Here is a 144,179-nt window from a genome sequence, read left to right on the forward strand (position 1 = left end):
TCAAAGATGGAATCAGGAAGAAATAAAGAATCTGAATAGACTGATTACTAGTAAGAACAGAGAATCAGTAGTAAAAAACTCCCAATGAACAAAAGCCCAGGACTAGACATCTTCACCAGTGAATTCTACCAAACATTCAAAGAAGATTTGATACTTACCCTTTTCAAACTCTTCCTAAAAAACTGAAGAGAAGGAAATGTTTCTAAATTCATTTTATGAAGCCAGCATTACGCTGCTAACAAAACCAGAGAAGGACATCACACACGCACACACATTACAGACCAAATCAGTGTGATATGCTACATTAACAAAATAAATTTAGGATAAATTAAGGATAAAAATCATATGATCATTTCAACAGATATAAAAAAGGCATTTGACAAAATTCAACATCAATTTAGGAAAAGAACTCTTGACAAAGTGGATATAAACAGAACATAACGTATCATAATAAATGCCCTATGTGACAAGGCCATAGCTAACATCACACTCAACAGCAAAAAAGCTGAAAGGTTTTCCTTTAAGATCAAGAGCCAGACAAAGGTGCCTACTCACCACTTTTATTCAACACAGTACTGGAGTCCTAACAAGACCAATTAAGCAGGGAAAATAAATAAAAGGCACTTGAATTTAGAAAGGAAGAAGTAAAACTATCACTATTTGTGGACATGATTTTATATATAGAAAGTTCTAAACACTCCACAAAAAAACACTATAATAAACAAATTCAGTGAAGCTGGAGGGTACACAACTAATATACAAAAATCTTTTACATCTTTATAAACTAACTAACAGAAAAATCCCAAATAGGCAAAGTAATCCTGAGAAAGAACAAAATTGAAGGTATTACATTTCCTAATTTCAAACTATATTAATCAAAACAGAATAGTAAATGACATAAAAACAGACACATAAGTCAATGGAACAGATAGAGAGCTCAGAAATAAACCCAAATATATATGGTCAATCAGTTTATGATGACAGAGGCAAGAATATACAATGGGAGTAAGGGGGGCTTTTTAATAAACGGTGATGGGAAAACTGGACAACCACATGCAAAAGAATGAAACTGGACCACTATCATACCATATACAAAAATTAACTAAAAATGGACTAAAGACTTGAATGTAAGATCAGAAACCATAAAAATCCTACAAAAAAATACAGGCAGTGAGCCCTGTAACACTGCTCTTGGTGATATTTTTTTGGATTGGACTCCAAAGACAATGGCAACAAAACCAAAAATAAACAAATGGAACTACATCAAACTACAAACTTCTATACAGAAAAAAAAAAGTTAACAAAATTAAAAGACAATCTATTGAATGGGAGAAGATATTTGCAAATCACATATTTAATAAAGGTTAGTATCCAAAATATAAAGAACTCATATGGCTCAATAACAATATAAAAATAATCCAATTAGAAAATGGACAGAGAATCTGAATATACATATTTCTGAAGAAGACATACAGATGGCCAACAGACACATGAACAGATGCTCAACATCACTACTCATAATGAGATATCACCTCACACCTGTCAGATTGGCTATTATCAAAAACAAAAAATAATAACTGTTGGTGAAAATGTGGAAAAAAATGAATCCTCATGTACTATTAATAGAAATGTAAATTTCTGCAGCCACCATGCAAAACAGTATGGGGTTCTCTAAAAAAGGTAAAAATGAACGAAAATCCAGTAATTCCACTTCCGGATATTTATCCAAAGAAAATGAAAACACTAATTTGAAAAGATATGTGCAGTCCTATGTGTAGCATTATTTATGATAGTGAAGATATGGAAACAACCTAAGTATCCATCAACGGATGAATGGATAAAGATGTGGTACAAAATACTACTACTCAGCCATAAAAATGAATAAAATCTTGCCATTTGCAACAATATAGATGGACCTAGATGGTATTATGTTAAGTGAAATAAGTCTGACAGAAAGATGGAATCTTGTATGTGGAGTCTAAAAAAACTAGCAAACAGAACAAAACCAAACTAAATTCATAGATACAGAGACCACACTGGTAGTTGCCAGAGGGGAGGCTGTGGAGAGTAGGCAAAATGTGCGATGGGGATCAAGGGGTACAAACTTCCAGCTATATAAATAATAAGTCATGGAGATGTAATGTATGTAATGCACAGCATGGTGACTATAGCCAATAACATCATTGCAAATTTAAAAGTTGCCAAGAGTAAATTTTAAAAGTTTTGATCATAAGAAAAAAACTTTTATATCCTTATATGGTAACTTGATTTACTGTGGTGATCATTTTGCAAAGTGTACAAACGTCCAGTTGTTACCTTGTATACCTGAAACTAATATAATAATATATGCTAATTATACTTCATGTTTTACAAAGATACCTAAAATCTTTTAAGGATCATTAGAAATGGCTTCCTTTTGGAATATACATACACTCTCTTTAAACAAAGAAGTATAATTTCTAATAAATAGCAAACTGTATCTGAGAAATTTTAGAATTTCCACAATTGGTGTTTTTGGGAAAGGCTTATGACTAGTTATTTTAATTTTTTGTCCTTTTGTCTCTCACTTCAAATACTTTCTCCTGTGAAACGAGCTGTTGCCCTAAGGCAACATAAAATAGCCTTGAGAACAAAGAACAAAGATGGACCAATTTGCTCCCCACAACCTCCAGGAAGTAATTAAGAAGGCCCAGAGCGACTCCATGCAATACAAAGGCCAGATTCACCAACAAATGGTTTGGATGGTGTTTGGTCATTTCAGACATATGGGGTATCTTTCCAAGTTACTTAAAAGAACATCAAAATTAGTATGAGACAAAATTAAGGCATGTGAGTAAAGAGCATTACACACATTAGTTTTGTTTTTTTTTAAGTTTTTCTTAGAGTGCCTGCCCATACTCTAAATACCCAAGCTGAACTGGAAAAAAAGTTATACACACAAAACAAATTATTTTTAATTTGCTTTTAAAAATGTAGTTGAAAAAAAGAAAATCCCTGAACTCCAGTAGGTGATGTGTGGCAGGCTAATGCCACTGAATCTTTAAAAAAGTGCATAAATTGGGACAAAGGGTCACATGCTTGTTCTTTAGAGTAAAAGGGCATCAAAAAGTCAAAAGAAGTTTTCATGACTGAGAAATTACTACCTAACTCTAAACTTGAGTACACCAACATTTTGTATTTTTTTCTATAGTAAATTCACAAACATGATGCAGTATAATGAAAATCAACCACATACATTTCCCACTAAATAATGAAAAATAGTAGAGAACCCATTAAAGTTTTAAAGGTTTTTTCCAAGTATTTATGTGTGGGTATATGTCTGTAATAGGACCTTCAAAGGTACCCTTAGTTCTCAATGTTTAATATTTGAGTGAAACTAAAAAAATGTTATCATGTCATGATGTCTGTGATCCCTAAAAAATTATTTGTAAAGTAAATGGTTTTATTTGCATTATCCTACTTTGATGACCACCTGGGAATATGGTCATAATCCTGCTTTTGATAGATCAAAAAAAGAGAAAATCATGTCTACTTTGTACTTTATTTAAAATTAATTAAATGATAAACACAATTATAGGTAAATGGCAATTCGGTACATTTGAATAACATTTTAAAAATTACATATTCACAAGTACATAGATCCTTTACCAACATCGAACATTTTAGTCTATGTAGTCAAAGTCTTCTGGAATTCCGAAGTTTTTATCAATTTTATTTTCTTCGAAACCAAATTTTCTTTTGGCCCAAGATTTTATTGCAAATATATTATCTATAAAGAAAATTGAGAAATATTTTTAAGAATTAAAAACACAATCATAAAACATGTTAAATATAATATTCTTTTTTGTTACTTCTATTACCGTCAGAAGTGTCAACATAGGAAGTGTGCTTTATTTTCAAAAGTAAAGGCAATTCATTTCTGAAGAAGGAATATTCTTTAATTAAATTAATCTTCTTTAATAATTTTAATTCTTTAAAATTCTTTTAATTTTCAGCAATGAGATTGCATATTTAAAAATGCAGCAGATTAGCTGCCATTAAAGAATACTCAATTTAGGAATAATCCAAAAACAGGGAAAGGATAACAATGGTGTTTCTACCACCATTTCCACAGCAGAGGCTCAGGAATGAAATTGCTCCTGTTCCCAAAGGGTACACATTCTCTCTAGACTTTTTCCTCGCCCCACAGATAATGATGGTTCCCAGATAATCAGGTCAGTGTGAGGAGAAGGGGAGAGGAGAATAGAAGGTAGTTCTCCTATTTTAAGACTAAGATAGGAGCAGAGGTATCTTTTGTGTCCTCTGAGGGGAATTAAAAATGCATTTTGCCACAGAAGAGGTATTGTATCTACCTACAAGGATTTATCCCAAGGAAATAAAATGAATTGTGTACAAAGACTTATGGTTAAATCTTTATTCCAATGTAATAAAAGAAAAAGTAAAAAGAATATAACTATCTAATCTCATGTATTGTACTTCACTTTATTGTACTTCAAAGATAGTGCAGTTTTTACATATTGAAGGTTTGTGGCAACCATGTATAGAGAAAGTCTAATAGCACCATTTTTCTAATAGCATTTGCTCATTTCATATATTTATGCCACATTTTGGTAATTTTCACATACTTGAAACTCTTTCATTAATATTATTATATTTGTTCTGGTGATCTATGAGCATTGATCTTTGATGTTACTATTGTAATTGTTTTGGGGCACCATAAACTGCACCTATATAAGATAGCATACTTAATCCATCAATGTTTTGTGTGTCTGTCCCACCAACTGGCTGTTCTCCAATCTCTGTACCTCTCCTCGGGCCTCCCTATTTCCTGAGACACAACAATATTGAGATTAAGCCAATGAATAAACCCTACATTGGCCTCTAAGTGTTCAAGGGATAGGAAGCATTGTATTTCCCTCACTTTAAATCAACAGCTAAAAATGATTAAGCTTGGTGAGGAAGGCATGTCAAAGGCCAAACAGGCTGAAAACTAGGCCCCTAGTGCCAGGCAGTCCAGTTGTAAATGCAAAGGAAGAGTTCAGGACAGAAATGACAAGTGCTACTCCAGTGAACACACAAATGATAAGAAAGTGAAACAGCCTCATTGCTGATATGGAGAAATTGGAGTAGTATGGATAGAAGATCAAACCAGCCACAACATTCCCTTAAACCAAAGCCTAATCCAGAGGAAGGCCCTAAGTCTCCTCAGTACTCTGAAGGCTGAGAAGTGAGAGTTGGAGAGGTTGCAGAAGGAAGAGTTGGAAGCCAGAAGAGGCTGGGTCATGAAGTTTAAGGAAAGATGCCATCTTTATAACATCAAAATGCAGGAAGAAGCAGCACGTGCTGATGGAGAAGCTGCAGCAAGTTCTCCAGAAGATCTAGCTAAGATCATACACTGAACAACAGATTTTCAATATAGATGAAACAGCTTTCTACTGAAAGATGACACCATCTAGGACTTTCATAGCTAAAGAGGAGAAGTCAGTGCTGGGCTTCAAAGCTTCAAAGAGCAGGCTGACTCTCTTGTTATGGGCAAAAACAGCTGGTGACTTTTACTTGAAACCAATGCTCATTTACCATTCTGAAAATCCTAGAGCCCTGAAGGACTCTGTTCAAATTAAGATCTGAAGGATTGACTCTGCCTGTGCTCTCACACAACATCCATTCTGTGGCCCATGTATCAAAGAGTATTTTTGACTTTCAAATCTTCTTAAGAAATACACTGCATAGAGCTATAGTTGCCATAGATAGTGAGTGATTCCTCTGATGAATGTGAGCAAAGTAAATTAAAAACTTTCTGGAAAGCATTCACCATTCTAGATGCTATTAGGAACATTCATGATTTATGAGAAGAGGTCTGAATATCAACATTAACAAGTGTGGTGGAAGTGTGTTCCAACTCTCAAGGATGACTTTGAGAAGTTCAAGGCTTCAGTGGAGGAAGTAACTGCAGATCTGGTGGGAACAACGAGAGAACTAAAATTCAAGGTGGAGCCTGAATGGGACTGAAATGCTGCAATATCAGGTTAAAAGTTGAAGGTATGAGGAGGTGCTTCTCATGGATAAGCAAAGAAAGTGATTTCTTGAGATGAAATCTCCTCCTGGTGAAGATGCTGTGAAGACGGTTGAAATGACCAACAAAGAATTTACAGCATTACATAAACTTAGTTGTTAAAGCAGGGGCAGGGTTTGAGAGAATGGACTCCAATTTTGAAAGTTCTACTGTGGATAAAATGCTAACAAACAGCATCACACGCTACAGAGAAATTGTTTGTGCATGGAAGAGTCAATCAATGTGGCAAATTTTTTGTTGTCTTATTTTAAGAAATTGCTACAGCCATCGTGACCTTCAGCAGCCACCACCCTGGTCAGTCAGCAGCCATCAGCCTGGAAGCAAGACCCTCCACCAGCAAAAAGATTACAATTCACTGAAAGCTCAGATAGTTAATGCTTTCTGGCAATAAATTATTCTTAAATTAAGGTATGTGCCTTACTTATTTAGACAGAATGCTATTGTATACTTAATAGACTACAGTATAGTAAAAACATAACTTTTACCTGTACTGGGAAGCAAAAAATTGATTTGACTCACTTTATTGCAATATTCACTTTACTGCAGTGGTCTGGAACCAAACCTATAATATCTCTGAGCTATGTCTATTTTAATTATGTTTTATTTTATTATGTTACCCTTAAAAAATTAGGGGAATTTATTACCTTTAACAGACTAAAGTTTGATCACCTTTAAATATATCATTTTAGGAAATTTAATTCCAAGTAACAAATAATAATTACATGTTTGGGATGAAGTTTGTTTCTCAAGTGACTACTACTCCATCAAACAGAATGTTAACAAAACACCCCCAGTTTTTTAAATTAAACTGTAATGGAATATCAACAGATGTTAAAAAATGAATCTTTATGTAACAATTTAAAGGAAATCTTTAGTTTTCCTGGGGACCTATGAGAGACCACTACTAACATGAGGCACTCCAGAATGATTTGTTTCGTTTTCCTAGAGCCTACAAAACCATACATTCTTGTTAGTCACAGTTAAATACTTACATGGGGCCCACTGCTGCGTGAGACGGGTATGAAGTTATTACAGGTACCTATAAGGTAGACAGACTACACCTTCAAGCTGACACAAGAGTTGAGAGAGAAACATTAACTTATTACTAGATAATTCCAAAGGGTTATGTATGTTAAAAAGAGAAAGTATTATGCTTATAGCTTCCAGAACAGGCTCCATATGTGTATAGCTTCCAGAACAGGCTCCAAGAGCACAGAAAGACTGCCAGCAAATGAGAACAGATGCAACACTGTAGGAAGCATGAAGGAACAGACTTCAAACCTGGATTAGGAGAGATAAAGCTAAGGCAGCACAGTAAGGTTACAGGCTTAGCAGGAAGGAGTTGCTGGTTCACATGAATGCAAGGAACCATTTTATTATAAACATCCAAAGATTATACTTGATCTTTGCCAAAAGGCCGAGAAGCAATTAAATCTCCAAATATTAAAACGAACAGAAGACCAAACAAAAGCCTATCCACAACAATGCTTCATGCACCAACTCAAAAAGACTGACTAAACCTGCCTTGGCCTGCTGGATGTCTGCCTTCAAGACAATATTACCTGCGATCTTGATGATTTATTCCCTGTCAAATAAAATTTCCTATTATGTGGAAATTTTTATAAATGGATAAAAAATAGTTGTTGTTGTTGTTTTTTTTCCTTTAAAGAAACAGCCTTAAGAGTAGTAGGATTTCTGCTTATTTCCATGGTGGCATCCCCAGGATATACGCAGAAATAAAGATGGGCAAAATCATAAACGTGAATCTGTGTTTAGGACCTCACAACACCTATCCCCCTCCTCACTCACGAAGATGCCTCTCACAGAAAGTCATAAAAACTCCACTATCTTAATTATTATGCCAGATTTTATATAAGTTGTTAAATCACACTTAAGGTGTATTTAAGGGGCGCCTGGGTGGCTCAGTGGGTTAAGGCCTCTGCCTTCGGCTCAGGTCATGATCCCAGCATCCTGGATCTGGCATCTGGCTCCATGCTAGGCAGGGAGCCTGCTTCCCTTCCCCTCTCTCTGCCTGCCTCTCTGCATACCTCTCTGTCTGTCAGATGAATAAATAGAATCTTAAAAAAAAAAAAAAAAAAAAAGGTGTATTTAATGCCATAAATCATTTAGATGTGATATTTCCAGTTATATTTATACCCTAAAATCATCTCTCATTTTGTAAAACCGAAATAATGAATTACTGAACAGTAACTATCTTCCATTCTAAACACATTTTAAGAGATTTTTTAGATAAAAAGAAAGCAAAACTTTAATAAGTAGATAAAATCTCTGGTTACAAGTATTACCAATGTTTTCTTTTTGTTTTGAAGACAGGTTGGTTTTCTGAGGTGTAATTTGTTTTTAAACTCCATGCTTTTCTTAACACTTTTAAATTGGAAGGATCAAGTTGTAACTTCAAATGGAAATATGGCTCCCAACAGCTGTTTCTACTGTGCTAAAAACATCTTCCTTCCTATATGATTTTAACAGTTTCAGGTTCTTTCTCAACTAATAACACAAGGGGAAAAGTTCAAATTATTCTTTTTTCCATAACTGGACGTTTATGATCAAGTGGAAAACATGAAAGGATTTTTTAAGAGAAGAACGGGAAAGGGGAGTATTTGTTTATCTATGTATCTGACATTGTGTGAAAGGGCTTACAAACTGTTTTATTTAATTCTCCCAAAATGTAAGGTAGATATAATCTACACGGAGGAAGCAGCTTCAGAGAAGTTCAGTAAGTGATACAGCAGCTAAATAAAGCACACAATCCGCATTCCTTTCAAAGTGAAGTTCTTCTCACCATATACAAAGGCTGCTTGTTCCTACTGCTTACTGAGCTGCTTTCCCGAGAGCTATTGCAGGATTTCACTTTGTCTTTTTTTTTTTTTTTTTTTTTGGTAATTCCTAGATTTTATTTAAAGATTATACAAAATATCCCAGACACAGGACTTCTAATCCTTGTCCTCCTCCTCCTCCTCGTCCTGGTTGATCTGGAAGTAGCATAGCTCGTAGCTCTCCTTGCTGTTGGCCACCACGCACAGCCAGTCACAGAGGTTATTCTTCTTCAAGTATTTTTTGGTCAGATATTTCAAATACCTTTTGGAAAAAGGCACCTCGGAAGTCACAGTGATCTTGCTTTTGCTCCTTTCAATGGTTACGACCCCTCCACCGAGATTTCCAGTTTTTTCATTCACTTTGATTCTCTCCTGAAGAAACTGCTCAAAATTGGCCGCATCCATGATTCCATCTTCTATAGGGTGGGTGCAATCAAGGGTAAACTTCAGAACTTGCTTCTTTTTTTTGCCCCCCTTCACCACGAGCTTTTTCATGGGTGCCATGGTGCCTGCCACTTTGTCTTATTTTTAACCTATGAGTCCACTTGTCTTCCTTGCTCAAAGTTTTGTATTTCTCAAATTTTCTATTGATGTCATTGTATTTATTATTTAATTATAGTTATTGGACACACATCTCATTTTTCTCTTTTAGTCAATATTGGCTTACTGTTTTTACCCTTGTCTGTTCTCATCACTAAAACATTAGAATATTTATGAAATGTATTACTTTGTAATAAATAAGATTGCAAATTTATCAGAACAAAAAGACAATTACAATTATTTTATCAACCTACTTAATTCTGAAATAGACAAGGACACGTGATTCATGAATGTTGTGTGACATACAGAAGCCTCAACACAGAGTCAGGAAACCTGGCTGGAACCTTTGTACATCCAGTGACTAATCACCTTTGACTCAAGGCATCACTTAAAATTTTCTGCGTCTCTGTGTCAATACAGTTTTACCCATACTCTCCCAGATAAACAGAATGATGATGAGTGGTACATGTGAAGGTATTACGGACTCTTACCAGATGGTAAAAGTTGAATTACCATTACTTTAGAACACTAGAAAAACGTCAGTGTAATTTGTAGACATGTTTTAACAATACTGATCATACCTGTATATATTTGATAACAATCCTTATTAATTATCTTCTACGCTTTAAGACACAGGGGAAAATACCTTATTAATTTTCGTTTCTTAGAGCATCTCTTGTGTAGACCAGAGTGTATATCCATTGGCAAATGGATTAACGAAGTATTTATATGAAAGCAGGTATACAGAGAAGACAATATCATGTAGTGGTAAGAGCTTGGACTCTGGGATCAGGAAAGCTGGATTCTAATTCCTGTTCATTGCCTAGCCCATGTGTCGCCATGGGCTCCCAATGGCCTCAGTTCCATTGCTAAAATTAGGGATGATAATCCTATTTAACTCACAAGATTGTTGCAGAGATAAAATGAGAATGCACCACAGGTACTCTTTGTGATGCGTGACTTATAGTCCAGCCCTCAACAAATGTTAGCTATTATTATTATGAACAAGAAGACAAATCTTTAGAATTCATGAAATTCCTGAAGTTTTATCTTATACTAAAATCATAAAGCTTAAGTAATAGCCCAAGTGACTTATCTAGGAAAAATTACATAGAAGTTAAACTGTAAGCAGTCATTGGTTTTACAAAAATACATTGTATTTTACATACAAAATGACTCACAGTACGATTAAAAAAAAAAATAAACTTAAGTAGGGGTGCCTGGGTGGCTCAGTGGGTTAGGTTAAAGCCTCTGCCTTCAGCTCAGGTCATGATCTCAGGTCCTGCTATGGAGCCCCACATCAGGCTCTCTGCTCAGCAGGGAGCCTGCTTCCTCCCTTCTCTCTCTTTGTCTGCCTCTCTGCCTACTTGTGACCTGTCAAATAAATAAATAAAATCTTAAAAAAAAAAAAACCAACAAACTTAAGTAACTAAAATGCTTTAGTATAATGAGTTAATAAACACTCAATACCGGGATGCCTGAATGGCTCACTCAATTAAATGTATAACTCAGTATTGGCTAAGGTCATGAACCCAGCATCATGGGATTGAACCCTATATCACGCTCAGTGCAAAGTCTGCTCGAGATTCTCTCTCTCTCCCTTTGTCCCTCCCCCTGCTCATACTTGTGTGCACTCTTTCTCTAAAAATAAACAAAGTCTTTATTTTTTTTTTTTCTAAAGATTTTATTTATTTATTTGACACAGAGAGAGAGAGAGAGAGAGAGAGAGAGAGAGCAAGAGAAGGAAAACAAGCAGGGAGAGTGGAAGAGAGAGAAGCAGGCTGAGCAGGACCCTGGGATCATGGCCTGAACCTAACGCAGATGTTTAACTGACTGAGCCATCTAGGAGCCCCAACAAACTAAATCTTAAAAAACCAAAAACCAAAAAACAAAACTTAATACATACACTTCTAGAAAGGTCTTTTCTTGAACAAAACTAGGCACAATAGCTTCTGCATTTCATATACCACAGTAAGTGTGGAAAAAGCTTAACTATAGCTTATCAGTACCATTATAATACATACCAGTCCATCTGTTAGCAGCTTCTTTGGCTATTTTATTTGCTTGACCTGAAAAAAATTTTTTTTATAAATAGTCATATTCATCTATTTATAGATTTTTTAAAACATGAATAAAATGTTATACAAATAAGAGTTTATGTAAAAAGTTCAAATAGTGCATATTGCATCCAACAATCCTGCTTAACTTCTCAGATTTTAGTTTCAATTGTATTATGAATAGTCAATGTAAAGAATTTCCCTTAAATGTCCATTATTATTGTACTTGTTCCTTTTAAAGGTAAGTGTGAGATGTTTTTCTGAAATAATTATAACATCAAGAAGATAAAATAATTTAAATTTAATGATAAGAATTTTAGAGTGTATGTATTAGATTATAATGAATCTGACTTTAAAAAATTTATATGTCTTGCTATTAAATTACCTATGTCTATGTCTCTCAAGTTAATCTACATAGCACATTAACAGTGCCATGATCATATGAGCACAAATACTACTTATTATGATGGCATTAATTTATTAAAAGATAATTTATATACTACATAATTCACCATATTAAAGTGCATAATCTGGTGGGTTTTAGAACAGGGTTGTAAAACCATTACCACTACCTAATTTCAAAACATTCTAATCACCCAAAAGAAAATCCCATACCCATGAGTATGGGATTTTTAAAAGCTTCTGGAGACCATTAATCCACTTCCCATCTCAACGAATTTCCCTATTCTGGACATTTCATATACATGAAACAATACCATATGTGACTAGCCTCTTTTACTTAGCATCATGTCGTAGCATGTATCAATACTTCAATCCTTTTTATTATTAAATAATATTTCAGGGGCACCTGGGTGGCTCAGTGGGTTAAAGCCTCTGCCTTCAGCTCAGGTCATGATCCCAGAGTCCTGGGATCGAGCCCTGCATCAGGCTCTCCACTTCTCGGGGAGCCTGCTTCCTCCTCTCTCTCTGCCTTCCTCTCTCTCTGCCTACTTGTGATCTCTGTCTGTCAAATAAATAAATAAAATCTTAAAAAAATAATAATAATATTTCATTGCATGGATATACCATATTTTGTTTATTCATCAGGTGATGGACATTTGGGTTGTTTATTGCTAATATAAATAATTTAATAATTTTTATGTGAACATGTTTTCAATTCTCTTGAATTGGATATATATATCTAGGAGTGGAATTGCTGGCTCAAATTGTAACTCTACTATAACATTTTGGGGGAATAGATAAATTGTCTTCCAAAGTGGCTATATCCTTTTAACAATACCACCAGCAAACTAAGAGTTCTGATTTCACCACATCCTCACCAACAATTATTTTCCATTATTTTTATTATAGCCATCCTATGCATTGTGAAATAGTTTCTCATTTTGGTTTTTATTTGCATTTCCCTAATAACTAATGATGCTGAGCATCTTTTCCTATACTTACTGACCATTTGTATATTTTCTTTGGAAAAATTAATAATTTGCCAATATTTAAATTGGGTTTTTAAATATTATTCAGCTGTAATTTTTAATAATATACACATTTTGGATATTGGACACTTGTCAGGTACAGGATTTGTACATATTTTCTCCTATTCTGTGGGTTTTCTTTTCACTTTCTTGGTAAGGTAACTTGATACACAAAAGTTAATAGTGATGAAGTCAAATTGATCTGTTTTTTCCTTCGGTTGTTTGAGCTTTTGGTGTCCTAACCAAGAAACTGCTGCCTCATCCAAAGATACAGAGATTCATCTTACTAATACTGTCTTTTAACAATTATTTTAGTTTTTCTATAAACGCAGAATGTCATTTTAATTAATTAATTAGTTAATTTTTTTTTGAGAGAGAGAGCACATGAAAAGGGAGAGGTCAGAGTGAGAAGAGGGCTCTCTGTGGAGCAGGGAGCCTGATGTGGGACTCGATCCAGGGATTCCAGGATCATGACCTGAGCCGAAGGCAGTTGCTTAACCAACTGAGCCATGGAGGCACCCCACAGAAGGTCTTTCTGTTTATATGTCTTTAGTTTCATTCAGTGTTTTATAGTTTTCCATGTAAGTTTTGCACTTCCTTGACTAATTTTTTTGTTCATCTGTAAATACATTTTTTCTTAATTTCATTTTCAGATTGGTCATTGTTAATCTATAAGATACATGTGATATTTATTTATTGATTTTTATATGCTTCAACCTGCTGACCTCACTTACTATTCAACATGGGTGACTTTTAGTTCTCTTTTTTGCCTAATTGCCCTGGCTTGAACTTCTAGTACAATATTGAATAGAAGTGTTAGGGAGGCCAGACTTGAGGAAAGCATATAGCCTTTTACCATTCAATATGATATCAGCTTTAGATTTATTAGAGATGCCCTTTTAAAAATTGAAGAAGTTTGGGGCATTTGGGTGGCTCAGTGGGTTAAGCCTCTGTCTTGGGCTCAGGTCATGATCTCAGGGTCTTGGGATTGAGCCCCACATCAGGGCTTCTGCTCAGCAGGGAGCCTGCTTCCCTCTTTCTCTCTGCCTGCCTCTCTGTCTACTTGTGATCTTTCTCTCTCTCTCTGTGTCAAATAAATAAATAAATAAAGCTTAAAAAATTAAAAAAAAAAAAGAAAACTCACTTTGAAAAAAAAATTGAGGAAATTCACTTCTTTTCCTAGTTTGTTGAATGTTTGTATCATGAAAGGGCGTTGGATTTTTTCAAATACTTTTCCTTTGTCTAATGAGAAAATCATGTTGTTAGTGTCACAAATTACTTTTTATATATTGTGTGTCCAACAAAATAGCTTATTATTATTTTATGCAGCTGTATTTTAAATCAAATAGGAGAATGCTAAGGAGATAAAAACAAAAATACATATATATTGTCTTTTATATTTACCTATGAAGCTGACTTTACCAGTATGCTTTATTTTTTTGTGTCAGTATCTAGTGTCCTTTTACTTCAATGAAAAAGACTCCCATATTTTTTTAGGGCAGGTCTGCTAGTGACAAACTCTCCCAGTTGTTGTTTACCTGGGACTATCTTACTTTGTCCTTCTCTTTTGAAGAAAAATATGTCGGGATATAGAAATCTTGGTAGGCAGTTATTCTACCCCTCCTCACTTTGAATATGTTATCTCAATGCCTTTGGCCTCTATGGCTTCAAATAAGAAACAACTGTTAATATGATTGAAAATTCCTTCTGTATGATGAGTCACCTCCTTGCTGCTTTCTAGAGTCTCTGTTTAACTTTTGACAAGTTGATTATAAGAAGCTTATCTGTGGGGCGCCTGGGTGGCTCAGTGGGTTAAGCTGCTGCCTTCGGCTCGGGTCATGATCCCGGGGTTCTGGGATCGAGTCCCGCATCGGGCTCTCTGCTCAGCAGGGAGCCTGCTTCCTCCTCTTTCTCTCTCTCTGCCTGTCTCTCTGCCTACTTGTGATCTCTGTCTGTCAAATGAATAATAAAAAATCTTAAAAAAAAAAAAAAAGAAGCTTATCTGTGGATCTTTTAAGATTGTTCTAAATTAGAGTTTTTTAAGTTTTTTTGATGTATAGATTGTTTTTCATCAAATTTGAGAAGGGTTCAGCTCTTATTTATTTATTGTTTAAAAACTATTCTTTCAGTCCCATTCTCTCCCCTCTCCTTCTGGGACTTCCTTTATGTATATGTTGGTACTCTTGATGGTGTGCCACAGGTCTCTTGAGACTCTGTCAATATTTCTTCATTTTTTTTTCTGTTCCTCAGATTGAATTATCTCTATTGAACTATCTCCAAGTTACTAATTCTTTCCTTTGCCTGCTTAAATTAGCTGTTAATCCTGAGTGAAATTTTCATTTCAGTTATTATGGTTTTCAACTCCAGCATTTCATCTGATTTCTTTTTTATTTCTGTATCTTTGCTGATTACCTGGTGAGTTTTCATTTTCAGACTTTCCTTCAGTTCTTCAGACATATTTTTCTTTAGCTCTTGTAACATATTTAAAATAGCTGACTGAAATTCTCGGTCTAGCAAGTCCAACATCATGCATTGTGCATGAACCATGCTTCCTTTGTACATCTCGCAAATTTTTGTTGAAAGTTGGACATTTTAAATAATATAATGTGGCAACTCTGGAAATCAGATACTTCCCTCCCCCCTTCCCAGGGTTGTTGTTTTTGGTACTTGTTATTCTTGTTTGTTCAGTGATTTCTCTGAACTAATTCTGAAAAGTCTGTATTCTTTGTTATGTATGGACACTAAAGTCTCTAATTTGCTTACCAAGCAGCTAATAATTGAATAGAGGTTTCCTTAAACACCTGAACTAAAACTTGAAGTGTTCGCTGAGAGGCTTTGTATGTGTGTTGGGGCAGGATTCAACACTCAGCTAGGCAATTTACAACTCTGCCTTGGTCTTTGCTTCTTGTATGCAGAGTACTACAGTCTGCTAGAGGTGGGAGTTTAGGAACTTCCCAGGACTTTCTTGAGAAGGTGCACAGCCCTATGGATGCATATGGCCTTCTATATTTCCAAAAACATGTTGTTTTTCAAGGCACATATGAACATCTCTTCCAGCCTCTCCTTTTAAGCTCTTTGATTAGTCTACTGTTTGGCTTAACTGTTAAGCCAGCTAAAATAGCTGTGAAATTAAAACTCTTGCCTGTAATTGTTAGACTAATGCTCCCCAAAAAGAGGCTGTTAGCACTGGTCATACTACAAGCCAGATCAAATAAGGACAATCCTTCCTATTGGTGGCTTTCAGAAAACCACCGAAGATGTCAAATAGTAACAGTTTGGGGGAAATGAGGGTCTTAAAGAACTCCAGTTCCATTTTACTCCCTCTGGTACCAGGAATGCATGGCTGTTATTTTTTAAGGTTAGTGCTGAGCTAGAGAGTAGGGGATGACAACAGGAAAAGTTAGAACACCATAAGGCTTATTATTCTTGCTGAGATATAGCCATTTTTTCTTGGATAGGCAAATCATTGGTGAATTTCTAGACTTCTGGCAAAGTTGCAACATTTTCTGCCAGCTTTCATGGAAGGAAAATTTTCAGAGGTCCTTACATCATTTTCACTGTCATCCTGGCATTTTTAAGAAAATTTCTAAGTACTTCTAAGATTTACTTTCAAGTATTTTTATAGGATTCAATTCTTACCACAACTTATTTTGACCTTAAATAATGGTCAAAGTAGTTAAAATTAAATTTCATTTTTTATATATTATTGCTTGACTTCTCATTTCTTAGATATTTGCAACCAATCTTGCTAAAACTTATTTAATATAGATATCAATAAGTCAACTTGTCTGATGAAATATAAATGTTTCCTGCAAGAGTTAGTGAGAAATAAGTAAAAGATTATACATAGCTATGTCTACATGAATATAAATGTTATAGCTCTTCTCCACAGAAAAACTGTTTCAAAATAAATCATGATAGATTTAGAGATTAGCCTGATTATTGTGACATGGGTGCTATAACCACACTATTAAGAAACAAATCTTATTAAAATAATTTGTGAAACTCATAATCCTTTAATCCACTGTAATCTGTTCTGCAAGAACATGACAACCAAAATCCTATGAAACCCTTCATTATCAAAAAGCATGTTTTAAAAACAATAATCTCTTTGGGAAAAGGAAATAATCTCATTTGGGGGAATAGGGTTAAAATCTAAAAAAATTCTCTAGCTTTAGTAATAAGGAGATTGTTGCCATTTACTACTTGAATGTTTAAATTTCTTGAACCTGTAGGTTTATAGTTTATATCAAATTTGAAAAAATAGTAGTCTTTATTTCTTCTGATAGTTATTTCTTCAGATATTTTTCAGGCAGGAATGCACGCACACACATACACACTCCCAAGATACACACACACATATACACCCTCCCCACCCCCAGCATACACTCCTTTTGGGACTTTGATTACAAATATATTTGAAGTTGTCCTACATGTCACTTGAAGTTGTCCTACATGTCGTGGATGCTATTTTTCATTTCAGACATTGTAGTGTTCAACTCCAGAAGTTTAACATGGATCTTTTTTATATTTTCCATGTTTCTACTTAACTTTTTGAACATATACATTTTTTTTTTTTTAAGACTTAGTCATCTATTTTAGAGACAGGGGAAGAATGTAAGCAGGGAGAAGGGGAAAGGGCAGAGGGAGAGACTCCCCAAGGAGAATACCCACTGAGCACAGAGCCCTGATGAAGGGCTCCATCTCATAACTCATGAGATCACAATCTGAGCCAAAATCAAGGATCAGGCGCCCAACTGACTGGGTCACCCAGGTTTCCCTGTATGATACATTTATTATAGCTTTTAATGTTGTTGTCTTCTAATTCTACTATCTGTGTCAGTTCTGGGTCAGTTTTGATTGAGGAATTATTCTTTTCATTAAGGAACATATTTTCTTACCTCTTTGCATGCCTGGTAATCTTTCATTATATGCTAGACATTATGAATCTTATTTTGTTGGGTGCTGGGTATGTTTGTATTCGTATAAATATTCCTTAGTTTTATTCTGGGGTGCATTTAAGTTACTTTGCAATAGTTGGATGTTTTCAAGACTTGGCTGTTATGGTCTATGAGCTGAATGGAGAACAAAGCTCAATCTATGGGTAATTAATGCTTGCTAACGGAGGCAAGATGTTCTGGAGTGCTCCATCTAAAGCCTTGTGAACTGTAAATTTTTCCAATTTGCCTGGTGAGAATAGGCATTATTCTTGGTCCCATGTGAGTGTCAAGCACTTGTTCCCTCTAATTCTCTGAAACTGTTCTTTCCCCAGCTTTGTGTAGTTATTTCACTAGCATTCACCGCATAATTGAGGGGAACCCTCTGTGGATACCCAGGGATCTCTTTCTTTGAAACTTCTCTTTAGTATGCTGTCCTGTGAACTCTAGCCACACTGGTCTCCCTGATTCTTAGTACCCTTTGCAGGGCTCTGCCTAGGTTCTCCTTTCTTGTGCTACAGCCTAGAAATGCGATAAAATAAGCTGACACAATTTTAAGACTTACTTTGTCTGCTTCCCTTTCTCTAAGAATCATTGTCTTTTATTGTCTGATATCACATATCTTAAAACCCATTTCATATATTTTATGTGTTGTTTTTCAGGTGGGCAGATAAGTCTCATCAATTACTACTCTATTTTGTCTGGAAGTAGAAGTGTCACATTTGAATAAAATTTTATTTGTTAGCTGTTCTGAATTTTAAAACAGAGGAAATGGACATTTCCCTCTAAAAGTATGAATGGAAGTTAGTCTAAAGTTAGGTATACAGGTTTTGATAAGAATTTTTTTTTCCCTCTGATTATAGTTTGGTAGCTTTCCACAGGAAAAAATATCCTACCTTCACATCTAAAATATACTTAGGGAATAAGAAAATTATCTTACATAACTTCTATCTACTAAATAAGTTGAAATTCTCCAAAATTAATGTGTTTTATTAAAATAGATAAATTTTTACAAGGAAAAGTTCGGAAGGAACTCAAACACCTGGAAGCTAAAGACCACCTTGCTTAAGAATGCTTGGATCAACCAGGAGATCAAAGAAGAACTTAAACAATTCATGGAAACCAATGAGAATGAAGACACTTCGGTCTAAAACCTATGGGATACAGCAAAGGCAGTCCTAAGGGGGAAATACATAGCCATCCAAGCCTCCCTCAAAAAAAACTGAAAAATCCAGAATACACCAGCTGTCTCTACATCTTAAAGAACTGGAGAATCAACAACAAATCAAACCAACTCCACACATAAGAAGGGAAATAATCAAGATTAGAGCAGAGATCGATGAGGTAAAAACCAGAGATACAGTAGAACGTATCAATGAAACTAGAAGCTGGTTTTCTGAAAGAATCAATAAGATCAATAAACCATTGGCCACACTAATCCAAAAGAAAAGAGAGAAAGCCCAAATTCATAAAATTATGAATGAAAAGGGAGAGATCACCAAGGAAGTAGAAACAATCATCAGAAGTTATTATCAACAGTTATATGCCAATAAGCTAAGCAACCTAGATGAAATGGAGGCATTCCTGAAAAACTATAAACTCCCAAAGTTGAACCAGGAAGAAACTGACAACCTGAATAGACCGATATCTAGTAACGAGATTGAAGCAGTGATCAAAAACCTCCCAAAAAAACAAGAGCTCAGGACCTGACGGATTCCCTGGGGAATTCTACCACGCTTTCAAAGAAGAAATAACACCTATTCTCCTGAAGCTGTTTCAAAAAATTGAAGCAGAAGGAAAACTTCCAGACTCTTTCTATGAAGCCAGCATTACCCTGATCCCCAAACCAGGCAAAGACCCTACCAAAAAGGAGAATTTCAGACCAATAGCACTGATGAATATGGATGCTAATATTCTCAACAAGATCCTAGCAAACAGGATCCAACAGCACATTAAAAAGATTATCTACCATGACCAGGTGGGATTCATCCCTCGGTTACAAGGATGGTTCAACTTTCGCAAATCAACCAATGTGATAGAACAAATCATTAAGAGAAGAGAGAAGAACCACATGGTCCTCTCAATTGATGCAGAAAAAGCATTTGACAAAATCCAGCTTCTGTTCCTGATTAAAATGCTTCAAAGTATAGGGATAGAGGGAACATTCCTGAACTTCATCAAATCTATCTATGAAAGACCCACAGGAAATATCATCCTCAATGGGAAAAAGCTCGCAGCCTTCCCTTTGAGATCAGGACACGACAAGGATGCCCACTCTCACCACTCCTGTTCAACATAGTATTAGAAGTCTTAGCAACAGCAATCAGACAACAAAGAGAAATAAAAGGTATCCAAATTGTCAAACTCTCTCTCTTTGCAGATAACATGATTCTTTATATGAAAACCCAAAGTCTCCACCCCCAAACTACTAGAACTCATACAGCAATTCAGCAATGTGGCAGGATACAAAGTCAATGTACAGAAACCAGTGGCTTTCTTATACACTAACAATGAAAATACAGAAAGGGAAATTAGAGAATTGATTCCATTTACTGTAGCACCAAGAACCATAAGATACCTGGGAATAAACCTAACCAAAGAGGTAAAGGAACTGTATTCGAGGAACTACAGAACACTCATGAAAGAAACTGAAGAAGACACAAAAAGATGGAAGACCATTCCATGCTCTTGGATCGGAAGAATAAACATTGTTAAAATGTCTATACTGCCCAGAGCATTCTATACTTTCAATGCCATTCTGATCAAAATTCCACTGGTATTTTTCAAAGAGCTGGAGCAAATAATCCTAGAATTTGCATGGAATCAGAAGAGACCCTGAATCACTAAGGAAATGTTGAAAAACAAAAATAAAACTGGGGGCATCACGTTACCTGATTTCAAGCTTTACTACAAAGCTGTGATCACCAAGACAGCATGGTACTGGCATAAAAACAGACACATAGGCCAGTGGAACAGAGTAGAGAGCCCAGATATAGACCCTCTACTCTATGGTCAAATAATCTTCGACAAAACAGGAAAAAATATAGAGTGGAAAAATGACAGTCTCTTCAATAAATGGTGCTGGGAAAACTGGACAGCTATATGTAGAAGAATGAAACTCGACCATGCTCTTACACCGTACACAAAGATAAACTCAAAATGGTTAAAAGACCTCAACATGAGGCAGGAACCCATCAGAATCCTAGAGGAGAACATAGGCAGTAACCTCTTCGATATCAGTCACAGCAACTTCTTTCAAGATATGTCTCCAAAGGCAAAGGAAACAAAAGCAAAGATGAACTTTTGGGACTTCATCAAGATCAAAAGCTTCTGCACAGCAAAGGAAAGAGTCAACAAAACAAAGAGGCAACCCACAGAATGGGAGAAGATATTTGCAAATGACAGTACAGACAAAAGGTTGATATCCAGGATCTATAAAGAACTCCTCAAACTCAACACACACAAAACAGACAACATATTGAAAATGGGCAGAAGATATGAACAGACACTTCTCCAATGAAGACATAAGAATGGCTATCAGACACATGAAAAAATGGTCATCATCACTAGCCATCAGGGAGATTCAAATTAAAACCACATTGAGATACCACCTTACACCAGTTAGAATGGCCACAATTAGCAAGAAAGGAAACAACATGTGTTGGAGAGGATGTGGAGAAACGGGAACACTCTTACACTGTTGGTGGGAATACAAGTTGGTGCAGCCACTTTGGAGAACAGTGTGGAGATTCCTCAAGAAATTAAAAATAGAGCTTCCATATGACCCTGCAATTGCACTACTGGGTATTTACCCCAAAGATACAGATGTCGTGAAAAGAAGGGCCATCTGTACCCCAATGTTTATAGCAGCAATGGCCATGGTCGCCAAACTGGGGAAAGAACCAAGATGCCCTTCAATGGACGAATGGATAAGGAAGATGTGGTCCATATACACTATGGAGTATTATGCCTCCATCAGAAAGGATGAATACCCAACTTTTGTAGCAACATGGATGGGACTGGAAGAAATTATGCTGAGTGAAATAAGTCAAGCAGAGAGAGTCAATTATCATATGGTTTCACTTATTTGTGGAGCATAACAAATAGCATGGAGGACAAAGGGAGATGGAGAGAAGGGAGTTGAGGGAAATTGGAAGGGGAGGTCAACCATGGGAGACTATGGACTCTGAAAAACAATCTGAGGGTTTTGAAGGGGTGGGGGGTGGGAGGTTGAGGGAACCAGGTGGTGGGTATTAGAGAAGGCATGGATTGCATGGAGCACTGGGTTTGGTGCAAAAACAAAGAATACTTTTACGCTGAAAAGAAATTAAAAAAAAATTAAAAAAAAAGATAAATTCTTAATGGAGTGAAATAAAAATAATACAAAGCCAGGAAGGACCGTTAGTCTCTTACTCCCCTATAAAGATCAGACATGCACAATGTAAAAATGTCAAAAATTAATACACATGAATTCATCATTACAAAATTCTACAGGATCCAAATACAGACCCATCTTATGTGACTACATAATCAAATAGAAAAAGATAACCTGATGTTGATGTTGATGAAAACTGATGTTGATGAAAACTGATAAAGTTTCTTAACTCACTGTTATCTAGAAAACATTTTCTTCTCACTGACTTAGACCTCATAGCCTACTTAATACTCATACACACTGACATGTTTTCCTTAGGTTGAGAAATAAATTACCAACCGCAAGGGTTAAGATGGAGAATAGAGGTCAAGTTGAGGAACTTCCTCCTCAACTATGCTATGCTACTCTCCACAAAATTCATCATCCTTTATATCACCTGAAACTTCTTCCATCAAATTTCATCAGCTCTCTAAGAGGTGAGGCGAATGCCAAAATTGCTGCTTGATTCAGAGATACAAGGAATGGCAACATCTGAAATCACATGCCTGAAATAAATTACTTCCCTCTCAGTGAATCAGTTTGGCACAGTTCTTTGCCCTTGTGGATTTCCTGCAACTCAAGACGATCCACTAGCTGAGGATCATCACCAGGGCAGGTCAGAGGAGTTTTGTAAGACTAAGTAAGTTTTAGCGATTCCTCAGGGATCAGACGTAACCAAGAGGACTGTAAAAATAGGAGGTCATTAGGAGAGGTGATGTCAGTCATGGTCATATGCCCAGGGAAAGAGCAATGGCAATATAATGGGGGCCACAAAGTAGAAAAGCAGAGCCTTGACTGGGTATGGCTGTGAGTTTTAAGTCCTTGAAAGAAAAGAGAATGAAACTGGGTAAGAAAAGAATTGGAATCATCAAGGAAAAAGTCCCTAACTACACAACACTGAAATCACAAAGGAAGGCAGAACCAAGTTAGAGTAATATACATAGGATCAGATTTGATAACTGTGAAAACAGAATTTTCATGATGAACTGCTAGAGGGCACAGACATGCTTATCCTAAAACTAAATTACCTGAAGGCATTCAATCTGGGAAAGAAAACTGTTCTCAAAGTTTTCTTTCATGACACAGTTGATGTCCTCTTTAACAAGCAGTATGCACTTCCTTTTAAAGATGATTCATGAGCAGGCCTAGCTTTCTCATAGTAAACTCCTAATTGCCTCTTGCTGCTTTGAAGTACTTGTGTTTGCGGAAGGTCATTTGATATTAATTAAAACTTCAAGACTGATTAAACTGGTTAATTTTGTAGCAGATTTGGTTAGCACCTTTTTCTGAAGGATGCTGATAAATGATAAATGAATTAATCTATGGGCAGCATGAAAGAGCTAACATGTCTCTCTAAATAGTAAATACTTGATTTACAGAAAATGATTGCCTCAGGGGTGGAGAGGTTGTTCTGACTCCACCTCTCAGTCACCCTGGCTGAACCAGGGCGAATACATACCACATCTAGACTGGGGACTACATGTATGGGATTAATGCCTCATGAAGATGTGCAAACCAGTGACCTGTCTCTGAGTTTAACTTCAGATTACAGGAATTAAACTGCTTAAATATTTTTTAATTGCAAAGACAACCATCAGGAACAACTTAATTGTAATCCAATTATTCTCAAGCTAATTTTAAGGTACCAAATATTTTAGATTTCTCTCAAAGCTTTCAATCACATAATATTAGTTTTTCTTTTACAAACATTTCACTAGGTAGAGTTCCCTAAATGAAAAGACAGGCTAAGACAGAAAAATGTGATGAAAGTTATACATATTTTCCTAAGCAATTAGATGAAGTATCCTTATAATGTACTCTTTTACTTTCTTAAATGTTCAAATTCATATCTTTACATAAATATATTAAAATCATTCAAAATAAAGCTTTGGTTTTTATAAAACCAATAAAGATTGGTTTTAAAGTAGAAGAAAACATCGCTGGTATGTTCAAAAGACAAGTCAATGCACAGACTGATTTTCTGTAACTTGCAACATCATATTTTTGGTATTATCTTGCCTAGAAGATAATGGTGGGTTTTGTTCTCAAGTCAATATACTTGGGGGCAACTTAACTGCTCTGACTTCTCAGTTTCCTAAACTTAATTTTTGTCTTTATCCTCCTACCCTATCTACTGTTCTTCTTCTTAAAATAATTTCAGAGTTATCACTATTCAATGCCTTAAGACTCTTTGATGGAAACACTAATGCAATATTAAAACTGTTCATGGCTTGATTTTCTCATATACATGGAGAATGGTTACTAACTAGAAGTACAAAGTCTCATTGACAAAGTCAAAAACTTTCAAGGTGTGAGTCTGCTTGAGATTTTCTTTGCTTTTCCACTCAGGTGTGCCCTATCAAAAAATAAATAAATGAATAATATAAAATTAAATAAAATTAAATTAAAAAAAAAAAAAAAAAAAAAAGAAGTGCCTGGGTAGCTTAGTCAGTTTGGCATTCGACTCTTGGTTTTGGCTTAGGTCGTGATCTCAGGGTTATGAGATCAAGCTCCCTGACTGGCTCCACACTGGGCATGGAGCCTGCTTGGGATTCTCCCTCTGCTTCTCCCCTCACTCTAAAATTTAAAAAAAATTTTTAAAAACCTTCTAGGTGTGATATAAACTTACGTATTTCTTCCACAACTTGTGGGTCACATTCCTTGTATTCTTCTACTTCTGCCTTTAGCTGTTCCCTTTGGTCTCGAAGTGAAGAAAGCTCTTTTGCTAGCATGGTTCGCTCTTCCTGCATTCAACATAGTTTTATGTAAATTAAGACAAACAAAATGCCATTGTAAGGTTATACATTTTATAAACATTTCATTTTATTTCTCAAAACTAATGTGCACTAGGCTTTTGGACAGTATTATACAGACACATACCTATATTCACAGTATAAGAACAAACTCAACTGACATTTTTCTCTGATATCTCAAGCATCTTTCATATATTTTGACTGGATGAATGGGAATTAATATGTAGAATCAACCAGTCATAAATAGACGATTATCATATCACTGATTATCAAATGTTTGGAAAAGATACTGCCTCTTGGGTAGGTTCATAAGATTGTGTCAATATAAGTAATATTTTATGGCAACATCATCATTATACAATTTTCCTTAAAAGTGTGACAGACAATTTTTCGACCTTTAAGGATGATTAGCCTTTAAAAATATTTAAAGATATCAGAAATAAGAAATTATTGCCTCCTATCATTTTCCTTTAAAGGTAAACCACAATAAAGCTTTTAAAACAACAGGATCCAATAAACACATTTGAAATTTCTAGCCATAGTTCTCACTAACAGGTGGAAGTCACCGTGCCACAGTTTTCAATTCATATGTGTGAACGGTTATGACACAAACTTACAGGATAAGCCTGAAGCAAAGCCAAGCAGAGTTCAAGATGCCTTGATGGAACTTATTTAAGGTTCCTTGCTAGCTTATATTTGGTACTTGTATTTTTTGCCTTTTGCCTTTAACTGTTCTCTTTTGTTCCAAAGTGAAGAAAGGCTCCTTTGCTAGCGTTTGTACAAGGGAATGCAGAGCATTGTACGGAGAAGCATGGGCTGAAGCAGCAGAGTCCAACAGAACTCTACAATGATAGAAATGTTCTAGGTCTGTGTTCTCCAATGCAGGAAACATTAGCCACATGGACCTCCTGAGTATATGATATATGGCTATTGTTACTGAAAAACTGAACTTAATTGCATTTATTTCTAATTCAAATGTAAATAGCCACATATGATTACAGTGTATATTGTATTAACATAATTCAGAAGAGATTTAAAAATAATTACAATATAAGATGGCTATTTGCCATCCACACCCAAAATTATACATGCTCCACTATGAAAATTGAGCAAAATGGTGAAGAATCTGTGTGAAGGCAATAACTCTCTAGACACTCTGAACTAGGTAGGAGACACCTCAGACTGTTACTAGCACTGAGATCTGTGCCACATTACTTTAATTTTTTGTGCCTTTAGTTACTTGAATTAAAAATGGAGATAGTAATAGTGGGTACCTCCTTGCACTATTGGCAGGATTCAATGAATATAAAACGCACTGGGATATACTTGCCTGGCTCACAGTAAGCAGATTATGTATGTTAGCTATTTCTCCTTCATTGACAGCAGCATCATCATGACCATGAATAATGCCTAGTAAATGATGGCTAGATGTTTCTGAAAGATCCTGATTGGTGTGCTCAGGATGAACACGAGAGTTCATCTTTCTCTGGAGCCTTTCTAAACTGTTGTACTCGTCCAAGCCCTGCAGCATCCATAAGGATTTTTCCCAGGTGCAATGGAGCCAGGGGACTGGGTAACACTCAACAGACAACTTTTGGGCATGGATATTAGTTGAAGGTGCATCTATAATTTATGGCCAACGTTAAGGAAGAAAAAAAGGATCAAATAAAGAAAGGGTATTTGCTACGGTCCGTTAAAGATAACAGCTTCAGGTTATGCCCAGAACTTACCTTTCCTTAAAAATTCTTCAAAAATTACCACTCTCTAATTCTTATCTGTGACTGCTGATTATTCACATAAAAGAAGGTATGTGAAATTATTTTGAAAAGCCACGATAAGCCTGTGGTGTATTCTTTTCTACATTGTGACTGTTTTTGAGTCTTTCACAATTAAGTGTTACAAATAGAGGCCTAGATGGAATGTTTAGTGGTGCATTTAGATCTTTAACATTTTTTCAGGTCATAAATCCATACTGGAGATTAATGAGGAAATTAGAATGTAAAGTGATTTTTAAAAACCCCTAACATAACACTTCAGAGAACATTATACTTTGTGAAATAAAATAATGTCAATATTCACTTAAATAATTTAGAAATGTTACAAAGCCCCAAAGATAATAAATTCATAGTTTTCAATTTGTTCTATGCCAAAGACTTAAAAAGCATGACTCTTAAAATTTTACATAAACATTTATAAAGGGCTTACTTTGTGCCAGGTCCTCTTCTGAGTGCTTTGCAAATATTTGCTAGTTTAATCCACACAGTAACCTAATGAGGTAGATTTTATCTCCTATTTTACGGCTGGGATAATTAAGAACAGAGAATTTAGGAGACTTTCAAACCCAGGCTGTCTAGCTCCAGGGTTTATGCTTCTATGCTATGCTGCCATACACAATATAGTACAATAATAAAAAATAAACCTAGATTACAATTAGTGAATCCTACCAGGTCCTTTGTTCATGTCCTTTGCTGTACTCATCTCTCTTCTGGTAGAAATGGTACACTCCTCACAGGAAGCTCTAAATTCTTACTCTTCTTTTTTTTTTTTTTTTCTTAAGATTTTATTTATTTATTTGACAGAGAGAGAGAGAGAGAGAGAGAGATCACAAGTAGACAGAGAGGCAGGCAGAGAGAGAGGGGGAAGCAGGCTCCCCACTGAGCAGAGAGCCCGATGTGGGACTCGATCCCAGGACCCCGAGATCATGACCCGAGTCGAAGGCAGAGGCTTAACCCACTGATCCACCCAGGCGCCAGTTACTCTTCTATTTAGAATTGACACTATTAAAGACTCTAAAGATAAACTTACTGTTTCATGTCGGCCAATTTTAGCTTTCTCAATGCTTTTCTGTAGATTTGTGTGCTTCTGGTTTCCCTCAGATACCTGGAAAATTAAAATAAAATGGCTTTCTAAGATAAACTTGCTTAACATGAAGTTTATGAGTCAAGAAGTCAAAATGAGATTTTGACTTTTTAGCCCAAGGCAGTGTAACAAACAAGTGAAGACTACAATGGGAACTAACTTGACTTGTAACAAACAAGTCAAGACTACAATGGAAACTAACTTCCCTAATTTGAAGAAAACCAAGTACCATGAATCAATAGGGCAGAATGGAAAAAAAAAGTTCAAAAACGTTTCCTCTCATCCCATCAGATTTATCTGCTGCAATCTTTATTTATTTACCTGCAATCTTTATCAAGTCCCCTAGTTCCATGCCAAGTAACTTGAGGTATATTATGTAGTTAGAAATTGAATTTGAAAACTAAAAAGAAATGTTTTATATGAAATCTTTCTTCAAATTTCATTTCAGTTCTGCCTAAGTCTTTTGAAAACATCTTAGACTGTTTCTTATGGGCTTGTAGTATTATGGCCTGTTTCACTAACACAGAGTTAAAAATAATACATCACTTATTATTCTTAAATCAGGTACATTATGAGGAATTACATACATGATATACTAAATTCTTAAAGAAGAAAAAAATATATGAGCCTGTTGCTGATTTTAGGCATGTTTTACATACTTTAAAAGTGATCAGTTCAAGTACTGTACTAAGCCTAGAAAGTAGTAAATTTTATGTAGAAATGGATCAAATAAAACCAGCATAAAGAGACCATAAATATAGGATATTCATTAGCATGTGGCTGAGCCCACACCAAATAGGACTGGTTAATTTCAGAACATCAGTTCCCCTGCTTTTCAATTTTATTAATCTCACCTGGACCCATGACTAGATAAATAACCACAGGATTTTCCCAGTATTAAATTCTCCACCACATCTTTTGCTAGTTGGAAATTTCAGACTCATATGATTGGGTAAGAACCTCCTTAAAATATAATTTACTTCTTCCTCACTCTTGAGTTACAAACATTTGGAAAATAATAATTGGATGAATGATTTCTCTAAGTTGATTATAAGAAGCTGACCTTTTATAATATGACCTAGTTATATGTATAGGGTAAATAATACTATGTGTCATAGATTAAAAAATCACAAACAATATCTTCAAAAAGTTAGCTTTACCCTGGATTTAGGAAATCTTCCATTACTCAATTTGCATAAAGGAAACGCCGTCAACTTTCCTTTAATTGTTCTCTAGTCACTGATTCTAATCCATACCATGAACAAGATCCATCTGTGATGCCAAGAAGACAACACCACCAAACCAGTTATACCTCTTCTGAGGGTAACTACCTTCCTAATAATTAAAAAAAAAAAAAATCTGCTATACATTTAGGAGTCCAAATAAAGCTTTAAAGTCCTAAATTTAACAAGGAGATCTGGTTCTTTAAAACAACAGTTCTCATTTATAAAATGACACCATGTTTAAAACTATTAAACATATTAAACATATTAAAACATGTTTTAATAATCTGTCCTGCAGGACTCACCTGAAATAATTAATAAATTCACGTGATTTTTTTTTAAGATTTTGTTTATTTATTTGACAGAGATCACAAATAGGCAGAGAGAGGCAGGCAGAGAGAGAGGGGAGCAAGCAGCTTCCCTGCTGAGCAGAGAGCCCATGTGGGGCTCGATCCCAGGACCCTGAGATCATGACCTGAGCCGAAAGCAAAAGCTTAACCCACTGAGCCACCCAGGCACCCCTTCATGTGACATTTAAATTCAGGAATAGAGAATCATCCAGTGAAAAAAATACATTAACCTATTAGCATAACATATTTCCATTAAAAGTGTTCTTAAAATATTCTGATAGGTAGATGTTATCCAGGTAGTTAATAATTACAAAAATAAGCCAATAATTAATGGATATATATCTTAGTTATATTAATGAAGTGTCTTCCAGGTACTGTATGTCTGCTTATAATTATTTATAACTCAAAAACATTTGAAAGAGAGCTAATTCAGTAATTCCTTAACTCTGAAAATATTATCTGCTTTAAATGTGATCTCACGGTTTGTCATTTTAAGTATGTCAGTAATGGAGGAGAGACAAACTTAGATGATGTTATCAAATGAGAAGCTTCTGCTAACCCTCCTAAGTACTGAAGCAACTTGGTTCAGTTCCATAGTGAAGGATTCTTGGTGCTCTGTTCTTAAAATCTCAGCTACCAGAAACAGTGAAACCAACTCTTGCAAGGTAGCCCTGGCTAACAGCTTTTCATCTACACATCTCTTAGAAGCAATACCACTAGAGTTCTTCTTCTTTTTTTTTTTTAATATTTTATTTATTTATTTGAGAGGTAGAGAGCAACAATGAAAGAGAGAGAGCATGAGAGGAGAGGTCAGCGGGAGAGGCAGACTTCCTGCTGAGCAGGGAGCCCGATGTGGGACTCGAATCCAGGACTCCAGGATCATGACCTAAGCTGAAGGCAGTCGCTTAACCAACTGAGCCACCCAGGTGCCCCACCACTAGAGTTCTTAACAGGTACCTGGAATTCAACCAAACCCAGGCTTTCAAGGGATAAACACTGAGATTTGTAGCCACTGTGCAGATATTATCTAAACCAGTCCTCAAACTTTAGCATATATCAGAATCACCTAAGGACTTGTTAAAACACAGGTTCCTGGGCTACACCTTCCAGTTTCTGAACAGTATTCTGGAGTAGAACCTAGTAATCCGTATTCTAATGTGCTCACAGGTGATGGGTGATGCCGATGCTTTGCATTCGTGGGCACCACGATTTTGAGAACTACTGACCTTAACAAAAACCTGTTTTGTTACAATAACGAACCCAACTACAAATACACAAGATATTAGTATATGGGAGAATATTTTCTAGTTCAGCAAAAATGAATTACTGCTAAGTACTGTAGCCTGAACTAGAAACAAACAAAATATTTAAGTAATTCTCCCACTAAAAGAAATATAAAAGTTTGCATTTACAAATAGAGAAAAACAAGTGATGTTTGGTTTGTCCAGAACGTTATTTACCATAAAATTCCTTTGAAGAACTTTCTATATACATTTTCATGAATAAAAAAAGAGCCAACTATATACTATACCAAACCCATTTCCAACCCTCACTAAATAATTTGGTAAAACCCAGTGATTCAGAACAATAGCAACAAAAAAATGACATAATTAGCAAGAAGAGGATTTCATCTCTAGATTTGAGGATCTGATACAATGCCTCTCTTTAATGCTTTCCAGACCACCTATACAGACACTCAGGGTTAAGAAACATAATGCCAATGTTTTCTAAAGGGCTAATTCACTGCCTGGAGGAACTGCCTGTTCATAACAGAAAGACTGATTCAAGCTGTCTGCACTGGAATTCTCATTTGCTCCTTTTAAGAAATAAAAAAATTTCAAAGCACTGCAGAGGAATATAGAAGTTCTCATAGGTGGGAAAGAATGTCAGGCAACAGGAATGTGGAAAAGAGGTAACAGCAAGAGAAACCAGATGAGTCTACTGCTTTATCAAAATTCACATACAGTTATGTAGGGAAAAATAAGTTCTATGTCTTGTTCCTCCTTAAAAAAAAAAAGCAGTATCATTTATTTTGGTATTTTATATATTTAAAAAATCTTGTTAGAGTATCTACAACTTTAAAATTCACTTTTAAAGGTGATATTTCATTTAGGCATCAATCATAAGGAAACTATGGATAGTAAAGACATTTATATATAATGAAAATTGCCTTATAAATTGCCTTTATATATAAAAAATATAGCCTTTATATATATAAAAATTGCCTCTCTATATATGTAAGTTCCCTTTATATATATAAAGATGAAATTGCCACAATAGAGAAATCTTAAATCAATATTTCATGGTATGAATGTGTCACGATTATGTAGCTAAAGGAAATGTTATGGAAAAATTTTTAATGACACTCTGAAAATAGAATAGAGTTTTTAAAAAGGTGGAAACAAAACCATCAATACATTTCAGAGTCTATGACAAAAACAACTGCAATAAAATGCACAAAATTTTAAAAATGATTACCTCTGTATCGTGGAACATAATTTCAAACTTTCTATATAATAAGCAAACATCATTATTACTTAAAAATTTTTCCCATTATAAGCAATATTTGAATATCTCAAGAAATGAGTAATTTTTATTTTATTTAATTTATTTTTATTTTTATTTTTATTTTTTTAAAGATTTTATTTATTTATTTGACAGAGAGAGAGATCACAAGGAGGCAGAGAGGCAGGCAGAGAGAGAGGAGGAAGCAGGCTCCCTGCTGAGCAGAGAGCCCGATGTGGGACTCGATCCCAGGACCTGAGATCATGACCCGAGCCGAAGGCAGCGGCTTAACCCACTGAGCCACCCAGGCGCCCAGTAATTTTTATTTTAAAAGACTCAAACAGTGCAGAAGAATTTAAACAAAGTGTCTTTTTACTCCCACTTTTGCACCATCCCCAGAATCCCCTCTTTACAGGGGCATCCTGTAAAGTCTAAAGGGCATCCTTCTTTTCCCATTCCTCTGCTTTATTTTCAGATACAGGTCAATATAAAGAATATCTCAAACACATACAGGTTTATCTTTCGTTATGTTCTGTAACTTGTTATTTTTATCGAAACTTCCACGTCAACATACATACATAGGTCTACTTAATTTTTTAAAAATCTTATTTATTTATTTATTTATTTGAGAGAGAGTGAAGGCATGCACAAGCAGGGGGTAGAGGGTGGGTGGGGCAGAGGGACAAGCAGAACCCCCGCTGAACACAGAGCCCAATGAGGGGTTCCATCCCAGGACCCCAAGATCATGACCCCTTCCAAAGTCAGACGCTTAACCAACTGAGCTGCCCAGGCACCCTAGTTTTTTTGTTTTTTTTTTTAAGATTTATTTTAGAGACAGCGTGTGCACACAAGTGGCAGGGGTGGAGGGGCAGCAGAGGGAGAAAGAGAGACTCTCAAACCAAGTACCCACTGAATGCAGATCCTGACTCAGGGCCCAATCCTTCCACCCTAAGATCATGACCTGAGCTGAAATCCAGAGTCAAATGCTTAACTGACTGCGCCACCCTAGTGTTCCTAATTTTTTTTTTTTAATAGATTTTATCAGAGTACTTCTAGGTGCTGGATGGAAGGCACAGAGAGTTTTCCAAGTAACCTCTGCCCCCACAGACACAAGTACCAGATTCATTTTCATTTTCAAATGAAACCCCCCTTTTCAACCCCCGCCCCCAAAGTGATCCACTGAACCTACTTTGACACATTATTATCACCCAAAGTCCATGTACATTAAGGTTCACTTTTTGTGTTGTACATGCTATGGTTGTGACAGATGCATAATGGTATGTATTCATCGGTATGGTACATACAGAGTATTTTGCCCTTAACATCTTCTGTGCTCTGCCTATTTATCCCTGACTCCTGCCAAGCTCTGGCAACCAATGATCCTTTTCACGTCTATATAGTTTTGTCTTTCCAGAATGCCATATAGTTGGATTCACATATTATGTAATCTTTTTAGACAGGCTTCTTTCATTCAGTATGAATTTAATTTAGTATGAATGCATAAATATGCACTTATGCTCATCCATGTCTCTTCATGTCTTGATACCTCATTTCTTTAAATCACTGAATAACAGTGCATTGTCTGAATGTACCATAGCTTATTTATGCATTTACCTACTGAATGACACCGTGGTCACTTTTGAATTTAGGCAGTTATGAATAAAGCTACTATAAAATTGACATGCACATGAGTTTTCCACTCATTTGGGTTAATCTCAAAGAGTACAACTGTTGGATCATAAAAGTCTGTTCAGTTTTATAATCAGCTGCCAAATTCTCCTTCAAAGTGGCTGTACCACTTTGCATTCCTAAGAGCCATGAATGAGAATTCCTATTGTTCCACATCCTCACTAGTAGTTGGTGGTAGGTTCTTTCTTTCTCTAGTGTCTACATACTATTACTTTATTATTCTCTTGTCAATAGCTATTTTATTAATGTCTCATTTTCCATTATGGCAAGGCTCCAACACTCCCACCATTTGACATAAACCTCTGTGCACATGTGCAAGTCTTTCTCTGAGGTATAGTATAAGCAAAATTGCTGGCTCAAGACACAAACATGTAACTTTCTGTTAGCACTTTTTATTGTGGAAAATTCACATTCAACTTAAACATCTTAACCATTTTAAGTGTATAATTCAGCAGTAGAAGTACATTCACAATGTTGAGCAATCATCACCGTTACCCATGTTCAGAATTTTTCATCACCCCAAACAGAAACCTTATACCCATTAAAGAATAACTCTCCATTCTCTTTTCCATACAGCCCTTTGTGATCTCACTTTACCTTCTGTCTCTGTGAATTTGCCCATTCTAAGTACATCATTTAAGTGGATCATGTAATTTTTGTCCTTTTGTGTCTGACTTATTTCACTTAGCAAAATGTATTCAAGTTTCATCCATGCTGAAACACATGTCAGAATTCCATTCCTTTTTAAGGCTGAATAATATTTCATTTTATGTATGTATCACATTTTGTTTATCCATTCATCTGTTGATGGACATTTGGATTATTTCCACCTTTTGGCTATTGAGAATAATGCTGCTATGGACACTGGCATACAAGTATCTGAGTCCCTTCCTTGCTTTCAGTTCTTTTGGGCATGTGCTTCAGAGCGGTATTGCTGGATTATATGGTTAACTCCAAGCTTTAATTTTTGAGAAAATATTAGACTGTTTTCCGCAATAGCTTCACCATTTTACATTCCCACCAGCAGTGCACAAGGTTTCAGTTTCTTCAACATTTGTTATCTATAATTTTTTCTTACATAACATATGTGAAGTAAGTGTTTAACTTTGAATTTAGTCATTTTGCCCTTCACTGGTAGTATATAACAAGCTTACTCCCTGCAGATTTCCCCAAAGTGGTTACTGGTAGTTTAAAAGATTGATAATCTGATGCCTGAAAATGATATTCCATTATTGTTTTAATTGCATGTCTTTGATTATCAAGATTTAGCATCTTTTCATCTATCTACTGATCATATGTATTTTTTCAATGACTTAATACCCTTTGACCATTATTTTATTGCATTGTTTACCCTTTTTTGGGGGAAAAGATTTTATTTATTTATTTGATAGAGGGTGAGAGAGAGAGCATAAGCAAGGGGAGTGGGAGAGGGAGAAGCAGACTCCCTGCTGGGCAGGGAGACAGATACGGGGCTCAAACCCAGCACCCCGGGATCATGACCTGAGCCAAAGGCAGATGCTTAACTGATTGAGCCACGCAGGCACCCCAGTTTATCCTTTGCTTAAATATTTTTAGAAACTGTGACAGATGGTAATCACTTGGTTATATATGTTTGACTTTTAATGTCTTTCAATGTACAAGTTTTAATTTTTTTGGGCAAATCATCTATCTTTTGGCTTTCAGATACCGTGTCTTGCACAGAAAAGCCTCTCAATCTAATACTGCACAAATAGTTTCCTTCTATTATTTGTATTCTTTTGATCTTTCACTTTGTAAAAGGCCTCTGGTTTATTTTGGAAATGATGTGAGCCAGGGTTCTAAATTCAATTCATTTTGATGGATGTCCAATTATCCCTAAAACTCATTTACTAGTCTGTCCTTTCTCTACTGAATTGATAAAGATGTATAGAATCTTTGTCATAAACTAAACAAGCATGCATAACCCTGTTTACAGTTTCTCTTCACTGCTCTACTTATGTTTGTCTATTCTTACACAAGTAGCAAGTTTTAATTACTATGGCAATATATATATATTTTTAAAGATTATTTATTTATTTACTTGTCAGAGAAAGAGAGAGAGAGAGCACAAGCAGAGGGATGGGCAGAGCCAGAGGGAGAAGCAGACTTCCTGCTAAGCCAAGAGCCTGACAGGCTCTATCCCAGGACCATAGGATCATGACCTGAGCCGAAGGCAGACACTTAACTGACTGAGCCATCCAGGCATCCGTCACCTCACTGTTCTTTAATACTTTCTTGTTTCTTCCTACAATTTCTCTACCACATGAACTTGAGTATCATCCATAATAATCTAATGGGATTTTGATTACCACATTAGCTATATAGACATAAATTGACATTTTTGCAGTTTTCTCATTTGTGAATTTATTGCTCCATTTTTTAAAGACCCTTTCACGTCCTTCAGTAGAGTTTTGTAGTTTTCTTCATGTATGTCTTGACCATTACTTTTTAGATTTTAATATTGTTTTGGGTGCTACTGAGGGAAGCCAATGATCCCTTGCCTAAGTCTATCACTGTATGGAATGTTCTTTGTAACAGTAGTTGATCTCAAGTGTTACTGAATCTGAATAAAGTCAGTCTTTTTTTAATGGTTATGGGAAAAAACTCTCTCCTGCCATATGGATTGTAAACTCCAAGGCTACAAGGAAGCAAACAGCCCAGATCACTATTGGCAGCCATTTCACAACAGTCTAGAAAGCCAACTTTAGGACGTATCACACAAAAGGCAAAGCTAATATAAATGCAAAGAAACAGAGTCACAATCTTGATTAAACAATGCCTAAAGTATGCTCTACTTTTGAAAAAATTTAATTTAAATGCGTCACTAAGTCAATTCTACCTTTATCATTCATGCCAAGTAAATTTAAGTGTTCTGCCATTACCACAGTAAACATCTTAACTATTACAACAGATAAAGCTTTAATAATAGTCTATTTCATTTACTACTGGCTAGCAATGAATGCTGTGAATTATTTTTGAAGATAACAGATTTAAAACATTCTTATTCCTCTATATTGGGTTATAGAACTAAGTCTCAAAGAATAAGAGTGGGTGGAATAAAGTGACATATGCCAGGAAGGTTCTTCATTCAATAAGCTTTTATAAAGGGCCCACTATATACAGTTTTAATAATATGAGCTTGAATCTTTTCACTAAATTGATACAGTAACGAATAACTCAAGGCATGTAGTGAGCACTGACTGTTGAGTATTTTTGAATTTTTTCCTTATGCAATAAGATAGTTGCTCATTAAAAAACAACAACAACAACACTCTGTGAAGCTAGCAAATCAGTACTCCACTTAAAAGGGAGATCACATTTCCAGCAATCCAAACTGTGCAGCTCACTAAATAACCTGGAAATGAGAAAAGTATACCAGAAATCTTAAATAACGGACTTAGGAACTAACAATGAGGATCCCATTAAGAAAGCAACACAGGGGCTCCTGGGTGGTTCAGTGGGTTAAAGCCTCTGCCTTCGGCTCAGGTCACGATCCCAGGGTCCTGGGATCAAGCCCCGCATCAGGCTCTCTGCTCAGCGGGGAGCCTGCTTCCTCCTCTCTCTCTGCCTGCCTCTCTGCCTACTTGTGATCTCTGTGTCAAATAAATAAAAAAAAAAATCTTAAAAAAAAAAAAGAAAAGAAAGCAACATAAAGGGAAAATGAAGCCACTTGATAAGTGCATACTTGAGAACCCAAGGAACTCAAACTCACACACAATATACCTGCTGAAGATGAGATCACGACAATCAAAATTACAATGTGAGGAAATGAACTATGAGTCAGAGGAGTGCACAACAAACAGGAAATAAGCATTCTTTCAATTAGGAGTATTAGGAGTATGTATGTTCAATAAGACTAAGTAATAAGAAGAGAAATTGAAAACTAAAGAAATTGCAAGAAGGAAAAAGCAAGAAGATTCGGAAATGAACTACTTGAAGCTGAACTATCTGAAAATGAACTATTTTTGATTTCTAGGAAGTGATAAAAAATTAAAAAGTAGTTAAAAAATGTGGAAGATAAAAACAAGTCCAACAGAAGCCTTATATAGTGTAGTGAAAACAGACTTAGAAGTTGTAACTACAGTCAGAATCCAATTAAAAGTCCCTCAGATATTTTGAAAGCCAAAAACATGAAAAATCCAACTGACGAAGTGAAGCAAGTTAGATACAAAATTACAGAGAATTAGACTCTTCAGACATGAGAACTGGGTTCTAATACGATAAAGTCAGAGATAGGTGGTATGCAGCAGAGGTTACTGTCTACCAACATCCTCTCTTCCTTGTAAGAGGACCCCAGTGAATAGTGAAAATAAATGCAAATTAGTACATCTGTCAGTGGGGTGAGCAAGAATATCTCCTAGATAGGAAACCTCTATTAAGAAACTAATCTGTTTGAGAAGGAAACCCAAAATCCACTTGGAAGGGGAAGCCTAAAATTATTTGGAATAGACATACTTGTTTCTTCAATAGATGAGTTTGTTTGTTTGTTTCTTTCTTTTTTTTTTTTTTTTGATCAAGGAGAGACTTAGAATTAGGTATAGAGATTTGGGGGTGCCTGGGTGGTTCTGTCATTAAGTGTCCGCCTTCAGCTTGGGTCATGATCCCAGGGTCCTGTGTTCGAGCCCCACATCAGGCTCTCTGCTTAGTGGGAATCCTGTTTCTTCCTCTCCCACTCCCCCTGCTTGTGTTCCCTCTCTGTCTCTCTCTCTCTCTGTCAAATGAATAAATCTTTAAAAAAAAATAAAGATGAGATTTGTATTAATGTTTTTGTATTAAAAAAACCTCTACGCATATTTTGCACTGTACTCATGGGGTAAAGTCATAAAAGCAACTTAATTCTGCCCCCAAATGCCATTTTAAAAACAGCTCAATTTGGGAAGTACTTCTCTGCCACTGGATGAGGAGGTAGGAGTCCATGACTTCCCTGATGACTCTTACTATCTACAGTGATTTTAAGTTGTGAAGCAAAGCCTTGAATCGGAAATTACACTAACAAAATAATACTTTCAATCTTGATTTAAAGGTAAGATTTCCCTTTTCAGCCACAGCTGGCTGGCAGTGGGTCTTTTGCTAGAAGAAGGACAATGTCCTCCTCTCTTTCCTAGACTAGAGTTTCTGTTCTCCCTCCAGTCCACTGCCTGGAGAAGGGGAAAGAAAAAAGGTAAAGGTATAGAAAATAGCACAGACTAGGTCCTGTTGCTAAGATGTCTCAGTGCTCTCTGGGCTTGACAGATGTTTAAGCTAAACTCTTGCAAAGCTACACTCCTGGGTTCTTTGTAAGCTTCCCCTTTGCGTCCTCCTAATCATAATCCCCACAATGCAGAAGGTACATTCCTCTGAGGGCTACACAATAGTCCACTGGCTCACCGTCTCCCTTCTCTAGCTTGCCCCTCATTCTCTGCCAGTCTGCTTTTTCAGAAGTTTGTTCCACACAGACTTTATGCTAGGTTCTATAGTGCTCTGTGGGTGGAATTGAATGTAGCTCCAGTGCCTCTTGCTCTCTCACTTTTGACTATGGCTCACATGTTGCCCATGGAGACACTTATACCCAACACACTCCAGGATTGCTGGCCAATTCCTTACTTTCATGTAATAATTGACAGAATCAAACAATACATAGATGGTAAAATCAGCAAAATTATTTTTACATAAGGAATTGGCTATTTTCGTACAGTCTTTCAAGAGCACTGGGAAATAATATGCCCAAATTTTACTCTCACCATTTCTGAATACTTACAAGAATTAAGATTGTCCACTATTAAAATTGTTAATAAAAATATTGCTGAAATGTTATTTAGAATGTTTTTGATCCAATAACTTACTCAGTTTCTTTAAGTGATTTAGTTTCATTAGAAGCTACCAATCTAAAATACAACAAATTACTTGCTAAGAAGCATCAGTTAAAGAGTTTAAGCTCAAAGTACTATTTAATTTAAATACAGACTTTAAATGTAAAACTTCAAATTTCTATTTAAGTCATGTTAAAGATTTACTTTTTTTTTTTTTTTTAAAGATTTTATTTATTTATTTGACAGAGAGAGAGACAGTGAAAGAGGGAACACAAGCAGGGGGAGTGGGAGAAGCAGGATTCCTACCAAGCAGAGAGCCTGATGTGGGGCTTATCCCAGGACCCCGGGATCATAACCTGACCCGAAGGCAGATGCTTAACAGACTGAGCCACCCAGGCGCCCCAGTCATGTTATAATAAACTCCACATTAAATTTACAAAGCCAAAGAACAAGTCATAAAGAGACAACAGTGTTGTTGAGAAAGTGATTAGAGGACCTGATCATAAAAGGCTTTCATCTTTTCAAGAAAATAAAGTCCATTCTTCTTTTTCTACTTCTGCCTCTTATGGTAGAAAGTTTCACAAGAACTTGGATTTCAAGGGATTAAAAAGGTAACCTAATACTTTCTCTTCCATAGCCAAAATAGCTTTAGCAGAATAAAGGGAACCCAACACATTCAGATGGTGAACTAAAGAGTCAAGAATAGTCAACCAAACTAAGATTTACAGCAAGTTTAAGTGTTAGAAATTATTGAAAGGTGAGATAGATGTAAGTTTTAAAAATATAATAATTAGGGGTGCCTGGGTAGCTCAGTTGGTTGAGTGTTGAATTCTTGGTTTCAGCTGAGATTATGATCTCAGGGTCCTTGGATCGAGTCCCATGTCAGGTTATGTGCTCAGTGTGGAGTCTGCTTGAGATTCTCTCCCACTGACCACCTCCATCCCCTGCTTTTGCACTCGCTCACTCTCTTTCTAATAAATAAATAAAATCTTAAAAAAAAAAAGGTAATAATTAACAAAATTTAAAATTGAGGTTGTTTTGCATCTAATCTAAACCAACACTTACAATAAATACAAATACTAGGGAGCGTGACCAAAGCCCTATATTTGAATCTGATGAAATACAGGCCTGGAAGTTTGAATCACACCTTTGGTCAAGTAAGAAACATACTTAAACAAAAAACACCTAACTAACAGGGCCATTCTGGTGAAACTTCTAAATAGATAAAGCAGCCACAGACATTATAAATATTGAAACATTAAAATGTATAAAATATTGATGTTTTTATGGGTAAAGCAAGTCAAACTAATTGAAATTTTAGGGCTATCCCAAGAAATTAATACATATATATTCTATCTTGACACTGCCACCACCTGGTGGCATGATATCAAAATTGTAGGCGCAGTTTTTTTGTGGAGTCAATCTCTTCCAGGTTGGCTGATTTGGGGAGAAGATAGTTATGAATGAAGAATGGAGGTCACAAACCTGTAACTCACATGAAGCACAGAAGAGTACAGAGAATTCTATAGCTCTAGAGTCAGGCTTTTCAAACATCCAGCATCTAGCTCCAATAACAAAGGAAAATAATTCCTGAAGAAAAGTTTAAAAAGCCTAGTCCAAAACTACCTACTACTAAAGAAAATATAAATAAATATAAAAGAGAAATCATGAGTCTTATCAAAAATCTCTGAATTCTGAGGAAAAAGTCATGCAAGTTTGACAGCTGTAATATTACCCATTGTAATTATTAGATTCTTTACCAACAAAAATAACTTAGTTTATATACTCCATCCACTCTGAATTTTTTAGTCACTCAAACTCATCAAACATATATTTATTCTTGATTATCTGAGACGAGGAGAATACGAACATTCAATGTAAAAGACATGACTTCTAAGTGCATATAGATATAATTTTGCAGACCCTGTTAGTTGCCTCTTTTTTGCCGCTGCCTTCGGCTCGGGTCATGATCTCAGGGTCCTGGGATCGAGTCCCGCATCGGGCTCTCTGCTCAGCAGGGAGCCTGCTTCCTCCTCTCTCTCTCTCTCTCTGCCTGTCTCTCTGCCTACTTGTGATCTCTCTCTGTCAAATAAATAAATAAAAAATCATAAAAAAAAAAGAGATTTTATTTATTTATTTGATACAGAGAGACAGTGAGAGAGGGAACACAAGCTGCGGGAGTGTGAGAGGGACAAGCAGGCTTCCCTCTGAGTAGGGAGCCCAATGTGGGACTGGAACCCAGGACCCTGGGATCATGACCTGAGCCAAAGGCAGATGCTTAACTAACTGAGCCGCCCAGGTGCCCCTGTTAGTTGCTTCTCTACAGCCCTTCTCTGTAAACAGAACTCCAGCTTTGTTCAGATTGGGGTACTAGTATGCTCAGAGAGAAATGCATCCCCTCCCAGTCCCTGAGGATGAATTATGATGGCTTACCCTTCCAACATGAGCATGTGACTCAAAGCTGACCGAGGAACATAAAGAAAAGCCTAGTTGGGAAAGGGGGCATTCTGGGATTTTTTTCCTGGAAAAAAAAAGAGATGTACAAGAAGCAAATCCATCTTTCTTTCTTTCAGCTTTGAACCCTGTCACAGAAGACATATTAGCTGCAGTAGCTACCTGCATCCAAAAAGGGAAAGCCAAAAAATGGCAGAGAAGCTAGTGATCAATCTGCAGTTAGAGTAACCAATCCTGACAGCCCATCTCCAAACTTCTTATATAAGAACCCCTACTATTTAACCCAATTTGGATCTACTTTCCCGTTATTTGTGGCTGAAAATATCCTGATTCATGTTTATAAAAAAACCCATAATGTTGGGCAGCATTTCCCAATGGAACATTAATCCCTCGTGACAATGGGTCAATTAAGGGGTGCTTGGGTGGCTCAGTCAGTTAAGCATGACTTTGGCTCATATCATGATCTGAGGGTCCTGGAACTGAGCCCCATGTCAGGCTCCCTGCTTTGTGGAGAGTCGGCTTGTCCCTCTTCCTTGGCCTCTCTCATGGTCATGCTCTCTCTCTCAAATAACTAAATAATCTTTTAAAAAAAAAAGGGTCAAGTAAGATTCACAATGCATATGCCAGCATATTATAGGATCTGAGAACTCAAATAAACTAGTTTATCTTTATTAATCCAGGATCCTCCAATACTTTTCGTTATAGAACTTTCCTTTTAACTAACACCTATTATACATCCATTCCAAAGAATTACTTTGGGTAATGATGAGCTAGTGTCCCGCAAATCATAACTCAGGTAAAGTGGTAAAACAAAGTATGGTAAAAAGTGGTAAAAATAAAGTGTGGAGTTTAAAATTCATGCTTAATCATACATATACATGATATTTCTGAGGCTAAATCTTCCCCATGATAAACTACTATAATCATGATTACATAGTGGAAATCATCTTTACTGCTATATGTTGTAGACTGAAAGACAAAGAAAACCTATAGGCCAAGAAGGAAGGCTCCTAGACCAAGAACACAGTATTAGGGACTGAAACTGAACAGAGCTGTATTGATTTATGCTTTCATTCAACATTTATTATATCTCTTCCTGTCTCAATAATTGCATTAAATGCTAGGGAGAAAGCATGATTAAGATATCTCTGCCCTCAAAGAACGTCTGCTGTGGAAATAAGGCACATAAAGACTTCACTCTATAAAAGGAATATATATAAGATGGTCAAAGCACAAATAAGTTCTAAACTATTGAGGAGGAGGGGATAATACTCAGAAAAGATTCTTAAGGTGGGTCCTAATGGATATATGTCTCTGGTTGCTGTGCAGGTCGGAGTCTGTTAGTTGCACTAGTAAAAAAAGCCAGCCAGGCACAGCATGTAAAAACACAAAGATATAAAATGAGTAGCACTTAGGAAGCTATAAACAATTCAGTATAACTGGTCTGTAGGGCTAGCAAAGGGGTAACAGCAGGCTATTAGGCTGGCTAGTGGCGGGAACTAGATTACAGAGAGCCTTAAGCCAGTCTGAGGAATCTGGACTTTATTATTCAAGAGTGAGAGAAATCTAAAGGACGTTAAAGATAACAACTATAGCAGATAGGAGAAAGTGAAGACTGGAGACAGAGAGACTGGTGAAGAAAATAATTCCAAGATTTTGGGCCAGAGATAATGAAAATCTAAGCCCAAACAGTGGCAATGGGGCTGGAGACAAAGAGAGACATTTGAGAGATACCACTGTAGAATCAGCTGAGGTTTTAGCATGAGCTGGATAACTACTAAGTTTGGGTATCTAAGAGGACAGTAGTTCCAGGGTCTAGGAGATACAAAAGCAAGTTTGGGTAATGAACTGAGCTGTGAACGTATGACTGTGATTTGCCTGTCAGTCATTCAAGGAGAGAGGTCTAGTCAGTAGCTGAACACACAAGTGTGGAGCTCAAAGCAGAGGTATAGGCAGGAGATAAAAACTGGGAAATAAGAGGTATGCGGGTGGCAATGGAAGTCACAGGAGTAGACAAGATTTCCCAAGAATGCTCAGAGCACGAAGGGAGAGGGACTGAGGAGAGAATGCTGTGGGCCAGCCTAGGGATCCCTAGTTTGTCAAGGAAGTTGCTTGAATTTGAGTTATTTTTCCCTATTTCAAAAATCTTCACAGAAAGCCTGTATCCTAAGACAAAAGCCACCTAGGCTAAAGTCCCATGAATGGTAGTCTTAAATGATAGTTCTTCAAAAATGAGACTCGGGTAAAAAGAATATGCAAACTCTTCCTTACAATTAGGGAGACTGAAATACTATTTTAAAGCTTAGATTTATATCAGCTAAATATGTTAGCACTAGTTATTTCACATCAGTTTTGTAGAGCTCTTACTGGTGTCACTTAGATCTCTGGTTGAAAAAATGAAAAAAAAATGGAATAGGAATGAAATAATAGTCATGAATCTAAAATAGGGCCTTGATAATAATTTGTAAAACACCAGACTAAGATTATTACAGGAATGAAAATAGGGCAAGTACAAGAAACACTAAACTAACTAAAGGTAACTGACAACAATTGGTAATGGATTACATAAAAGGTAAATAGAACCAAAATTAATCTTCCAATGTGAAGGCACCAGAATTATGGAAGTGACAGACGCCAGGATGATCTCCATTTTCTATATTCTTAGACATGCTCAGTTAAAAATTGAAGTCTGTAAAGAATTTGAAGTTTCTTTTAGAGCTACAGATTTTACTCAGATATTGGTTATACAGATTAAAACTGTAGTCTAAGGGAATAAGTGTGGAGGAGAAAACATTCTTTAGAATCAATCTTGAAGGACATGAGAGAGAAGAGAAGAAAACATCAATAAATGATAATAGAGTAGTACTCCCTGCTTATCTGCAGGGGATACAGACCCCTAGTGGACGCCTAAAACTTCAGGTGGTACTGAACCCTGCATATACTGTTTTTCCCTATACATAGATACCTGTGATAAAGCTTAATTAATACATTAGGCACAAAAAGAGATTAACAACAACAGCAACAATAAAACAATTACAATATGTTATAATAAAAGTTACGTGAATGTGATCACTACCCCTCTCAAAATGTCTTATGGCACCAATACTCACTCTTCTTTTTGTGATGAAGTGAGATGAGAAAACATCTGAGTGATGAGATGATGTGATGTGAAGGACACAGACACCGTGACATGGCGTTAGGCTGCTGTGAGCCCCGTGACCACACGTCAGAAAGAGGTTCCTCAGCTTCCGGATACCACGGAGAGCAAAACTGCTGACAAGGGGGGGACCACCATGGAATGGCCAGAGAACTTTTAATTATCAAGAGTAAGGAGCTCTACAAGGCAGCCAACCTTGTCAGAACTAGTAGAAGGAAGAAATTATGAAGAGAGAGCAAACCAGCAGAAAGGCACTGAAAGCATTAAGTACTGGCACCAGAAGCAGTGAAATCCAGGAGAAAAAACTGAGGCAGTAGTATAATGAATTAAGAGTTTGCTCCCTCTCTGCTACTATGGAATAGTACCTGATCATTTATTTCTCTTTGGCTGAACATGTTAACATGCAATTCATTTATGGTCTAGTTTCCTTCTGAATCAAAATATGAATTTGCAAGGACATGGTTAGCATGGTGTTACAGGACCGAGCAAGAGCACCAACACTTTTTGAAGGACTGAATGGCTCCCCACTTCTTATGGTAAAGGCTTTCCAATTGGGTAGATGGCTTCCCACTGTCTGGCCATTGTCCCCCTTAACTCCCTAAGGTCCTATCAGTCCATTTCAGTCATTCTACTCTAGTCACACTGGCCTCTTTCATGTTTTGTAAATTTAATGTGTTCATAAGGCCTTTGCACCTGCTGTTTTCGTTGTCTAGATAGGTCTCTCTCTCTGGATTTTCCTCCCCAAGATATCATAGGTTAACTCCCTCTCCTTCCAACTCTGCTTTCTCAGTAAGGTCTACTCTGACCACTTGATTTTTAAATCTGCACCCTGCCCCCCAACTCTAGCACTACTCTTTTTTTTTCATATACCCATCACCTATTCATATAATACACAGTCTGCATGTAATTATGGTAACTATGTTTATTGTTTGATATCTGTCTCCCTCTACTAGAAAATGAGCTCCACAAAGGCAGGAATCTTTATCTGTTTTACTCACCGACACATGTCCCAAGAGCCCAAAATAGTGCCTGGCGCAGAGCTGAAGCTCAATAAATACTTCTTAGATGAATGAACAAATGAATCATGGGGAGAGACAGAAAGTGAGTCTTCTGGAAGGTGTGGTAAAGCGTTTTCAGCACTGTCTTTGAGGATATATCATATCAAGATATTGAAAAAATTCAGCCCAGGAAGAGAAAGCTGGTAAGGAGGAAGCCAACAGAAAGCATACAGACTCACCATAGCTATGCTTGAGCACAGATGGCCTTGGTGAAGAAAGAAAGGATGTGATACATGAACAATAAACGAACATCTCCACGTGTGAAAGTTGGGGAAGTAAGACCTGACGCTCTCAATCTTCTCCATCAAGTAGAATGCAATTATCAAAGCTCCTGAAAGGGGCACCTGCGTGACTCAGTTAGTTAAGCAACTGCTTTTGGCTCAGGTCATGATCCTGGAGTCCCAGGATTAAGTCCAACATCAGGCCCCCAGCTAAGTGGTGAATCTGCTTCTCCCTCTGATCCTCTCCCATCTAATGTTCTCTCATTTCCTCTCTTTCAATTAAATAAATAAAATCTTAAAACAAAACAAACTCCTGAAAGATTGAATTTTACTTAAGAACTACAAATATTAAGGAGCTTTGTAATTTAGCTTACTAAAGAGGAGAAATAGTTGCCAACTATTTACCTTGTTGATATAATGTGACCTTAAAGAAACCAAATTCCACAAAAATCAAAGTCCCTTCTTACCTGAAAGAAATACTAAAAGTGATAAATCAAGAATGGAATTATTATGGGCACATGGGTGGCTCAGTGGGTTAAAGCCTCTGCCTTGGGCTCAGGTCATAATCCCAGGGTCCTGGAATCGAGCCCCACATCGGGCTTTCTGCTCAGCAGGGAGCCTGCTTCTCGGTCTCATTCTGCCTGCCTCTCTGCCTGCTTGTGATCTCTGTCAAATAAATAAATAAAATCTTAAAAAAAAAAGAATGGAATTATTACAATTTCTCTAGCTAGACTTTATTCCTTATTGAACATCTTATGAACAGAAAATGATTAATACAATAAAGACAGAACTTCCACTGAGAAAAACCAGCTTGATTTTGATATATTACTTCTCAGGATTTTACTTCCCAAAAGAAGTCCATTTTAGAACATTAGTTAGGCATAATTATTGATGCTTATAAGGTGATTATGCCGTTAAGTGACGATTTTCTGGCTTACTACAGGAAAAACAATGGCATTACTCTTCTTTCCTCACTAACAAAGGAGTAGAAGACTTTACGAGAGAGATAACTATAAATTTTACTGATAGAAAGCTGCACTGAATTCTACAAAACTAACATTTTAACAAACCGAACATAAGTTGATAATACTAACACAGCAAGTAATGTCATTCCAAGCAATTTTTATTTATTACTTTCTTTTGTCATTTTCTTTTTTCTTCCTTCATGTTGTAAAAATAATGACAAGAGCAACAAATTACAAATACAATGAGCCATACAATCTCCCTGTGCTTTCTGCTATTAGAAGAGTCAACTAAACTGTTACACTAGGTATCAATGAGGGCCTCTAGCAAGCCAGTTCCTGTAAGGGACATAGTACACACATGATCTCATTGGAGATTTTAATATTGCCATTTTACGGATTAAGAAATGGAAATCCAGAGAGTGTAGGTAATTTTGACTCGGTAGCAAATGGCAATATTGCTAGCTGAACTGAGGTCACCTAGATATCAAAATCTACGCTTTCCAAAGAGAATCCTGTCCCTGTGGGTATCATATGTTAAATCTGTCAACATTTTAAATACTAATAAACAATGTCCAGAACAGGGGTACCTGAGTACTCGGTTGAGCGTCTGACTTTGGCTTGGGTCATCCCAGGGTCCTGGGATCAAGCCCCGCATCTGGCTCCCTGCTCTGCAGGGAGACCACTTCTCCCTCTCCTCTGCTGTTCTCCCTGCTTGTGTTCTCTTTCTCTCTCAGTGAAATTAAAAAAAAAAATCTTAAAAAAACAAAAAAACAAAACAATGTCCAGAACAATTTCAAATGAGGTATCTTCAAAAACAAACTATATTTTGAGCTATATAGCATATACTTAGCTAAGATTAATCTTTTGAAATAACATATTAAAATAAAATGGTATCTTTGGTCAAGAAGAACCTTTCAGGGGCGCCTGGGTGGCTCAGCTGGTTAAGTGTCTGGCTTCGGCTCTGGTCGTGATCCCAGGGTCCTGGGATCCAGTCCCACATCGGGCTCCCTGATCAGCTAGGGGACTGCTAGGAGACTGCTTCTTCCTCTCCCTCTACCTCTGCCCCTCCCCTGCTGTGGCTTTCTCTCTCTCACGCTCTCAAATAAGTAAATAAAACTTAAAAAAAAAAAAAAAAGAACCACTTTTCAATGCAGCTGAAATCAAAATTATTCAATAAGTAAGACCCTCTAGCATTTAAAAAAGTAGAAAAACCTTGGGCAGACAATATTTGTAGAAGTATAAACATACACCAATGAAAATGTATTTGTACAGCAAAACTAGCAAAAAAAAATTATACAAGAAAATGGTCAAGTATTACCATATTTCAAGGAAGAATGAAAACACAAATATTATCTGTTGATTATAACAGTTTAGCCCAGCATCACTAGTGCACCACAAGGGGGGAACAAAATCAAAGATAAAGCAGAGTGTTTTCTGTATAACTCAGGTATTCATAGAGAATGGACTACATTATCAGTAAACACTTTATTATCTGATCAATTATGCTACAGTTATAGAACTTCATACTCCCATAAAATAATTGGTCTGAGGCCAACCCTTTTGGCTCACTGACTCATCTAATCTACCTCCAACCTCCTTCCTCCCGTACCCAGTTCCATTCCCAGTTTCCTCCAGAGCTAGAAGTGGCAGTGTGACAATACTTCGACCTATAAAAATTAAGTAAAAGCCTATTAGAGAGCTTTTGGAAAAGCTCTCATTTTCCTGCCAAGAGAGACAGCCATTCCAGCAACTTCCCTTTCCCCTCTTCCATACCATTCTTCAGATATGACAAGAGGAACTGTGGCAGCCATGTCATGATCATGATGGAAAGGCCAAGGGGATCACAAAGATGCCGACTCTGATAACAGTGTGTCACTGATCAAGATTAAGACACACCTATCTCTGGACTGTATGTGAGAAAAATAAACTTCCATTTCAGCCACCATTAGTCAGATACTCAATTACTTGCAGACAAAAGTAATCTTTATCAAACCTCCTAGAAAACTTTAAAGCTAATAAGAATGGAGTTTAGAAGCTGATCAGTTGTATGATATGTTCCTTTATTTGTTCAAATTGTTAAATGCCTACTTTCTATCAGGCTTCATGTTAGGTTTGGGGGAGAGAAGGTGAAGATAAAAAAGTCTCTTAGTTTGAGCCACAACCTTAATATGAGAAAGAGAGGTGTAAATATGACAAGTGTGATAAATGCTCTAATGGAGCATGAACAGACTTCAATAATAGCAAAGGGGAACCATGAGATTTTTTTTCTTTTTGTTTTTGCAGAATTCAAAATCTAGATGTAAATCAGAAAACTCTAAGATCAACCAGGACCAGTCCTACTCTTTCGTCCCAATTGATCAACGAAAAGTGGGAAAGGAAGAAGAAAATCCAGAGAGCAAGTGAAAGTTAGACACTGGTGAGGATTTCTGATAACCCTGACCTATCTACAGCTGTTGTCCACACTATTAGGGCACAGGACGTGCAAAGCAGCACTCTGGCCTGTGTCTTCAGGAGCACAGTGGGCCTCAAACTGCTTCATCTTATTTTTACAGACCCAGAGTGGTCTGGGAGACCTCGCTGGGAGATAGGGTGCCCATGCCCATGGAAGAGAAAGAGTGCACTAACTCGAGTAGGAGACGCAGCTGCAAGGCAGAGAACTAAGAAGAAACATTGGTATTTCAGGTGATGCCAGCTTGGGTAAACGCTAAGGACCAGACACTTCTTCCAAAACCATTCCTATGTAAGCCAGAATGATTATGTTCACCCCAAAGAGAAAGTGGGCCGCTGGGAAGGGAAGAATATAAACTGGCTGAATTTACCTCAGTTTATTGAGAAATCCTTCAGGTGACTTCATTTTTTACTACCAGGTGGAATAGGCTCAAATTTGAACTTAGGTTTAATTCTTGCCCATGTGAGTTTGTAAGCTGAGCATTTATATTGGCTATGTAAGTTTCCTGTATATATTTTTACCCAAAAACATTATCACTGTCATCATTTATGCTACCTGAACCTTTCAGAGAATATAGAGAGACAGCATGTGTTCTCCATCCAAATACACAGACAAGCAACAAAAGGGAAATCCACTTTTAGGTTAAAAATGCTGTTTTTTAAAAATCTGAGCTTTGTAGACTCAAAGTGTACACTACTCATGACTATGGATTCTACTCCTAAACTTCTCCCCAGCCTATTTTCCTCCACCCTAAAGCCAGTGTCTTATTTCAGGACTTCATCGTCTCTTAGCTGAACACTTTTACAGTGGACATTCCAACTTACCCTCTGTTCTGCCAACAGAAGCATCTTTCTAAAATAAGGCTTTGAGGGGCACCTGGGTGGCTCAGCTGGGTTAAGTGGCTGCCTTCAGAGCAGGTCATGATCTCAGGGTCCTGGGATCCCGCCCAGAGTTAGAGTTGGAGTTGGAGTCAGGGCTCCCCGCTCAGCAGGGCTGTGCTTGTCCCTCTCCCTCGACCCTTCCCCTCAGCTCATGCTCTAAGAAATAACTAAAACAATTAAAATAAAATAAGGCTCTGATTATCTCACGTCTCTACTCAAAATCCTTCAACTGAGAAAGAGTCCTTTATTATCTGCCTACCAGCTATATAGTTCATTCATCCCTTACACAAAATGGAGCAGTACAGAACAACACCTCATACATGAGGTGCCTGACTAGCTCAGTCACTAGAGCATGTGACTTTTAACCTCAGTGTTTTAAGTTCAAGCCCATGTTGGGTGTAGAGATGTCTTAAAAAAAAAAATCTTAAAAAAAAAAAATAAAGATTCTATCACACATTATCTAGTTCTATACACACTGGGTCTTTGCATAAAATAATGAAAGCTAAAGCTTTACTATGTATTGGGGCACCTGGCTGGCTGAGTCTGTAGAGCACGTGACTCTTGATCTCTTGAACTCAGGTGGTGAGTTCAAGCCTGACATTGGGCATAGAGTTTTACATTAAAAACAAATCAAAACAAAACACATTTCTATGTATTAGTCATTGCTGTAAGCAGCTATATATAACACATTTGATTGTCACAACTACCCTGTGAAGTCGGAAACATTAGGAACATTTTACATATGAGAAAAAAGAGGCAAAAGAGATCCCTAGTAAATGGAAGAAGTTGGATTGGAATCTAAAGAATCTTGGTCTGGAGTCTACTCTCTTAGGCCACTGCCTTAACATACTGGTCTCTGTTACCCACTATGCCCTTCACCCTCAAGACCCTTATGAGCTCCTGTAATTCTTTTCAGAACCAACTTAAATGTCTCCTTCCTTAATTGCAAAGGCTATCCTCAGCAGAATTAACCTTCACCACCTTTTGTACTACATCTTCTTCAGTATAACACATATCACACCACCGTGCAATGATTTGTGGACATGTGTCTCCTCACTAGACTGTGAGGTTCTGGGGACAGGAACTACCTAATTTATCATTATGTCCTTCTCATCAGTTTCGACGCCTGTCGCAGCATCTTTAAATTACTATAAGATAATTAGGGTCTTCCAAATCAACACACTGTGTCTGAAATCCAGCTTAGCGTGGATTTCGAAATGTAATGCTTAACTTTCATAAAATGTTTATTTTTTGCCTTACCAAGTACAGAACATGAGACACAAATTTGAATATTTTTATATTGCCCAAAGAACTTAGCACACTGCACTGCATAATTGACGGCTTATTTGGCACCTTAGAAAATGTTAAAGAGAAACATAAATTATAACCATGAGGCTTTTAGACTGTCTTTAATAATGATCAATGCATACAACCTAAAGGCAAGGAAGAAAAAAAAATGTGTTTCTTGATTTAATTTTCGGATCTACTGTGAGAATGTCCATTCTCAAGAGATGAATACATTCCTGTACATAATCGCTGGCAGAAAAAAAAAAGCAGAACAGAATGATGAGAAAGAAAGCCAGAAAACAAGCAAGAAAGAAAGAAATGAAAGAAGGAAATTTAGAGTTCCTCCACTCTCTCTCTAATCTGGAAGTAATTAATAAGAAACTCAAAGGAAGCTAAACTTTCACTTTGGCAATATGCTAAATAAACTAATCCTTCACGCGCAACCTTGAATTTAGAATCTGATTCACTGCCACACTAAGTGAGTACTTTCTATCCTATATAAATCCCAACATCTCTTGCAGCACTTTTAATCACAACTCTATTATACTTTTCACTCTTAATTTCACTCTTTCATGGGCATATATCTTATCTTTAGCACAGGTTACAAGTTCTTATAAAGCATGAATGTTGACTTCTACTTCTACAAGCTACCTCCAGTATTTGGTAAAATGTTTTGCATGTGGTAGACCCTCAAATATTTGTTCTGGCTGAATAAACTTACAGTGTATACCCTTAGGTATAGGAGAATATAAAATATAGCTGAATCTTTGGCTACCACATACTGAGCACCATATCACTTAATCTATGTCACAACCCTTTCGAATATAATCTTTATTTTACAACTGGGAAACTGAGGCTTTAAAAAGTCTAAGAAATTTTCTGGAGGATCCTACAACTAGTAAGAAGTGAGGTTGTGATTTCAATCTATGTCTCACTTTGAACTACTTCTCTTTCCATTAAGCCACATTGCTTCTTTAAAATAAGTGATCTTCAGAACCATGGTTGAGGGGCACCGTCTGATATTGACACGCCATCTCAAATTTTAGTGAAAGAATAAAGTGGGTTTAGGTGAGTGAAAAGGCATTAAGTTTTGTTTGTTTTTTAAATAACTATTTATAGCAAATGTCAAGGGTTATCAACCTTTTACAAATGATTTATCAAAATCATGTTTTTCATTTACTTCTGGAGTGCTTAGAACAGAAGGTATAGGACTACTGCCTAGGTGTTCTCTTCTGACTTGACCTGATTTCTGAGCATGTGTGTGAGATTAATCTTTGACCTCCAGCTTGTAAATGGGGGAGTGGAGAGAGAGGTGTATCACAAATACATCTGATGCCAACTCTCAGACCTGTAGGGAGAGGAGTATGTTAATAGTAACTAATCAGAACATCCTATTCCTCAAACATTCAGAGCAAACAGTGATAAAAAGTTCACTTTTTAAAAACAGATTCACTGAACTAGAGATTCTAACTAGACCTCTTCCTTACTTCTACTAAGGTTTGCCAAGCTCCTCCTCTTTTAAGTAGATATCATGCAAAATCCAGAGGCAAAGAAATAAAAAATGTACATTAAGCCTTTTTTCCCCTAAAAGATAAAGAGTTTCTCTGGCTTAAGAAATCAACCAAGAAATATTTAATCAGCACCTGTTATGCCCAATTTCGGGCATAAATAATGACCTGGAAGAAGGTAATGAATTAATTACCTACTAATAAAGAAATAATTACCTGGAAGAAGAATGAAAAGAACAAAAGACTGGTAGAAATAAGTTCAGAGGACAATTATCTTATAAAGGATTTGCATCCGGAATATATAAAGAATTGTCTAAACTCAAAAATAAAAACAAACCAAGTTTTAAAGAAGACCAAAAAAAGGGGTGCCTAGGTGGCTCAGTGGGTTAAGCTGCTGCCTTTGGCTCAGGTCATGATCTCAGGGTCCTGGGATCGAGTCCCACATTGGGCTCTCTGCTCAGGAGGGGGCCTGCTTCCCTTCCTTTCTCTCTGCCTGCCTCTCTGCCTACTTGTGATCTCTCTCTGTCAAATAAATAAATAAAATCTTTAAAAAAAAAAAAAAAGACCAAAAAAAGGGACACCTGGGTGGCTCAGTTGGGTAAGCATTCGACCCTTGGTTTTGGTTCAGGTCATGATCTCAAGGTTGTGAGACTGAGCCCTGCATTGGGCTCCACGCTCAGTGTGGAGCCTGCTTAAGATTCTCCCTCTTCCTCAAACCCCCACCCCCAATTCACACATGTGTTCTATCTAAAAAAAAAAAGAAAAAGAAAAAAGAAAAAAGAAAAAAAATTTTAAAAATAAGAGATCTGTATCAACACTTCATCAAAAGAAGACATATGGATGACAAATAAAGACGTGCAAAGATGCTCAACATTATTAGTTTTGGGGGAATGAAAAAAAGACATAATGAGATATCACTATGTACTTATTAGAATGGGTTTCATACCAAGTATTGACAAGGATGTGGGAGGACTGGAAGTCTCATACATTACTGGTGGGAATGTAAAATGACACAGAATTTTAGAAAACAGTTAAATATACAACTACCATATGATCCAGCCATTTCACTCCCAGGTATTAATCCAACATAAATAAAAATATATGTCCCTACAAAGACTTGTACATAAATACATATAGCAGCATTACTTCTTTTTTTTTTCTCTGCAGCAGCATTACTTCTAATAGCTCAAAACTAAAACAAAAAACCTAAACGTCTATCAAAAGGTAAACAGACTGTCATATCTCCATACAATGGCATATCACTAAGCAATAAAAATGAAGAATAATACAGCAACATGGATACATCAAGATAATTATGCTGAGTAAAAGAAGCCAGGAAAAAAGAGTATATACAGTATAATTCTATTTATATAAAATTCTAAGACATATAAATCAATGTGTAGTGACAGAAAGCAAATCAGTACTCGCTTGGGGATAGGGGCAGAGAAAGCAGGGAAGGGAAGGTAAGAGAGAAAGATTAAAAAAGGGAATGAAGAAATTTTTAAGGATGAAGGATATGCTCATTATCTTGACTGTGGTAATGGTTTCATGGATGTATACATATGACAAAACCTACCAATTTATAATCTTTAAATGTGAGCAGTTTTTGTATGTCGATTATTCCTCAATAAAGCTGTTAAAAACTAATTAAGAAGGTAAGACTTATACATGTGAAAGGTTAAACAAAATTTAAAATCTGTGGTCTGTATCCTCTAAATGGCCCCAATGTTTCCTGCTCCTTGGTATTTATGCCCATCTGCAATCTCTGCTTATGTGTGGGCTGTGTTTAATGACTATTTCATTAAAATAGAATGTAGCAGATGTAAAAAGATGTCATTTCCAAGATTAAATTGTTAACAAATCCAGTAACTTCTGTCTTGGATGCCCCTGTTTGCTCTGTGGGAAGGCAACTGCCATACCATGAGCTGCCCTATGAAGAAGCCTTTCATATAAGGAATGAGGGAGGTCTCTGTCTAAACTCAGTTCAACAGCACTCAGGGGACTAAATCCAATAACCATCTGATTGAGTTTGGAAGCAAATCCTTTCCCAGATGAGCTTTCTGATGAGAATGCAGCCCTGCCCAACTGTTTGACTACAACCTGATGTGAGACTCTGAACCAGAGGTACCTAACTAAGCCATGCCTGGATCCACAGAAACTGTGAAATATCAATATTTGTTTCTTTAAGCCCCAAAGGTTTGGAGTACACAGTTTGTTACAAAGTAATAAACAACTAATAAAAAATCTAAGTTACCTTTATGGAAAAGAAGTCTTCAAAGCAATTGTATCCATTTAGAATACTTTCTGATAAAATAACAGAATATTTGACTAAAACTGGATTAAGCAAAGGTTAACCAGTCCAAGGTTAGTGCATATCTCAAAATGCCACCAGAAACCCAAGTCCTTTTTATTCAGGCTCTAACATTCTTAAGGAACAGGTCTTCCTCCCAATGTCTGTTATTGTAGGGTTACAATATAATCTCATGTCCACATCATGAAAAGGGGAAAAGATTTTGCCTTTATGAGGAAAGTAAACACTTTCCTACAAACCTCAAAGCTAGTCTTCCAGTTACATCTCACTCATGAGAACTGTTTTCCATTGTCACTCTTAGTTGAAAGGGAGTGTGGGAAGATGGGCATTTTTTCCACAAGACACACTGCTGCCTCAACAAAGTGTTTTGTTAGCAAAGAAGAAAGGGGCAATGTTTATTACATAGGAAACCAGCAGTATGTGCTAAAGCAATACATTATCTTATGGTAAAACCAAAAAATATTATAGATTAAGAGAAGGCCCAAAACACTGTAAGCTATGGGAGCTTGAGATGGTTTCTGAGAAGAGAGATGGTTAGAAATTGGCTAGGTAGAAAAGAAAGGCAAGGGAATTCTCTAAGAGGATAAAAGAACAAAAACCATGAAGGCAGGAAAATGCAATAAGGCCTAAAAGTAAATTACTCTGTATAAAGCATATGGTATTATAACTAACTTAAAAAAAAAAAAAAAAAAGCTGCTCAGTGATGAATATGCATGTTGTTTCCTAGCAGAGAAAACAAATGCATCATCATGTTTAAAAGATTTAAAAAAATGGCAAAAGGATCTGAATAGACACTTCTCCAAGGAAGATCGCAAATGGCCAGTAAACACATGAAAAGCTGCACAACATCATTATTCATCAGGGAAATGGAAAGCAAAACCGTAACGAGATGCTACTTCACAACCAGTAGGATGGCTCGAGTCAAAAAAGTCAGGTAATGATAAGTTTCAGTGAGGATGTGGTGAAACTGGAAGCTTGACACACTGCTGGTAAGAATGTAAAATGGTACAGCCAAATTAGAAAGAAGTCTGGAAGTTCTTTAAACAATTAAAATCATGTTATCAAATGACCCAGCAATTCCCAATAGAAATGAAAACATATGTCCACATAAAAACTTGTGCGTGAGGTTTATAGCAGCATTGCATATAAGAGTCAAAAGGTAGAAACAACACAAGTGGCTATCGAGTGATGAATGGATAAATAAAATGTGGTATATTCATACAATGGAATACTATTTGGCCATAAAAAGGAATGACATACTGATGCATATTACAACATGGACATACCTTGAGCACACTACACTAAATGAAATAAGCCAGTCATGAAAGATACACATTATGTGATTCCATTCATTTGCAATGTCCAGAACAAGCAAAATTTACAAGACCCAGAAAGTAGCTTACTGGGGGGCACCTGGATGGCTCAGTCAGTTGAGTGTCTGGCTCTTGATTTTGACTCAGGTCATGATTCCAGGGCCCTGAGACTGAGCCTCAAGTCAGGCTCCCCACTCAGCATCGAGGCTGCTTGATAGTCTCCCCTTCCTCCTCTGCCCCTCCCCCTGCTCACATGTGCTCTAAAATTAATAAAATCTTAAAAAAAAAAGAAAAAGGAAAGAAAGAAGTAGCTTACTAGTTGCCTACAGCTAAGGAGGGATAGGTGGACTGTTACCACCTTGCTCTAAACTACTATTACTTCACAACTGGTTTATTCCAATAACTTAATCTACCGGTTTCCCTACTTCCATTCTTTGTCCACTAATGGATTCCAAGTACCTAGAATAGTACCTGGTGCACAGAAGACAGAAGGTATTCAGTAATTTTGTTGTTGTTATTCTGAGTCTAAGTCCTGTGCTTTTTTCCAGTGTTTTCCCTTGATTTATTTTCAAATATCTATCCTGGTAGAAGAGAGAGTGCTACTCAGCATACAAAACCCCTTCCTATTTCCAGGAAATGCTGGGGCCAACAAGAGGGAGCTAGTGCCCATCACAGAACTAGAAACACCAATTATTTATTTTCCCAGCTCCCCTGACAACTAGAGTGTGGGCCTGTAACCCAGTTGGCCAATCACTCGTACTTCCCAAAACTGTGACTGGTAGCTAGGCCAGAAGTTTCTTTTTTTTTTTTTAAATTTTTGAGGTTTTTTGACGGGGGGAGGGGCAGCAGCAACATCTGCTTCTTTAGCTAGGGTCAGGAACACCAGTGGAATCATCTGAGGGCAGCAATGTCAATAGAGCTAGGTGCAGGGGTCATGGCATGGTTCTGGGGCAGCAGAATCCTCACCACACAGGATTCATGGTGTAACTCTGGCTGGCTGTGCACCTTCCCTCAGTTCCCGCCTACTTCTAGAACTAGGTTTCTAGCCTTCCCAGTGATTCTGTAAGTCCTTCTTGTATCTTCCAATAAATTCCTTTTCTGCTAAATGCAGCCAGACTTAGTTTGTATTGCTTATGATTAAAAGCACAGACTGACCAAGGGCTGCGTATAAACTTTGACCTTAAACCCAGGAGCAAGACTGTAAAAAAGTGGTGTTTCAGAATTTTCCTGTGAAGAAATGTAATCCCATATTCTTTCCAGACAGAAAAAAATTCATCTCCTTTACTCTTCTTGATTAACTTTTCCTATTCCTGTTATCTTCTAGAGAATCAGAATTCTTCCTATTTCATCTCAAAACAAGTCCAAAGCCCATTTCCCAAAGTTCCAGTTTTTGCATACACTGTAAAAGCCACATGATAATTCACCCCTTCAGTTGCATAAAAGAATAAAAAAATAAAATTCAAATGTAGAGGAATCTCATAATGCAGACAGAATACATGTTCTTGGAAGCAACCAAGAATACAAAATACATGTTGCTTGGAAGCAACAAAATAAGTTCTGTTTATTCATAAACAAACTGCAGCACATCTATGCAATGGAATATTGTTCAGCAATAAAAAGAAATGAGCTACCAAGCCACCAAAAGACATGGAGGAAACTTAAATGTATATTACTAAGTGAAAGAAGCCAATCTGAAAAGGCTACCAACTGCATGATTCCAACAATAGGACATTCCAGAAAAGGCAAAACTACAGAATAGTAAAAAATGCCAGTGGTTGCTAGGGATTAGGGGAGAGGGAAGGATGGATGAATACTGGAGCACAGGAGATTTTTAGGGCAGTGAAACTACTCTGTATGATCCTGTAAGTGCGGATACATGACATTTATGCATTTGTCAAAATTCATATAACAGGGGCGCCTGGGTGGCTCAGTGTGTTGAGCCGCTGCCTTCGGCTCAGGTCATGATCTCAAGGTCCTGGGATCGAGTCCCGCGTCGGGCTCTCTGCTCAGCGGGGAGCCTGCTTCCTCCTCTCTCTCTCTGCCTGCCTCTCTGCCTACTTGTGATCTCTCTGTCAAATAAATAAATAAAATCTTTAAAAAAAAAATTCATATAACATACAGAATGTGAATCCTAATGTAAACTATCATAAACAAAGTATGACACTTTATTTAATGACAAGGACCAGTGTTGGTTCATCAACTGTAACAAATGTACCACACTAAATGCAAAATGTAAATCACTTTTCAAAAGTTCATGTTATGCCATTTTACTTTTATGAAAGACCTATATTCGTAGCTATTTTGCTAATTCAGAGAAATCTGAAGAGTATTTTTGCTTTTACAGAAAAAAGATAAAAGCAAAAATAATGTCTCAGTGTTCATTTTGTAGCAAACCAGTATAGAGGTAGCAAGTACTCAGATCACTGAGCGTAGCCCCACCAAGTTCCTTTCCTGGGAATGATACTCAGCATTTCAGTGTCATCCTCCACAGCTTTGAGATGTATCTATGAGCATCTGTGCTTTATCTTGATTTATTTTATGCCTCTATTAGCAAGATGGTGTCTTACAGGTATCACAAAAACCTAAGAGAGTCTACTTTTGGGGTCATGGACACTCAAATTTTTTCCATATAGATTAATGGTAATTGCTTTATCTCTATGCCATTTTAACTTACAAAAGGTTTCATAGGAATGCTCCATGTTTGGTTAGTGGAGAACTAAACAGTTGACCACGGAACAATACAGAGGTGAGGAGTGACCCTCGTGAAGTCAAAAATCCACATATAACTTTTGACTCCCCCCAAACTTAACTACTAATAGCCCACTGTAGGCCAGAAGCCCTACCAATAATATAAATAGTTGTTTAACACATATTTTGTATGCTATGTGTATTATATGCTGTATTCTTACAATAAAGGAAGCTAGGAAAAAGAAAATGTTAAGACAATCATATGAAAGAAGATAGATTTACAATATCAAAAAAAATCAAAAAAAATCCATGTGGAAGTGGACTCATACAGTTCAAACCCATGTTGTTAAAGAATCAACTGTATTTGGGAACTCTCTGTAGATTCCCATCCAATTTGTAACCCTGAAAGAAACTAAAATAGTATAAAATAATATCATGGCATATGGAAGAATGAAAGTTAAAACATTCTAAGCAGCCTGTACTGTTTAAGAGAAAGAGATCTTGATTATCCTTAGATTTGGACTCAAACAGGAGTTAGAGAGGAGAAGGGAGTTGGGGGAAATTGGAAGGGGAGGTGAACCATGAGAGACTATGGACTCTGAAAAAGGGGTTTGAAGTGGCGGGGGGGTGGGAGATTGGGGTACCAGGTGGTGGGTATTATAGAGGGCACGGATTGCATGGAGCACTGCGTGTGGTGAAAAAATAATGAATACTGTTATGCAGAAAATAAATTAAAAAATAAATTTAAAAAAATGCATGTTAAAAATTTAATGGAAACCACTAAATGAAAAGAAGATAATGAAACAAAATCTTTTTCTAAAAAGCAGATCTGTAATTTTTAACTGTGGTGGCTTACCTGAGATTCCAGAACCTCCAACTTGCGTTTCCTCACATGAAGAGCTTTACTTGGAAAAGCCCAATAATAATTAGACGTTCCAATCCTCTCACAGTCGACCATACCATCATCAACCAAACTCTGAAGGACTTCTTTCACTGACATAGCAGCTAAAAGAGTTCATTTTTAAAGATGCTATATTGACACATCATAAATATAATTAAAGGCTAAAACTGAAGATAACACTTGCAACAAATATTACAGATCAAGGATTAATAAATCAATAAGGAGCTTTTAAAAATAACAACAAAAAAGGCAAAACACATCAACAGAAAAACAAAAGTGTATCAGTGGACATCTACAAAATATGCAGTCAATAAACAAAAATATTCAACTCCATTAATAATTAAAGAAATGCAAAGTAAAGCAGTGAGATATGATTTCTTGACTATTAAATTAAATATATCTAAACAATATAGTAAAACATTTAGGGTAATGGGTACTCTCAATATGGGAAGAAAATCTGGCAATATGCATACCTTTTATTTAGAAATTCCACTGTTAAAAATTCAGCCAAAGAAAATAATGATGGACATGCAGAGAGATGCTTGTCAAAGCACTGTTTTCCACAGAAAAAAATCCGGAAGCCAGTCCAATAACTGGACTTTTCAAAGTATTTTATTGTGACAGGATACTATACGTAATCATTAAATTTATGTTACAAAGTATTTAATGGCATGGATATATATATATATATGCATTAAAGGGTACTTTGTAGAATTATAAAAAAATATAAAATTAAAAGACACCAGGCATTAATTAGACGGTGGTTATCTTTAAACTGTGGGTAAGAGACAGTTTTTATTTCCTTTTTTTTGGGTTCATTTTTCTTAATTTTTTCCAAATTAACATGTATTGCCTTTTTTTGCTAAAAAAAAAAAAAAAAACTGAAAAAGAAAAAAAACACAAATTTGTGAACTGAATGTTATGGGTAGGAGTAAGATAAAAAATCAGAAAGAGGGGCACCTGGTGGCTCAGTTATTAAGCATCTGTCTTCAGCTCAGGTCATGATCCCAGGGTCCTGGGATCGAGACCTGCATCAGGCTCTCTGCTCAGTGGGAAGCCTGCTTCTTTCTCTCCCACTCCCCCTGCTTGTGTTCCCCCTCTCACTGTCTCTCTCTCTCTGCCAAATAAATAAATAACATCTTTTAAAAAATCAGAAAGCTTTTAAAAATAACAGAAAAATGTGAAGTCATTTCATAAATGTTTGAAATTCACAAACTATTCTTACTTTCTTTTTTTTTCTATTCTTACTTTGTATTAAGTAAAACTGTACCAAGAAATTGTTCATATTTTATTATTTTATTTATTTGTCAGAGAGAAGAGAGAAAGCACAAGCAGGGGGAGCAGCAGGCAGAGGGAGCAGCAGGCAGAAGGAAAGCACGCTCCCCACTAAGCAAGGAGTCTGATGTGGGACTCGATCCCAGGACCCCAGCATTATGACCTGAGTCGAAGGTAGACGCTTAACTAACTGAGCTACCCAGGTGTCCCAAAATTATCCATATTTTAATGCCTGCTTCAATTTTTCCTACAGCAAATCCCCCAAATATAATAAAATCTATCAGAAAACTAAAGATCTAATAAATTAAAAAAAAATCGATACCAAGTGTGCAAACCATCCAACCTCACTTGCAAAGAAGTACAAAGTGAAATGAAATGTCAAGAATTCTAAAAATGACAATGAGGTATCACCTCACACCAGTCAGAATGGCTAAAATCAACAAGTCAGGAAATGACAGATGCTGGCGAGGATGCGGAGAAAGGGAAACCCTCCTACACTGTTGGTGGGAATGCAAGCTGGTGCAACCACTCTGGAAAACAGCATGGAGGTTCCTCAAAATGTTGAAAATAGAACTGCCCTATGACCTAGCAATTGCACTACTGGGTATTTACCCTAAGGATACAAACATAGTGATCCAAAGGGGCATGTGCACCTGAATGTTTACAGCAGCAATGTCTAGAATAGCCAAACTATGGAAAGAACCTAGATGTCCATCAACAGATGAATGGATAAAGAAGATGTGGTATATATACACAATGGAATACTATGCAGCCATCAAAAGAAATGAAATCTTGCCATTTGCGACAATGTGGATGGAACTAGAGTGTATCATGCTTAGCGAAATCAGTCAATGGGAGAAAGTCAACTACCATATGACCTCCCTGATATGAGGAAGTGGTGATGCAACATGGGGGCTTAAGGGGGTAGGAGAAGAATAAATGAAACAAGATGGGATTGGGAGGGAGACAAACCATAAGTGACTCTTAATCTCACAAAACAACTGAGGGTTGCTGGGGGGAGGGGGGTGGGAGAGGAGGGTGGGGCTATGGACATTGGGGAGGGTATGTGCTTCAGTGAGTGCTGTGAAGTGTGTAAACCTGGCGATTCACAAACCTGTACCCCTGGGGATAAAAATATATTATATGTTTATAAAAAATAAAAAATTAAAAAAAAAAGAATTCTAAAAATGAAAACACAGTTCTGAGAAATGAACGTCAATATAATTTGGTATAACCTTCCCTAAAGGCACTTTGAGAGTATGTATTAAATGCCTAAAACTACACAAGGCCCTACTTTCTTTCTTTCTTTCTTTCTTTTTTTTTTCCCAAGTGTGAGACGTGAACTCATGACCCTGAGATCAAGACCTGAGCTGGGATCCCGAGTCAGATGCTTAATGACTGAGCCACCCAGGTGACCCAAGTTTCTATTTTCTATTCTATTTCTAGGAACACTTCCTAATGAAGTAATAGGAGATGTGGAAAAAAATTTAGGGGTGAGGAGGGAAAGGGATGAATAGATGGAGCAAAGAGGGTTTTTAGGGCAGTGAAAATACACCGCATGATACCATAATGATTGATCTGTGTCATTAAACACTTATCCAGAACCACAGAATGTATGACAGCAAAAGTGAATTCCAATGTAAACCATAGACTTTGGGTGATTATAATGTGTCAACTGCAGTGTAACACTGATGAGTGATGCTGACAACAGGAGAAGCTATGCATGTGAGGAGGGGGAGCAGGAAGCATATGGGACCTCTCTATACCTCCCTCTCAATTTTGCTGTGAACCTAAAACTGCTCTTTAAGAAAAAAAAATTATAGATAGCATGTTACACATTAATTTTAGCAGCAAAATTTGGGAACCATCTAGGTGTTCAATTATAGTAACAGGCTAAACAAATTATGGTACAGTAGGTGGTCACAGAATGAAATATTAGAGATGCACATGCTGTAAATCTTTTTTAAAAAAGCAAATGACATATGGAAATGTAGATGATATAATGTTAAGTGAAAAAATACATAAACACAAAGCTGTATTTGCAGCATGATTCTCTCTGGGAAAAAAAAAGACAGATAAATACATACACAGACAGAGAGAATCTAAGAATAAGAAATCAAAATACACCAAAATGTTAATAGAGGTGATCCCAGAAAAGAGGGCTTATGACAAATTTTACTTTGATTATATACTTTATAATTTTCAAATTTGTTCAAATAAACATGTATAGTTTATACAAGGAAAACAAGGTTTAAAAAATAAATATATCATACATAGTGAGTTTAACAGTGACCCTTCAAAAGATAACTCCCAAAACCTGTGAATGTGACCTTACTTGGAGCAAGGGTACAATTAAGGATCATAGGATAAAATCATCCTAGATTTAGGGTAGGTCCCAAATCCAATGACATATGTCCTTATAAGAGACAGAAAGGGAGAAAATAAAGGGGGAAGTTTATGTGAAAACAGAGGCAGAGATTAGAATGATGTGTCTATTATGCCAAGCACTACTGACAGCCACCAGAAGCTAGGAGAAAAGCATGAAATAGATTCTCCTTCAGAATCTCCAGAAGGAACCAACTCTACCAACACCTTGATTTTAGACTTCTGGCCTCCAGAATTATGAGAGAATACATTCTATTGTGTTAAGCCACCAAGCTGGGATAATTTGTTAAACACCAACAGAAAACTAATACACCATGTAAAAATATGAAGCCACATTTAAGAAATACCAGAACATACACGAATAGGTTTTTACTTCTTTTGAAGTAAATTCTGCATATAAATAAATGTGTGCATTTGTGTATGCATGTGTGTGTGCATGTGTGTATGCATAAGTATGCATGCATACTCCATTTAAAATTTTCTAAAGCAGACACTTCATACATGAGAATCATGGCCATGGCCCAAGGACATCATGGAAGTGTTTTTACAGTCTTCATCCCTAGAAATTTATGTTTTCATAAAGGAAAGACCATTGCAGAAGAGATGACCAATATTTCCCAAAATGTCTCAGCATGTCTTTGATACTCACTAATGCCTTTCTCTTTGGGAGCAATCTTCTCCATGTCTTTTAATTGAAATACATCTTTCTGTTTAAAAAAGTTAAAAAAGAGATGAAAAACATGTATTTATCTTCTACCATATATTTATATTTACCATCATATATTAATAAAACATTGTACTATAAAAGCTATGTCTGGTAATGAACAGTGTAACAGAAATCAAGCATTTTAGGGTTAGAAGAAACTGCAATTATCCTATTTGATAGCTCCAACAGAACTTAAAGGGACAGATTTTGCAAGAACATACAATTCTTTAAAGTCACTGGAGAGCAGAATGTTAAGAACATCTTCCTAATGAAATATAAAAATTACTTTATAATAAATTCTTTAACATGAGATAATCATCTTCTCTGACACTTTAAGACACAGTGATTTGCTTAGCATATATCATATGCCACAGACCTAACAGTTCTAAATAAAAACAAAACAGACAACTGTCAAGATTTGTTTCCATTTAAGGTTTCATGGAAGAGCTATGCCTAAACAACAGGGAAATTATACAATTCATGGGTGCCTATCAATGATTCACCTATACAGGTGGCACGTGCACCACATGCAAAGCAAAATATTATGGGAAGAGAAGCGTCTGGGTGGCTCAGTGGCTTCAGGTCATGATCCCAGGGTCCTGGGATGGAGCCCCACATTGGGCTGTTTGCTCAGCGGGACGCATGCATCTCTCTCTATCTGCCTGCTGCTCTTCCTGCTTTTATGCGCTATCTCTGTCAAATAAATAAACAAAATCTTAAAAAAAAATTATAGGAAGATAAACACGTAGACTATTTAATCTTACTTGTAGTTGGAAAAAATCTATGTAGAACACGCCTTTATTCTTTTTTTTTTTTTTTTAAGATTTTATTTATTTGTCAGAGAGAGAGAGAGTACCCACAAACAGGCAGAGTAGCACTCTTCCTATAGGGAGAAGTAGACTCCCCTCTGAACAGGGAGCCCAATTGGGGCTAGAGCCCAGGACTCCAGGATCATGACCTGAGCTGAAGGCAGATACTTAAGTGAACGAGCCACCCAGGCATCCTGAACACTCCTTTATTCTTGTACTAAGACTTGATTGAAGTGGTGAAAAGAGCTTAAATAACAAAAGTGAAATATTTGAAAAGACTCAAGTATTCAGTAATTATAACAGAGTTATTGTGATTGCTTTAAATGGAAATGTAGGATCTATTTCTTTTAAAATAAACTTGAAAAGGTAACTTCAATAGGATAGAAAATAGACTTCATAAAAATTTAAAGTTCCACTCATGCAAGGGCATGTTAAGAAACTGAGGACAAATACTGACCAGAAGGCAGTATTCATGAAACATACCTGACAAAAGACAGGTACCCAGCATGTATAAGGAATTCTTTTAAAGTGTATTCCCTCTCCTCCCCCTCAAAAATGAACATACCAATGAATAAAGGAGAGGACAGATGAATATATATGTGGTAAAGTCAGCAGAGTAAAATGTTAATGGTAGAATCTAGGTGTTGGGCATCCAGGAATTAACTGTAAAATTCTTTTGTCTTTCATAATAAAATATGGGAAGAAGTAACTTCATCTCACTACACTTAAGATTTAGTAAACTAAGAAAAACTTTGTCATTGCTCTTACAGTGTGAAAACAATTTTTGCACATCTATAAGTAAACCATTTAAAGAAAATACTTCAGGATCTCAGAAAACATGCAATAAATTACTGCATTCTGGCCTCTAATGCATTTTTAAAAATCAATCAAATCTATCTGCAAACATTTAGATTTCCTGAAAAAAGAACATGAACTCACTGAGATATCTGCCTATATGTGGTCCTCAAGGAAGAGCTCTGAACATACTGGCTGCCCCTGTGGGGTTAGCATGTAAATAAGTGGGCTTACAGAGTACTAACCTCAGAACTAAAATGTGGTCCCTTAAGTGAACAGAGAAAATGGTCTTAAGAAAATATTAGTTCTCCACAGTATTAAACAGAGGTAATAAAGGAGAGATGAACAGAAAGGGCTCTAGCTCTTTATATATATATATGTGTGTGTGTGTTTGTGTGTGTGTATTCACACATACATACATACACATTTTTATAATTTATAAAACTTATATATGTAAATAAATAAAAGCATGTGTAAGATACCATGGAAGGCACATAGTTTTAGAGCTAGATAATGTTTAATTAAGTACTTAAGACCTGGACATTGTGATGATTTACATGGGTTATCTTATTTAACCCTCACACCAAAACTGTGAGCTGGGTACAATTATTACCATCCTCTTTAATAAACAAGGAAGCTGAGACATAGGTCAAGTTCTTGGTTAAGCTCACAAAGCTATTCAGTAAAATAGATTTCAGGTGCAAGTGCTTTCTCATTTAGTTATATTGTTCTCATGCCATTCTTCAGTTTTTCTATTACATTAGCAACTTCAAACACAAACACACACACACGAATGAATATATAAGAATAAATGAACTGAAACCAGTATCAATTTTTAGCTTTACATAAAAACTCAGTGACTACTGAACTTCTGGAAGCTGTTAATACTCATCAGTATCATGTTATTAATTGATATCAGGGTTGAAAATTTTCAATCTGAAACAGCCAATTTTGATACTTGAGAAAATTTTAACAACATCATAAAGGACAAAATCATTCCCCCCACCACTCTTCCCAGCTTTCCACTGCCTAACAAGAATTAAGTCTACTCTTCTTGCTGAGATCATAGGAAAAATATTCAGACTCAATAGAATAGTCATAATCATCACATGTAAACTTCATCAATTTATCTTTCTAATCATTATTCTTTTTTTTAAAGATTCCATTTACTTATTTTAGAGAGAGAATGTGTGTGAGCAGGGGGAGGGGCAAAGGGAGAGGGAGAGCTCTAAAGCAGACTTGGAACTGAGTGCAGAGCAATGGTGGGCTTGATCTCATGACCCTGAGATCATGATCTGGGCCGAAATCAAGAGTCAGAGACATATAACTGATTGAGCCACCAGGCACCTCTTAATTAATCATTTAATCAATAATTAATGATTAAAATAATTAAATAATCAATTATTTAATTAATAATCATCATTATTAATATGATACTCTGTTCTGAATTGCCAATGACTTTTGGTAAGTCATTCTAGGCAGTTAACATTAGTAAGATTACACTTAAAGGGTGGTTTTTAAAACAAAACTCCCCAGAATGTTTTGCTTGTTCTACTGATAATCTGCATTATCAAAATGAAAATGTCAAGTACTATCACTAATTATCTTATTAATTTCATATTCTACTTTGCCATTTTTCCCAACATCTTTACACCTGTATATAATGAAAGCAGCCATAGGTTGGGGCCAGACTAGACTTTGAAGTTATAGTCAAGTATTACACTAAGACACAGGAAGTTGAAGTTAGTGTTTTTTGTAAGCCAAAGATTTAGACTTGAACCTGTTAGAAAGAAAAAAAAAAAAAAAAAAGCAACATAAAGCAACATGGTAAAGAAAACAGCCTCTAGAGCCAGGTGCCTGGGTTTGAATCCTGACTTTGCGACTTAGGACCTAAAACTTCAAACTTATTTCCTCTTAGTGGCAGGCACAAATATCTGGAATAAATTAAGGGAGCCTATGTATAATGATATATATATATTACACTACAGACAGATTTATCAATGTAAAGAGGCAGCATTTAGCACTGCCTCTAAAAATCAGATGGTCGTCCCGGGATTTGAATCCTAGTACTAACGTTTTAATTTTTGAGATCCCATGCACTTGGGTGTGTCTCAGAGGTCCTCATCTGTAGAATGAGGATCATAGAGTTAAGAAAGAAGGAATCAGATAACATACACCAAGTGGTCAGAACAATGACTGGCACCTAGGAAGCAATCAGTAGATGTCAACTATTATCATTTCCAGGCAGAAAGGGGACACAATCAAATATACGCTTCAGAAAGATCATTCTGGACAGAAGGGAACATTGGGGTAGGGTTCTTCCTTCCTCCACAGCTTCAGAGAAACAAAAAATGTTTGCAGAATTTTATCCATTCCACAGGAAACTGATCAGCATTGATATTTAATGAAAAAGGTACAGTTTAACACTGATATACACTTAAGGAGAAAATTACATAAAATACTAAAAATCTTATAGAAAACAACTCACCGTCTCAAAAAATATTTCCATCATGCGGGCTCTCTTCTCCTCTGCACTTAGTCCTTTTTTCTTCGACTAAAGCACAAAAGTAAAAAAGTAAACACTGCATTAAAAAAAAAAAAAAAAAAAGACTGCATTTTAAAACAACTTGGTCTGAAATGTTATGGTCTTGTCTGCCAATAGGTTTGATTAGAGTTATCAAACCTATTGGCAGACAAGACCATAACATTTCAGACCAAGTTGCTCTAAAGACTCATTATAACTACTACATGCCAAGACTTGTGATTAGTGCTGCCTGTGTAGTAAGAAGAACTGTGGTTGAAATAGAGCCTGGGGGGCGCCTGGGTGGCTCCGTGGGTTAAAGCCTCTTTCTTCGGCTCAGGACATGATCTCAGGGTCCTGGGATGGAGCTCCACATTAGGCTCTCTGCCCGGCAGGAGGCCTCCTTCCTCCTTTCTCTCTGCCTGCCTCTCTGCCTATTTGTGATCTCTTTCTGTCAAATAAATAAATAAAATCTTAAAAAAAAAAAGAAATAGAGCATGGGTGGCTTAGTTGTTAAGCATCTGTCTTTGGTTCGGGTTGTGATCCCAGAGTCCTGGGATCAAGCCCTGCATCGGGCTTCCTGCTTGGCGGGGAGCCTGCTTCTTCCTCTCTCACTGTGTCTCTCTCTGTCAAGTAAATAAATAAAATCTTTAAACAAACAAACAAATAAACAAAAAGAACTGTGGTTAAGATACAGTCTGGCAGTTTACAGAAACTCAATATTTATCAAATGATCCAATGATATGTCACTATATTTACCTTCAAAAAAGACTTACAACCTCATGGAGAAAAAAGACATAACTAATAAATGATGGAAAGATCATTGCACAAATTGCTACAAGGACAGAATGAATTCTACCCTGGGGAAGGCTGAAGGCTCTCTAGAAAGGCTGGAGATGAAAAGGATTTTGGCAAGTTGAGAAATGGTGAGAAGGTGTCCTGGGCAGACCACACACATAGGCACGATGTTATGGAAGTTCGTGGAATGTTCCAGAAAGACAAGAACTCAGGGATGACTGCTGTGTGGTGCCTAGAGAAGGAGTGGTAGGGAAGGGGAGAAAAGCTGTCTGGGGCCAGATCATGGGATGCTGACTGTCCGGCCCAAGGGAATGTATGTTATTCTAGATGGTGAGAAGCTATTGAGCAACCTCAAAAGCAGGAGAGTGACAAGATTACAACTATATTTTAGTAAGATGACATTTTAGTAGCATTGTGGAGCGTAGGATGGAGAATGGAAAAACCCATCCAAGTAGAAAATGGAAGCCTACTGCAGTTTACTATTATTCTATATCTACAGTTTAGCCAAGTTAAAATTAAGATAGTTAACACATAACTAAAATCCGTTGATAATGAATTTTACTATATATTGTATTCAGGATATATACACAAAGGTGAAATACAAATTTTTTCTTAAAAAGCCAAATTCTGGGGCACCTGGGTGGCTCAGTGGGTTAAAGCCTCTGCCTTTGGCTCAGGACATGATCCCAGGGTCCTGGGATGGAGCTCCACATTAGGCTCTCTGCCCGGCAGGAAGCCTCCTTCCTCCTCTCTCTCTGCCTGCCTCTCTGCCTGATCTCTCTGGGATCCCCACATCCGGCTCTCTGCTCAGCAGGGAGCCTGCTTCCCGCCCGCCCCCTCCGCTCTCTGCCTGCCTCTCTGCCTACTTGTAATCTCTGTCTGTCAAGTAAATAAATAAAACCTTAAAAAAAATAAAAGCCAAATTCTCTCAAGGTGAAGATTCACAGAAAATAACAAAAGAGAGAAATCTCATCTCTAGTGGAGAATTCCACACTAATATTTAAGTGACCTGCATCTTTCTCAAAAATCACAGAAGATTAGGAGGCAACATAAACTGTTTAGTAAGAACTTAGAAACACTTTACACCACCTAATAAAGCAGACATAAAAAAGACTGAGCCTGTCCAACCAAATACTCCATCAGAAAATGAAAAGCCTAAAATAGATGGGGAAAGGGATTTGAAGTTGCCATTCTGAATACATACCAGGGTACATGAGTCTTTATTCTACTTATACAACCTACAAAACCACTAACTGATTTTTTTTTTAAGATTTTATTTACTTTACAGACAGAGATCACAAGTAGGCAGAGAGGCAGGCAGAGAGAAAGAGAGGAAGGGAAGCAGGCTCCCTGCGGAGCAGAAATCCCGATTTGTGGCTCGATCTCAGAACCCTGGGATCATGATCTGAGCCAAAGGCAGAGGCTCTAACCCACTGAGCCACCCAGGTACCTCCACTAATTCATTTTCACAGCAATAAAATTATCTGGCATTCCTTGATGAGTTGTATGGGTAAAAAAAAAAACCCTCCAGTGTTCTCTACTGATCCCCCACATCTCCTCACACCTTTTCTTTAATCTCTTCTGCCTTTACAGTTTCAACTAACATTTAGGCTGAATCCTCAAATCTTTACATCAGCCTCTGAAGTATGCTCCTGAGCTTCAATCTCAAGTGTCTACCTGCCCGCTGGACAGACTTCAAACTCTGAAGGTTTAAACTGAACTCTTCTTCTCCTACATCTACTCCCCAATCCTGCTGTTCTAGATCCTGAACTCAGTTAGATATCACCTTGTTAGCCAAGCCAGAGGCCTGGCGTTCATCCCAGGTTCCTTCATCCCTCTTACTCCATATTAGACCAGTCACCAAGTTCTGCCAATGTTAGTGGTGAAATATTTCTCAAATCCACCCTGTCTGCTCCATCCCTACAACTCTGACCTCAGTTCAGGCCTTTATTACAGGTTCTGCCTCCAGCAACATACTGGTAGGTAAGCCCTCGGGCCACACTTTGTCTCACCCTCTAAGTTCAAATTCCACCCTGCCAAGAACCAAATCTAACCAAGCCTCTCCCTTGCTTAAAAGCCTTCAGTGGCTCCGAACCATCTGGAAGTAGCCAATCACTCTGCAGTGATACACGAGGCCCTTTCCCACGACCCCAATCTACCCAATACCACTCTCCACCTCATATTTTACCATAACATGGAGAGTTAAGCAACTTGAGCTGTAATACAAAAACTAGACAGTCCCTGACTTGCCATCATCTGACTTTTTCAACTTTGTGATGGTGTGAAAGCGACACACATTCAGTAGAAACCATACTTCGAATTTTGAATTCGAACCTTTTTCCCAGCTAGCAATAGGTGATACGGTGCTATCATGATGCTGGGCAGCCATAGGACCATAATGTAAACAACCCATACACTTACAGCCATTCCATACCCACACAACCATTCTGCTTTTCAGTATAGTTTTCAACAAGTCACATGAGATATTCAATACTTTATTATAAAACAGGCTTTGTCTTAGATGTTTTTGCCCAGATAAAGGTTAATGTCTAAGTATTCTGAGCATGGTTAAGGCAGGCTATGATGTTCCATACATTAGGTGTATTAAATGCATTTTTTATTTAATGATATTTTTTACTTACAATGGGTTTATCACCATATAATTCCATTGTAGGCTGAGGAAGATCTGTACTTTTTTTTTTTTTTTAAAGACTTTATGTATTTACTTGCCAAAGAGAGAGAGACCACAAGCAGAGGGAGTGGCAGGCAGAGGAAGAAGCAGGTCCTCACTGAGCAAGGAGACTGATGAGGGGCTCAATCCCAGGACCCTAGGATCATGATCTGAGCCGAAGGCAGAAGCTTAACGGACTGAGCCACCCAGGCATCCCGATGAAGATCTGTACTTGTAATTCTCTACTCCCAGCATGCTCTTTCCCAACTTTGTGTTTTAAAAAAACTGTTCTGGGGCACTTGGGTGGCTCAGTGAGTTAAAGCCTCTGCCTTCGTCTCATGTCATGATCCCAAGGTCCTGGGATAACGTCTCACATCAGGTTCTCTGCTCAGGAGAGAGCCTGCTTCTTCCTTTCTCTCTCTGCCTGCCTCTCTGCCTACTTGTGATCTCTATTTGTCAAATAAATAAATAAAATCTTTAAAAAAAGAGAGAGAGAAAACTGTTCTAAAACACTCGTTCCTTTTGCCTTTTTAAAATTCCAAAAAGTCTCCCAAGGCTTAGTTCAACTATTCTGTAAAAGAGCTTCCGTGAGCTCATAGGACAGTCTGAGTGTCATTCCATGTGTTCCCAGAACACACCTTCATCAAATCACTTGGTATACTTCTCTTTCTCAACCGACTCCGCCGACTGTAAATTTCTTCAGAACACACACTACCCATGCTTTCCTAGAGTTTAGTGCTAGATTAGAGCAGACACAAAGGCCAGCCCTTGACTTCAAGGCCATGTATCTAAAGCCCCAACCATAAAGTTTGAGACTGTTCAATCTCCCAAACCCCATAACACCCACGGCACTCACATAAATACAATACAGGGTAAATTAATAACAAAAAATTCTATGATAACTACTTGGTGCCTTTCTTGGAGAGATAATTCACAGAAATCCCAAGTAAGCAATCTCTAAAAAATCATATAGACCTATTCACTAAATCAAGAGTCAAAAGCCAGCATTCAATCCTGCTTTAATTAGTACCCCTTCGCACTGGCCTCAGCAGTATCAGAATAACCAAGCATGAAATTCACACTCAGTTAAGAAGGCTCTTTTGGCTCATTTCTCTAGTCTAGTGGGTTTCAAACTGCCATTAGAATCATCTCAGGGGCTTTTAAAAAGTACTGATGCCAAGGCACATGCTATATGAATTGAAAGAGAATCTCTGAGACCAGGCCTGGGCCTGCAATTTTTTAAGAGCCTCTCCAGGTACTTTACCTGGCGCTGGGATTGAGAATACTGCTCTTCTCACCCCAGAATCTAGAGGCAAGTCAGGGTGAGGATCCCTTTAGGGCTTTAGTCTGTGGCTGCATCAGTGGAAGACAGATCCAAAGCTTCAGGAAAAGCTCCAGATATTTTGGTATTGTTAAACTGCTCCCCGAGAGACTCACAGACTCCACAAGAATCTGCCACCAAGACACAGACTAGGAGACAGTGTAGAGTCCCGGAAGCAAACAGTTTTGCAAAAGCTCTTATCACTCAGTTCAGTAGCTACAATAGTTACTCAAGAAATATGGATGAGCTGTAACATTCATTTACATTGTTTTCAGGCTAATTTGTTAGTGTCTTTCATGACTGGAAATAGTTTTTATAATTAACCACAGTAGGACAGCATCATGGCCAGAATTAAAATTTTTACAATCCATGTAAAAAGGATGCCATGCTAATTCATATTTAGAAATTTCTCCAAAAAATCAACAGGGGCTCATTTAATACTTAATATTAAAGAAAATGTGCTGACAACGTAAGTTAGAGATGCTTTCAAATTAGTAAGTCAGGGGACTCAAGAACTGACCTGAGGATAACAAATCTTTGGACTGACCAACATACAGCTATCCCCACCTTTCAGAAGACCTACATTAGTACCTGTTTTCACTAATCAAAAGAAATCGTAAGAGTATTTTCACTAGTATGAAAAAAGGCAAAAAGCAAAAATAGGAAAATAGTGTTGAGCGCTTGTTTTGCGAAGGGCCTACCATGTTCCTTCCCTGGGAACTACATTCAGCACCTCAAGCATAAGCCATCACAGGTTTGAACTCTGTTGGTGAGAATCTGGGCTGTATCTCAATTTATTTTGTGCCCCTGTTAGCAAGTTCTGTCCTAAGGTATTCCAAAAGCCTGAGAGGAAAAAAAAAATATTTTTTTTAAGCCTAAGAAGTTATTCTTTGGGGTCTAGGAATGCTCAAAAATTTTTTCCATATAAATTAATAATTGCTTCCTCACCTCATGCCATTTCAGATTACGAAAGGCTTCATAGGAATGCTAGTTTCAAAGAGTGGGGGAAACCTGTATTTTTTTTTTTAAAGATATTATTTATTTATTTGACAGAGATCATAAGAAGGCAGAGAGGCAGGCAGAGAGAGAGGAGGAAGCAGGCCCCCTGCGGAGCAAAGAGCCCAATGTGGGGCTTGATCCCAGGACCGCAGGATCATGACCTGAGCCAAAGGCAGAAGCTTTAATCCACTGACTCACCCAGGAAACTTGTATTTTAAACCACTTAAAAAACCATACATTTAAGAAACCTCCAATTAGGAGTTACAGAATTCCTCAAATCAACCCCATTTCCCAATTACAATAAAATTTAGAGAAATTAAAATAGAAAATATCTGTTGCCCGCAAAACTGAGAGAGTACATTGTATTTCTCTGATTCCAAAAATATGCCTGGATTTATAATAACTGTTTATTCACGAAGACTAACCAAATCAAAACAAACCGCTATTGACTCACAATTAGGAAAGAGAACAAAGGTTTGTCTTGTCTCTGATCAAGGTAACACTAAACTTAATTCTTCAGCATACATAAAAAATAGGATGTATCTCAAAATTTTATTCTAATTTATTTCATGTTTCTTCATTATCAGAGGTAATCATCTGAAAATATAGTTAACAGCATATTACCCATTTAGTATTAGAAGGTGATTCAAATGTAAAGGTAGATTAGATAAAAGGGTAAAGTTAATGCATTTGTGCTGCATAGTTCTGTCCGTTGTATTAGTAACTATGAGAAACATGCAATCACACAGCACTGGCAACAGATTTAACTGTGGTCCTGTAGTTTCTGAGACCACTTTATGCCCAGGTGGCTGCGTTATTAGTTTAACCACAAAGAAGCCGTTATCAGTTGTAATTGCATCTGGGCGAGTATCTTCAAATAAATACCGTACAACCTAGATCGTGCCCAGCAAAAAAACGACCACTTAACTAAATTAAGATATTAAAATCTTAGATCCATTTAATTAGATGTTGATTCTCTGCCAACAGAAGTAGAAAAAAAAAATGACACCAAACTCAAGGTTTATGAAAATGATTTGATGAGGTGTAAGGGATTAAATTCACCAAGATAAAAGGTCTATCTGGAATCTTACCAGGACTTAACCTATCATGGTATGCAAGGAAGGCGAATTCAGTGCTTCTCTAATAAAGGGGCCAAACAACTAGCAATCCGAAGCACAAAAGGGCATCGACCCCTGAACTTTAGGGAAAAAGCAGCGATCTTCAAAGAAATCTTACTGGCATAAAAGACTCGCTAGGTTACTGCTGAAATCGTGAGCCCTTCAGAAACGTGCTCTAAGAACTACAATACATGGCAACCCTCAATTGTCAAAACACAAAAGCCATTAAGATCCAAGGCTTCGGTCCGTCCCGCTCACACCCTTCCCGGTTCTTCCTAGGAGGCTGCAGCTTGGGCGGCCAAACTCCGGGAGCCCGAGGCTCGGGTTCTGAAGCGACTCGTGCTCTGACTGGTCGCTAAGTTTGCGAGGCACACCGGGGCACGTTCGCGAACGCCTCTCGGGTGTGCTCCGAGGGCAGCACGGGGGGTAGGGGCGGAGAGGCCCAGGGGTCGCGGACCCCGGGCCCCAGCTATGTCGGCCCGGCGGCCCCAACAGAGGAGCCAAGCACCCCAAGGCCGCCGAGGCCCCAAGCTGCGTAGGGGCCTTGCGGCCCGGAGACTGGGGAGGCGCGGCACCCGGGAGCGCGGCCTCAGCTCTTACCATGGCTCCGGCGGCGGGTCTTCCGGTGGCCGGGCCGGAGCCGGAGGCGAGGGGCGGGGCGGGCCCAGGCGGGTTTGATTTTGGCGCCGACGGCGCAGCGGGGCGGAGCCGCTACGAGGACGAGGTGGGAGGGAAGTAGGAGGGAAGCTGACTTCCGACCCGCGGCCCCGGGGACCTCTGGTGGCGGTTCCGAGAGGCCGGCCGGAGAGGGGCGGACTGGGGGTTCGGCGCGACTGGTCCCCGCGCTGTTCGCACCTCTTCTCCCTGTGTAGAACGTGCGTGACTCCTTTTCTCTCTCTGAGAAAGTCTTTGAGCCGACACTTCAGTGCGTGTTTTCTTCGCGCTGCAGAAACCGGCCCAAGTTTGCTTTAAAAAAGGGGTGTGTGTGGGGGGGAAGAGGTGGTTTGGGGCTCCTGGGCGACTCAGTCGGTGAAGCGGCTGCCTTCAGCTCAGGTCATGATCCCAGGGTCCTGGAATCGAGCCCCGAGCCCCGCACGGGGCTTCCTGCTCAGCGGGAAGCCTGTTTCTCCCTCTCCCTCTGCCTGCTGCTCTGCCTACTTCTCTCTCTGTCAAATAAATAAATAAAATCTTAAAAAAAAAAATCTCTTTGTATATTTGGCTTGTTTATGTATAGTCTGTTGTTTTTTAAATAACCAAGAGAATGAATTTCAAATGAAAGCTGTGGGAAACTCGCTCCTTCATGACCTGAGGATAGATGGGGATTGGGTCTAAAGCTTGCGCCCCTTCGCCCCTTCGCCTAAAGTCGCTACAAAATTAACTCAGACTTGTCAATTGTTTTGAAAATTATTTTACGTTATTGGGGACCATTTAAAAATATTCTAACTTTACTGAAAGCATAAAGAATGGCATCTAAAGTGGGAATTTGTATCTGCTATTGCTTCTTTAAGAAAAGGAAGCGAAGAAGGGATATATTGATTGCATAGAGTTCTATTACTTTAGTTTGTTATAGATTGCATTACAGTACTATACGACCGACAGTACATCAGGTGATTTTAAATAGTAAATGGGTAGCCATTTAGTACATGTTTTACTATGTACTAGAAAAAACATAAGCAACACATTGTACTCTAGATTTCTCACACATTCCTCCAGATATGGATGAAACACGCCTGTCTGAAAAAATGAAAGTGATATTTAAGAAAAATATTAACTGCCTAGTGGTATCTAGATTTGACAAAAATCATAAGGGCGACGTTTGTGGGAAGGCTTGTCTTGGTTCTGAGACTGCCATACCTGTTCCTCCATCAGATGTGGTCCTTCTTCACTTGGCTTACTCTTACACCGCTTTAGACGTAACCTTCAGGAATCTTTCTGTTTCCCCACTCCCATGGCACAGCAGATAGGGTCCCTTCTGTGGTACCCTACAGCACTCTGCAGTTTTATCATAGCACACCACATTCATTTTAGAACTGTTTTTGGAGTACCAAACCTCAGAATGACTCCATCGAGGAAATGCACCCTGAACTAAAGAACCTTCTCTTAGTTCTTCCTTGAAATTCTGGAAAGTGCGTCCTTGAGAGGAAACTTGTTAGGAAGCAGGAAAAGAAGGTAAAGCCATTTAAAAAGAGACAGGAAAATCTGTAAGGTAGGGAAACCGGTAAGAAAATGAAAAAACCAAGAGAGGAGAAACTTCAACAAGAAATAGTCAACATGATCACCTTTTTCAGTCACATGGCATCCCCTGAGTTAGAAATGGCAATGCAATTGTGTCATTCGCACAGAGCAGCCGTCCCAACAGAAACAATACCCAAACTGGTTCCTGGAGGATGAAAAAATGTCAGATGGTTTGTGGCCCTCCAAAGGACTATAGTACCTAAACAGATACATGACATATTTCTGGTATTCAAATTTTATAGAGTAGGGGTGGGAGGGATTAGAAAAAAATATCTCCTGAGAGGGATGACAATGGAAAAAATGTTGAGAAACACTGGTATAGAATAAGTATATAATTTATCATCCAAACTGGATGAAAGGGACTGCATTTATCATTATGTGAGGACAACAAACATAAATCAGTATTGTCCCCATCAATCATGTGATAACTTGGAACTTCCATAGTGCTATATTAATAACACTTAATGCTTCTTACCTTAATTTGCTCTGTATCAGAGTTACTGATGCTCTTTTAATCTTTCCATCTGGGAGAACAGGCAGAGTAGGTAACTTCCTTTTCTTTGTAATCCTGTCTCATCTCTCATTTCTGGTCTCTGTTCTTCCCTAGACAACTTATGCTCTCTTGCCCTCTTTCAGGAAGCCTTGGCTCATCCGTGGTCCACTTCCAACACCCCTCCTCTATGTTCCTCTGAGGTGAGTTCTTAGCTACCCACTTCCTTAGCTCCACCCAGCGACTCCTGCCACCCTCCACTCCTGGCAGGGTACCTGGGTGCAAGCCCAGAAGGGTCTGAGTTGAGTCTGAGTGGGGCCCTAGGTGCCCATGAGGATCTCTACTTACCTAGCAAGTATCCCTATGTCCAAGACTGTGTGACATTTGATAGCAAATGAAAACCATCACCGTAGGTCAAGAGGCCACAGGAAAAAGGGAAAAGCCTTATATATTCATTTAAGTCTCACCCCAGTAGAATAAAGCTCCATAAGAACAGGGAGTTTTTAGTTCGCTACTGTTCCCCAGTGGTTAACTAGACCCTATAAATATTTGCCAGTGAATACATATAAAAGCAGCTTCCGGTATTATAATTGCCTGGCCTGGTTCACTAACCAAATTGTAAGCTCTTAGAGGTTATAGGATTTGGTTCATCCTTATATCCTTACACCTACCCTAAAGCCTGGTGTATAGCAAGTGCTTAGACCTTTGTTCAGTGACAAAAGCAATGATAACAAAAGACATTAGGGCTGGGTAGAGGATAGAATGTCATCTGCCCTTCCTGCCTCTTCACTTAAGCAATAATAAACCACAACTGTAATTGAACTTGTCTGCTCTGGAAAAGGGTGCATCTGGCTTTACGTGAAGTGAGTCCTCAAAGGACAATTAGAAATATGCTTATATGTGGGGCAACTGGCCTATATTAAGAATGCCATATCTTTGCTTCTGGAAACTTCCAAAGAGCCCACGATGGCAATGGTCCCTGCTTGATTAAACAAAACAAAACAAAAACAAAAACAAAAACAAAAAGAAATAGAAGAATAGAAGCAGGATTCAAAAATACTAATATTCACAGTTACCAGTTGGTAGCGTCCCATCTGGCTTATTTCTCATTTCTGTTTTAGCTCTCCTTCCAAGACTGATTGAGGGTCCTCTTCTAGACTTATAACCTATTATAGATTTTTTTAATCCTCAAAAAAAAAAAAAAAAAAACCAAGAAATTTTTAGTGTCCCTCCATTGTTTTCAGAAAGGACACTCAAAAGATAAATTTTAATATTCATTCCATCACAGCAAAATATAAATCACAGACTTAATGAAAAATCAAAAAGCCTATAAATACATCAGGAAAAAAAGCTGTATACATAAATGTAAGGCTATGACTTGTTTACTCAATGAAGAAGGACAAAAGTCCTTTATAGAACAAAAGACCAAATACCAAACCCATACACCATTCAAGATTGAGAGCTTGTCTATCCTCAAGTCTCATAGGGAACTTACTGGCATGCGCCTAAGGGACATTAAAATGACAAATTTGACATTATAAATGGAGACCAATTTAAATTTTATTTGACTTAAGAAAGACAGAAATTAATCTCTTTGAAAAGCTAGGATGTAGTGATAACATCCTAGTAGTGATTTGTACAGCCAGCATCAGGTTCTTTTACAACAGAACCTCCAGAGGACTGTCCAACATATTCTTTAGATGCTGTGAATACTGTTGGAAATGCTTGGCCGTCAGCTTGATGTTTATTATAATGAATTTTAATTAAGCTCTGGACCCTAAAGATTGCAGTTACAGTGCGGTCCCTTTCTAGTTCTCACGCGCACTTATTCTCATGAGCTTTTCCCCTATCGATTTGGGCAGAAAGCTAAAGAGAACTGGTTGACAACCCTGGCAAACTCGCTTCCGGCAGCAGAGGCCACACATGTAACTACTGTTTCTAGGGGCCAAAGTTTCATTAAAATTTATTAGAAGAAGAAAAGCGCGCAGCGCATGCGTGCTTTGCGCCCAATTCGATTTGGGCAGAAAAGTTGTAAGAATTTGCCTGCATTCTGCAGAAACTCGGACCACGTGGCATTTACGGCGTGCTCCCATGCGGCTCCTGCCGCGACTGCGCTGGACCACCACCGTGGGCCTCAGGCGGCTCCCCTGAAGGCCTGCGCCTATGGAAGTGAGTTCATTAGGGGTTTCCAGCCAATTCTCACGAGCTTTCCACCCAAATCCATATCGATTTGGAATATCTATATCGGAAATTCGGTATCAGCGGAAACCTGGTGAGAACTGGTCGGCATGCTGCAGCAATTCCGGCCATGGGAGCATGTGCCCAGCGTTTGGAGCGTATTCTCACGAGGTTCCGGCGTGACTGGGCGGGACCACCGTCCGGGGAAGGCGGCGCCCGTGAGGGCCCTCGCTACCAGAAGTGAGTTCGCTGGGTGTTTCTGACCAATTCTCAGGAGCTTTCTGCCCAAATCGATACGGGCAGAAAGCTCGTCAGAATTGGCTGGCATTCTGTGGGGACTTGGGCCTGGCAGGCGGTGTGGGGGGCGCGTAAGGAGCACTTTGTCCTGAGGTTCTTGTTGCAATGCCTTCGACCACAGTCTAGCCCCAGGCAGCTCCCCTGAGGGCCCCCGCCATGGGAAGCGAGTTTGCCAGTGGCTTCCTGCCAATTCTTCCGAGCATTCTGCCCAAATCGATATCGATTTCAATTTGGGCAGAATGCTCGGGGCGGGAAACCTCCCACAAACTCTCTTCAAACAGCGGGTGACCCCTTGGCAATCACGCGGGTTCACCAGTAATCCCGCGAAGTCTCCTCTGGAACCTCGCGAGAACTCGTTTCCGACGTCGAATGCGGGCAGGCGGAATGGCGGGAAATGCAGGCCAAATTTCATGAATCTTTTATCCAAATTGCTATCAATTTGGGTAAAAAACTTGTGAGAAATTCCTGGAAACCTTTGGCAAACTGTCCTCCGATGGCGGAGGGCCTCAAGGGAATCGCACAGCTAGGCACCTAATCCCGTGAGGTCTCGGCTGCACCCTCGAGAGAAGTCGTTCCAAATACCCAACGCTCCTGACCCAAATCACCAGATAATGTGGGTCGGTATTGATTTCGGTAGAAAGGTCATGAGAATTGGCCAGAAACCTCTGGTAAACTCGCTTCCAATAGCGGGGGGCCCTCAGAGCTATCACGCAGGCTTGGCCCGAGAGGTCTTGGCCAGAACCTCCTGAGAACTCATTCCCAACACTAAGCAAGCCCACAGTTCAAATCGGACAATGCGGGCCATTTCTCACGAGCTTTCTACCCAAATTGGTATCGATTTAGGTGGGAAGCTCGTGAGAATTGACCGGAAGCCTCAGGCGGACTCTTCGGAAAGTGGGGCTCCTTAGAGGAATGGCGCAGACTTGGCCCATAATCCCGTGAGGTCTCAGCCAATTCTCCAGAACTCATTCCAAATACCGAGTGGGTCGCCCTAATCAAGGGGCAATGTGGGCCAATTTTCACGAGGTTTCTAGCCAAATCAATATCAGTTTGGTTAGAAAGCTTGTGAGAATTGGCCAGAAACTTCCTGTGAACTCTTCCCAAGGTAGGAGCCCTCTCACTGCCTCCAGTGGCCATATTCAGCACAGGCATGCCATTCATTGTCTCGCACTGCAGATCTTCACTGCTTCTAGTGGCGTTAATGAGCACTGCAAAATTGTCTGTCATGCCTTGCATTACAGCTGAACACTGCCTCCAATGGTAGAAAACTGCACTGCCACTCCTTGCAGCTCACCAGTGGCTCCAGGGGCGAGGTACTTCACTGTCACTCCTTCCAGTGGCAACTCAACACTGCCTCCGATGGCAACAAGCTACACAGGCTCGCCATCCATGTTCTCGCCCTGCATCTCAACACTTTCTCTCCTGGCTGTCAGAAGCGCTACAAATCCTTCTGGCATCCCTCACACTGCAGCTGACCACTGCCTCCAGGGGCGGGAACCGACATTTCCATTTTTTCCGGGGTCTCACAGTGTGGCTCACCACTGCCTCCAGTGCCTGTAAGCTGCACTGGCACGTCTCTCAGCAGCTCTCCCAATGCAGCTCAGCACTGCCTTCAGTGACATTAATTCTGCACTGCCATGCCATCAAGCAGCTCTAATAATTCACCTTTCCACCACTGGAGGCAGTGATGAGCTCCAGTGCCACAGATGCTGAAAGATGGGGCAGTTCAGCTTGCCACCAAGGGAGGCAGGGCTGAGCTGCAGTGCGTGAGACACTGGAATATGTACCACTGGCACTTCCGAACAATGGATGCAGTGGAGAGATACAGTGTAAGGCGTGGGAAGGAAACGCAGTGTGGATTTACGCCACTGGTGGCAGTGCTGAGTTGCAGTCTGAGTGATGGTGGAAGACATGCCAGTGTGGCTTGAGACCAGTGGAGGATGTTGCAAGCTGCACTGCAGGACACTGGAAGGTCTGACAGTGCAGGTTCGTGTTACTGGAGGGAGTGGTGAGCTACAGATAGTCACTGGAAGGCATGGCAATGCTGCTTGCCACCACTGGAGGCAGTGGCGAGCTGCAGTGCAAAAGATGGTCAAAGATGATTCTGTACAGCCTGTTCACACTGAGGGCAGTGGTGAGGTGCTGGGTGAGAGACCCTGAGAGGTAATGCGCTGGAGCTTGTTTCTCCAGGAGGCAGTGGTGAGCTTTATATCCTGTTTCCCCAAGTTCAGGAGTGAGCTAGAGCCATCCACCAACTCAGCATTGTGCCCCATGTCCCTGAGTTTGGTGGTAATGGGTTGTCAGGATGGGGTAGGAGGGGTCTCCAGATGAGGGCCTGGAGCCTGGAGGAAACCAGTCCTGACTCATGTTGCATTTGGAACAGATGAGTTGAGTGTTTTTTTTTGGGAGAGAAGCTTCACTACTCCAAAAAAAAAAAAAAAAAAAAAAAAAAGGATAATGGCATTGGTCAACTTTAGAATGAAGCTAATTACTACTTAAGAAACAAGCATGTGTCTCCCCTTCTCAAGGAACTGGAGCAGGTGTTCAAGCCTTAGGTCAGAGGTACCTTCTTATCCCCACCTGACAACACTTCTCCACTCTGGCTTCATGAGACCCCAAATTTTAAACATCAGCGTCTGAGTCAGTCATGCAACTTGTCACAGGACATCAACATTCAGAGAAATCAGCAGGTACATTGGATGCAATGTCATATCCATGTCAAGATGGGAGGTAAAACTTCTCTTTCACCCCAAACCTCCTGGGCTTTTCTCTTGTCTCTAGTGGAGCCACAAATTCAAACTGAAGTAGCTGTCAGCAATCTAGAGTGGGTGCAAGAGTTCCTGATTTTCCCTGCAGAGAGAACATTATAGGGGATCCCATTTTATCTGCTCATTTCTGGTTTATGAAGGTATGTGGAACATCTCTTTCCTAGGAAATCACTTTGATTGGAAAGGGAAGATGAGATTGACTATTGTGTATTTTTAACATAAAATGTGTTCCTTCATCTAACAGTGTTTATTCCATTGGGCATAGGTTGTGATGGAGAGGCCAGCATCTAGAGTTAGGTGGCTTTTTGAGGTCAGATAGAGACTTGGATGATGTCTTATCATTTGTCAGAGGTGAAGTTTCCTAACTGATTAGTCTTTTCATCCAAAGAGTTACAATGATACCAGAGACAAAAGTCAAAATGATTCCAGGGAGTCTTTAACGATTTAAAAGTGAAGCTTGACTTTCTAGTTTCACTAAATGGATCATCTAGATAGTTGGATATGCCATATTTTCTCTGTAGTTTCATTGGTGGTGAAGTCAGAAGGAGATCTTTGAGAATTCTTCTCGATAGAGGCATGCTGGTGGCTTCAACGGGCTTGGCATCAGGAACCCTGGGTGAATTTCTGGAACTACTTGCCTGATGCTGGTGAATCAGGTTATCCCCCAGGTTTTCCATTTCCTCCTTAGGAAATTGCTGGCAGGTAATGTTCTGCTTAAAGCAGAACCCTCCTGCACTGTTGGTGGGCATGCAGGCTGCTACAACCACTCTGGAACAGAGTATCGTGGTTCCTCCAAAAGCTAAGAATTGAACAACCCTAGGATCCAGCAATTGCACTCTTAGGTATTTACCCAAAGGACACAAAAATGCACATTCAGGGGGGGTCCAAGCACCGTGATGTTTATAGCAGCATTATCAACCATATCAAAACTATGAAGGAAGCCCTAGCGTCTGTTCACTGATGAATGGAGGAAGAAGATCTGGGAGATAGATATACAATGGAGTAGGACCCAGCTTCACAAAGAATGAATTCTTACCATCTGCAAGGATGCAGATGCATCCAGAGTGGATTAAGTTAAACAAATTCTGTAAGGAAAGACAAATACCCACTGACTTCGCTACTCTGGCATTTCAGAAAGAATATGGATGAATATAGTGGTGGGGGGAGGAAGATAGGCAAGTAAGAAAACAGACACAACCTCAGAGCACAAACGAGGGTTGCTAGCAGGCAGGTGTGTTGGGGGTAGGGTTGAATGGGTGCTGGCTATTAGGGAGGGCACTCGTGATGAGCTCTCGCTATTCTATGCAGGTGAGGAATCATGAAAGCCTACCCCTGAAGCAAAGGAATTAACACCGCATGGAAACTAACTGGAATTTGTCAATGAAGAAAAGAAAAAGATGTTCTGCTCCAAGAAGAGTGAGGCAAAAATAGAGTGATTTTTCACTCTCCTATTATGTAGATGATAGTTTCCAAACACAGTGATGTAGGATACGCTAGAGTCTTACTGCATAAGGAGTCCTCGGAAAGCTGCAATGAAAGATTCAGCTCTCAGAGCATGTTCATGTTCCATTGATATGTTACTTTCTGTTTGCCCAGGCAGAAAGTTAAATGGAGAGAAATATGACAGAAGAGGAATAGAAGTGTTAACCATTTAGGAGGTAGCCTTCTCCCTTTCTCATGAAAGACCTGGGTCAGGGTAATTTGGAAGAAGTGGGGGGAGGATCTTGGAGCTTTGCAGCAGATAGGGGAGTTCCAAGTCTGGGTAGAGCTGATGGGTTCTGGAGAAGAGTGGAATGCATTCTGCAGGAATGAGTGAGCAGGGCTGGCTCCGGGGTGGCTGTGTGTCCTCTGTGTGACAGTTGTGACAGGTCAGGGCTGTAAGCATATTCCTGGCTGAGGACAGGTAAAGCACAGGTGGGGAGTTGGCAGAGCACCTTCTTCTGTGCCACCAGCCTCAGCCAACACACATGACCTCATCGTCTCCCCTGTCACTCCAATTGAGACTTGTCCATGTTACTAGTCCAAGATGTTGGTTTGTGCTTCATTCTTCGTGTGTGGGTGAAGTTTCAAAAGTTAGATGGTGGAAATGACAGGTCATCAGAACATCTGTTCCTCTTTTATTTCCTGCTTTTCTTCCAGTCACTGAAGTGGATCAGACCTGCTAGTGGAAGAGGCATCTGTGTGTTTCTTTTTCCTGTTTTAATTAAACAAAGGGAAAACAGCTTTCTGAAATAGTCAAAGAATCCTTTGTGGGGGTTCATATTTTTCTCTTCTGTGAGCCACTTTCTGATATTCAAAATTATTATTATTTTTTATTTTTTTTTTAAAAATTATTTGACAGACAGAGATCACAAGTAGGCAGAGAGGCAGACAGAGAGAGAGGAAGGGAAGCAGACTCCCTGAGCAGAGAGCCTGATGCGGGGCTCGATCCCAGGACCCTGGGACCATGACCTGAGCTGAAAGCAGAGGCTTTAACCCACTGAGCCACCCAGGTGCCCCTTCAAAATTATTTTTAAAGGGCACCTGGGTGACTGTGTTTTCAGCATCTGCCTTTGGCTCAGGTCATGATCCCAGGATCTGGGATTGAACCACGCATTGGGATCCCTGCTTGGCGGGAAGCCAGGTTTTCTCTCTCCCATTCCCACTCCCCTTGCTTGTGCTCCCTCTCCTGCTGTCAAACAAATAAATAAAATGTTTTTTTTAAAAGGATTTTTTTTTTTTTTAAAGCACAGCCTCAGAGCTGTAACATGGTGCAGTGCCCTTTGTGAGGGGGAGTAACGAAGGAGGAGTGTACATTGTTTAGGAGCCTGGGGAGTGGCTCATTTTGTTCCCAATGGAACACAAACCCCTTTTAGCCTTCCTTGGCAGTGGGGTGGGGAGTGATTGCTGCTCACCTGGTGGCCCATCCTGGGCTCTGAAACCTGACCTGGTAAAACACTTACAACTGGGAAATTTAGGAAGAAAACAGAATGAACCCTGGAGGGTGCTTGTATTCTTTGCACTCAGACAACTCCATGGAGCAAAGGAGCTCTTCACCCATGAGGTGTGTCAGGGTCCCGAAAGCTGTGGGCTTTGCTTCATGGGAGGAGGTTTTGTCTTCATCCTTATCCAAACCAGAGCCATGTCACCTGGTTATGGAGATCCAGACCTTTATGTGACCATGCCATTATTATTCTTGTTATTTTAAGAAAGCAATGTAGACATTCACTTTGGGATACCAATATCAAAAGGAAAAATATAAGGTCCAATATATATATGAGGACTGAGCTTGTGGTATCTCTCATTAGTATGGGTAATGTCGGGCTGCCCATATGAGAAAGAACAAGGAACTCTATTTGAATAGAAGTGTGCTGTGCACATGTAGTGTTTTATTCTGTCTTTTTCCTTACTTTTCTGAAGAAAAAATAGAGTGGTGACTGGAGCTTGGCTTCTTATTTTAAAGAATGGGAAACAAGAAATTTAAAAGAGCAGTGTTCATGCTGATGTGGTGCTCCATGCCCAGGGAGTGAGGGTTTGAAGCTTGGACTTGGGAGCGTTGGTGTTCAGGCATGATGTTGTCTGAGTTTCCTGCACAGAGTCACTTGGCTGCTCTGCCTAAATAGACCCCTTCCTGACTTTTGAAGGGCAGGTGGCTCCAAGGTGGCTTAAAACCCTAGGACACTGGAGGAATGATTCGGAAGGGACACCTGGGTGGGCCAGTTTAGACAAACCCAGAGAATTCCAGAGCTAATGATGAACATGTTTCTGAGACTGGAGTTTGCTTCTCTGTGAGTAGCTTTGAGCTGGGGTGGAAAGCAGTCTCTGGATCTTAGGATTCACTGTGTCATCAGGTGTAAGCCTGGCAGGGTAGTCAGATCAGATAGCTGGGAGACTGTGAGGCAATGGCAGTGGGCCATCACTCTTGATGCACAGGTGAGCTTGCTCAGGGGACAGGGCTCTGCTCCCTGGCCAACTCTTCTGCTGTCCCTGTGATACAAAACTTGCTTCTTGTTGTATTCTCAAGCCCGCCTCTCAGCAGAGGGCTTGGTGGGAAGCAGCCCAACAGGCAGCATTATGGATTCTTGCTTAGTGTGCCCCTTGCTTCTTCAGATGAGGCACCACAGGCGTCCTCTGCCTGGTGTTTTTGAATTCAGCCAGGAGAAGCAATTCTTCCAGAGCCACACCCCTGAGAAATCCTCCACTTTCCTGTGTTGTGTGGAAGAGGGCGCTTTTCATTTGGAATTGAAATCTCAGCTGCTGCCATTAGGTTCAAGCAGTCTCCTTGAAGCTCTAGTTCCACATGGGGCCTGCAGTGTGAGACTGAGGCCGAACCTGGGAGTCCTGCTGCTGCTGCTGCTGCAGGTTCCTTCCTGAAATATCGCAGCAAAGCCTGGTTTGTGATGACATCCCAGGAAAGAGGGACAGGTGCACCATTCTGGCCCACCCCAGGAAGATGCCAGATGCCTATCCCAGGTGGCTGGTGCAGGGAGGAGAAATGTCTGTTTCCCAGGCATCCCTTCCTTGGTCAGAGGGAGATTTGGACCCTGGGATGATTCTCTGCTCAGCTTTCTCAGATGAGCACATCAGGCAAAGGTAGGAAGTGTGTGTGCTCACCTGGAATTGAGGAAGGTGTTTTCAGGTTTCATGTGCAAGTGGTTTCCTCTTATGACTCATTTCCCTGATGGTCTTCAGGGTTCTGTGGGTGGACCCATTGTCCCGGGCATCCTGGCTGTGGAAGAGCTCTGATCACATTTTCCCTCAGGGCTCTGGTCTGGGAAATCGGAGGGAGTTCGTGGTTAAACCACCCAAGTAAGCCTCCATTTCTCCCTTGCTGAAATAGATTGGTGACTTGTGATAATTGCTCTGGAGATAGAAAGCATGAGACAGGGCTGTGGTGCTGATGGGGAAGTGGCAGTGGTACTTGTTATTCATGAAGGGTCCAGGTGGAACTTTACTAGGAAGGTGAAGCTTAAGTTAGCTTCGAAAGAAGGTGAGTGATGTCACATCAAGAACCTTCTAAATGGAAGGGAAATCATATGCAAAGGTCCTGGGGCAGGAGCATACCAGATATATCCAGGAGCAGCAGGAAGGCCCTCTGGCCAGAGTAGACAGTTTAGGACATGACCTTAGGGAGGTGACAGTAGGGTGACAGAGAGCCATTGCAGGACTGTGACCCCATGGGACCCTGTTTCACTGGGCTATCCTGGCTACAGTGTTAAGAACAGATGCCAAAGTGTTGAGGATGGCCAAGAGAGGACAATGATGAAGACTTTCCAGGAACTCGGGCAAGAGATGGTCTCCAGTGTGACCAGACAGGTGGCCTTGGAAGGAGGGGTGAGTTCTATTCTGGGTACCTGTCAAAGATGGAACTCACAGGATTTGCCAATGGGTTCGATATTGGGAATGGGAGAAAGGAGGAATTGAGGTAACCCCCAGCTCCTGTGGGTTGTCCCCAGTGAGGCAAAGGAGGAGGTTTCCGGGGGTAGAAAGTGTTCCATGTTCCACCTGCTGACGAAGTTGCCTTTCACAGTGGACATGCTGATGTTTGTGTCTGGGAGAATTTTGAACTTCTGCCCCCTCAGCAACTTTCAAGTACAAGTCTTCACACTTTTCTCAAAGTTCATGGTAAGACACTTGGCTTTTTGAAAAGATGTATGTTATTACCCAGCTCTAGTAGCAGGAAGAAACCTGAAGAGGATTTCCCTCTTATGAAAAAGTCAAAAAGTGGGCATCACATTCACCATCTGTTTTGTGGGGAACCACTACAGAGGTGGTGTGTACCCAACCAGCTCCTTCATGGGCATTGGTCTCCTCATCCAGCCACCAGCACTTTGAATTTTGTCTATGAGCATCTGCTGTGCTTTATGTCCATTTATTTTGGGTATCCGTTAGGATGTTGTGTCCTGAGGCCTAAGAAGAGCCAAGGAGAAGGAACTTTTCATGTCTGAGCATGTTCACTCATTTTTCTGTAGAAATGAATGGTCATTCCCTTTTCAGTGTACACCATTTCTGCTGTGCAAGGTTTCCTAGGACACTGTACATTCAAGTAGCAAGGAAGCCTGTACCCCATCCTGCAGGGTTAGCTTTTATATCTATGCTGCACAGAACATTCCATGACTTGCAGATTTTATTACTCAAACATGGTACCTTGGACCACCTTCACCCCTTTCCCCCCTTCTCTGAATCTGGCAACCACCAATCTGTTGTCAGTATATGTACATTCAGTACTTTTTGGATTTCATGTTGAATGTCCATGAGACCCTCTGGTGTTTGTCTTTCTGTGTCTGAGTGACTGATCATAATGCTCTCAAGGTCAATGTTTCCATGTCTGGTTATTATAAATAATGCTGCAGTGAACATGAGAATGCATCTCTCTTTTGGAGGGAGTGTTTTAGTGTTCTCCAAAGAAATACTCAGTAGAGCAATTACTGGGTCATGTGGTAGTTGTGTTTGTTTTTTCCCCAGAACCTCTGCAGCATCTGTCACAGTGGCCACACCAATTTCCATTCCCACCAACAGTATACAGGGTCCCTTTGTGTACACACCCTTGACCACACCTGGTATCTGTCTCTGGTATGATTGCCATTCCCTCAGTTGTGAGGTGATAGCTGATTGTGCTTCTGACTTATGTTTTCCTGATGACAATTAATGATGTTGAACAACTTCTTCTGTGTCTGGTGGCCACCTGTATGCCATCTTTGGAAAGTATCTATTCACATATTCTCCCCAGTTTTTATTCAGTTTTGGTTTGGATTTGAAGGAGTGTTTTGTGTATTTTGGATATTAGCCTCTTATCACACATAGGATGTGCAGATATTTTTTTCTCATTGGGGAGGTTGCCTTTTAGGGTTTGATGGTTTCTTTGTCATGGAGAAATTTCAGTTTGATGTCCTTCCACTTGTTTATTTTTGTTTTTGTTGCCTTTGCTTTTTGTGTCTGATGTAAAAGACGCTTCCCCAAAACCAATATTGAGAAACTTACTACCTGTGTTTCCTTCTTGGAGGTTTATGGATTTAATTCTTATGTTCAAGTCATTCATCCATTCATAATTTGTATGTATGGTGTAAGAAAGTCACATTCTTCTGCATTTAGTGTCCAGTTTCTCCAGTACCATTCACAGAAGAGACAGTCCTTTCCCCATTGTATATTTTCTGTTGCTGTCATAAGTTAAGACCATACATGTGTGTGGGTTAGTTTCTGAGGTTTCTTTCTTTCTCCTTTCCTTTCTTCCTTCCTTCCTTCCTCTCTCCCTCCTTCCCTCCCTTTCTTTCTCTCTTTTTTTCTTTTCTTTCTTTCTTTCTTTCTTTCTTTCTTTCTTTCTTTCTTTCTTTCTTTCTTTCTTTCCTTCTTTTTCTCCTCCCTTCCTTCCTTCCTTCCTTCCTTCTGGTCTTACCATTTATTTGTTGGGAAAATATTTTTCCTGTCAGTCATATGCATTGTGGACTTCATTGGCAACATCTTCATACTCTTTGTTAGAAATTAAGTTTGAAAACTGTGTTTTTGTAAATGAGTACCAGGATCTATAGCTTTCAACATGTTGAATATTTGGGCAAAACTACTTAAGTAGTAGTATATTCTTCCATCAGATACCAGATTGTGTCTGTTTGACTTCTTTTGTGATGTTCTCAGTTGTGATGATGGATATCTATATTCTTTTTCTGTGGTAAGTTTATTAAAATGCATTTAATTTTTCCCAAAAGTGTGGATTCTAAATCGTCCTTATTTTATAATATATATGTATATAAAATAGCTGATTTTAAAAACGCATTTATTGGGGCGCCTGGGTGGCTCAGTGGGTTAAAGCCTCTGCCTTCGGCTCAGGTCATGATCCCGGTGTCCTGGGATTGAGCCCCATATCGGGCTCTCTGCTTGACGGGGAGCCTGCTTCCTCGTATCTCTCTGCCTGCCTCTCTGCTGACTTGTGCTCTCTGTCTGTCAAATAAATAAATAAAATCTTTAAAAAAAACGCATTTATTGGAAGCAAACGTTGGTACAGGACATAAGTATTATTAATTCCCATTCAGAGTTAATAATCCTATAAGAGCTAAGTTTAAACATACCTTTAATATAAGAATGAATAATCTTTGCCAAAAATAGTATGATTATCTTCTCAAAGAGCAGTGGCCAGACTGTGCTGTGAATCACAGTTTATGGCAACCTCCAGCTTAGAGTCCACTCCTGGGATTACTCTTTGCATCCGGCTTCCCTGCTCCGATACCTGGGAGCTTTGCTGCCCTCAAGTGCCCTTGGTCTTCCTGGGACCCCAAGGATCCCAAGACCACACTGTCCCATCGAGGGTTCCAGTCGCCACAGCAATATCCCTCACCAGAGCAGACTTCTAAAATTTCCAGTTTTGTGCTCTGCTGCCCCTAGCACTTGGCAGTAGCTGGCTGACAGAGGCTCCCTCCCCCCAGGGTTTATCTTCCCACCTATCAGCTTAGACTCACTTTTTTGTACCTCCTACCATGTGGAAAGTGGTTACTCTTCTGTTTCTAGAGTTGCAGTTACTCTTTTCTTGGATCTCTGGTTGAGTTTACAGGTGTTCAGAATGGTGTGATAGCTCTCTAGCTAAGTTCTTTGTGCCAGATGAAATAAAGGTGTCATACTCCTCTGCCATCTTGGACTCTCTCTCTCTTCTTCTTTCTCCAGATTGCCTTGGGTATGGTGGATATGTTAACATTATTAACTCTTCTAGTTAATGAGAATGACATATGCTTCCATTTATTTGAGTCATCTTCCAAATCTTTAGCCCATAACATTCACCCACCAACATGCACATATTTTTCTTTCTTTTTCCACCATGTGTTCAGTATAGCAGATCTTTCTCATTCTTGGTTACTTTTATTCCTAGTTTTTTTTTTTTCTTTATGCAGTTGTCAATGGCATTTATTTCTTTTCTCTTTGTGAAAGTTTGTCATCAGTATATAGAAATATAGAAATACAAGTTGGGACACTTGGGTGGCTCCGTCGGTTAAGTGTCTGCCTTCAGGTCAGGTCTTGATACTGGGGTTCTGGGAATGAGTCTGGCATTGGGCTCTCTGCTCAGCAGAGAGTCTGATTTTTTCTGACTCTCTGCTGCTTCTTCTGCTTGTACTCTGTCTCTCTCGGTGTGAAATAAATACATTCTTTAAAAAAAAAGAAATGTGACATGTCTCCATATATTGACTTTGTATCCTGCAGCTTTACTGAATTTGTTTAACCTGATGTATTCAAATTTATTTGTAAATAAGAAAATTTATTTTTTTGTGGACTCTTCAGGGATTTCTACATATAGTATCATGTTATCTGCAAATAGTGACCATTTTCTTTTCCTATTTAGATTTCATATCTCTTTGTTTGTTTGTTTAAATAGTTCAGCTAGGGCTTTTGATATGATAATCAATGAAACTGGAAAGAGTGGGCATCTCTATCTTGTTCTTGCTGGTAGTGGGAAAGTTTTCAGCATTTCCCCCTCAAGTATAATGTCAATTGTGGGATTTTCATACAGGGTCTTTGTTTGGTTGAGGTATGTTCCATCAATACCCAGATGGTTTAGAGTCTTTACTATAAATGCATATTGAATCTTGTCAAATGTTCTTTCTGCATTTATTGTAAGAATCCTAGGATTTTTATCTTTTATTTTGTTTAAGGTGATGTTTGCTATTGGTGGATGTGCAGATCCGGAATCATCCTTGCATCCCTGGAATAAATCCCACTGGATCATGTTGTGTGATTCTCCAGATGTATTGTTGAATTAATGTTGCCAATAATTTGTTGAGGATTTTTGCATCTCTGCTCATGAGGGATATTAGCCTTTCCTTTTCTTGTAGCATCATTGTCTTGTTTTGGTAGAAGGCTAATGCTGCCTTCATAAAATAAGTTTGGATGTATGCCCTTCTCTCCTTTTTAAAAATCAGTTTGGGAAGGGTTTGTATTAATTCTTCTATGGTTGAACTCCTCAGTGAAACTGTCTGGGCTTGGACATTTGTTTCTTGGGAGGATTTGACTATCGAATCAATCCTTTTCCTAGTGATCAGTCTGATCAGATTTATTTCCCTTCACACTTCATTCTAGATTATTTTTAGAAACTTATCCATTTCTTCTAGTCTGTCCAAGGTGTTGGCCTCTACTTGCTCATAGTATTCTTTAACAATATCTTGTATTTTTTGATATTTATTGTAATAGCTCACCTTTCTTTCTTTCTTTCTTTCTTTCTTTCTTTCTTTCTTTCTTTCTTTCTTTTTTTAGCGTAACAGTATTCATTGTTTTTGCACCACACCCAGTGGCTTTTTTTTTTTTAAGTTTTTCACATTTATAATTTAAGTTCAGTTAGCCAAAGTATAGTTTTTGAGGTAATGGTCAATGATTCATTAGTGGCATATAACACCCAGGGTTCATCACCACATGTCCCCTCCTTAATACCCATCACCCAACTACTCTGCCCCCAACCTACCTCTCCTCTTTGACAAAGTACAGCATCCTTTCCTGATCAAAACTCTTCAAGGTGTAGGGATTGAGGGCATATACCTCAATATCATCAAAGCCATCTATGAAAAACCCACAGTGAATATCATTTTCAATGGAGAAAAACTGAAAGCTTTTCCACTAAGGTCAGGAACATGGCAGGGATGTCCATATCACCATTGCTATTCGACATAGTACTAGAAGTCCTAGTCTCAGTAATCAGACAACAAAAAGAAATTAAAGGCATCCAAATTGTCAAAGAAGAGGTCAAACTATCACTCTTTGCAGATGATATGATAATTTATGTGGAAAACCCAAAAGACTCCACTCCAAATGTGCTAAAACTTGTACAGGAATTCAGTAAAGTGTCAGGATATAAAATCAGTGCATTTCTATACAGAAATTTCTATATAGAAATCAGTTGCATTTCTATACACCAACAACAAGACAGAAGAAAGAAAAATTAAGGAGTCAATCCCATTTCTAATTGCTCCCCAAACAGTAAGATACCTAGGAATAAACCTAACCAAAGAGAGAAAGAATCGTACTTAGAAAACTATAATGTACTCATGAAAGAAATTGAGGAGGACACAAAGAAATGGAAAAATGTTCCATGCTCATGGATTGGAAGAACAAATATTGTGAAAATGTCTATGCTACCTAAAGCAATCTATGCATTCAATGCAATTCCTATTAAAATACCATCAATTTTTTTCCCCAAAGAAATGGAACAACTGTCAGTTATCTTTTGGTTTTGTTGATTGTTTCCTTTGCTGTGCAAAAGTTTTGATCTTGAGGAAGTCCCTAAAATTTATACGGAACCAGAAAAGATCTCGAATAGCCAGAGGGCTGTTGAAAAAGAAAGCCAAAGTTGGTGGCATCACAATTCCAGACTTCAAGCTCTATTACAAAGCTGTCATCATCAAGACAATATGGTACTGGCAGAAAAACAGACACATAGGTCAATGGAACAGAATAGAGAGCCCAGAAATAGACCCTCAACTCTACGGTCAACTAATTTTTGACAAAGCAGGAAAGAATGTCCAGTGGAAAAAAGACAGTCTCTTCAACAAATGGTGTTGGGAAAATTGGACAGCCACATGTAGAAAAATGAAACTGTACCATTTCCTTACACCACACACGAAAATAGACTCAAAATGGATGAAGAACCTCAATGTGAGAAAGAAATCCATCAAAATCCTTGAGGAGAACACAGGCAGCAACCTCTTTGACCTCAGCCGCAGCAACTTCTTCCTAGGAACATCGCCAAAGGCAAGGGAAGCAAGGGTAAAAGTGAACTATTGGGACTTCATCAAGATCAAAACTTTTGCACAGCAAAGGAAACAATCAACAAAGCCAAAAGACAACTGACAGAATGGGAGGAGATATTTGCAAACAACATATCAGATAGAGGGCTAGTATCCAAAATCTATAAAGAACTTATCAAACTCAACACCCAAAGAACAAATGATCCAGTCAAGAAATGGGCAGAGGACATGAACAGATGTTTCTGCAAAGAAGACATCCAGATGGCCAACAGACACATGAAAAAGTGCTCCATATCACTCAGCATCAGGAAAATACAAATCAAAACCACAACGAGATACCACCTCACACCAGTCAAAATGGCTAAAATTAACAAGTCAGAAAACGATGGATGCTGGTGAGGATGCAGAGAAAGGGGAACCCTCCTACACTGTTGGGAGGAATGCAAGCTGGTGCAGCCACTAGAAAACAGCATGGAGGTTTCTCAAAAAGTTGAAAATAGAGCTACCCTACAACCCAGGAATTGCACTACTGGCTATTTACCCTAAAGATACAAATGTAGTGATCCGAAGGGGCACGGGCACCTGAATGTTTATAGCAGCAATGTCCACAATAGCCAAGCCATGGAAAGAACCTAGATGTCCACCAACAGATGAATGGATAAAGAAGAGGTGGGATATATATGATGGAATACTATGCAGCCATCAAAAGAAATGAAATCTTGCCATTTGCAATGATATGGATGGAATTTGAGGGTATTATGCTGAGCGAAATCAGTCAATCAGAAAAAGACAATTATCATGTAATCTTCCTGATATGAGGAATTTGAGAGGCAAAGTGAGGGGTTTGGGGTGTAAGGAAGGCAAAAATGAAATAAGATGGGATTGGGAGGGAGACAAATCATAAGAGACTCTTAATCTCATGAAACAAACTGAGAGTTGCCAGGGGGAGAGGGGTAGGGAGAGGGTGGCAGAGTTATGGACATTGGGGAAGGTATGTGTTATATTGAGTGCTGTGAAGTGTGTAAGCCTGATGATTCACAGACCTGTACCTCTGGGGCTAATAATACATTATATGTTAATAAAAATTTAAAAAAATAAATGAGAGATAATAAAAATGGAAAAAATTTAAAAAAATAATGAAAAATTGAATTGTTCTGTGACTCTTCTCCCAGATGAATTCACTGGGTCTGTCTTTCTGGTGTTGGCTAAAAGCATCTTCTCAGTGGACTTCCTTAATAGGCCTCTCTAAATAGAATGACTCTCTTAGCCCTTAGTCTACATTCATTCCGTCCTATCACTGATCCATTGATTATAACCCATACTCTTTGCAAGCTCCCAGGTGGGAGTAGAGCTATACATTTGCATGAAGTAGATAATCCATAAATATTTATTAATTCAACAAGTATGGCTTTCTTTTTAATAAAAAATATCCATGTTTTATCAGTGAGTTTTTTCCATATCAGAATATATTTGGAGAAAGCTATTGCCCCATAAATATATCTCTCTCAAGGCTGTGACTTTATTATGTCCTGTGTCATGTTTCCCTGAGTTAGCTGGAGTGCTCATGACCCATGTATGAACCTCAGCTTCAAACTTTAGGGGTTAGTTCTGTGAAGCTGCTGGGGGCATTTGGGAGTTTGCCCTGCTGGACACCACCATGTCATCTGGGGCCAGATGTGACGTGAGCACCCCTCTTTCCCTAGCTTTTTCCATCTTCCTCTACCCTCTGTCAGCATGTGGGTTTCCCACCAGCCATATGTTTGCAGACAAACTCTGAGATGGCCTATGGCTTGGGTCTCCCCTTTGACTACATGGAGTCTCATTATAACCAATGTCAGAGCTTTCTATGACTCTGACATGACCTTTGTTCCAAGAATATGCCCCATGAAGAATCCCATGAGTGTCTGGGAGTCCAGGAAAGATAAATGGGTGATTGCAGCTCTAGCTAAAGCCACTCTGGGAATCATGCTGTAGACCATCACACATCTCAGTCTGGCCCTTTTGCTGATTTCCAATATGACCTAGGAGAGTCACTTCCTCGGAGCTTGAAGTTCATCATTTCTAAAATGAGAAAATGTTTTTAGATTAATTGATTCTTTCAAGACTATGGAATGAACTAGGAAGTTCTGGGCAGTCTCCAAGATGGATTCTATCTCAGGAGTTCTGACTTCCATTGTCCCCACTCCTATTGAGTTCCCCCACTGGACACAATAGCTGTTCCATGGAAGTTCCCCAGGGCAACACTGGAGTAGCAAGTGTCTTCAGGATGTGCACTCATGTCATCTGATGTGGTTGAGGGACCATGAGCGATTCTGAACCCAAACCAAGGTTTTGGATGTGCTGTCTTACTTGCACAAAAATAGCAGTGCCTGGATCAGGCCTTCACTGAAATAGCTTAACTGGCTTAGTGAGGACCTTGCCCAGGACACTAGCCCCATGATGACACTGTGAGGGCACTGAGAGTCCACAGTTAAGTAATGCAATGCAACAGGTGATTCTACATCAGGGTAGATGTTGCAAGGTATAGTTTCACAGCATACATGACAAAAAAAATTTAAATGACAGAATAGTTAGTAGTTAAACGTATTCTGTACGTTAAACGTATTCTGCCAACTAACGTATGGCAATGATGAGAAAAGTGAACAGTGGGGTCAGGAAGGGGAATAGGAGTTCTAAGAAGCAGGCTGGAATCCTCAGGAGGTAGGGGGTTTTTCATGGGGGAAGGGACCAGGAGGCTTGTCACGGGTTACAACAGCGCAGCATCGAGGTGTGCTCTCTGCCTAACCCATGACCCCCAGGGGCATTGGGGACATTCTAGCTCCAGACTGAAATTGCCATGAGCCAAGTAAGTGTTCATGGTATGTCTTTGTTCCTGGGTGTGGCTCTTTCTCTGCTTCTGGAGGCTATTGATTCTCCTTTGTTTTCCTCTGAGCTGCACTACTTTGTGTAGATTCAGTGCTGCTAGTCGACATAAATTCTTCCTGAAAAGACGTGAAATAGAATTCATCCTTGTTTCCTAAATAGACCTGAATAGATTTGATAGTAATAGCCTTTTGGCCTTCATCTGCTAGCCAACTCCAAGATTTTAGAAAACATCTTCTATTCTTAACAGGCTGAAATAAGTAGTTTTGTTTTTAAAAAAAATCATCAAAGTCACACTTTTCATAATCTATACAATAATCTGTAAACATTGAACAAGATTTGACAGGATGAAGGAGGATTTGGCTTTGCAGGGCAGTTTGGGGCAATGTTTACTCACTGTTGCCCCCGTGTGGCCACTCTCCAGATAGCACGTTGCTGAATGTGTTCTGATTTACCAGATTCAAGGGAGAATAAGACAGAAGAAGGTTGGTCCCTGAATTCCTTAGCTCCTAAAAACCATGCTCTAATTTATGAGAAATATTCTAAATCGAGTATATCTTAACTAAGAGATTAGGGTTAGGGTCAGGGTCAAGTTACATGCATTAACTATGGACAGATTATGTACGTCAATCTTAACTACTTAAGGTGTTTTTAAAAAATAAAATGGGAGAGGATGTAATCACCAAGGCACTGAGGACATTACTTGTACCAGGAAATAGGTAACTAGACATAATTATTGTTTCATCTTAGCTGAGGACCAGGAGCTGGTCCTACAGGTACTTGGCAGGTAGCATTTATGGCCACCTGGCTATCTCCTCCTGACACCCACACCTATCTCAGCACATCCTCTGCCCTGCTCAAGGACAGCAAACGGACAGACCAGGTGCAGGTATGACTCCATCCTGTTAGGCATGACTTACTTCCAGCAGGTAGAGAAGTGGGCCTGCTCACATGTGTATTATGTATTCTTTTGATTCCTTGCTCTCTGCCTCCTCTTTCTGTCACTGTGGTCCTGAACCTTTAGCTCCTGTGAGAACTTGGGTTTGCAGATTTCTATTGACATTTTGAGGTGTAGATCTGTGTTGCCTTTGTTCCCTGTCCTTGGGTCAGAGATAAAGGTGGGAAAAGTCATCATACTCTGAAAGCAGCAAAAAGAAATATCAAGTGTGCTCTGCTCCCAGCACCTTAGGCTTGAAAGAAATGGCAAACTACGTACTTTGTGTTCTACACACTCAGCTTTAGGGACTCACAAATGCATGTGAAGTGAAATTGTACTGAAAGAAATTTCATTAGTGAAATTTCGCTTTGCAGAAGACAGTTTAGGGACACCGTCCCTCACCTGCCCTGTCATTTCCAGTCTGTCCAATGCCCAGTCACACTGACATGTGTAGCCATACAAGGGCACAACTGTAACATCCTCCTGGAGCACTTCTGGTTCCCCTGCTCCCTGGTCTGGCCAATCCTGCACACCCCGTCTTTCTGAGCATCCCTTCTAGTGGCATAGTTATGATCACCCTCCTGGAACATTCCCAGTCTCCCTACGCCCAGGTCTGGCCAAACCTGCATACCCCCCGTCCTCCTGTAACAAGTGGCACTTGTCACACAAGGCTGTCATTTGTTGTCTCTCTGTCTATATTTTCTTCTTGGAGTAGATCTCTTTCACGGACGCCTGGCTGGATGACTGGTGGATGAATGGTTATGGGATCTTATGTCCTGGAACAGCAGGTGTCCTTCAAAATCCCGATGGGCAGGGGGAGTCTCTGTTTCTCTGTGTGCCCCCAGCATTGGTGGAACATAGTGTCTAGGACAAAGGATTTGGGAGTCCTCCCAGATGAAGTTTATTCTATGAAGGTGGATTCCTTCTGAGACCATTATGGAAACACATTGCATGGCTGTTTCTGTGGGACAGAAAGCATACTACTGTGTTATGTTCTACTTGCACACTGTGGCTAATAAAGAGAAAACACACTCACAAGTTCACACTTACACCTCCGTTTCTGAGCATTACTACCATGTAAACTAAACTGAATTCCCATTAGGCCGCAGGCATGTAGACGTGCCATTCAAGGCATAAATAGAGGAGGATGGATATAGAGTTCAGGCTAAAAGGATGGAAGTCCTCACCTCTGGGAGTGAAATCAGATTTTACCCAGAAGGTGTACATTCTACTCAAAGAAGTGACATGATCCTAAGATCTTTGAGACCATGGATCGGCACAGACTTTTCTGTAAAGTCTTCTGTAAAGATTTTCTGTTAGGTATTGCAGTCCATGTGGTGTCTCTGTTAATGACTCCACTCTTCCATTGTGGCTTGAAAGTGGCCACAGACCGTCCATAACTAAAATTCCAGCCACACTTGATTGACAGAACACAGGGGGAGGTCCCATTTGGTCCATGGGTGGTAGTTTCCTACATCCCAGATCTGCAACGTGATGGATGATGGGGGAGAGGACTCTTCTTTTCCAAAGGTAGAGTGGGAGTACACTTTTCCAGTGGCAGATTGGGAGTACACTGGGATCTATCCTGCCTGACCCTAGCCCCACCACTTGAAAGGAAAAAAAGATGATGGTGAGATTGGCCAATAATTAAGGCCTCAGGAATTCTCCCATCTCTCTCTGGAGGCCTCAAGCTTCCCACAAAATGTTTGTCTGTGGTTGAATTCCATGTAAGTATTGTTTGGCTGAGTACGTCCTCATTGCCTGGTGGGTATATTTTGCAGGTCATATATCACACAGACGGTCATCTTCTTCAGGCCAAGACCATGAGCACATTTAGGGTTCTCCTGAGTTAGTGGAGGATCTAGCATATGCTTCATTGGCTTCATCTAGCAGGACCTTCATAATGAGTCTGACAGCCCTCAGCAATGTTATAGAGAACCTGGCTTCCTGGGCCCTCTGTGGCACTGGCATGGGCCTGGCCTAGGCCACTTTAGCAGTTGTAATGGAAAAACCCTTGGCCTGGGAGGTCCACCCCATGCTTGGCTCTGCAGGCCGAGACCCGAGGTTCCTCCCACCTCATTGGCTGGAACCAGCTCACATGGCCAAGGATGAACCAATCCCTGGAGCCAGGGAGTGGCACTGTGGAGTTTATTAGGACCTCTGTTGTAATGACTTCTCTAATGGCTGTGGTGTCAAGCTCTTCTGCAATGCATCTATTAATAAAACAAATATTAATTTCTGATGTAAGTGGATCCAGGGTGCGGGCTTAGCACCTAGCACCTCAGTACTACTATTCTATTCTGAAGAGAAAATGGCTGAGAATGAGCAAAGTGGATGGAAACTGGTCTGCAGTGCACAAGGGAAGGGTGTGTGTGTGTGTATGTAGGGGGTTGGGGAAAATAGCTCTGGCCAAGGTGAATCTCCAACTTATCTAGGTTCAAGAAGGTGAAGGGAATTCATGGCATTTCACTGTCCATCATTTTGCAGATGAAGAATATGCCTTTTGCATGGAGTATGGCAAGACTTTTTCCAAGTATTCTCTAGTTGGTACAGAAGTCGGGGAGAGCAGCACCCTCCACCTGCTAGGATCGGTGTGAGAGGCTGGGTGCTCTCAAGAAGGTGTCTGGCTTTCATAGGGCTCACTGTGAGCCTGCACACAGAACTGATGAGGACAGTTCACAGTTTTGTTCTGAGGATGGAGTATTGGAAGAATGCAGTGCCCCATGTAATCCTGGGAAGGGGACAGATCTGGAGTCCACTGTAGTTACTTCGTGGGAGTGGTGGTGATCTGGAGCATCAGTTTCATGAGATGTCTGTCCTTTATTGAGTTCTGGGTGTGGTTTCTGTGACTTTGTCCTAATGGCTGGGATTTCCAAGGAGTGGGATTTTTTTGACTTCGCTATGAATTGGTTCACCGGGAGTGGGCAAGTCCTGTTCTGCTGCTGAGAAGTGTGTCTCTAATGGTTAGAGTGTATATTATAAGTCTAGAGATTAATGGTGAGGTGGTTACAGTGGTCAGCAGGCTATTATTATTGATGATTTTTATGGGTGAATTCCATAGGATGAGAGTTAGATCTTATGGTTAGGGATCCTCATTAAGTGCCCATCAAGTATGCTTTTTCTGAGTTTCATATTTGATGTCTTTTTTATTGCTTCTAATAGCCCTCCTTGTACTTAGTATTCCAATGAGCAGTGCATTACAACATTGCCTCCATTTTACCTGTGTAGATGAGGATTTGAGAAAAGAAAATGTTGTCATTGATTCCACAAATTATCCACTGGAACAGCCAAATAATAAAATTTTATTTTTGACACAAAGTGGGAAGTATCCTGCTGTGATTCTCAGTTTAAATCAGGGGAGGGGGCCCTATTTCAGTACTGGTAATGAGTGCCATAGACCTTCCTAGAGAACATTATCAGATTCTATTGGAACTTGGTCTTTGTTATTGTGGAAGAATCAGGAGTAGACCAATATTTGTCTCCTGTTTTATTTTCCATGAACAGTTCCACAATATTTGGATTCACACCTCTACCATTGTGAAGTCATCCCAACTTTGGCAGCAACTTGCCCTTCTCTGCCAAGGGTATGTTTAAGCCAGGACAAAAATGAATTCTGGGTGACTGGGAGACCCTAGGATCAGAATGCTGTCAGTAGGGAGTTACTGAGATCTTAAATTCTAAACCAGCTCCTGATACCTAAATGAAATATATTTCAGATTTAGAAAGTTCAGGTAGAAATTTTTTATCCATAATGACAGCTGAAGAAAATGTGTCATCCCTAAACCTAACCTTAACACTGAAAACCTAACCTGACCTTAAAGCCCAAACTGGAACCCTGAATCCCAAACCTGAATTTGAACCTGAAGCCTAGACTCTGAACCTGAGCCCTGGATCCAAGCCCTAAACCATGAACCCAAACCCTAAACCATAACTCTGAGCCATGAACCCGGAACCCAAATCCCAGCATGAACCCAAACCCCAAATTTGACCTTGAACTTTAATTCCAAAGCCCTGAGTCTTAAATCCTAAATCATAAACCTAAAGTCCTGAACTCTAATCATTCCCTTGCCCCTCACTCTAAATCCTCACCCTGACCCTAAACCCAAAACCTGATCTAGAACTCTGACTGAAATCTGAACCTGAACCCAAATTCAAACACTTCACCACACTTTGTTTATGCATTCACCACTGATGGATATTTGCAGTTTCTACCTTTTGATTCTTATGAACATTGTTTGGGTTGGGGACTAGGGTTAGGTTCTTGGAATGGGGTCAGGGCCAGGCTTGAGGCCAAGTTGAGGTCAGAGTGTGGGTCTGCGTCAGAGCCATGGTCATGTTTGGTGCCACTGTTTGGATCAGGGACTGTTGTCATTCCATATTGTTTCCAATTCATTGTTCCTTAGCCATTTTTGGAGAAGTTGGGGGATATTGGGCTCCATGCAGCTTGAATTTCCAGAATGAAATGGCTTCAGCTGAACCCCTGGAGGGAGCAGGTGCTTCCACTGAAGGGTAAGCTCCCCTAGTGCTGCACTGCCTCCACCACCTGCAGAGGGTGCAGGACCCCAGCCTCTGCCCTGAGCCTGGCCTATGCAGCTGCAGCTGGGACAGGAGCCTGGCCTCCTCAGGACCCACTGTGGAGACTTCTGGAGGATGTGGGACCACTCCCATCCTGATAGGACAAGCTGGGGAGGATGTGGGTCCACATCCACATTGACAGGACCCACTGTGGAGGATGTGGGCTGCGTCCACAATGACAGCAGTTCAGCCTCCTCAGGATAGGCCACTGGAGGAGAAGCCGCCTGAGCAGAGACTAGTGAGGGTGTGTGTGGTCTCAGGACCCCATGGAGGAAGGGCGCGCTCTGTAGACACTGGGACTTCCGTAGTTTTGTGTGTGGTGACATGGCCTCCCGTGGTGCTGTGCGTGGGGCTGTGGGGTCTCCCCTTTTTGGGCTCGGATGTGTGCCCTGGGTCCCTTAGCTGCGTTTGTGAGCACGTGGATTTGGTTCCTGGGGCTCCTCAGGCAGTCTGCAGTAAGGGAGCTGCCGCCCACCTAGGTTCTTGTGCTCCCCACCCCCCAGCGCTGCAGGATCCTTCCTGTGTCCACACATACTTCAGGGTTGGTCCAAAGTCTGGAAGTTTGGGAGCAACAGCGCAGCTTTGGGGACAGTAAGTATTTTCCCAGTGTCAGTTCTTCCCTGAGCACAGTGTCTTCCCAGACATCACGGGTGTCTCCCTCCATGTCTGTCATCAGTGTCTCACAGCTGTCAGAAGACAGGTCTGTCACCTCCTTTGTTCAGGGGACTCTTAGGTATCTTATTCTTTTGGATGCAGTAGTAAATGAGATTATTCTCCATAGTCTCTTTCTGATGGTTCCTTCAGAACATGTAGAAATGCAATTAATTTGTGTACATTGATTTTGTTCCTTGCAAGTTTCTTGAATTTATTAGTTCTGTTCACCCTAAACTCAAGCTCCCAGGTATTTGCCCAGCAAAATGGGTTTATTTGGGCATAGCAGAGAACGGCAATCTGGGATGAGCAAGCTATGGTCAAATCACAGGCAAGTGTAAGAAACAAAGGAGAGGAACATTATTTCATGGAGAAGGAGAAAGAAGTTGAGAGGGTTACTCGGAGGGAAAGCCCACTGGAGAAAGGCAGGGGTTCAGGGTGATGGAGGATTCTCACCGGATGAGCTGTGGGGATGGTGGATTTCTTGTATATGTACCCTCCAGCATCCCTTGTAGGGCCTGGAATGGGTGAGTCTTTCCTGAGGGGGATTGTAATGTGGGGTCTGTAATGGGCACTGAGAGCCAGGCACCCCTTCAGCCTCCCCTTCTGGCATCCCCAGTGCACTTTACTGAGGCTTCCCTTCATGCTTTTTCACAGTTCTACTCAGGTTGTGGTGGAGTGTTGTGGGGAATTGGAATTCCAAATCCCATTGCTTCTACTGCACCCAAGACACAGGGGCGCCCGATTTAATCCTCCCATGAATCTCTTGCTAACGTGTGGCTTCCTCCAAGGGTGAGTGGCCTTTCCATGGTGGGTGAACTGGATCTGGGAGGGCTTGGCCTCCATCCTGAAGTCTGATGTCCTCTCTGCTTTTGTGATGTGGTGCTAACATGGATGTTTGGAAGAGTCATTTCCTCTGCAGTGATTTCAAATCTGTAGTAACTTGTCTAAGGAGCACAAATACACTTTATCTCCACACTTAGACTCCCCAGGTGTCATTTCTTTACCACATTTGCCACTTCACAAGGGCTACCTTGGTGCATTTTATTCCAAACAGGGACACTGTCCTGTGGAACCACCACGTAACTTCAAGTGAGGAAATCATGATGGTTTCCATATTTGAACCCAGACCACGGGCCCATTTCAGCTGACACCACCTGCCCAATGGTCTGAAATGTCTTATCCATTGGGATCCAGTTTTCTTCTTCTGGAACTTCTTCCAGGACTTTCCCTTATTTGGGTAAACTTGATGGACTTAAGGAGCACAGATGGCTCCAATCTGAGTGGTATTTCTATATGGCTTATGTCACTGGGGCTGTTTTCATTGTCCCTCCATGTTGTGACATGCATCAGTCCTTTATTCACTTTTCACAGTGACTAAACATAAGAACATTGACCCTTTAAAACATTTCAGGTACACAATTCTCTGGCCTTAGCTGAGTTCCCATGGTTGTACATCATTCTCCAGAATTTTCTCATTCTCCCTGAGGGAGCCTGAATTCATGAAACCCCAACTCCCCATTGTCTTTTCCCCTCTGCCCCTGCAGCCACATTTAGCTTTGTGTCCCAGACACCCCATCCAAGTGGAATCATACAGTATCTGTCCTTCCGTGACTGGCTGATTTCACTGAGCATAATGACTTCCAGGTTCAACCCGTGTTGTAGCCTGTATCAGAACTCCCTTCGTTTTTAAGGCTGAATCATATTCCATAGTGTATAAACCACATTTTGTTTATACATTCATCTGTTGGTGGACACTTGTAGCTTCCACCTTTTGGCTGTTGTGAGAAATGCTGCTCTGAATATGGATACTTCTACTCTCAGTTTTTGGGGGCATATAGGCTGCAATGGAATTCTGTGTTTAATATTTTAAGGAACCACCATATTTTTTCCACACAAATGAACCATTTTATTTCATTGCTTCAAAGGGCAGAACAAGATAGCCATTTATGGATCTACCTCATTTTGTTTATCTTTTCCCCATGGATGGACATTTACATAGTTTCTGGGTTTTGCCTATCATGAACACTACTGCTATGAATATTCCTGTACGTTTTTATTTGTTTGTTTGTTTGAACCAGTGTTTTTAATTTGGGGGGTATATATCTAGGACTACAGTTGTTGAACTATATGGTAATTCTCTGATCTATTTGAGTAAATGCCATACTATTTTTTATGTAGACTGCACCATTTTTCATAAGCAAGGTTTAAGGGTTTCAGTTTCTCAACATTCTTTTGTTATTTTTAGTTTTCTTGATCAGTGATTCTACTTGTGTAAAAGGACATGTAATTGGTTTAAATCTTCATTTCCATAAAGACTAATGAATAGATGTTAAACTAATGTTTAACATCTATTCATGTGCTATTCACCATTTGTATGATTTCTCTGGAGAATGGTCTATCCAAGTTCTTCGTCCATTTTAAAGATGGGGATGTCTTTTTGATGATTTGTAGAAGCTCTTTACATATTCTGAGCAACAGACTCTTATTAGAAAGATAATGTACAAATATTTCCTTCCATTCTGGGGGCTGTCTTTTTACTTTCTGGATAGTATCTTCTTTTTTAAAATTAATTAATTACTTTATTTTTTAATAAATATATAACGTATTTTTATCCCCAGGGGTATGGGCGAATCGCCAGGTTTACACATCATAGCACTCATCGTAGCACATACCCTCCCCAATGTCCATATCCCCACCACCCTCTCCCGTCCCTCCTCCCCTCAGCAACCCTCAGTCTGTTTTTTGAGATTGAGTCTTTTATGGTTTGTCTCCGTCCCAATCCCATCTTCTTTTATTTTTTTCTTTTCCTACCCCCAACTCCCCAACACTGCATCTCCACTTCCTCATATCAGGGAGATCATATGATAGTTGTCTTTCTCCGAGTGACTTATTTTGCTAAGCATAATACCCTCTAGTTCCATGTCATTGCAAATGGCAAGATTTCATTTCTTTTGATGGCTGCATAGTATTCCATTGTGTATATAGACCACATCTTCTTTTGGATAGTGTCTTCTGATGTACACATATTTTTACTTTTTTTTTTTTACATTTCTTTTTTAAGAGTGAGAGAGAGTGTGCAAGTGGACAAGGGCAGAGGGAGGAGGAAAGAGAATCTTAAGTAGGCCCCATACTCAGTGTGGAGCCTGGCATGGGGCTCAATCTCATGACCCTGAATATGGGTACTTCTACTCTCAGTTTTTGGGGGCATATAGGCTGCAGTGGAATTCTGTGTTTAATATTTTAAACACATGATCTTTTAAACACTGAGATCATGAATGATCCAAGATTAAGAGTCAAATGGTAAACCAACTGAGCCACCCAGGCACCTGGGACAGATTTTTAATTTTGAGGATATTATTTTATCAATTTTTTTCTTTCCCTTCTTATGCTTTGGTGTCAGATCTAAAAGCATTGCTAAATCCAAGGTTATGAAGATTTATCTCTATTTGTTTCTTCTAGAGTTTATAATTTCACCTCTTACATTTAAGCCTTTAGCTTATTTTGAGTTAAGGTTTATAAGTGGTATAAGGTAAGGGTCCAGTTCCATTCCTCTGTACATGGATAGCTGACTGTCTAGCATCCTTTGTTGAAAAGACCATTCTGTCCCCCCCAGTGTAATGTTGTGTACCCTTGTCAAAATTCAGTGGACCATAGATGAAGGGGTTTATTTCTGAGCTCTCAGTTAAATTCCACTGATCTGTATGCATTCTTTACTTTTTAAAGTATTTGTTTATTTTAAATTTCTTTTCAGTGTTACAGAATTTGTTGTTTATGCACCACATCTAGTGCTCCATGCAATATGTGCATTCCACAATACCCACCACCAGGCCCACCCAACCTCCCACCCCCATCACCTCCAAAACCCTCTGTTATTTCGTCAGAATCCACAGTCTCTCATGGCTTGTCTCCCCCACCGATTCCCCCCAACTCCCTTCTCCTCTCCATCTCCCCATGTCCTCCGTATTATTCCTTATGCTCCACAAATAAGCGAAACCATATGATAAATGACTCTTGTGCTTGACTTATTTCACTCACCCTAATCTCCTTCAGTCCTGTCCATGTTGATACAAAATTTGGGTATTCATCCTTTCTGATGGAGGCATAATATCTCATTGTATATATGGACAACATCTTCTTTGTCCATTCATCCATTGAAGGGCATCTTGGTTCTTTCCACAGTTTGGCAACCGTGGCCATTGCTGTATGAACACTGGGGGTACAGATGGCCTTTCTTTTCACTACATCTGTATCTGTGGGGTTAATACCCAGTAGTGCAATTGCAGGGTCATAGGGTAGCTCTATTTTTAATTTCTTTTTTTTCCTATTTTTAATTTCTTTTTTTATTTTGTATTTTTTTTTTTTTGTTTGTGATTTTCCTATTTTTAATTTCTTAAGGAATCTCCACACTCACTGTTTTCCAAAGTGGCTGCACCAACTCCCATTCCCACCAACAGTGTAACAAGGTTCCCCTTTCTCCACATCCTCTCCAATACTTGTTGTTTATGGTCTTGTTAATTTTGGCCATTCTAACTGGTGTAAGGTTGTATCTCAATGTGATTTTGATTTGAATCTCCCTGATGGCTAGTGATGATGAATATTTTTCATGTCTCTGTTAGCCATTTGTATGTCTTTGGAGAAGTGTCTGTTCATGTCTTCCACCCATTTTTTTTTAAAGATTTTATTTATTTATCAGAGGGAGAGAGGGGGAGAGAGCGAGCACAGGCAGACAGAATGGCAGGCAGAGGGAGAAGCAGGCTCCCCGCTGAGCAAGGAGCCCGATGTGGGACTCGATCCCAGGACGCTGGGATCATGACCCAAGCCGAAGGCAGCTGCTTAACCAACTGAGCCACCCAGGCGTCCCTCCACCCATTTTTTCGACATGATTATCTGTTTTGTGTGTGTTGAGTTTGAGAAGTTCTTTATAGATATTGGATATCAGCTCTTTGTCTGTATTGTCATTTGTGAATATCTTCTCCCATTCTGTGTGATGCCTCTTTGTTTTGTTGACTGTTTCTTTTGCTGTGCAGAAGCTTTTTATGTTGAGGAAGTCCCAAAAGTTCATTTTCACTTTTGTTTCCTTTGCCTTTGGAGACATAGCTTGAAAAAAGTTGCTATTGCGGATGTCAAACAGGTTACTGCCTATATTCTCCTCTAGGTTTCTGATGGATTCCTGCCTCACGTTGAGGTCTTTTATCCATTTCGTGTTTATCTTTGTGTATGGTGTAAGAGAATGGTCGAGTTTCATTCTTCTACACATAGCTGTCCAATTTCCCCAGCACCATTTGTTGAAGAGACTGTCTTTTTTTCCACTGTATATTTTTTCCTGCTTTGTTGAAGATTAGTTGACCGTAAAGTTACATACTTCTAAAAAATTTTTCTTTTATTTATTTAAAAATTCTTTTTGTAAATTTAAATTTAATTAATTAACATATAATGTATTATTTGTTTCAGGGTATATGCATGCATCCCTTTATGACAGTATCACAATGTTTTATTTACTGTTGCTTTGTATTAAGATTTGAACTTTGGAAGTGTGACCTCTCACCTTTGATTTTCTTTTTCAAAATGTTTTGGCTATTTTGTGATCCCTTAAAATTCCATATGACTGTTATGATTAGCTTGTGCACTTCTTCCCAAAGGCCTTTGTGAAATTTTATGGGAACACATTGAATTTCCACATTGCTTTGTGTACTGTTGCCATCTTATCAATAGTATGTCTTTTTTTTTTTTAAAGATTTTATTTATTTATTTGACAGAGAGAGATCACAGTAGACAGAGAGGCAGGCAGAGAGAGAGAGAGGGAAGCAGGCTCCCTGCTGAGCAGAGAGCCCGATGCGGGACTCGATCCCAGGACCCCGAGATCATGACCTGAGCCGAAGGCAGCGGCTTAATCCACTGAGCCACCCAGGCGCCCCAATAGTATGTCTTTTCATCACTATGGTGTGTCTTCAGATTTATTTAGGTTTCCCTTACTTTCTTTCAGCAATGTTTTATAATTTTTTGTGTACAAGATGTACACCTTGATTACATCTATTCCTAAGTATTTCATCAATGTTGATGTTCCCTAAAATGGAATTGTTTTCTTAAATTCCTTTTTGGATGAGTCATTGCTAGTGTATACAAATAAGAGAGATTTTTGTATATTGATATTTTGTCCTGTAACTTTGAGGAATTAGGGAACTAGCTGTAATCATTTTTTAAAAATTATTCTTTAGGAAGATCTCTATATAAGATGATGTGCCATCTCTGGTTTCTGAATAGACCTAGTTCTACTGTTTCTTTTCACATGTGGATTCCTTATTTCTTGCCTTATTGTTCTGGATAGAACTTTCAGTGCAATACTGGGCAAGAAGTGAAAGCCAGCATGATGGACTTGCTTGTGATTTCAGAGTTCATCTGTCAGTCCTCAAAATTGAGCATGTTTGACTAGAGTTAGGGCTTAGGGTTAGGGTCTCCCTGTAATCTGCTGTACAGAGCCCATTCTTCTCCAATAACCAGCCAAGTGATCTTTTCAGAGCTTAACCTTTGAGCCTCTCTGTGATCTGCTCCCCAGCTGCCTCTCCTAGCCTTTCCTCTCCACCCTATCTCCCCAACCCTCATGGGCCTCCCAGGTGTGTGTGGTCATCCCACATGTGCCTTGGGTCTGACTCCAGACCTTTACATCCTCTCTGCCCTCTGCCAGGAGCACTCTTCTCTCCCCTGCTTCATGTTTGGCTTGTTCCCCTGTTGGCTAGACCTGGACTTGTCCCCTGATGACCTGACTCATGTCTGCCAGCTGTGTGTGCTCTTGTCCCTTATTTAAATGTAATGCCCACTTTCCCTGTGTGAGCGATTTACTAAGCTGCCAGGTATGGGGCAGGCATAAGCAAGTAGTCTGAGTGCCTGTGTGAAAATCCAGTCTCAGGGCACCTGGGTGGCTTAGTCGTTAAGCATCTGGTTTGGCTCAGGTCATGATCCTGGGGTCCTGGGATTAAACTCCACCATGTTGGGTTTCCTGCTCAGCGGGGAGCATGTTTCTTCCTCTCCCACTCCCCCTGCTTGTGTTCCCTCCCTAGCTGTCTCTCTCTCTCTGTCATATAAATAAATAAATAAATAAAACCTTAAAAAATCAGTCTCAGAGGGGCTCACCACGCTTGCTGACAATGGGGAAGCTGCTGTCCCCTCAGGTAGTCCCCTCAGAGAGACAAGACTTCCAACTTCTCAGAGCCCGGGAGATGTAGACCTGGACTTGGAAGCTTACACTCTTGGATTCATGGCTGGGGTCTAAGCAAGTCCTCTCTTCTTCCAGCATTCCTCTTTCCCCTTCCCTGGAGATGGGCTGGACCTAATTCATGACCTGGGGGAGTTTGAGGGTGACTGCTTCTAGGAATAGCAGTGGTTGACTTACAGACTTTGTTAGCAAGAGGCCCAGTAGCCTTCAAGGGAGAAGCCTATGGGGGTGGAGACAGCTCTGTGAGGGCCAGAGACAGCCCACTCAAAGCAAAGTGGGGATAAGAGGCCAGTCTTGCTGATTCTAGCCAGTCTGTAGGCCATAGAAAAGAGGGTTTTACCCAAAGGCGCTACACTCCTGGCAGGTGAGGACAGGACCTGCAGGAGTTTGGCTGGGGAGGGTACCTGCAGGATTTGCCTAGGAGCTTGGCACAGGGGGAGTGTTTTTGACTCCAGAATACTGACTGTGCGGTTGATTTCCTGACTCTGAATCCTCAGGTTCCCCTTTGTATGATGGGGTCCTGATGGCCTCCATCTCAGGGAGCAGAAGGTAGGGAGGTCCCATGAGCAGACTTGCTCAGGACAGGCTGGGAGAGTAGCTGTTGTTTAAAGCAGCCCATGTCCTGCCCCCTTGAAAAAAGTGTACACATCCATAGCCCCAAGCTCTGGCGTACTCCCGCCAGCCTCTGACATTGACCCTCCTCCCACCTTGTCCCTCATCCCTATAGATAGGTGGTCTTCCTGGAACTGTTCCTGCAGAGAGCAAAGAAGCCCATCATGGTGGGACACAGGGTCACCTACTAGGTCATCACCAACCAGCTGCCAGGCCCATGTGCCCCCCCTGGGAGGGCTGGAGGTCCTCCGGGGCCCCGAGGTCCCTGGAACTCCACACTGGCAGGATGTGTACATGCAGCACATGGTAATGGTCAGCCGCTTCTGTGAGCAGTGCTTCCTCTGTGAGGTGGATGTCCTGGTGTGTACAGATATGGACATGAAGTTCTGCAACCATATGGGCATGGAGATCCTGTTCCCACTCTTTGGCACCCTGCACCTTAGTTCCTACCAGGTGTCCCATGAAGACTTCAGCTACCAGTGCTGGCCACAGTCCCAGGCCTGCATCCCCAAGTACCAGGGTGATATTTACTACATGGGGACCTTTTTTGGAGGGTTGGTAGTGGAAGTTCACTGACTGACTTTGGCCTGTCACTAGGTGATGGGGGTCGACCTGGCTAATAGAATCAAGTTGGTGTGGCATGATGAGACTCACTTGAAAAGGTAACTCCTGGACCACAAGCCCACCAATGTGCTATCCCCGGAGGACCTGTGAGACCTGTGGCGACTGGGCTGCCCTCCCCTCCCTTCATGAAGGGCTGCCCTCCCCAGCCCTTCACACAGCTGAGATTTGGGCCATGCCTAAGAATCACCAGGGCATCCGGGACTCATGAGGGGTTGTCCCAGGAGGACCTGTGGGACCTGTGGCTGCTGGGCTGTCCCCTGGAGGACCTGTGAGATCCATGGTGCCTGGGCTGCCCTCCCCACCCCCTGCTTCATGAAGAAGTTGAGATTCAGGCCGTGCCCAAGAATCACCAGGGCATCCGGGACTCATGAGGGGTTGTCCCAGGAGGACCTGTGGGACCCGTGGTGGCTGGGCTGTCCCCTGGAGGACCTGTGGGATCCATGGTGCCTGGGCTTCCCTCCCCCCACCCCACTTCATGAAGAAGCTGAGATTCAGGCCATGCCCAAGAATCAACAGGACATCTGGGACTCATGAGGGGCTGTCCCCGTCTCCATCAGGGGGTGCTTCCCCGAGCAGAGCTGCCAGAGCAAGTTCCTACTTCTGTCTCTTCAAGGGAGACCATGGAGCCCAGCCCCACCCACACAGGCATGCCCAGGGCCCCCAGCTGCACCCGCACACAGGAGGCCTGCCTGGGGGTAGGAAGGTCCTCTCTTTGTTATCACTACATTTTGATAACTTCTGGGTCATTTGCAGCTGTGAATGGCTCCAGTTTTATGTCATATGTTTTTCTGTGTCAATGCTGAGCAACCATCTTTAAAAAGAACAAATAAGGGAAAAGGTTTTCTTCCTGGTTCTAGACAGACACAGCCTTGTGGGGCTGGGAGTGATCCTGCAGTGGCCATGGAGCCAAGGATGGACTCTTGTTGAGTCTTCCTCCCAGCCTACCCACTTTGCCATGGCCATGGGGCTTCAGGGGCAGGGGTGCACTGAGCCACCTCTCAGACCTTCAGTCCCTTGAAAGCCAGAGGCCTTGGCTGTAGCCACTAGTTCAGCCTCCAGGAGCATGGAGCCCTCTGAGTTATGTATGGTTTCTGTTTCAGTTTTATTTTTTAAATTTAATTTTTAGTAGATTTTAATGTAGTGTTCAGTGATTCATTAGTTGCCTGTAACACACAATACTCATCACAACATGTGCCCTCCTTAATACCTGTCAGCCAGCTACCCCATCCCCCACCCCCTCCCTTCTGTAACCTTCATTTTGGTTCCCAGAGTCCAGAGTCTCTCATGGGTTGTCTCCCTCTCTGATTTCTTCCCATTCAGTTTTCCCTCCCTTCCTCTGTAGTCTTCTGCTCTATTCCTTATTTTCCACATATGAGTGAAACCATATGATTATTGTCTTTCTCTGCATGACTTATTTCACTCAACATAATCCCCTCCAGTTCCATCCATGTTGATGCAAATGGTGGGTATTCATCCTTTCTGATAGCTGAGGAATATTCCCATATATATATGGACCACATTCTTCTTGATCCATTCATCTGTTGAAGGACATCTAGGCTCTTTCCACAATTTGACTATTGTGGACATTGCTGCTATGAATACTGGGGTGCAGGTGGTCCTTCTTTTCACTACATCTGTATCATTGGGGTAAATACTCAGGAGTTCAATCGCTGGGTCATAAGGTAGTTCTACTTTCAACTTGCTTGAGGAACTTCCATACTGTTTCCCAGAGTGACTACACCAGCTTGCATTTCCACCAAAAGTGTAAAAATGTTCCCTTTTCTCCACAGACTCGCAAACACCTGTTGTTTCCTGTCTTGTTAATTTTAGACATTCTAACTGGTGTAAGGTGGTATCTCATTATGGTCTTGATTTGTATTTCCCTCATATTGAGGGAGGTTGAGGAATTTTTTATGTGTCTGTTCTGAGCCTTCTCAGTCTCCTCTGCTCCCCTCATTTTCCTCCTCAGCCTGAAGATTATCCCAAACAACCTGCAGCTTTGAAGACCAGTTCAGTCCAGATGCCAGGAACATATCCCAGGGGTCTCAGTCCTCACCTACCCCATCTGTCATGTCCACGACAGGTGCCTGCGCACCCCACCAACCATCTGGCCACATGCTCCTCTTACAGATGTCCCCATCTCAGGAGAGGGAAACACCAAGTCCAGACCCTTGGATTCTTCTGTGACTTGTTGCTTTCCACCAATTCTCTGAGTAGTGAGGTGGATACTGGAGGACATTAGATGTCCAAACCATTTAAAAGCATATGTGAGTCTCTTCTGCCTAGGGCAATGGATAAGAGTTGGGGCAAATAGAAACCAAGCAGAATCACTAGAATAAAGGCTGAGTAATGAGGAGCTTTAGGAAAGAAGGGCCTGGAAGCTCTGACCTATTACAGAGCCTCTGGGACACTGCATGCATGGACTGGGTGCCTGCTCAGGGCCAACCTGAGAAGGCCCTAGGCTTTGCCCTCTGGTGATTGTCAGACTTGGCAAGTAGGAAGTAAAGGCCAAGGTAGAGTGCTAAGAGGACTGGCTGGTGCTGAAGGTGTATCCCAACACCCACACAAAGTTAGTTCAGAGCCCTCCTCCCCATCTGCGAAGACTGGAAGAGGTGTGTGTGTGTGTGTGTGTGTGTGTGTGTGTGTGTGTGTGTGTTGTTTTCAGAAGGAGAGCAGTTTCCAGATTTTTAAGCAAGTCTCCCCCAGTCAACAGCTGACCACTACATTCACAGATCAGACACTTCTGTGGCCACACATGACAAGGGATACAGATTTGACAAAATCAGTTCAGAAATGTCACTAAGCCAACAGCAGAACTGCAGTGAGAGGAGCAGCAGCAGTGAACCCTGGGGTAAGGAAGAACTGATATTTGACTTGCTATGTTACACTATTCACAGTGTTTCAGATCCAAAGGCAGAGAGATAAGTGGTGGTGACACAGGAAAGGAATGTATTTCAGTGCAGCTAACACTGGAATTCCAAGGACTGGCATGGTCTCAAGGTGTTGAAAACACTCCTGGGTTTTTATATTAGGAAAATATAGGACAAAGGTTGGTGGGCGGGTGCAGGAGGTCAGTAAAGTTCCAGTCAATCATTGTCTTGGGGTCCATCACACAGGGCCTTGCTGATGTCAGGTTGTGGTTATTGCTTGAAGGGTCGTTTTGGTGTCTGCCAGGCCTTTGACTTGAGTTAACAGATAAGCCTGAAGGAGGGATGTTATCGGTTAGGAAGTACAGATAAAGGTCAGAGTGGAGGTGGGTAAAAGCCTCTTTCACTCCAAGAGTGGGGGAGCTCTGAGCCTCTGCTATACACTTTGCCCTGCTCATCACTTCCAGCTGCCTGTTCCTGAGTTCTGTCCTTTTAATTAAATGGTCATCTACTAAGTAACGTGTTTCTCTGAATTCCATGAGCCACTCAAGCAGACTATTCAAACCTGAGTAAGAGGTTGTGGGGCCCTCCAATCTGTAGCCATAGCTCAGAAACATGGGTGACCTTTCTGCCCAGCCCCTGGCTGGCCACTAAGTTAACAGCACAGGGATTCAGTGGCCACACGTAACAAAGAACACAGACTTGACAAAGTTAGTTCAGAAAAGCCACTAAGCCAATAGTAGCAACCACAATGAGCAGCAATAATGAAGCCTGGGATAAGGAAGTTCTGATATTCAGGATGCTTCCATTATAATATTCATCATCACACCGTGGACTTGTCAGTGGGGCCAAGTCCCCCGGCTAGGGGTCAGGTAGCTTCCTACAGGTTCCACCTGCCTCTCCCTAGCTACGCCAGCCTTGCACAGTCCTGTGCTGCTTCCCAGAAGAGGGCAGTTTAAACCAAGGTCAGGAAGATGGGATAGATTTTCCTGACTCCACCTGCCACCACCCTCCACCCAGGGCTGCAAGAGAGGAAAGTTTTCTTCCACTCCTCTTAAGGTCCCTGGCTGGGTCTGGAAATTGACAAAGACAGATGAGGAGAAAAGGTGGCCAAGTGTATTGAATTTTTTTTTTTTTTTTTTTTTTTTTTTTTTTGTGGAAGTCTCACAAGAACATGGAGACCAGGATAAGAAGCAATACATTTGTGAAGACTTGAGAGACACAGAGGTTTGAGCTAGGACTGGTAAATGGTTAAAAAAAAAAGTAACTAGGAAGATAAAGGTTAGTTTAACCAGGTTTGTTCCTATAGCCTTTGTGGCCCTAAATCCTTGACTCCGGTGATCAGCATGTCCTCCCTGCAGTCTGGGGAGAGAAAGTGCCACATGGGAGTATTCTGACCTGCTTCAGGGAAGAAGGGCTAAAGACTGGGGATCAGAGGGACTTTCCTGCTTCTTCTCTATGCAAAATTCTTACAGTTTCTATATTTAATTTGCCAAGGTGTCATATTTGGGGTAGTGTGTCCTGGTCCTCACTGGCCTGGTGCTGTACTACGTCTCTTCCTAGTATCCAGGACATTGAATGTGTTGCTGTGGAGACATCCCAGCCCTGGGGCAGCCCCTTTTCCAGGGAGGCACCTGCATCCAGAGGAGGGTTGTCTATGGCTTCCCACACAGCTGTCCTTGTTGCAAAGGGTGGCCGCCCCTCCTCAGGAAGATTGGGTGAGAGTGTGCAAATCTTTCTTTGAGAAACTGAATTCATTTCCTGCCAATGTCTACCCAGTAGTGGGATCATACAGGAGTTCTATTTTTAGTATTTGGGGGAAGCTCCATACTTTTCCCAGCATGGCTGTGCCAACCAAGGTCAATTCTGGATGATTTTACCTAAGAACCAGATATTTTTCAAAAACTTCTCCAGCAGAGAACATGAGGAGAACATTTTCAAGGCCTTGCAAAGTATAATAATTATAGGAACAAACCAGTAACTCAGAAACTATTGAAATGAAGAACTGGTTCTCCTTCCATTTCTGGCTACTGTGATGATCTGTGGCTCAATCCCACCTCAGGCAGCTGAAAGGTTGACCTCCCAGGCTGGCTGCCACTGAGATGGCTACTGTTTCCAGAAATTCTTTGGGGTGTGGCGGGGTTTACCCTCCTGTGCACAGATCAAGTTGGTCCCCTCTTACAGTGGAGCCACGGGTCCTCCAGGCATGGTCCCTTCCCCATCCCCCAGAGGAGTCATCACATTGAGGGTTTAAGGGGATGCGAGCTGTCCCTGAGCAAAACCACCTGAGATTCCCACTGTCCCTACATAACCTTCGGATGCTCCTCAGTTACTCCTGTGCCTCTAGTGTCTTCCTGTAACACTGATCTGGCTGTTTTCAGACAGCTTATCCAGCAGTACCCTCACTTTCTGGGAGGGGGTTTACTGGAATCCGCAGTGTGTCCTGGTGCCCCATCTGGATTGCTTTTTGAAGGTACATTGTCTGGGCCATCTGAGGACCCAAGACCATGGGTCTGTGGTCTGGAGGGGTTCTGAGCAGAGCTGGTGGGGTGGGAGGGCTGCAAGACACAGAGGCAGGTTCCCAGAAAGTTGTCTGAGGTCCCTGGCATTCTTCCATTTTTGAATCAAAGGCCTGAGATCGTTAAAAGCCAGAAATGTTACAGCATGGGCCAGAAAATCACATGTCTCTGTGTGCCCAGCACCACCTAAACTATTGGTCATTTCTTGTACTTGAGCAGAGTACAAAGGATTGGGAGTAGGAGATGAGGAGAGGTCCTGGGCCAGACTTTGTGTTTGGGGACATAGGCCACCCAGACAAGCTTGTCCTGCACCTCAGGAGGGGGTCTGTGTGGAAACCCGAGCTGCAGATACTGCTGTCTGCTGATGCCCCCTCAGACCACCCCAGTGCACCTGCTGCTGGGGGAGCGCCTGCCCCCTCCTCTCTAACTGAGGGCTTTCTCCTGCACCAGTTGTGCCCCTCCTATGCCAGTCACTGCCAGCCTGCATTCTTGGAGGGTGGATACCCCAACGACCTCCAGCCCTGGGGACAGATCCAGTATGGGTGGGACATGGTCTCCCAGCAGGCCTGAGCGCCAGGCTCTCACAGTGCTCACTCTCCTCCTGAGGGCTCACTGTGCCATGTCCTCCCTCAGGCTCCCTGGGCCTAACTCCCCCTCTGCTCAGGCTCTAGTCTTGGCCCAGGCTCCACACGCTGGGACTGGGAGCAGGTTATCTGGACCTTCTGGACTCATGCTTCCATGCCCATGACATGAGCACAGGCTGACCTCACAGACTCATCAGAAGAGACCCAGTGGAGGAAGGTGCAGGCCACTTCAAGGGAGATACCAGGTGACCCCAGAGGGAGCATACAGGCCTTGCACAAAACACAGGGCTCATGGAGCCCAGTGTGTGATGTGGGCACCCAGCCAAGGGGCATGGAGAATCCTGGTGAGAGTGGCCCTGTTGGGGAGTGGGGAGATCACAGAAAGGTTGCATAAAAGTCAGGAGACAAGGAAGACAACAGAACAGAGCTTCCCAGGGAGGTTGATGGAAGAGTCAGAGGATCACAGAGACCCTTGGGAAAACTTGGAGTTTCTGGAGATGTTGGCGGAAATGCTGCCATTTGGTCAGAAAAGTTGTGTCACAAACCCCCAGATGACACTGGATGAGTTGCTTTGTTGCTTCTAGGAATCAGGGTGTATGGGCCATTAACACTCACATTGCATGAAGTCTAGGGTATATTTACTTTTCACCACTTTAAAAAAAAGTGTCAGAGCACTTTTATTTGTCAGAGAGCGAGCGAGCACAGGCAGACAGAGCAGTAGGCAGAGGCAGAGGGAGAAGCAGGCCCCTCGCCAAGCAAGGAGCCCAATGCGGGACTCGATCCCAGGATGCTGGGATCATGACCTGAGCTGAAGGCAGCCGCTCAACCAACTGAGCCACCCAGGCGTCCCTTTTCATCACTTTACAGGACTAGATTTTTCTAGAGGAAGTGCTAAGCTTGGGTCTTTCCATTCTTTTCTTTGTGCAACGGGGCTGTTTTCAGGAGTGGATTCCTGGTGCTCATCACTCCTGTGAGCCCTGAGGACTGCCCCCTGTCACCTCCCACAGTGGACATGACCACGTAGGTTGGGGGGAGTGTTCCAGTGCTCAGTACAGAGCAGGGATCCCAGACCTTCCGCTGGATGAAGGAGGGTATGAGGGAGGGAGGAAGTGGAGGGAGGGTAAGAAAGGAGGGAAAAGAAGGAAGGAAGGAAAAGAGGAAGTGAGGGGATGCGGGGAGGGATGGGGGAGGCAGTGAGGGAGCGAGGGAGAAAGGGAGGCGAGAAAAGGAGGACGGCATGGGGGGAGTGAGGGAGGATAAGAGAGCCGAGGGGGCATGGGAGGGAAGGCAAGAGGATGGAAAGAAGGGAGAGAGGAGGAGGAGGGAGGAAGGATGAGAGGGAGGGAGGGAGGGGAACGAGGAGGGGCGATGGGAGGGAGGCAGGGAGGGTTACGGAGTGGGGGAGGGAAGAAGGGGTAGGGGAGGGGGGGAGGGTAGTGAAGGAGACAGTGAATAAGTGAGGTAGGGAAGGAGGAAGTCAAAGAGCAGAAGTCCGGTCCATACACCAGGAGCCATTACTGGGTGCGAGGTCTGAGGGCATCACAGCCTGGGCCCTAGATGGTGGCTTAGGGCACATCCATCTGTCCTCCCAGTGCTGACCTTCCTTCTCCTTGGTCCTGCTGTCATCGTGGATCCTCTTTACCTCCTCCAACAGTTCTGAATATTCCAAGGAGCAGGGTGGCAGGAGGGGGTGTTTTAGGAGGGGCTTCCCAGATCCTGTGCCTAGATGACCCTGGGACAGTAGCTATAGGACATTCTACCATGAGGACTGGGACCGTGGATCCCGTTCATCTTCTTGAGCATTAGCGTTGTTCCATTCCCTGCTCTCTCCACGACTTGCTGTGCTGAACACTCCTGAAAATACATCTGTGAAAAATCATGCCAGAGTTTCTGGGGCTGAGTCTGAGGCCAAGAACTGCTAGGGGATGGGTGCACCTGTGGCCTGGGATGGGTGCTGCTCGCTGTTCTCGATGGGTGCTGCTCGCTGTTCTCCCAGAGAGGGCTGCCTGTCACCCTTCTCTCCAGGGACCTGCATTAGACCTCTGGTCTTTACATTCTTCCCAGGGCTGTTGGTCCCCAGACCATACCTGCCACTCTGAGGGTGACCAGCACTGCCATCATAGGGTTTCCTTCACCAGAGTCCTCCCCTGGGAGCTCCTGCATCTCTGACACATACTCCCCACATGCCTATCCTCCCACCTGGACTTGCATGCATTTGGTCTCTGTCCCTGTGGAACCCCATGACCTGGAGACTGGTTTGAGCAGAGTCAAGTGAAACTTTTCTCTGGCCTTGGGTTGTGAGCAATGTGTTTTCCCTCTGTGGTGTGTCTGCCAGCTTTCTGCATTTCCCGGTTTCTGTGTGGGCCACAGGAGGAACCAGCTGTGTCTTGTCTTGGGTCAGGCTGTGGTGTCCCAGCAGGGACAGAGGTCTTGACCCTGAGATTGTGCTCATAATTCCTAAAGGAGCCTCTATGATTACATCTCATCTGTAATCCATTGAGGGTTTCAATATTGAATAAGGGAAATTCCATGTCACATAAACATAGAAAAAGCAGCTTAGGGGGTGTGAGAGGCTGGGCTGGAGGAGAAATGGGCATGAAGGGCTTACGGTTCAGGGTCTCCTTTGGGGAAGGAGATGTCCTGTAGCAGTGTTCTGTGGTGTGGCACAGCATTGGGAATGCACTTAACGCTTGTGATGTGTTCAAGTAAAAACAAGTAATTTTATTTAAAACAAATAATAAACAGTATGCAGGACATGGAAAGATAAAATAACAGTTAATATGTACCAGAGAGAAAGAATATACAGGTAGGGGATGAAACACTCCTGTGGGCTGTCAGGGTCAGGGAATAGAATGAGGGATAATTGTACAAGGAGCAGGGCTATGTAGGAGATGTGGCTCTGGGAGCCCTTTAGCAGCAGGAATGGGGCAGGGGTTGGGATAGGGGCAGGGACAGGAGCTGGGACAGATGCAAGAACAGGAGCACAGACTGGGGCAGGGAAGGGGAAGCAGCTCTGGCATGGGCAGGGGCAGGGACAGGAGAAGGAATGGTAGAAGGAGCAGGGACTGGGGCAGGGGCAGGCACCAGCTCTTCAGGGACAGCATCAGGCTCTCCAGGACAGATGACTAGTCACCTGTTGACTCCTGGTCTCCTGCTGAAGTCTCTCTAATCACTGTCTCCCCCTCTGGGGCTACAGATGAAGTTGGGGCCAGCTCTAGCTCCTCAGAGGTAGACACGGGTATCCAGGCACCCACATTCCAGAGATAGCCCCCTGCCCAGCTCATTTCATTGGAGATTCTGGAATGAAGAACATGTTTGTATGCCTTTGCAGAAATAGAGCTCAGCCCAGGGCCTCCCAAAGAAGCTACAGCCAGGAAGGAACCCTCACCGGAACATCTCCCCAAGCTGCAGTCCACTTGTTGGGTGCTCTGAGCCCAGTCCTTGCTCCTGGCCCCACACCAGCCTCTGGGGTCTCCTGCTTGTGGGGTCTAGCACCAACCCATCCCCAGACACCCATATACACCCAGCCCTGGCCTTCTCACTCTCAGGCTTGGCCTCCATGGGCTCCAGGTCCTGGACCACAGTCCAGTGCGGTACCACCAGGGGAGTGGCCTGGGCAGTGTCAGAGGCCTTCCCAGGGAGTCCCCAGTCCCTGCTCCTGGAGAACCCCTATGGTCACTCCCTTGTCAGGGAGATGGAGCTGGTGTCCACCAGTCTCCTCCCTGTTTCATCATCCCTGGTGTTCTGCAAAGACAGGGATCAGTATCCAGCCCAGATGCATCACAGCCCTGCCCAGCCATCCTCACTATCCTCCTGCCCAGTTCCCTTGCTGCTCCCATATCAGACATAACCCTGGGACAGGAACCCATACCTGCAGGATACAGGATAAACCCAGGGAGAAGCTCGCAGTCCTCCACACCTTGTCCCACCGAGCCAGCCTTGACCTGGGGTGTGAACATGACCTGCCCACCTGGCATCAGACCCCTCATCAACATGATCTTGAGTGTAGTGAGTACACCCCACATGAGCCTTCTTTACACACACACACACACACACACACATGCATGGGGAACGGACCTGGGGCTGCACAGGAGCATATGGGGCTGGGGGTTGGCTCTGGGCCTCATGATGTCACCTTTCTGTACTTCTGCCCAAATGGCCAGAGACGTCTGAGAGCTTTGATATGACATCCCCAGTGAGGGGAAGTGTTTGCAGGGTGTGCTTTCCTCTGCCTGTGCCTCCAGACTTTGGGATGCAACATGCATCCCAAAGGATCTCCAATGAAATGAGCTGGGTAGGGGGCTGTCTCTGGAATGTGGATGCCTGGTTACCTGGGTTCCAAATTCTGTTGGGTCCTGTTGTCAGGGAAGTGAGGTCACCGTACCCGGCTTCCTCCTCACTTCAGAGCCCCCCAAGGAGCTCCTTCCCCAGCTGTTCAATGCTCACCCTCTACCCCATGCCCTGCCCATACAGTGACACTTACCTACAGCCCCTGCAAGGCCTGGGTGCAGACAGTGTTCCTGCTGTGAGGACACTGAGCTGGGTTCAGACCAGACTCCTGCTCATGCCCAGGACTGTGACCCTAGACAGACCCTGTGCCTCTCAGGGCCTTTCCAGGCTCCCCATCTGCCCAGTGGGGTCTTCTGGCTTCTACTTCTAGGGATGCCATCAGGGGTAGGACCTCTACATACGTTCCTGCTGTAACAGGAGGCTGAGACATGCACATGGCAATGCAAGGGTGGTGGTGGGGGGCTGGGTGGGGCATAGAACACAGGTCAGAGGGGCCTGGCTCTGGTTTGGGGTCCAGGTAAAGCCACCCTCCTCCTGCCTGTCTCCCAGCCCCCATGGGAAGATTGCAGTGAACTGCTTCTGACCTTGTCCTCTCATGACACAGACTTCCAGGGGCTCACATTAGGTTTAGGCCCAGGTCCCAGGGCCTTGTCTGTGCTCATGTACTGGGCAGTCCCCACACTGGTTCCTGGCATTCCCGAATCCTGGTCACACATCCCTGTGGAGTTCTCTCCCGTCCAGGGTGGACGGCCTGTGTGACTGCCCTCTAAGGAATAGAATGGAGCAAAATGATGGAATGTTGTTTCCAACCTGATTGAAGAAAGTCTGTGACTTCTGGTTTCCTCTCTTGTGTTCATTCTCTGTCTCTGTCTACTCTATGTGTCTCTGTGTCTCTCCCAGGAGCAGGATCTGGAGTTCTGGGGGTGACATGAGAAACTTCAGAAAGCTACCCTCTCCCTGTTTACCTCTCCTGTCCTGCTTTATTCCTTCCTAAGGCCTCCTCACCCTGACCAGAGCACGGACTCTGGATGGAGACACTGAGGCTGCAACAAGAAGTGTCCTGACCTTGGCCCCCAGACCAGTGGTCCAATGCTCTTCCACATTCTGCAAACCCAGGTCATCAGGTCCCCAAGTTTCCCAAGTTCCCAGAATGTCCTCTGCTCAGAAGAACCTCGACGGAGTACAAAGCATTTTCCCAGGACTAGGAGCACAGTGGATCAGGGATGAAGATCCAAGGCCAACAGACTTTTCTACAAGACCCTGGGACCTTAGGGACACCCCATCTCTATGGCCCAATGGACAGAAGAGTAAGCTGAGGCCTTTTGTGCTGTAGCCCTGTCTGGACTTAGGTGGGTATTTCTTCCTACTTCCAGTAGCCTAGGATGGTGATAGACCCCAGACCCCAGACCCCAGACCCCAGACACTGTCCTCTCCCAGTGTCCTGGCAAACCCCCTGGGCCCCTCGGGTACAGCCTGACCATCAGTCTGGACTGTCTCCCATCCCCATGCTATGGATCTGGGTTCTTGTCAGTGGTCCTGAAGCCCCTGCCTCATGGCTCAGCTGTCTCCAACCTCTTTCTTCTTTCCCCCTTGTCACACACGTTGCTTCCAGGGTGTCAGCCCCTTCTGACCCTGAGCTGTGCAGTCAAAGCACTGTGTGTGTGTGTGTGTGTGTGTGTGTGTGTGTGTGCACGTGCGCGTGCAGGCACACATGTCTCTACTTTTCTGGGGATGCCCAAGGTAATGTCCCCACATGGGATGGGGTGGGCAGCTATCCCCGAGGATCTGAGGGGCTCTCACCCCCAAAGAAAACCTCATGGGAGGGTTGAGTCTGGCTTAGGACTGAAGAACAACCCTGTTCCTTGGACTCTGTATGCCTCATTTGTCCTGGGTCAGTCCCTGCCTCTCTTGACCCTAGGTTCCCAACTGTCCCTGAGGGATGGACATGGAAATGCTTGAACTTGGCCACTTTTCCAGGGGTAGGTGGAGGACAGGTGCACCAGGCACACAGGCTTTCCTCTTGAGAGTGCCAGGTGTGCACAGGGGACCTGCACACAGCACCCGTACCATGAGCCAGTCCCACAGTGGATGTGCATGAGACCCATGGCTCTGCACCTGACCAGTCCCCCATGTTTCCTCACCACCACCAAGGGCTCTGTGGCCCCAAAGTCCACTTAGCCGTGGAACCATGCCCATCCTGGGCAGCAAGCCTCAGGGTTCAAGGCCAGGTGGGTTGCACATCTGGGGAAACAAAGGTAACTGAATTACCACCCCCCCCCCCCCCACTGGCTGGGAATGAAGACTGCCTCCCAGGGTCCAGCTAAGTGCAGGGCTGGGCCAGAGGATCTGGAGGCAGCAGTGGAGGCTGACTCAGGGCAGGGAGGAGAGCAGACCACCCCATTTCCCTTCTCTCCTCCTTCTTTCTCATCTTCCTGGTCGGACCCTGGGACAGAGGTCCAGCCTGACCTTGGCTGCATCCCTGGCTGGAGTCAGAGGTGTGGGAAGGAGGCTGGGGAGGAGGGAACCACCACCAGGATGCCTGAATATGAGGGTGTTGTTATTGTAATGAGGGACCCCATGGGCATTCAGGGATTTCAGCCCTTTTTAGACACGAGCAGTGGCCCCAGGACTCAGCCCCTGCCCCATCCTTCTCCCTCCACAGGTCCCTGCATCTCTCCCAGCACAGGCCTTGTCTGCAGCCAGTCCGCCCTCCAGCCACCAGAAATCCAGCTGCTCCAGGGGGCTACAAACTGATTATAAGCTGGAGCTGAGTCAGCCCTAAGGGACCTGATTCTGGGTCCTGGAGCCCCACAGGGAAGAGAGGTGATGTGGCACAGTAGCTGGAAGAGGGCAGATTGGACTCTCCCTGGAGGCCATGGCTCCCTGGTCAGCACAGACCCTGTTGTGTGCTGGCCCCTAGGGCACCCAGATTCCAGCTCCCAGGCAGGTTCTGGGAGGGAGACAGTGTGGTTCCTGCTAGCTCAGACGTGTCACTCTGTCCTGTAGCTATAGCCTGTCCCACTAGCTCCACTCCCCCTCCTAGTTGGCCAAAAACACCCTCAGGGCCAAGAAGAGTCCATTATCCAGCTCTGGGGCCAGTGCATGGCTAGGCAGGTAGGGGAGGGCTCTCTCTGGGTTCAGGGAGTCTCTGGCTGGGCTAATGGGGGCTTGGGAGGGCTGGCCTTCCGGCCCCTCAGCTGGCTCCTGTGATTGGAGCCATTTGCCTCCCCTCTCTGGGCCTTGCTCTGTGCCTCTGTGCAATGTAGTGATACTGAATGATTGTTCCCATGGTAGAAGCATGTGAGTTGTTGTTGATTGATCTAAGCTGGGCACAGAGACGGACTGCAGAGTGCAGTGGGGGATGGTGAACTGTGTCACCAGTGAGCACCCCTTCCCCAAAAGCAATCCAGCCCTTTCATGCAGGCCCCTAGGAGATCACATTCCTAACACTAGGCCCCTGTGTGTGGCTCTTCTTCAGCAGTGGGACAGGCTGGGAACCCCAGGATATGGGATCAGCTCTTCCTTCTGAGGGCACGAGAACAAGAAAGACTTTTTCTGGGGTCCCCCAAGGCCACAAAAGGGGAGGTGGGTGCCTCCAAACAGGACACTGAAATTCTGCTTCTGTTAGAACCTGAGCATTGGTGTTTGGTTCTTTCACTTGGTGGGTCGATGAGGCACACATGCTCTTCATGACTCCTCCTCAAATGATGAGCTCTTGCAGGGTCCTGGGCAACCTGGACCTGGGGAGGGGAGAGGTGCTTGTCCCCTCCCTGGCTCCTGAAGGAGACCATCTTCCCAAAGACAGGATCATTTCAGGTTATGATCCTGGGCCAGGATGGGAGACAACCCCTCACAGATCCTGACTCTGGGGCTGAGAGGGCCTTTCTCAGGCACAGCAATGCCCACAGAATGGGGGGACTTCAGAAAGAACACACACCTGGCCCAGGTTCTGCCCCAGGATGGTGGCTGCCTTCCCTAGCTCTGGAGGAAGAGGGACAACCTCTGCTTCTCTGGGCAGGGGTACTCTGACCCATGAGCAGGCCCGAAAAGTTTTCTAGTCCACCTCTGGAAGTGCATCAGCACTGAGTGGGCCAATCACTATCCACACATGAACACAGGCAACATGCTAAAGAAGCACGGGAGGTGATCCTGTGCAAATGGCCTGCTACTGGCAGGGCTGGTGGCCTCAGTGTCCTCCAGCAGGCCCCCCTTCTCTGGATGGGAATTCTCCTGGAGTCCCTGTTCTCAGAGCTTCCTTCCTGCTGGTTTCAGGACCAAGGAAGAGACTGTGGTGTGGCTTAGAAGCCTCCACAGCAGCCTCCCTCCTTCTGTACACATCACTGCTCCCCAAGAAGCAATGGCTGCTGCTCCCACATGCCACACACAAGGTTGGTTTAAGGAACTCATTCCCTCCAAGGCCCAGTTGCTCTGGCTCTGTCACATACACAGTGGCCACGGCTGCCTGGCTGGGCCAGGAGTCCCAGGAGAGCTTTCCTTTCCCAGAATCAGTGTTCATAATCCTGGCCAGAGAAAGAAGTCCTATCTGTCCTCCGCCAGAGGTGAATTCCTGGGCTGGGTGGCCCTCAGGTGCCTGAGGATATGGTGGTCCCCTGGAGAGAAAGGTGATGGGCACCCCTGTCTGAGAAAACAGTGAGCAGCACCCATCCCAGGCCGCAAGTGAGCCCATCACTTAGCAGTGCTTGTACTCAGACTCACCCGAGGAAACTGGCATGATTTTTCATAGGTATATTTTCAGGAGTGTTCAGAACAATGATGGTAGAGAGAGCAGGGAGTGTACCAATACTAATGTCCAAGGAGATGGGTGGTGGCTCAGTCAGTTGAGCCACTGACTCTTGATTTTGGCTCAGAATGTGATCTCATAGTGTAGAATCGAGCCCCATGTGGGATCTAGGTTCAGTGCAGTGTGGGCTCACAATTCTCTCTTCCACTTCCTGCCTCTCCCACCACTCTCGTGCCATGCTCTCACTCTCTCTTTCTCTAAAATAAATTAATAAAATCTTTATAAAAATGTAATCATACAGGATGTACTTTTAAAAAATTGTAAAAACTCCTAACATTGACTTTGCCATTTTAAATGTTTTCAGTATAAAGTCCAGTAGTGTTAAGCATATTTACACTGCTGTGAAAATCTTCCATCATGAAAACCTATTTCACCATGGAAATCTGAAATTCTGTTCCCATTATTATATGTTTTTCATGTAGAAAGCATATTTATTTATTTATTCATTTATTTATTTATGTTCAGTTAGCCAACATATAGTACAACATTAGTTTTTGATGAAGTGTTCAACAATCCATTCGTTTCATGTAACACCCAGTGCTTATCACAACACATGCCCTCCTTAATACCCATCACCCTGTTACCCCAACCCCTCCACCTCTGTAAACCTCAGTTTGGTTTCTAGAGTCCAGAATCTCTCATGGTTTTTCTCCCTCTCTGATTTCTTCCCATTTATTTTTTCCCTCCCTTCCCCTACGGTCTTCCACACTATTCCTTACATTCCACATATGAGTGAAACCATATGGTAATTGTCCTTCTCTGCCTGACATTTCATTCTGCATAATCCCCTTCAGTTCCATCCATGTCGATGCAAACGGTAGGTATTCATCCTTTCTGAAGGCTAATGAATATTCCATTGTGTATATGAACCACATCTTCTTTATCCATTCATGTGTTGAAGGTCATCTCATCTCCTTCTGTAGTTTGGCTGTTGTGGACATTGCTGCTAGGAACATTGGGGTGCAGGTGCCCCTTCTTTTCACTATGTCTGTATCTTTGGGGTAAATATCCTGTAGTGAAATTGCTGGGTGGTAGGGTAGTTCTATTTTTAACATCTTGAGGAACCTCCATATTGTTATCCAGATTGACTGCACTGCACCTGCTTGCTTTCCCACCAGTAGTGTAGGAGGATCCCCTTTCTTCACATCCTTGTCAACATCTGTCATTTCTTGACTTGTTAATTTTGGCCATTTTAACTGGTGTAAGGTGATATCTCTTTGTGGTTTTGATTTTTATTTCCCTGATGGCAAGTGATGTTGAACATCTGGCCATGTGTCTATTAGCTGTTTGCATGACTTTAGAGAAAAGTCTGTTCATGTCTTCTGCCCATTTCTTGATTGGGTTATTTCTTTTTTGGGTGTTGAATTTGAGAAATTCTTTATAGATCTTGGATACCAGCCCTTTATATGACATATCATTTCCAAACATCTCCCATTCCATGTGTTGCCTCTTTGTTTTGTTGACTGTTTCCTTTGATGTGCAAAAGCGTTCTATCTTGACCAAGTCCCAGTAGTTAATTTTTGCTTTTGTTTCCCTTGCTTTTGGTGATGTGTCTAGGAAGAAGTTGCTGTGGCTAATGTCAAAGAGGTGACTGCCTGTGTTCTCCCCTAGGATTTTGATAGATTCCTCTCTCATATTAAGGTCTTCTATCCATTTTGAGTTTATCTTTGTGTGTGATGTAAGCGAATGGTTGAGTTTCAATCTTCTGTATGTGGCTGTCCAATTTTCCCAGCACCATTAATTAGAGAGACTGTCTTTTTTCCATTGGATATTCATTCCAGCTTTGTCAATGATGAGTTGACCATAGAGTCAAGGGTCAATTTCTGCAGTCTCTATTCTGTTCCATTGATATATGTGTCCATTTCTGTGTGAATACCATGCTGTCATAGCTTTGTAATATAGCTTGAAGTCAGGCATTGTGATGCCTCCAGCTTTGGTTTTCTTTTTCAACATTTCTCTGGATGTGTGGGGTCTTTTCTGGTTCCATACAAGTTTTAGGATTGTTTGTTCCATCTTTGTGAAAAATGCCAATGGTATTTTAATAGGGATGGTGTTGAAAGTGAAATTGTTCTGGGCAGCATAGACATTTTAGCCATGTTTATTCTTCCAATCCATGAGCATGGAATTGTTTTCCACCTTTTTGTGTCTTCCCCCATTTCTTTCATAAGTGTTCTGAGTTTCTAGAGTATAGATCCTTTGCCTCTTTTGTTAGGTTTATTCCAAGGTATCTTACAGTTTTTGTTGCTATTGTAAATGGAATAGATTCCCTAATTTCAATTTTTACAGTTACATTGTTAGTGTAGAGAAAAGCAACAGATTTCTGTGCATTGGTTTTGTATCCTGTCACATTACTGAATGGTTGTATGAGTTCTAGTAATTTGGGAGTGGAGTCTTTTGGGTTTTCCACATAAAGTATCATGTCACCTGTGAAGAGAGAGTTAGATTTCTTTGCTAACTTGAATGCCTTTTATTTCTTTTTGTAGCATGATTGCTGAGGCTAGGACTTCTAGTACTATGTTGGAGAATAGTGGTGAGAGTGGCCATCCCTGTTGTGTTCCTGATCTTAAGAAAAAGCCCTCAGCTTTCCCCCATTGAGAATGGTATTTGATGTGGGTTTTTCATAGATGGATATTATGAAACTGAGGAATGTCCCCTCTATTCTTACACTCTGAGGAGTTTTAATCAGGAAAGGGTGCTGTATTTTGTCAAGTGTTTTTTCTGCATTAATTGAGAAGATCCTATGGTTCTTGTATTTTCTTTTATTAATGTGCTCTATCATATTGATTGATTTGTGATTTGCATCCTTGGAATAAATTCCAGCTGGTCATGATGGATAATCCTTTTAATGTATTGTTGGATCCTATTGGCTAGAATCTTTTTTTAAACCATTTTTTTTGTTATTTATTTATTTCACAGACAGAGATCACAAGTAGGCAGAGAGGCAGGCAGAGAGAGAGGAGGAAGCAGGCTCTCCGCCAAGCAGAGAGCCTGATGTGGGGCTCGACCTCAGGACCCTGGGATTATGACCTGAGCCAAAGGCAGAGGCTTTAACCCACTGAGTCACCAAGGTGCCCCTATTGGCTAGGATCTTGTTGAGTATTTTGGCCTCCATGTTCATTAGGGATATTGGTCTGTAATTCTCCTTTTTGATGGGGTCTTTGCCTGGCTTTTGGATCAAGGTAATGTTGGCCTCATAGAATGAGTTTGGAAGTTTTCCTTCTGCTTCTATTTTTTGAAACAGCTTCAGAAGAATAAGTATTATTCCTTCATTGAATGACAGCCTTGCTGGATAAGGTATCCTTGGCTGCATGTTCTTCTCATTTAGTACACTGAATATGACTTGCAAACCCTCTATGGACAGGTCTGACATTATTCTGATGTTCCTCCCTCCATACATAATAAATCTCTTCTCCTAGGCTACTTTCTGGATTGTTTTCTTTGTTCTAAGATTTGCAAGTTTTCCACTTTTAATTCTAAAATAGTGTATTTAAAGACTATTTTATATTTTCTATGTATACCCTCATTTTATCTGTGAATAGTCACAATTATCCCCTCAATTCTTATTCTTTTTGTTTCTCTTGCCTTATAACACTTGGTAAATTCTCCAGTGCAATGTAGAATAGAGTAGCATTGTTTGAAGATTTTAATATACCTTTCTCAATATCTGATAGAAAAAGCAGATTAAACATTGTTAACAAATGTGACCTAATTGACATATATGAAACATTACACATTAAGTACAGAATACATTATTTTGAAGTGGTCCTAGAACATTTACCCAAATAGACAAAATGTTAAGCCCTGAAGCAAGTCTACACATTTTTTTTAAAAGATTTTTTAATTTTATTTGACAGACAGAGATTACAAGTAGGCAGAGAGGCAGGCAGAGAGATAGAGAGAGGAGAGAGGAGGAAGCAGGCTCCCTGCTGAGCAGAGAGCCCGATGCGGGACTCGATCCCAGGACCCTGAGATCATGACCCGAGCCGAAGGCAGCGGCTTAACCCACTGAGCCACCCAGGTGCCCAAGTCTACACATTTTAAAGCCTGAAATTAACTAGATTATATTCTTCAACCACAGGAAATTGGGCCATAGTTGAGACTGGGGGTCTTGCAACCCTTCAGACCTTGGTATGTGGTCAGGGGGCTGACGAAGCTGGGAGTAGCCTCGGGGTGCATGCAGGCTTTTTCTTCCTCTGAGTATTCTGTGTACTCCAAACAACACTGTTTCCTCTTAGGTGACAGACGGAGTCCAGGGGTGTGGATCAGTGATCCCCAATCCGGACGGCTTGGAGGCCAGGCATCTGGGGGCAGAGGTCTGAAAAACCTTTTATTGCTATTGTTATTGTTAAAGCCTAGAGGGATGGCAGGCCTGAACCCTACACCCTAACCCGAAACCTAGGTTGGGTTTTCAGGTCTCCATCTCCAGGGGCCTGTCCCCCAAGCCCTTCAGATTGGGGACCCTGGAGCCACAGCCCAGGAGTCTGCCTGCCACCCAGGTGGAAACCGTGTCCTTTAGAGCTGTGCAGAACCCTCCGACTGGGAGAAACCCAAGACTTCCTGAGGCCACCCCCAAATTTGGCAGCCCCCCGACCTCCAAACTGGAGCCTGATGCACTTGCATGACACCTATCCTCAATTCAGATCCCCAGGGATCCTGCCTCAGCTCCAGCAGATTGGAAAACCACTCCTCTAGGCTCTAACCCTAACTCAAGTTTATGTTTCCAGTCTTCTGTCCCAAGAGGCCTGGCCCCCAACCCCTCCAGATGGGGGGCCACTGAGCCACACACCAGGAATCCCCCTGCCACCCAGAAGGAAACCATGCCTTGTGGAGCTGGGCAAAACCCTCAGAGCAGGAGAAACCTGCATTCCACCCTGAGGCCACACTTACATTCAGCACCCCACCAGGCCACCAACACGGAGCCTGATGCTCAGCCTGAACGGCCTGACACTGAGTCCTCCACATTAGGGACCCTGTAGCCACACTAGAGGAGTCCACCTGCTACCCAGATGGAAACTGTGCCATTCGGAAAATGCTGTGCTGTGCGCAGAACCCTCAGACCAGGAGAGATCCACAGGCTTCCCAGAGGCCACCTCAACCTCAGACGGAAACTCCTGGCCACAAAACCCAGAGCCAGACACTCTGCCTGACCCGCTTCCTTGACTCAGCCCCCCGGGAATCCCGCCTCAGCACTGGCAGATCATGCCTGTCATACACCTAGGCCCTAATCTTAACCCTAGATTGGCTTTTCAAGCTTCTGTCCCCAGAGAACTGGCCCCCAATCCCTCCAGATTGGGGACTCCTGAGTCACACCCCAGGACTGTGCCTGCAACACAGGTGGGTACCGAGCTGTTCAGAGCTGTGCAAAACCCTCAGAGTGGGAGAAAGCTGCAGGGACCCTCTGAGGCTACCCCTACCTTCGGTGCCCCACCTGGCCACAAACACGGAGGCTGACGCTCAGTCAGACACCCTCTCTAAACTCTGCCCCTGGAAAGCTCCCCTGTGTGGGGGTTCTTGGAGCCACGTGAGCCTGGCCCATGTTTGCGGATGTCCGCAATACGCACCTAGTGAGAAAGCGCTGTAGACCGCGGGCACCAGTGTGGCCCAAATTGCCACCCAATGCCAAATTGATATCAATTTGGGCAGAAATCTCATGAGAATTGGCCGGAAATCCCCCAGCAAACTTTCTTCTGGTGACACAGGCCCACAGGGCCTCTGCCTGGGCCTTGCCTGGGATCCTGAGTGGTCACAGCCCATATCCTGGGAGAAAGCCCTTTTTGAGCCAGGAGCCTGAAAACCAAGCCCTTCTGCTACTCAGACCCTTAGGGTGCCTGCCCCAGGGCTGGTGGAAGGGGACTACCATGCCCGAAGGCCCTGGCCCTTTTCCTTGGTAGGGTTTTTAGGATTCAGCCCCAGGGGCCAGAACCCCGAGTCCTCCAGAATGGGGACCTCAGAGCCACACCCCAGGATTCTGCCTGCCACCAGGAGGAAACTGCACAGAAACCTCAGACCGGGAGAAACGCTCATGCTTCCCTGAGGCCACCCAAACCTCTAGCAGTGCCCCAGTCCACAAAACCCAGAGACTGACATGCCACCCAAAGCCATCCTTGACTCAGCCCCCCAGGGATTCCTGCCTCGCTGCCAGAATATTGGGCCTGCCATGACCCCAAGCCCTAACCTTAACCCTAGGTTGGCTTTTCAGGCTTCCATTCCCAGAGACGGGGCCCCTAAGTCCTCCAGATTGGGGACCCTGGAAACACACCCCAGGAGTCCACCTGCCACCCAGGAGGAAACCATGCCATTCAGAGCTGCACAGAACCCTAAGATCAGGAAAAACCCGCATGCTTCTCTGAGGCTACCCCCACCTCTTGTGGCCACCCTTGACCACAAAATCTGGAGGCTAATGTGCCGCTTGAGCCCTGTCCTTGACTCAGCCCCCTGCCGATCCCTCCTCAGAGCTTTCAGATCAGGCATGCCATGCCCCTATTCTCTAACTCTAACCCTAGGTTGGCTTTTCAGGGTTCTGTTCCCAGAGACCTGGCCCCCTAGCCCTCCAGACTGGGGACCCCGAGCCACATGCCAGGACTCCACCTGCCACCAGGAAGAAACTGTGCCACTCTGAGCTGTGCAGAATCCTCAGAGTGAGAGAAAACTGCATGCCCTCCCTGAGGCCACCCCCACATTTGGCGCCCCACTGACCACAAATACGGAGGCTGATGCTCAGCTGGAGCCCCTCCCTCAACACTGTCCCCAGAAAGCTCTCCTGTGTGGGGCCCCTCAGGGTTGCCGTGTGGCCTGGCCCATGTTCCTGGATGGCTGTGACATGCACCTAGTAAGAAACTGCTCGAGACCACAAACGCCAGCACATCCCGAATCACTGCCCAATGCCGGCCAATTCTCATGAGTTTTCTTCCTAAATTGATATTGATTTGGGCAGAAAGCTCATGAGAATTGGCTGGAAAACCGCTGGCGAACTTGCTTCCAGCAGTGCAAGCCTGCAGGGCCACCATCTGGGCCTGACCCGGGTTCCCGAGTGGTCACAGCCCTATCCCTTCGAGAAAGCCCTCAATGAGCCAGGTGCACGTGAGGCCAACGCCTCCTGCTAATCACCCCCCTGGGGTTCCTGCCTCGGCACTGGTGGACTGTGCCTGTTATACGCCTAGGACCTGGCCCTACCCTCGGTTGGGTTTTCAGGCTTCCACCTACAAGGTTCTGTCCCCCAAGCCCTCCAGATTGGAGACCCTGGAGCCACACCCCAGGAGTCTGCCTGCCACTCTGGAGGGAGCCTTTCAGAGCTGCACAGAACTCCCTTACCAGGAGCAACCCGCTTGCCTCCCAGAGGCCAACCCCATATTCGGCGGCCTCCACTGCTCACAAACTCAGTGCATGATGTATTTCCTGCCCCTTGTCCTTGACTCAGTCCCGAGGGGAGCCCACTTCAGGGCAGGCAGGTGGGCCTGCCATGCCACTAGGCCCTAACCATTACCCTAGGTGGCGTAGCCTGGATTCCATTCCCAGAGGCCTGGCCCCCAAGCCCTTCAGATTGGGGACCCCTGAGTCTCATGGCAGAACTCTGACAGCAACTAGTGGGGAAATGGTGCCATTTGGAACTGTGCAGAACCCTCAGAGCAGGAGAAACCTACATGTGTCCTAAGGCACCCCAAGCTTCTGTAGCCCCCCTGGACACAAACCTGAACTTTGACACATCACCTGATGCCTTGCCTTCAATTCAGCCTATCATGGAGCCTGCCTCAGCAGGCAGATCGGATCTCCCATGCCCCTAGGCCCTAACCCTAATCCTAGTTGGGTTTTCAGGCTTCCATCCCAAGAGGCCTGGTCCCTATGCCCCCAGATTAAGGACCCCTGAGAAAAACCCCAGGACTCCAGCCACCACGCAGGAGGAAACCTTGTGGTTTGGAGCAGTGCAGAACCCTCAGAGGGGGAGAAACCTGCATGCCCCCCTAAAGCCACCTCCGCTATTGGCAGCTGCACTGGCCACAAACTCGGATTCTGGTGCACCGCTGGATGCATGCTCTCAACTCAGCCTTAAGGGGAGTTCACCTAAGCACCAGCAGATCTGGCCTGCCATGCCCCTAGGCCCTAACCTAACCCTAGGTTGGGTGTAATGGCTTCCATGCCCTGAGTGCTGGCCCCCATACCCTCCAGATTGGGGACACCTGAGACTAACACCAGCACTCCGCAGGCTGCCTAGAGCAAAATGGTGCCATTTGGAGCTGCGCTGAACCCTCAGAGGGGAATTTACCCCTAAAGCCACTCCCATCATCAGTTTCCCCCAGTCATAAAGCCGGATTCTGCTGGGCCGCCAGACTTATGCCCTCAACTCAGCACTGAGAGGAGCCTGCCTCAGTGCTGATAGATCAATCGTGCCATGTCCTTAGCCCCAAACCCTAAACCTAGTTTGGGTTCTCAGGCTTCCATCCCAAGAGGCCTGTGCCTGAAGTCCCCCGGATTAAGGACACATAAGCAATGCCCCATGACTCAGCCCACCACGTGGGAGGAAACCTTGCATTTTGGAGCTCGCCAAACCCTCAGAGTAGGAGAAAAATGCATGCCACCCTAAAGATACCCCCACCATCAGTGGCCCACCTGGTTATAAAGCCGAATTCTGCTGCAGTGCTGGACGAATGCCCTCACCTCAGCCCTGAGGGGAGACCACCTCAGCTCTGGCAGATTGGGCCTGTAATGACCCTAGGCCATAACCCTAACCCTAGTTTAGGTTTTCAGGCTTCCATTCTGAGGGGCCTGGCTCCCAAGCCCCCTGGATAAAGGACCCCTGAGTGACACCCCAGGATTCCACCATGCACATGGCAGGAGACCATGCCATTTGGAGCTGCTCTGAACCCTCAGAGTGGGAGAAGCATGCATGCCCCCTAAAGCCACCCCAAGCATCAGTATATCTCTGGCCATAAAGCCAGATTCTACAGCGCCACCAGATGGATGCCCTCAAATCTGCCCTGAGGGAAGTCTGCCTTAGTGCAGGCAGATCAGACCTGCCCCACCCCTAGGCCCTATCCCTAATCCTAGGTGTGGTATACAGGCTTCCGAGCCCAGAGGGCTGGTTCCTAACCTCTCAGGTTGGGGATGCCTGAGACTCATACAGGTACTCTGCCTGTCTCCTAGGGTGAAATGGTACCATTTGGAGCTGCGCAAAAACCTCAGAGTGGAAGAAACCTGCATGCACCCTGAGGCCCCCCAGCATCTGCTCCCCGCCCCCCTTCCCCCAGACTCCATCCTGCCACCTGAATCCTGCCCTCCACTCAGCCCACAACAGAGCCCACCTCAGCACTGGGAGATCAGGCCTGCCATGCTCCTAACCCTAACCCTAGTTTGGGTTTTCATGCTTCCATCCTGAGAGACCTGGCACCCCGGGTCGCCTGGGTGGCTTAGTTGGTTAAGAGACCTGGCACCCAAGCCCCCAGATAAAGGACCCCTAAGTGACAACGCATGAGTCTGCCCACCATGAGAGGAAGCGTTGTGGTTTGGAGCTGCGCCAAACTCTGAGATGGGGAGTAAATTGCATATCCCCCTAAAGCCAGCCCCAGCATTGGCAGCCCCCCTGGACATAATGCTGGATTCCACCATGTCACAGGATGCATGTCCTCAACTCGGCCCTGAGGGGAGCCCACCTTAGTGCCAGCAGATAAGTTGTGGCATGCCCCAGGCCCTAAAACTAATCCTAGTTTGGGTTACAGGCTTCCATTCTGAAAGGCCTGTCCACCAAGCCCCGTGGATTAAGGACCACTGAGCTATACCCAGGACTCTGCCTGCCATGCTGTAGGAACCTGTGCCATTTGAAGCTACACCAAAACCTTAGCAGGGGAGAAACCTGCATGCCCCGCCCCAAAGTCACTCCCAACATTGGTATCACCCCAGCCATAAAAATGGATTCTGCTGCCTCTGGACACATGACCTCAACTAAGCCCTGAGGGGAGTCCACCTTAGCACTGGCAGATCAGGCCTACCATTACCGTAGGCCCTGGTCCTTATCCTCAGTTGGGTTTTCAGTCTTTCTACGCCAGGGGCATGTCTCTCGAGCCCTCAAATGGATGAGACCTGAAATGCATACTATGAGTCCATGCACCACCCAGGAGGAAACCATGCCATTCAGAGATATGGAAAACTTTCAGAGCAGGAGAAACCTGCATGACTCCCCTGAGGGCATCCCCCAACTTCAGCGCCACAATGGGCCAAAACCTCAGAGTCTAACACCCAGTCAGAACCCCTCCCTCATCTCTGCCCCCAGAAAGCTTTCCTATGTGGGGTCCCTCCAGGGAGCCACATGGGCCCAGCCCATGTTCCTGGATAGCTGTGACACGAACCAAGCAAAAAAGTTCTTTAGACCATGGGCGCCAGCCCAGCATGAATCACCACCCCAAAGTTGTCCAATTCTTAATTTGATAATGATTTGAGCAGAAAGCTCTTGAGAATTGGCTGGAAAACCCCTGGCAAACTAGGTTCTTGTGGGGCATGTCTGCAGGGCCTCCACCTGGGCCTGGCCCGGGGTCCTGAGTCGTCTGCCTGAATCCTGGGAGAAAGCCCTCTATGAGTCAAGTGCATGCAAGGCCAACACCTCCTTCTACTCAACCCCTCTGGAGTTCCCACCTGGTGCTGGCTGATTGGGCCTGCCATACTTCTAGGCCCTGGCCCTAACCCTCAGTTGGGTATTCAGTATTCTTCCCCAGGGGCCTGTCCTTCGAGCCCTCAAATTGGGGAATCCCAAAACACACCCCATGAGCCCACCTGCCACGCAGGAGGGATCTGTGCCATCAGAGCTACAGAAAACCCTCAGAATGGGAGAAACCTGCATGCCCACCCGAAGCCATCCCCCATTTTTGGGGCCACAGTGGGCTGAAAACTCGGAAGCTGATGCCCAGCCAGAACACCTCCATCAACTCTGCTCCCTGAAAAATCCAGTGGGGGGGAGCTGTTAGGGGTGGAGAGTGGGCCTGGCCTGTATTCCAGGATGGCCACGACATACACCGAGCGAGAAAGTGCTCTAGAAAACGGGCTCCAGCGCAGCCGAAATCACTGCTCAAATGCTCACAAATGCACGAGCTTTCTGCCCAAATAGATATCGACTTGGGCAGAAAGCTCGTGAGAATTGACTGCAAAAACCCTGGTGAACATGCTTCCATCGACATGTCTGCAGGGACTCCCTTGGGCCTCCACCTGGGGTCCCAAGTTGTCGTGGCCCAAACCCTGCAAGAAAGCCCTAATTGACTAAGGTGCATATGAGGCCAACCCCTCCTGCTACTCAGCATCCTGGGGTACCATCCCTGGCACTGGCAGATTGGGCCTGCCAGGACCCAAGGCCCTGGCCTTAATACTTGGTTGGTTTTTCAATCTTCCTTACCCAGGGTCCTGTCCCGTGAGCCCTCACCTGGAGGAACCCTGAATCACACCCCATGAGTCATCCTGCCATCTAAGTGGAAATAGTGCCATTTGGAGCTGTGGAAATCCCTCAGAGGGTGACACCTGCATGCCTCACCTGAAGTCATCCCCCACCATTGGCGCCACACTAGGCCGAAAATTCGGTGACTGACACCCAGCTGGGACCTCTCCCTCAGCTCTCCCCCAAGAAAGCTCCCCTGCACCATGACCCTTGGGGGACCCACTTGGTCCCAGACCATTTCCCAGGGGGCCCTGACACACACTGAATGAGAAAGGTATCTAGACCACGGGTGACAGTGCTGCCCAAATCACTGCCCAACGTGGGCCAATTCTCACGAGGTTTCTGCCCAAATCAATTTTGAATTGATTTGATTGATCAAAATTGATTTGGGCAGAAACCTCGTGAGAATTGGCCAGGAACCCCCTGCTAACTCACTTCCTAAGGTGCATGTCTGCAGGCCTACCCCTGGGCCTGGCCTGGGGTCCCCAGTGGTTGAAGCCTGAATCCTGTGAGAATGACCTCTAGGTGTCAGGCACATGCAAGGCCAAAGCCTCCTGACTCTCACCCTCTAGTTTTCCCATGCCAGTGGTGGCAGCTCGGGCCAACTATACCCCTAGGTGCTGGACCTAACCCTTGGTTGGGTTTTCAGTGTTTTTTCCCCAGGAGATTGTCTTTTGAGCCCTCAAATTGGAAACATTGACACACTCCATGAGTCCACCTGTCACCCAGGAGGAAATCAAATCTTTCAGTGCTGCACAAAACCCTCAGAGCCAAAGAAACCTTCAAGCCCCCACTGAGGCCATCCCAAACCTTCAGTGCCACACCAGGACAAAACCTCAGAGACTGACGCCCAGCCACAAACCCTAACTCAACACTACTCCCGGAAATCTTCACTTCGCCAGGGCCCTCAGCTCATGGCACATTTCCTGGGTGGCAGCAATACGAACCAAATGAGAAATTGCTCTAGACCATGGGTGAGTGTGCAACCCAAATGGCCACCCAGCACCGGACAATTGATTTGGGCAGAAAGCTCTTGAGAATTGGCCAGAAAATCCCTGGTGAACTCACTTTCTGCAGTGCATGTCTAAGGGCCTCTGCCTGGGTCTGGCCTAGAATCCTGACTGGCTGCGGTAAGAACCCTGTGAGAATGCCCTCAATGAGTCAGGTGTATGTGAGGTTAATGCCTCCTGCTACTCAAAATCCTGCAGTACCCTCCCCAGCTCTATCCGATAGGGCCTACTATGCCCCGAGACCCTGGCCCTAACGATCGATTGGTTTTTCAGTCTTCCTTACCCACAGCACTGTCCCTTGAGCCCTCAACTGGGGAAACCTTAAATCACACCCCATGAATCATCCTACCACCTAAGAGGGGAGCCATGCAAATCAGAGCTTCAGATCCCTCAAGTGGAAGAAACCTGCATGGCCACCCCCACCCCCCCACGAGGCTGTCCCCACAACGGGCACCACAATGGGCCGAGAACGTGGAGGCTCACGCCTAGCCACAACCCCTCACTCAACTCTCCCCACAGAAAGCTCCCCTGCACTGGGGCCTTCAGGGGAGCCACAAGGTCACAGCCCCATTCCCAGGGGCCTCAACAAGCACCAAATGAGAAAGGGCTCTAGACCACGGGTGGCAGTGTGGCCTGAATCGCTGCCCAATGCCGGCCAATTCTCATAAGCTTTCTGCCCAAATTGATTTTGATTTGGGCAGAAAGTTCATGAGAATTGGCCAGAAAAACCCCAGCGAACTGGCTTCCTGCACCACATGTCTGCAGGGCCTCTGCCTGGGCCTGGCCCGGGGACCTGCATGGTCCTGGTCTGAATCCTGCGAGAGCACTCTCAACGAGTCATGCATGGCTGCGTGAGGATAAGGCCTCTTGCTTCTTACCCTCCAGGGTTCCCACCACACTGCTGGTGGTTCGGCTGTGCTATGCCCCTAGGCCTTGGACCTAACCCTCAGTTGTGTTTCTAGTGCTCCTTCCCCAGGGGCCTGTCCCTCGAGCCCTCCAACTGGGGAAACATGAATCACAGTACATGAGTCCACCTGCGGCCTGGGAGGAAACAATTTGGGCAGAAAGCTCGTGAGAATTGGCTGGAAAACCCCCGGAGAACTCGCTTCTGCGATGCAGGTACAAGTCCGTCCACTGGCCATGGCCCAGGATCCCGAGCAATGGCAGCTAGAAGCCTGCAAGAAAGCCCTCCGAGAGTCAGGCCCATGTGAGGCCAACACTTTCTGTTACTCAGCCTCCGGGAGGGGGTAACCTCCATGGCACTGGCAGATGGGGACTGCCATGCCCCTAGGCCCGGGCTGTAACCTTCGCCTGGTTTCTCAGTCTTCCTGTTCCAGAGCCCTTTCCCTTGAGCCCTGCAATTTCGGGAAGCCTGAGTGCCGCCCCACGAGTCCACCTGCCACCCAGGTGGATACAGTGACTTTCAAGCTGCAGAGAGCTCCACACGTTTTCTGGGTGGCCGTGACATGCCCCAAGCGAGAAAGGGCCAGAAAACGTGTGGTGGAGATGACTCAGCCCAGTATTGTCCTCGGTGCAGGGGACCGTTCCTGGAGCAGAGTTGAGGGAGGTGTTGTGCCCAAGCGTCAGCCTCCAACTTTTTGGGCCGTTGGGGTGCCTAGCCTTGGGGATGGCCTCACTGGAGGCACAAAGTTTTCTCTCACTCTGAGGCTTTTCTGCAGCTCAAAAGCTACGGGGACCCCAGAGGCTGAGGAGCTGGAGGCGTTAGCCTCACCTGTGCCTGAATTATGGAGGGTCTTCTGGCAGGGTTTGACCCTCAACCACTTGTGATCTCGGGCAGGCCCAGTGGGTGGCCCTGCACACATGTGACTCATGAAGTGAGTTTGCCGGTGGTTTTCCAGCCAATTCTCTGGAGTGCTGTCCCAAATTGGTATGGATTTGGGCAAATCGCTCATGAGAATTGGCCAATGTTGGGCGGCCCTGTGGACTGCCCTGTCTCCCGTAGCCTTGCTCCGGAAGAGAAAGGGCACTGGGCCACGGGAAGCGGTCTGCAGGGCTGCCCAATGTCGGCCAATTCTTACGAGCCTTCTGCCCAAGCCGGGATCGGTTTGGGCAGAACGCTTGTAAGAATTGGCTGGAAAACACCCGGTGAAGTCGCTATGGGGGCCGCCATGTTTGCAGGGCTCCCCCTGGGTCTGGCCCGGCATCCCGAGCAATCACGTCTGAACCCACCAGAAAGCCCTCTGGGAGTCAGGCTCCACTGAGGCCAACACCTCCTGCTCCTTAGACTCCGGGGATCCCCCCCCCCCCCGGTACTGGCCAATGGGGCTGGGCCTGCTTCCTCATCCTTCCCTTTCCAGGGTCCTGTCCCTCAGGGCCTCTAACTGGGGAACCCTGAGACCTGCGCCACGACCCCCCCTCCCACATCAGGCGCAAATGGTGCCTTTTGGCGTTTGGGACAAGCCTTGGAGCAAGTGAAACCTTTGTGCCCCCCACTAAGGTCAGCACCATCCGTTGGCGCCCCAGCCACCCGAAAAGCTGGAGGCGATGCCTGGCCACAACCCCTCCCTCAACTCTGCTCCTTGAATGCTCCCATGCTCCCATGCGCCGGAGCCCCTGGGTGGGCCGCGATGACCCAGCGCATTTTCCGAGTGGCCACAACATGCCCCGTGTGAGAAAAGGCCCTTGGCCACGGGGAACAGGCGGTCTGCAGGGCTGCCCTATGCTGGCCAATTCTCACAAGCGTTCTGCCCAAAGCGATCCCGGTTTGAGCAGAATGCTCGTGAGAATTGGCCGGAAAACTCCCGGTGAACTCGCTTCGGGCGCCGCGGGTCTGCAGGGCCGCCCCTCTGGGCCTGGCCCCGCATGGCGAGTGCTCGCGTCCGAACCCCGCCAGAAAGCCCTTCGCTAGGCAGGCTGCAGCGAGGCTGACACCTCCTGCTCCTCAGCCTCCGGGGGTCCCCTCGCTGGCGCTGTCCCATGGGACCGGGCCAGCCCCGGCGTCTCGGGCTCGAACCCTCGCCGGCTTCCACACCCTTCCGCTTCCGGGGTCCTGTCCCTCGGGGCCTCCAACTGGGGAACTCTGAGTCCCACACCAGGCCTCCCCCTCCCGCCCCGGCACCAAGAGTGCCTTTCAGAGCTTCAGACAAGCCTCGGAGTGAAACAAACCTGCGTGCCCCCACTGAGGTCAGCCCCATCCTTGGGCGCTCCAGCCACCCAAAAAGTCGGAGGCAGACGCCCAGCTGCCACCGGTTCCTCAACTCTTCTCCAGCAACGCACCCCTGCCCCGGGGCCCCCGGGTTGGCCGCCTAGTCTCGGCGCATTTTCTAGGTTGCCTCGAAATGCCCCAAGCAAGAAAGGGCCCTCCGGCAGGGGGAGCAGGGCCTTCCGCAGGGCTGCCCAACGCCGGCAAATTCTCACGAGCATTCTGCTCAAACCATTCCTGGTGTGGACAGAACGCTGTGTGAATTGGCCGGAAAACACTCAGCGAACTTGCTTTGACACAGTACATCTGCAGTGGGCCTGGCCTGGCATTGCATCCTG

General features: G+C 42.2%; 1 protein-coding gene and 1 pseudogene across 4 annotated transcripts; one reads left to right on the forward strand and one right to left on the reverse strand.

The window, feature by feature from the left end:
• Positions 1-3,505: 3,505 nt before the first annotated feature.
• On the reverse strand, positions 3,506-76,963 carry MND1 (meiotic nuclear divisions 1). 4 transcript variants are annotated; one of them, XM_032332761.1, is made up of 9 exons: positions 76,666-76,963; positions 69,126-69,191; positions 64,977-65,034; positions 60,623-60,771; positions 27,847-27,921; positions 24,918-25,032; positions 11,475-11,519; positions 9,173-9,326; positions 3,683-3,769 (listed from the first exon to the last, which is right to left on the reverse strand). In XM_032332761.1, exons 1-9 carry the CDS (start codon positions 76,666-76,668, stop codon positions 3,766-3,768), a joined length of 669 nt encoding a protein of 222 aa, XP_032188652.1. In that variant the 5' UTR covers positions 76,669-76,963; the 3' UTR covers positions 3,683-3,765. The 4 variants fall into 4 exon arrangements, with proteins under 4 accessions (XP_032188653.1, XP_032188652.1, XP_032188650.1 ...); XM_032332762.1 differs by lacking the exon at positions 9,173-9,326 and having other exon boundaries at positions 3,506-3,769; positions 76,666-76,958; XM_032332759.1 differs by lacking the exon at positions 3,683-3,769 and having other exon boundaries at positions 8,974-9,326; positions 76,666-76,929.
• Positions 76,964-83,176: 6,213 nt separating this feature from the next.
• Positions 83,177-113,287, forward strand: LOC116582087 (annotated as a pseudogene).
• The last annotated feature ends 30,892 nt before the right edge of the window (positions 113,288-144,179 follow it).

This window comes from Mustela erminea, chromosome 2 (assembly GCF_009829155.1).
Source record: "Mustela erminea isolate mMusErm1 chromosome 2, mMusErm1.Pri, whole genome shotgun sequence".
NCBI lineage: Eukaryota > Metazoa > Chordata > Mammalia > Carnivora > Mustelidae > Mustela > Mustela erminea.

Bases quoted from the DNA above. Each gene is read 5' to 3' on its own strand.
- MND1 (XM_032332759.1), bottom strand. The intron at 60,772-64,976 runs GTGAGTATCAAA...GAACTCTTTTAG, and splicing joins TCCCAAAGAGAAAGGCATTA to CTGCTATGTCAGTGAAAGAA. The intron at 11,520-24,917 runs GTAAGTTTATAT...AATTTTTTTCAG, and splicing joins ACAAGTTGTGGAAGAAATAC to GTCAAGCAAATAAAATAGCC.